General features: G+C 42.7%; 4 protein-coding genes and 3 long non-coding RNA genes across 18 annotated transcripts; 4 read left to right on the top strand and 3 right to left on the bottom strand.

Moving 5' to 3' along the window:
* Window positions 1-1,320: 1,320 nt before the first annotated feature.
* Window positions 1,321-4,619, top strand: C3H6orf120 (chromosome 3 C6orf120 homolog). 4 transcript variants are annotated; one of them, XM_075146353.1, is made up of 2 exons: window positions 1,321-1,364; window positions 3,527-4,619. In XM_075146353.1, exon 2 carries the CDS (start codon window positions 3,571-3,573, stop codon window positions 4,126-4,128), a length of 558 nt encoding a protein of 185 aa, XP_075002454.1. In that variant the 5' UTR covers window positions 1,321-1,364; window positions 3,527-3,570; the 3' UTR covers window positions 4,129-4,619. The 4 variants fall into 4 exon arrangements, with proteins under 4 accessions (XP_075002454.1, XP_075002455.1, XP_075002452.1 ...); XM_075146354.1 differs by lacking the exon at window positions 1,321-1,364 and adding an exon at window positions 1,521-1,729; XM_075146351.1 differs by lacking the exon at window positions 1,321-1,364 and adding an exon at window positions 1,742-2,020.
* Window positions 4,620-5,319: 700 nt separating this feature from the next.
* On the bottom strand, window positions 5,320-24,692 carry PHF10 (PHD finger protein 10). 5 transcript variants are annotated; one of them, XR_012673061.1, is made up of 12 exons: window positions 24,204-24,354; window positions 21,327-21,433; window positions 20,631-20,761; window positions 19,757-19,840; window positions 18,224-18,357; window positions 17,960-18,109; window positions 16,670-16,779; window positions 14,958-15,111; window positions 12,356-12,511; window positions 7,503-7,611; window positions 7,030-7,250; window positions 5,320-5,547 (listed from the first exon to the last, which is right to left on the bottom strand). XR_012673061.1 is itself a non-coding variant. In XM_075146347.1 (12 exons), the coding sequence occupies exons 1-12, from the start codon at window positions 24,270-24,272 to the stop codon at window positions 5,462-5,464; spliced, it is 1,479 nt and encodes a 492-aa protein (XP_075002448.1). In that variant the 5' UTR covers window positions 24,273-24,354; the 3' UTR covers window positions 5,320-5,461. The 5 variants fall into 5 exon arrangements, 4 of the variants coding, with proteins under 4 accessions (XP_075002448.1, XP_075002449.1, XP_075002451.1 ...); XM_075146347.1 differs by having other exon boundaries at window positions 7,030-7,218; XM_075146348.1 differs by having other exon boundaries at window positions 7,030-7,218; window positions 19,757-19,834; window positions 24,204-24,350.
* A 523-nt stretch (window positions 24,693-25,215) lies between these two features.
* Window positions 25,216-31,572, bottom strand: DYNLT2 (dynein light chain Tctex-type 2). Of its 4 annotated transcripts, none has more exons than XM_075146357.1 (4): window positions 31,340-31,572; window positions 28,454-28,660; window positions 27,509-27,618; window positions 25,216-26,249 (listed from the first exon to the last, which is right to left on the bottom strand). In XM_075146357.1, the coding sequence occupies exons 1-4, from the start codon at window positions 31,421-31,423 to the stop codon at window positions 26,159-26,161; spliced, it is 492 nt and encodes a 163-aa protein (XP_075002458.1). In that variant the 5' UTR covers window positions 31,424-31,572; the 3' UTR covers window positions 25,216-26,158. The 4 variants fall into 4 exon arrangements, 2 of the variants coding, with proteins under 2 accessions (XP_075002458.1, XP_075002457.1); XM_075146356.1 differs by having other exon boundaries at window positions 27,460-27,618; window positions 31,340-31,544; XR_012673063.1 differs by lacking the exons at window positions 25,216-26,249; window positions 31,340-31,572 and adding exons at window positions 29,376-29,417; window positions 30,090-30,243 and having other exon boundaries at window positions 27,602-27,618; window positions 28,621-28,660.
* Window positions 31,573-31,578: 6 nt separating this feature from the next.
* ERMARD (ER membrane associated RNA degradation) lies at window positions 31,579-50,495 on the top strand. The gene is made up of 18 exons (XM_075146355.1): window positions 31,579-31,636; window positions 32,913-33,081; window positions 34,190-34,329; window positions 34,850-34,951; window positions 36,752-36,841; window positions 37,948-38,045; window positions 38,636-38,772; window positions 40,080-40,194; window positions 40,781-40,883; window positions 41,312-41,341; window positions 41,848-41,916; window positions 42,720-42,890; window positions 43,777-43,860; window positions 44,688-44,767; window positions 45,576-45,704; window positions 47,199-47,408; window positions 48,336-48,449; window positions 49,118-50,495. Exons 2-18 carry the CDS (start codon window positions 32,913-32,915, stop codon window positions 49,275-49,277), a joined length of 2,001 nt encoding a protein of 666 aa, XP_075002456.1. The 5' UTR covers window positions 31,579-31,636; the 3' UTR covers window positions 49,278-50,495.
* A 547-nt stretch (window positions 50,496-51,042) lies between these two features.
* On the top strand, window positions 51,043-59,303 carry LOC142080614 (uncharacterized). Of its 2 annotated transcripts, none has more exons than XR_012673064.1 (3): window positions 51,043-52,220; window positions 52,474-52,542; window positions 52,982-59,303. It is a non-coding gene; the product is annotated as an uncharacterized LOC142080614 (long non-coding RNA). The 2 variants fall into 2 exon arrangements; XR_012673065.1 differs by having other exon boundaries at window positions 51,043-51,848.
* Window positions 59,304-68,544: 9,241 nt separating this feature from the next.
* On the top strand, window positions 68,545-71,592 carry LOC142081410 (uncharacterized). Its single transcript, XR_012673318.1, has 4 exons — window positions 68,545-69,819; window positions 70,352-70,455; window positions 70,953-71,053; window positions 71,294-71,592. It is a non-coding gene; the product is annotated as an uncharacterized LOC142081410 (long non-coding RNA).
* Window positions 71,593-126,597: 55,005 nt separating this feature from the next.
* On the bottom strand, window positions 126,598-131,639 carry LOC142081411 (uncharacterized). The gene is made up of 3 exons (XR_012673319.1): window positions 129,974-131,639; window positions 127,401-127,536; window positions 126,598-126,778 (listed from the first exon to the last, which is right to left on the bottom strand). It is a non-coding gene; the product is annotated as an uncharacterized LOC142081411 (long non-coding RNA).
* Window positions 131,640-142,700: the final 11,061 nt, after the last annotated feature.

Below are 142,700 nucleotides of genomic sequence, written 5' to 3' on the forward strand. Positions count from 1 at the left end.
ATAACATTGAAATTGACTTTAATAAAGCTCAAATTTAACAGAATCCACATTTGGCGGGTTTATGCAGCCTGTTTGTTTGAGGTAGGAATGAACAGAACAAGTTACATGGGTTTTATGAAATTAGAGAGCCATGGTTTGAAGACCATGTCATTCTGTTAATACAGGACGCTTGAGGTACATACAGAGATTCTCTTGAATCTCTCCGTACACAATAATATTCCATGCAGATTTTTTTTCAATTTCAAACCTTCAGTTTTGCTTACAATTTTAAAGAGCTCAGTCAAGTTAACTGTGTTGAAAATCAACAGGTACTCAAAAGTGATATTTTTTTTTCTCTTCACATTGTGTTTTTCTGTTCTGTGATCTTAGCTCAAGTTTATGCCGATAGCCACATAAACTGTCACTAACCGTTGAAGGGCAACCTATCCTCCAGTAGAGTGTCTTGCATCCAATTTCAGTGCAGACAAAATGAGATTTCTCTAATTTTAGGATTTCATTGTGAAAAATGCTTAGCGTGTTGTAAAAAAATCTACATATTCAGTCATTCAATGTCTCACCATCCTCCTCGAATGTGTCATCCTTAACTCAGAATTTACAACTGAGCAAATCTTACTTCACGGGACTTAAAATTGCCTGGTGTTCTGAAGCCGTGCTCCCCCCGCACCCTCCCAGCACGTTCCCCTTCCCGGCCATGGTCCAGGCAGCTGCTGAAGGCCAGGGTGACCGCCGCCCTGACAGGACTCGGGAACCAGCGCAGGCCTGGCCTGCTCCCAAGCAAAGCTCTCCCCCTCCCAGCCACCCCAGCCCGCCACACTCTGACCCTCACAGGCAGCCAGCGGGATCCGCCTCGGGCCGATGCCCTTCCCGTGGGGACCGCCGCCCCAGGCGCGCCCTGAAGCAAGAGCAGGAACGCCGCCACTCGCCGCCCTCCCAGCACACCCAGACCTAGCGGCGGCGCCTGCTCACGCAGTGCAAGGTCCCCCCTCTTTTGGGCCACTCATAATGCACCCCAGGCCGGGGGGGGCACAGCCACAGCCTCCGCCGGGCCGGGGGAAGGCCTGTCCTCCGGAGCGGGTCCCCTCCGACAGCACAGCAAACGCGGCGGGCGGCCCGGCATCCCCGGAGCCCAGGGTCCCCCAGCAACGCCCGCAGGCGGGGGCGGCGCAGGCCCAAGGCCGTGCCGGCAGCTGCGTGCGGAGCGTTCCGCACTGCCGACGGACCCGCCCCCGCCGACCGCTCTCGCGATAGCGGGGGGGGGGGGGGGGGGGGGGGGAGGGGGCGGCCGGCGGCGCGCGCACCGCCCCGCCCCGGGGAGGGAGACGGGCAGGGGCGGGGCGGCGCGGGACGGCTCGGCGGTAGCGGCGGTGAGTGGCGCGCGCAGCGCTCGGCTCCGAGGGGGGCGGTGCGGAGCCCCCCCCCCAACCGCCCCCCGCCGCTGCTGGCAGCCGCCCGGCGCCAGCCGCTGGGCCGGGCTCGGCGGGACGCCGCCGGAGCGGCAGCCGGGGCGTGCAGGGAGAGCGGCGCGGCGCTCTGCGCTGCCTGCCGGCTCCTCAGGGTCGGCCTCCCCTCGGCCGCCGCGCTGCCCCGGGACCCGCCTCAGCCCGCCCTGGGGAGGGGCTTGTCCGGGGCGCCCCGTCCGCGCTGCGCTGCCGCACGTCCGCGAAGCCTGCTGCTCTGCCTCGCCTCGGCCGCGGCCTCGCCGTTGCCCGAGCCCCGTGGCAGGTCGGAGGTGAGCCGTGTCCCGGCCCTCAGACGGCCGGGTGGCGCCGGAACCGCGGCCGCGCCCGTCGGGGGCGCCCGCCGCGCCGCCTGCTGTGCCGCCGGCGGGTCCCGGAGCGGCAGAGTCGCTCCGCGTTCCTCGGAGCCGGCCGGCCGTTGCCTCAGCGGCTGTCCCGCCCGCAGCGAAGGCCGGAGATAGCGGGGGCGGGCAGAGGCGCCCCTGGCTCTGTCCAAGGTCTCCTGAAATCGCCTCTCCTTCCAAGTGCTGCTCCGGCGACAGAACGCTTTCGTTTGTCCCTAGGTAACTTAATTATTTTCCGCGCAGGTGTGGAGTTTTTCCTCTTCCTCCCTTCGGATATTTCATCACCGCTTCGATTTAAAAGTGGTGGAGTCAGCTCCCTGATACAGGGAGACAAAAGGCAGAAGACCATTTTTTTCTGTTGCTGTTGAGGGGGTTTTGTCAGTCTGGCAGGTTCTGTGAATGCTGTGCTTCCTTCTTTTATGCTGTCTTTGCAGAATTGTGGCCTTGCAGTATAGAGGCCTCTGGGGCAGAAAACTTGGAACTACAGAAATATTTGTTCATTTCTTCCCTAGATCTGTGTAACTGTAAAACCTCTAAGGTTGAAGTGATACCTCAGTGGAAGTAATGCTGTTTGTTTTGATGCTGACAGGGTACAAAACAACTTACTGGTAGCTTTCATGTTTAAGATAATGGTAATGTCTTTATGGAAGGAGTGAGAGGATGAAAATCTTCATCTGAAACATGAAAGTGTGTATACTTGTGGCTCCTATACTTACTGTGATTTGCATGTCAAATTCAGCCAAACACAGAAACATGAAAGTGTGTATACTTGTGGCTTCTATACTTGAGTGTGATTTGCATGTCAATTCAAATGTACGCTTTGGAAGCCTTCAGCAGGGTTCAGAGCTTGCTTCTATGTACACACACACTTAGTGCAACTGTTCAAAGGACTGGAGTGCTGCAGGCACGCTCAGGCTGCCTGACTGGGAGCATGCAACAAGGAGGGGAAGGGTGTAAGAGCCTTAATCTTGCAGCAGTCCTTTCTGTCTCCCCCTTGCCCCCATCACTTCGGCCTTCGTTTTGCAAGAAGTGCTGTAAAGACCTGAGCATCTGTATGGTAAGAAAATCTTTAGGAAAGTAAATGCATTTTTTTTCAGGGAAAATATGCCAAGTTTGTCCTAGAAACAATCCACACAGCAGAATCATAAATTAATGTATTATCTCACTAGATAGTTTGCTTTTATTTCTAACTCCATTCCCAGTGCAAGTCAGAATGCATACTGCTTCATGCATACATCCAGACTTACACCTTTACTGTCTTCTGAAGTTAAGATGAGAGGATGGGAGAACAAATAGGATGCCCTAAATATCTCATACAAAGTTAAGCTTCTTCAAGCATGCAAAAGCCTTCTTTTTTAACTGTTTTTTTAAACTGAGGCTAAAATCATTATTGGATTTCATCTCTCTGTGTATCTGTCAAATTTGGCATGTATGCAGGTAGAATGAAACTAAAGTCTCTGTGTCAGTTCTGGATGAAAGAACACCCACTTGATTAATTTCGTTTAACTTTTTTAAGAAATTCAAGCCATTTTAATCCTACAGAGCTCTGAATCTTAGGAACGGTTTTTGTTACTATTAAAAAAAAAGAAAAGTTAATGAACATACTTAATTGAAGTTGCTTAACTTTGTATGGACTGGAGTGGATTTCTAAAAATTATCAAATAAAAAAAAAAATCAATTCCTTTGGAATATGCTAAAATCTGAATTATGTTTTCTATTCACAAGGTAGTGCACAGGACGCAGGAAGAGTCTGAATATAACTTAAGACGATGGCAGCACGCTGGAGAAGAATCCTGATATTATTTGTGGCAGCTCAAGTACTCTTTGTGGTAAATACCTTTGAGGAAGAGGACACACCTGAAGAATGGATTCTTCTTCATGTTGTTCAAGGTCAGATTGGAGCAGGAAACTACAGCTATTTGAGACTAAATCACGAGGGAAAGATCGTACTTCAGATGCGGAGTTTAAAAGGTGATGCAGACTTGTATGTATCTGATATGACGCTTCACCCCAGCTTTGACGAATATGAGTTGCAGTCTGTAACTTGCGGCCAAGATGTTGTCCATGTACCCGCACACTTCCGCCGCCCAGTGGGAATAGGGATCTACGGTCATCCCTCTCACCTGGAAAGCGAGTTTGAAATGAAGGTGTACTACGATCGAACAGTTGTACAGTATCCGTTTGGCGAGGCTTCTTACAACCCCGAGGAGATGGAGGCAAACCAGAAATACTCACAGTCTACAGAAGATGAATCTCAGGATGAGGAATCTGTTTTCTGGACTATACTTATTGGAATCTTGAAATTAATACTTGAAATTCTTTTTTAAATTGATACACACTGGACTAAATCACACTTCAGCCTGTGAAATTGAACATGAATGACTTGCTGTAATATTTAATACTCTCTGTTATGTTTCCTGGAGAGGTATTCAGGTTACTTTTCCTAAACCAGAAAGGAAGTGGGGGAAGAAGCCATATTTCATTTTATATTGTAAATCCTTCCCATTTGTAATATGAGCAGCAAGCACAGTATTTGCAGCGTTCTTCAGAGATCAGGGCTTGAAAAGGAATGTACAGTTGGGGTCTTGTTAAATTCACTTTAAATAGGTGCTTAGGAAAGTCAGCTCCAATTCAGTATTTTCTATTGTTTTTTTAAGAAGAAAAGTAAAATAACAAACAGCTGCACTTCGGTGCACCCTCTCAATTTAGAGCATATTTAAAAAGAAAATCTACTCCATTTCGGAGCAAGTATCTCCAGTAAAACTAATTAGCAATGGCTTTTGAGTGTATTCAAGTGGAGGAGCCTAGGGTGAAGGAAGGAAGGAAAAACCAGTCAGTCACCTAAGGGGATAGATGATATATATTTTGACTGCTTGTGCTCTACATGAGGTCAGTCATGTGTCAAGCAGAGGTCTGTCCAGTCGCTCATCACCTCTGCAAATCCATGACCTGAATCAAGTGCATGTTACTTCTTCACTATTACTGCAGGGAGAGTAAGCCTTTAGCTGTTGTTACTTGTCAATACATTTTCATTCCTCGTTAAAAGCAACACAGCATATAGTATCTTGAACTTGAGAGGTGTTTTCTTACATCTCCCTTTATAGCTTTTTGTGATTGATTTTTTTAGTACATCTTTATGAATAAGTCATTAGCTTGCAAAGAAAATTTCTGCTGAAAGGAATTTACAGTGCATTGTAAGAAGGTCAGGTCATGCCCACTCTTCCTTGAAAGTTAAGTTTTTCCAGGAGTATTTTTTGCTTTGGTTGAGTCTTTCAAAATAACCAGTTGCTATGCAAATAGTGTATATTTAAGTTGCTCTGTAATTTTCTTTTCACAGAGCTTACTGATGAGTGCACTGAAATAAACAAGTATGTTACTATAATTTTATACAAATGGTGCATGTACAATTTAAATTTCATTACTGAAAGCCTTCTCTTTTTAAGTGGGAATTTGGCTTGTCTGTCTCTATCTAGACATCTGACAGAACGTGATCAGTCACTTGTATCACAAAAAAATAATTTATAGCCAAAATTAGAAGTTTATTTGGTAAAAAGAAAAAAAAAAGTGGTATTGTTCCTCTGAGAGTGGTTGGTTAAATAGCACCAAAGTATCACTTTAATTTGTGCAGCTAAGTTTTGGACAGCAAGTTTTTGGGGTTTTTTAGCCCTCCTTGCTGTTTTTCCCCCTTCTTCCTCCTCTTCTGGGTACGGGAGGGTCTTTCTGACAACAATCACAAATCCAGCGACCTAAGAAAAGAAAGTTATCAATTATTGGGAAACTACCTTTGTTACTCATTCATCTATAGTTACGCACCTTTCACCATTCTAATCGGTGCTCATCTATTTGCACTACTTCCTTTAATGTAAACAACCAGTGCTTTTCTTTAAAATGTAAACATCTTTTCTAAAAGGTATAGAAAGCAGCATATAAAACTCGCCCTCCATCATGGACTCGTTACATGTAGCAGCTGGCTACACTAATCTTTATGGACCTCAAGAAGTGCCAGCACTGCTGAGGAGGTGGTTATTAGGAAAGAACTTGACAAACTGTGTTTGAGTTGGCAAGTTACATTTTCACATGAATGACTACAGTTCGAGGCGATGGGCAGTTGCAGAAATGAATGGCAGTTGGGGAATGTTGCTCTTCTGCCACAGGTATGGGGTTCCGCTCCCCAGATCAGTGTCAGTCATTTCAGTGCAGTCAGGCAGCACCGATTAAACTGCTGGCAGGGGTTCATCACCAGACCTTGTACTAAAACTCATTTACTGAGGGAACAATAAAGGGTTGAGCAAAGAGCAGAAGCATTTAACTGTTTATATGACAACAGCTAGAATCATAAAGGCTGCTTTAGTAATTTTATAGTTTTGTAATCATATAAGCTATTTTGTTTAGATTCTGTCCTTAGGTCAGCCTGAAACCTAAATCGGCCACAGAACCTGTACTCAAGTGACAGCTAGCACCAGTGCTTTCCAAAATGGGAATGTACAGTATATCGTAAGTACTGTAGTTAAGGGAATACTGTCACTGCAGAACTTGCAGCCACTGAATACTTATGCATGAACTAACTTACCATGGATTTAGTATTACATGAAAAGCGACAGTACTACCAGTTATTTATATGTCTGAAGCCTTCTTTACACTGCCTTGAGTTGGCCAGGTGATATGAGTGACCAGGTAATTTAAAGGTACAGGCTGCCTGACATCTAGGTACTTCACTTCCAGCTTTGATGTTTAAGAAAAAAATGGGAAGGAAAGGGTTTAAAAGGGTGTTTACAAATATTAAATTGAGCATACTTTTTAATTTAGGAACTGAAATATTAGCACAAACACTTTATTAATGTGAAAGCTATACTCCAGCAATATGCAGCAATACAGCCTCTTTACAGGTTTCTTTTACGAAAAGAGGTAATTATTCTCAGTATTTTGTGGATATGGAAAAAAAAACCCACCCGGTTCTGAGCGAGTCTGTTCGGATTCTGTTCTAAAAGCCAATTATATTTCCTATACAGGAATTGCCAGGTTAAACTGTGCACAACCAAATACACAGAAATAAAGCTTATTAAAAAAATTGGGTCCTACAGTGTGACTGCTTTCCTACAGTATTGCTTACTCCTACCCTTCACACTTGTTTTAAACTATTTCAAAAGCAATGCATGTATTAATTCTGACAGAGAAAGCCCAGGACTCAGAGGAGGTGGGAAAGGAACAATTAACTCTTACTTTATTACCTGAAGGGATAGCGTCAAGCCCCACACAAAAAGTGTGATAACCACGGTCACATACATCACAGAACATCATTTCTTCTTCATGGTGAGGCTGCCCGCATATAATGCATGTTTTACACTCCATACATTGCCAAGGATATGTCTTAATCATAGCAACAAGCTCCGGGGTCATATCAAGGCAAGAGGGGTGGCCTGGATTAAAACCAATATCATTACTTTCGTGTCTGAAATGAAATTTAAAATTAGTTAGACTGTTTGCTTTTACGGAAGCTGAAGCTTAGCTCACCTCCTGGCGAGATCCCACAGTGCACTGAATGTGCTCGTACATGTAACACTAGATAGAGATGGAGTCTTAACGAAGGACGGAAAAGGCAACTGAACTGTTGGTACCCAAGTGTAGCACACTAAGTATTTCCACAAAAAGATCTGTCAAACAAACTCTCTTAGGAATCCGCTTAGTGTATGCAGATACTTACCACTGTTGTCACACTGGGAGCAATGTATAAGAGCTTCAGCTTTTCCTTTCTTGTTGGACTCCTTACCCTTCAGACAAATTCCACATATAGCATTTGGAATGACCTTTGGCTGGAAGGGTAGAAGAGGGCTATAAATTCATTCCAGAAGAATTTACAGGTTTAAAAGGAAATGTCATATATCTCCTTAACTCTTAAAATTAATGAAGTATCTGTTATGATGTGTGAACCTTAAAACATGACAGTAACTGACAAGCAGCAGCATTGAAAAAATCTGTAGATTAACTACATAGAGTTTTGTATTTGGCACACACAGTGAGTTATATGTAAATCAAAAGGAGCAAAAACATGTATTCGCTTCTTCCTAAGAATTCATCAGCTAATGTTCCCCTCAATGTAAATTCAGTGTGACATAGCTTTAAAAATTTCAATATTTTTTTCCTTTATGAATCTCCATGCAGATGTCCTGTTTATGGAAGAAATTAAATACAATTTTCCATTTGCATGACATTTGTCCCTAAATATAGAAAATTAATTACAAAAGCAATAAACTTGATTTTTGTATCTTTACTTTCAAAAGATCTGGTTAGCTGTGCTGTACGTGGCTATCTGTTTCACCATTCTTTCTTGTATCCAGTCATAATCGCTGTAAGAAATACACACCCTTGCATTTAACTACAGTTTTACATTCATCGTCTTTCTGAGTGATCATCTAGAATGCATATTTGGGTCTGTGAGATCCATTTAAAAGGTAAGAGAGAAATAGCGGGCTATGTTACAATGAGCAACATTTGTGTATGTATTCTGTGTCCTGACCCAAAAGATACACCAACGGAGTTTTATCTCAATGAGAACCAAGGAAGAAGTACAGCATTACGAATTTCAGAAACGTTTCAGTAGTTATATTGTTGAGCTTTGACCTCTGCATAATGAAATTAGTGAGAAATGCGGTTTGAAATTAATATAGTGCTCACTGATGTTAAATCGACTAGTGCCAGAGCTTAAAAAAAACATGTTGCTGCAACGACGCAGCTAGCAGAGGGAGGTCAAGGCATATCCTGTTTTCTAAGGAACCAAATGGCTCATCAGTAAGCAAGAGTCCCAGTCAACTACCAACCACATGTGGGGAGGAGAATTAATTTTAATTTTAAAATAAAAGTGAAAATGGAAAAATATATCTATATATATTAAAAAAAAATTTACCAAGACCTTTTGCAATACAACTTATCTTCAAGTGTGTCTATTTCCCCAGCCAGTTTTTTCTAGCACCTAGCAAGATAATTAGTACCTTGACTCATTTTTAAGTAGTCAGGACGCATTAAGTTTTCTGAAGTTTTCAATCTGCTTTTTAAGGTAAAACATGGCTACAGTCTTCTTCAAATTGTCTGGTCTAAGAGTTTTATTTAAGAAAATAAAACACCATACCAGATGTTTATAGGTAACTTCCTTCAAAAGATGACAGAGGCATTCATACAGGCTTTTTTTGCTTATTTATTTTAAAAAAGCAGAGTCAACCTGTTTTATACATAAATATAATAAAACAATAAAGAAGTCTAACATTCACAAACGTCTCTACAAAATAATAAATATAATGGAAGCAAAAACACACATAAACTCTTTCACTGTTAGCTATTCTATGTGTCCTACATGTCTACTTTTATACCCTGCTCCTCCCAACAAAAGTGGCACATGCTTAAACCTCATCAGTTTTGCAGCATTTACCCTTCCGTTGTTTAAGCTACATTCTAATTTTTTTTAATTGTGTTTTTATCTATTTCTACATAAACCAAGCCTTCCTAGAATAGCAAGTGCACTTTTCTAATCAGACTTCTAGTTCGTTATAGATTTGTGTTTTACTGCCTTTGATGTACACCAGCATACTCCCTTGTACTCCAGCAAAGCTAAAGTGAGCTGCTTTTCGGTCACTGTACCTGCATTAGGGTATGTGCAGTTAACACTCTGATACACATAATTCTAAAGTTAGACACTGATAGAGATGCATTTATTAACAATGCTTCCATCTATTCTTACTTCACTAAATTGTGTTCATTAGAAACCGTGCATGTTGGAGGGGGTGAGAATCACAGCCTATTAATAATAAAGTTCCAACAGTATGGAAGTATTTTTACAAAAATGAAAAAAAAAAAAAAATGCAAGACTATTCACATTTCAAATCAGTTCAGGTTCTATCACCATAAATGGCTTTTAGAAACGCTATGAAAAAAGTCGATCAAATCCAAATGGGAAGTCACAATATCCCATCTGATTAGAGTAAATTTTGCTTTCTACGTCCTCGTGTTATTAGGATGAGGAAGGGAGAGAACATGAATGCAGGGCCAAAATGACGACTGCCTGCTCTGTAAGTTTTCACTTCCACGCTGCTATGCTGCAGCTCTCAAAGTAGGCATTCCAACTACACCATTTTTATAAGGTCCTATTCTGAATGCAAAGCGTTCCATTTTCATATACAGTGACACGAAACAGAAGTGTTGTAAAATATAGTTTCTCAATACATTTCAGTTTTATGTGCAAAAAATCTCCCGTACTTTTAACAGTACCCTGTGTGTGCAATTGTAGTAGCCAGTCCTGCAGCAACAAAGACTTGCTACTTGTAACATGACAAAATATAAAACTCACGCCAACCATTCTTTGTTAAAGAACAGACAATAAAAATGGCTCCATATAAAATACATCATTTCTTTTACTCAAAAATAACTCAGTGGAAATGTGTGAATCCTGTAATACTCGTAATGTGGCTATAACTATACATTTGCATGTTGATGCCATAGCAATTATCCTTCAATTTTTACTACATGTAACCAAATGATTACTGTCCTACAAAAATAGTCAAATATTAGAGAACAATACAGAACAAAAGTATTACAAAGATTTAGAATTCACAGGGACAACATGTTAAATCAGTTAAGCCTTCAGCTCAAAGTGCCTTAACATTTAGGCACATATGGTATATCATTATCTGGTGTTTTTATAGACTAACAAACACGAATCTTTCCGTCTTACCAGTTAAAACAGCTCATGTAATTGGGTTTACTGAAAGCGTTTAAACGTTCCCACAAACAAGAAAGCCAATCCTCTCACCCTCCCAACACAACTTCACCATCTCTGACTTATCAACAGCCTGACGGTAATGCAGGCAGGGTACGCTGACACTGCAAAGATGTGGCACTGTAAGTTTACAGCAATACCTTGTCGCTAACACAATCGGTGACTTTGAACCAGTAAGCAATTGCTACGGGAATCCATTTTCAAAATGCAATGCTGTAGACTACCATTATTCTTCTACAATTAGAAGTTCAGAACTTTGCTCCATCAGTCCTCTCTCTCTGCATTCATAAGGCCGTTAAACAGATTGGACTAATCAAACACTCTGGCATCTCACAACTAAGTGAAACTTCTGTAAACCAGTGGCACACAACCTCTCATGTCAAGTTAAACAAGGCAAAAAAAATATTCGAGCTCCACCTTTGGATTTCATGTTCATGGGAATATTGGTATGCAATCTGTGTCTACAAGTTACATATAAAAAAATATACATATGGTACCACAGCCTAAATCTCCATAGTTTGCATATTTCTTAGTAAGTTCCTGAAAAGAGAAAACGCAGCTGGAGCTTGCTATCTGTTACAAACTTGTACAGATACTCTATGTAGAGCAAATTTACCAAAGCTGTCAAATTCTTGCTAGAAATTAGCTTCTTAAGGTAAGTTACAGTTTATTTACTGTTAACTTGGTAAATACAGATTGTAAATATTTATGAATATAAAATGCAAGCCATCAACAGCTCACTTTTGCTGAGAAAGTTTCTCAGTATGTATGATCTTGTCACTGACAAAAATGTTCCTCTTTCCATAACCTCTCTTAACAAGCATTCCTGATTAAATATTAAACCCTGTCTTAATGTAGTGTTTTCCCTCTTTATGGGTCTACTCCTGCTCCTACATAAGTCAATGGAAAATTCTCATTCCTTTCAGTGGAACAACACTAGGCAATAATGTGCTTTAGAAGTGTTACATTATATTCAGATCCTCTCTTAATATGCAGAATAATAACACATAAATAATGCATGTCAATTCCCATTTCTTCTGAAAAGTATTTTTATCTTAATCTTATTTTTATCTTAATTTTTGAAATTATTATAGAGTAATACTGATGATTCGGGTCTTAGGTTTGGCAATCACTGCTTGCCAGCTGAAATGTCTTAACATCCTCACCAAGTTTTTAGCTTGGATAAAAGCATATTGCCCACAAACGTTTCTACACAGTATAAACTACATAAAAAGCTATTTTCCATATACTGTTAAAGTGGTTTCATAGTGTTGCCTATACAACTGTAGTAAGCTTCTTGCCTTCCATCCTATACATCGTAACGTCTCAGGATGAAAGACTGTATTTAAAATGAACGTCATAACAACATGTTCAGCCACATAGCTGCACTTTACAGCACTGATCTCTTGGTATGCTGCCATACTAAATAGCAGGGAAAAAAAAAAAGGATACTGAATGCTAGTTTTGAACTGGCAAGTAATTCCGACTGCTGTTAAGGCAGACAGAAAGATGTAGAGTTCCAATGGTAAATCCACAACGGATTTTTCTGATGTTACTGCCTGGGAATCTGAGAAGTTAACAGAAACAGAGGCCACTGTATAGCTATGGTAAAGGAAAGCCCCACATGAAATAAAAGCAAAAAGGAAGTAAGGAAGCAAACAGATGGAGCACACAACAGGAGAGCAGCTAATGAAGTACAGCAAGCAGAAGTTCCATATTATTGAAAAAACAAATATTTCAGGGAGAGGCTGGTCAGTAAAGAAGTTCAGTCAGGGGCTTTTTTCTTCTACCTTGTACCCAGGAACTGATTTGGGTAACACAGAACGTTTGGAACCATCTTTTCTTGGAGTAGCACTTTTGTCTCTTGTTTTTTGTCTTCCCTGAAAAGAATCCTCCTGGTTGTCTGTGGCGCAATCACCTTCAGATACATTGCCAGACGAATTGTCCTATAATAAAAATACCATAGCTATATTTTTTATTTTTTGGATAGACAGACAAGTCTTTCCTATGCCCCTTAGAGCCAACTAAGGTAAGCGAAGGATACATCTTTCCTTCTGCAAAAGCACGGGGTACATCACAATCTAGAACACCTTTGCTCATAACCTTCATTATCTATTATTTCGCATGCTAAGAGACTGGCATCAGCAATAGCAGTCATGTTTTCCAGTTGGTTTTGATACCAGAGTGGGGAGCACAACAGTGTAATTCTTTGAACCATTTTCCTTTAAAAGTCAGCAAGAAATCCACTATATGCAAGATGTTGTTTACAAAGTAAAGGGCCAGCAAAAAATTAAAAGTGCCCTTGCCATGCATTTAAAGTGTACTACCAAATAGCACTGCCTTGAATTAAACATGTGAAGGTTTTTTCTGCCACCCTCATCTACTATTTTCACCAGGAGCAATCTAAATATTTCATTTGGATTGCAGCAGAAGAATGCCATCAAAGGCAAAACACATTTCAATATTTAATACAGAACCAAACAACAGAATTTATGCTGCAGTTAAAGCTTTTTTTTTTTGAGGAATGAGGAGGCAAGAAAGAGAGGAAGAGGTTCAAAGAGGGCGAGAGATCGATATAAGCATAATTAAGAGCAGCAGCACAAGATTTTTCCCAGAAAAGTGTTAATAAAGGCCTCCAAAAAGCTCCAGAAGAAAGCAATATGATTAATCATATTTATTACAAATAAAAAACAAAAGACCAAATAACAGTGGTGCCCTACAGTAAAAGGCACTCTGTACAAACATAATAGTAATCAGCCGATACCCCAGAGCCTAAAATCAAAACGGACAAAACAGACACAGTGCACAGGGAGGAGTATAACACAAAAGCAAAGCAAACTATGTGGCAACAAGAAATGGTATGTTTCACCGTTATTTTAGGGGAAGGGTTATTTAGGACAGGCCCATTAAAACACTACAGAACAGGAAAATTGCTACCTGACTCCAACAATGGAGAGAGTGAAAAAAGAAAAAGCCATAGAGCATACTGTAGGACTCACCAGGGAGATCTGATGAATGGTAGGTAGCTCAAAACTCAGGAAAAGCGGCCTGACAACTGCCCAGCTTTGTGTTCAACAGATATTTTTCCCAAACAATGTGCCCCAATGACTAGCAAAGAACCCCTGCCAAACCCACTTCACAGGAATCTCATGTTAAATTTTCCCTACACTTTTCCAACACAAGGATGTTTTCCCTTCTGCATTCTGTCACCAAAAAGACTTCTGAACTTCTGTAAAAAATTAAAGGATAGTCTGCTCGGTCCAGTTACTTTTCTGTACCATTAAGGGGAATGGAAGTCAGTGGAAAAGGGAACTGGGAAGAAATGGTTAAAGACCAACTGTAAAAAAGCTGGAGTGTGATTAAACGAAAATTTTGAGTTGACATTTAGCATGCTAAGTTTATATGATTTCTTTTTCTCCAAAAAAATGCAAGCAGAAAGGGTTTATTAACAGCTATCTCTCCCTTGTTAGCCTACAAGCTGACCCCTTTCTTTTTCCTTCAGTTCTGAGTAGCTTACGAATATGCAAACAAAATAAATGTTTATATGGCAAAATTTAGCATTATATATACCCACCATCTAACATGTTCATCAATTGAACTAGAAATTGTTAAATGCACCTGTGATTTTACGTTCTATTTCTCTTAAAATTAGGGTTAAACTTCTGGAAAGTGGTTGTCACCAACATGCTAACTATACCAATATACCAATGGTTCAGTTATACTCAGACAGCTCATCTGAAGCTCAGCTGATCTTGAACACTTAAAACACTACCAAGGTAGGTATGTGAAAGTTTCCCTTAACTTCTAGTAACAGTTAATTTTGTGTTTGCATAAATAGAGAGAACATAAACATCTTTTTAAAGATGTATTGCAAAGCAAAAAACCAGTGCTTTTTATCTTCTCTTTAAATTGGAATAAAGTAACTGTTTCTGTATTGAGTACTTCCTGCTTCTACGTCACAAGAAGAAAAAGTCATCAGGCTATCAATACCTTTGCTTTAGTGACAGATTCTGTGAGACTTAAACAGCAAAATATGCTGTGACCTGAACTACAGTGTTCATTCCCCTCAGAAATGCTAGCAACTTCCCCTTGGGGAAAAGGGCATAACGAAGGGCTACAGTTGGGAAGATTCTTCAAGATTTCTTTAAAAACAAGGAAGAAAGGGCCTGAAATTTCAAATATTTGTTTGATTTACTTTAAAAATGGATCAAAACAGAAAGTTGGAGAGCAATGTTTTAAAATAAAGCAAACTACTAAAAAAGGGAGTAGACTTTTCATTTATGATTCTCCTTCATTTTGCAAATGTTAAAGATTCTACTAAGAAACTACTGAAACTAACAAAAGTGAAGGGAAAGGATTTTTTTGTTGAAGAATGCTTTCTATTTGTCTCACCGAATTGCCTTTGGGTTTCCGTTTTTCATCACCTCGCCCTTCCTCTGCATCATCTGAATCTCCATCACTGTCTAATGCAGGCAGCTCTGGATCCAAAGGAGGTTCATAAAGAGCTGTGTTTAATGGCAAGTAACGAAGTTCATCTGGAGAGTATCTAAAGTTAAAAAATAAAGAAATAAAAAAAAATCAATTCATGTGTACTTTATGCATAAATATTAAGTCACACAGCATACAAGGACTTCAATGAGAAAGAGTTCCCTTTTCAGGAAGGGACATAAAAACAGTTCTGAAACTGTTTTTCTGCAGTTCTGAAAACATAGGAAACATACTAATTTCTCCTCCCAAATGTGATACCATCTAGTACTTGTCTTCTTTGTATAGCAGATATTCGTGGAACACAGGAAGGGTATTATTTGCAATGTTCCAAACCTACATAATCATAAGAGGCCATGGAACCCCTAAAAATTTTTGACCAATCCACGTTACAATGCCCAACAGACTATACACTTTTATAAATGTACAGTGCCCACACAGCATGTGCACAACAATTCTAACCCAGGGCACACAAACAGCTAGGGTCCAAAGCAAAGTAAAGAATATAGCTACATGTCCGAGTTCCTTGATTATTGAGAGATAATAAAAAATGCATTTAAAAATATAATTTCAGAAGAATGTGAAGGTCTAAATCACATTGCTTATAGCCAGATACAGCTTAACATGTGTAATCCACCTTTTTTTTTTTAATCTTAAATACTAAGAAAAAAGTGAAAGTCCTCTTACTATTGAGGACAAGCATTGTAAGGAGTAGGATATTATTTTGATGCATATTTTGAAAGGTTGTATCCTTCATTAAGAAGGATAAGCAGTTTCACTTGCAGCTTATAAGTGCAAAATAAACAAGATATCTAGTATTTTTAATTCAATTAATTTAATAAAATTGAAGTCCTTCAGGAATGTCCTGTAAAATGCAGATTTGGAGTGGGCTGTATGCACACACACTAGTACGAGCAAGGCATATGCACATAAAGAGCTTCTCTATAGAAAACTGTGCATGTATAGGATGAGTACCACCTCTGTTGTACAGATGGTAAGACCTGGGCAACAATTTTCAAATCAGTATGTATTTGTCAAATGGGAGCATGCCACTGGTAAAGTTTTAAATTTGTGTAGACAGTCAAGTACATATTTTTCATTACATATAAAGATCCAACTAGCAATACCTTTCTCTCTCACTTACAAATCCAACATTAAACTTAGCCCACAAGACCAATCAAAACTTTTTTTAAATTAAAAACTTTCTAAAAATTTAAAAAAGGACAGTAAGACTGTCACACGGAAAATATGTGATCACAAGCCAGCATTACAACATTTTGATACAGCAACATTAATCTTAGCACACATGCAGAGGCAGATGATAAGTAAACACCTGAGGGTGGCAGGAGTGAAATCAATGTCTCCTTTTACCACAGTAAGTACCTGAGCAGGCCAAATCTCAGGCACAGCAATACATCAGTGGAGACAGTACTCTTGCAGCCAATACTATTTTGTTGACAAAAGTTGTCACACTATGCATCTATTAGACTAGCAAGTGTCTCAAGCATAAAATGAATTCAAAATCTTACAGTAAATACACCAAAATGTTTTCCATCTGCTAGATGTAGAGCAAATACACCAGTGCAACAGAATTGGCAGTTCGGATGCTTTTAAAATACCTTTTGTAGTACTCCTGGAACTGGCCGGGTATGAGAGCCACTGGATAAGGACTAACCTTTGTTCTCTCTGTAGGTAAGATTTTGTATTTTCCTTGAGGCACCTGGATAATCTGTATTATTTAATACAAAACAATGATGTTTTTGTTTCACATACAAATTTTGAGCCTTCCTCACCACCTACCCCCCCAAATGTTTTTTAACTAGCCAGTTTTATTGAGTTGGAACAGCCACCTGAGTTCTCCCATGGGAAATCCAATTCATTAAAACAGTAAGAGATCACACACACAAAACAGTATTACAGATTAAGTCCAATCACTAAGTATCTAGTGAACTGAACAAATATTAGATAAGACTACTTCTAACAGTATATTATGTAAAATAATTTAAAAATTAAAATCTAACAATTGAAACAGTAAACATTAATTTTTGTGACTGGCATCTTTAGCATGAATTATCATTGTTGGCCCATATTGGTAGAAGGTAGCAAGAACATGTCCATCTAATTCTGAAACCAGACTGTACTATAAAAAATCCCATTAATAATATGAATATATGGAAAGGAGAAGCTTACACAGAAGCCTTCTTTCCCTTAGAAAGAAATAAAACTAATTATCCACTACCTTGTCTCTAACATGGGTCAATACCAGAAAAATGTAAACTTTCCGTAATAGACTGCCACGTAATAATTTGCATAGAGAAAATTTTTGCTTTACTGTCTTTACACAAGCAGAACAGTCCTGCTTCAAAATGCCAGCTAATTTTTTTATTTTTTTAAATCAGGCACAGAAGCATAAAATATATCTAATATGAAAATAATATAACACCTAACAAAAACAAGGGCATAATACTGACAGGCAGCACTCTTTCAGAGGATAAATAGTTTACTTTTTCTCTCTAAGTACTGTTGAGGCGAAATCTTGGAGGTGTTCCAAAAAAGAATTAGCCATTTATATGAATAGATACAATAGCAACAGAAGCCTCTTAGTAACCTAAACATCCTTCTTAGTTTTCTTACCAGCAGATTAAAGACATGACAACGTAACACTGAAAATTTTAAAGCTTCCCCAGACAAGTATTTTCAAGTTAAAAAAAAAGTTTTCACATGAAATATATGAGATTTTTTTTTTAGCAGTATTACCATTTAATAGCAAAACCGTTTAAGTCCCTACATGACTGAAACAAGACTAATCAAAACGCTTGATAATAAAATAGTTAAAATGGTACTAAAACTTTACTAAAACAAGCAAGGAGCTACCTATCAACATTGATAAGAAATTTAAATCTGCCTACATGTGTCTGTAAATCAAAATAGGCTCTTCTTTCTTCCATCCGCTCTCGGTTTAAATTGCTGTTGAATTCTGCAGCTTTCTTGGCAGCTTTTTTAATATATTCTGGTACTTTACTGGCTTCTACTTTCTGTGTGTTCTGCTGCTGCATTTGCTGGAATAAAAACAATTTTATTCATTCACATACATTTCACTATCAGTTTGAGAACAGCCTTTTCTTATACTCCACATGTTACAGATCTGGTTCACTTATATGCTAGTTACTTACAGAGTACTCTTTATAATGATCTGTTATTCGCTGACGTTCTTTCTCTTGCAGTATAACAGAATACTCAGCATGTTTGGCAGGGTATTCTTTAATCATAAGATCAATTACTTCATCACTACGCAAAGCTGTTAGACCTAAAATAGATAAAAGCAATAATGATGCTATCTGGCAAAACTAACTGCAGGTTATTCATATCACACAATGATCAACTTAAGTTTTTGAGCAGCTAAACACAACAACCTGCTGTGCACAATGCTTCTCTCTCTCTCAAGTAGGAGTGAACTTGTGCTGTTTAGCTTTCAAGGTTGATTAGGAGTTTGCTTCTACCCAAGGAGGCAAGGCTGATTTCTTTTCTTGCTTACAGCTACAGACCCCTTCACGCTGACTCAGCCACCTACTAAACTCCCCCCGTGAGGCAGAACCTTTGTTCTAAGCGGGACCTGGTGAACTGTTAGTTTCAGTTTCCAACATTGATGAAGTGTTAAGTTTCATTAACTTGCAGAACCTTAACTGAAATTATGAGGTTTACATGCCCTCCCCATACAAATCAAGGAAGAATTACTGTGAGGGCAATTCAGAGCAGCAAAGCTGCACACAGACTCCTGACTCCCAGTTAAAGCATTTGAAGTTCAAAAGTCAGAATGCCTCAGTTTGCAGCTACAATGCAGAACTCCTCCTTTAAAGGTTCCAACACCACTAATCTCCAAACATTGACAGTAGAATGGAGGTTGACTTACGTTACTACCACTGGTTATAAATATAACCTTAAAAAAATAGGGATAGTTAACTCAGCGCACATCTTTACTGGATATATGAGGCAGAATATAGCATTTTAATTCTATTGATAAAAATTAGATACTGTTCTCTCCCGCGTATTTAAGTTAAAAGAAAAAAAAATCAAGAGAGCTGGCAGGTGAGAAATAAAGGTGGTACACCAAAGACTGTTACTATATAAAACGACGTTCCATTTGCACAAACCCACGATATACAGAAAAAATGCGACAGGCATCATTTAATCTCTAATATGCTTTAAGTCACATGTATTAGCAGAGGAAGACAGAGATACTTGAAGCCCTTTCAATATAAGCTGCATCTGTGACATCATTCCATTTCAAGCACATTAAAGTGCTTTAATTCATAACCTTCTAACCTCTAACATATAGGCTGAACCATATTAAGATACACTAATGTTTGCTGAGTTCCAACTAACTCAGCAAAACTGACGTACTTTTTAATTTGAAAAATTATGGTGTTCTCTTTACTAGAAGGAGAAAAAGGTTCTAAAAGTTAATTTACAACATAGAAGGGATTTTGATTAGTAATTAGAATAGATCCAAAATAAAATTTAAAAAATTGTTTTTTCTGGAATACTGATACCTCATGGCCAATTTACACAAATTAATAATACATCAGTTTTCATTTCAGAATTTACGTTTTCAGTTGAGAGTGATGCAATACATTTCTACCTGAATCACATTTTCAGTGTCGTATTTTTAATACTGTAACAAGGAATCTAACAATTTGTTTTCTTACCTAGTGTGCACTGAGTCTCTGTGATAACGTTTAGTTCTCTGAGGTAGAGTTTCTCCTTGTGAGATAGATCTCGTCTTTCTAAATCTCCAAAGAAAACAAAAAACAGCAATAAAAATGTGCGCAGTTACTCAAACTCCCCCATAAACAGTGTCAAAGTATTTTGACAATTTTACTTCCAGGCAGTGAGAGTCTGTATTATACTACTATTCCTACAAACATGATAATTTTATAAATTTATTTTAAATTTAATATACACTGTAGGGACATGGTCAATTTTTCTGAGTACCCTGCCTGTAGTTATGATTTACAGAAATACTAAAGAAATCTGACATATGCGCTCAGATGCAGAAAACACTATTAAGCACTGGAGGTATATGCTATTTTTCTTTCAATATGCCTTTTAAAAATTAATTCCATGACAGAAGAACCAGATTTGACAATTCTGAATAATGAAGGCTCAAGTCCTACAACCTCCCCAATTCATTTTTAAAAATTCTTCCAGTGTAGAAATGTTGCCACAATTCAGGAAACAGAATATAGAGATACAGCTATATAGTAAGCTATCACCAACAAAATACTTAAAAATAAAGTTGAGGTCAGTTTTCAAAAGGTACTTGCTGATCTAACCCCCAAATCACACTTGTTTACAGATTTTCAGTGGCAATACCAAAAAGTCTTAAATTACTTCAAAAACTATAGGATACATTTTCAATATGCCAGTAACAAAAATAAAAAGTACAAGATACACAATTCAGATCCACTTTTGCCAGGGTCTTTTTTTAATCAGTTGGCTCATGCTATAGTCAGACACAGTTTACATCCAAACTGTATAAACACCAAGATTTTTTAGAAGAAAAACTTTAAAAATAAATACCTGGATATTTTCTTTTAAAGGAAGTCACACCCAAATATTCACTGACTTGCTCCTGAAGCATATAGTATTCTCCTGTTTCATCTGGTGGCCACTTGTATTCTATCAAGTTTTCAGCAGGAAAATAGCTGTATCTAAGTATAAGAACAATGTTCGAACAAATCAAAGAATCCTTAAGAGGGACACTTACATTTCTAGATATTCAGTAATTTCTATTTATATGTCAATGAACAACATCTATGAAGCTGGACAAGCACTTTAGAACACTGCATCCTGTTAACCCATTTCAAAGTCACTTTGTTACCCCCCACTTCACACATATTTCTCCAAACCAGCATTCATCAATATGCTGAAGGATAGAACATGAAGAAAGGGATACACATGATAGCGGATAGGACACCAGGAAAAGCAGGTACTACAGTGTCAAAATTCACTCAAAAAATATGTAATATTTTAAAAACATGTAAGCTGTGCTTCTGGATTGTAAAAAGATGCAGCACATTTTGTGTTGTTTTAAAATAAAATGTCTTAAAATATGCTGGGAGAAAAAGACAGCTAGCTACTCATAGGACATTGCCTCCATTCAGAAAGATATATAAAGAATAAACAAGCAAAGAAAGAAGAGCTAATACTTAAGCATACCGAACAATAAAATAAGACTAGCAACAAAAAAGTAGGAATTGTAAAAAACAGTATTACCCAAGGTCCTGACTAGAAGTTTCACAGCTCCGAGAACTGTCCCCTGAGCCCATACGTCGTCTTTTGGATGGCTGGCTGCCGTCATTGGAATTTTCTTCTGTGTCATCCTGAAATGAAAATTAAGATAAATATTTAAAAAATTAAGAGTATTCGGCAGATAATGTAAAACATCAAACAATATTGCAAAGCAATCCACAGTTTAAATATACCTGAACTACTTAGCTATTTAATAACACTCTTTACAAACAACTCATAGGACAGTTTACGTAGCAAATTATTCTTTGCTATAAACTAGATGCATGACACATAGTGGCACAGAAGGAGAATTGGGTAGTTTCTCACCTGTTCCGTAGGTGGAGCACTGAATAGACAGAGCTGTGGCTCTGACCACCAAGTTCACCGTTCTTGATGTAAACTACCTATGGCATCAGCACGGCCAGACAGCTGTGGACCCAGCAAACTTCCCTCACTGGTGACAGTCAGCGACAAGACTAATTCACTTAATCAGGCTAGCTCTCAAAAGCAACAGCAAGGGCAGAGCAAAAACACCAAGCCTTTGCTGAGAGCTGATGCTTATAAAATCAAGGGAAAGATTACCAAAAGCAACACAGGAGTTTATGGACATACAGTTAAAATAAAAGGAATGGTATACAGTTTACAAAAAGATATGATTACAGCAAGTAGCAAAGACTTGTCTTTTGTGGTGGGGAAAAAAAAAAAAGAGAAAAACTGAAGTTGTATCGCAACAGATACAGAAGACAAATTTAATCTTCACAACAAAGCTATTACAAGGGAACATTTAGAATTTAACTTACAGGTGTCACTATTCAGATTTCATGAGATCTATATAAAGAAAGGGAACACAGGGTGAAGGAAAAAAAATTTTAAAATAGAGTTCTGTAAAATCTAGCAGACCAATGATTCCATTGGCCTTCTTGTGCTTTTCGCTGCTTTGTTGTCTAATAATGCTATACAACTCCTACCTAGTGCTCATCATCAACAACTCTCAAAGCATTTAGTGATCCCCCTTGCATGGTTGTAATTGAGAAACAGAAGGTAGAAGTGTCCAAGTGAATCACCTACTGTCACCAGTAGTAGAGGCAAGAACAAGATTGCTCTTGAAGTAACCAAAACTCTAAAGTGGAGTAGTATGAAAGAATCACATTTCACAACTTTTGTGAAAAGTTTAAGACAGCAGAATTAACTTGTCAGAAATAAATGGATCAAGCCCACAATTATACTCACATATTAAATAATGACAAGAACAATTATTAGGTCTACCTTAGCTAATGTCTTTCATTCTAGTATGTTTTACATATCATATCACTTGAAATATCATTAAAAAAGATTCCAGCAAATGAGAATACATTACTTTTGTCACGTAACGTTTCACAGTACTATAATCAAGACAGGCCACCGGGAAAAACCATTTGTCTCCTGTATTTTTGGTTTATTTCATGTTTTTCACAATTCTTTACAATTTTTTTTCTTTCTTGTGGAGTAGTAAGAGTATCTTTCATACAATAAGAACAAAAATTTAAAAGCAAAATTTAATGAAACCGTGCTTTCTTAATGCAGCTATACTTAAGGAATCAGGTAAGTAGCATCTCCACTAGTAGCACTACTAATATTACTATTTCCTAGTATTGCTGAAATACCCTGAATAAATTTAATTAGACAAACCAAGTAGCAGTCCTCAATCAAAACAATATCACACTAAAGTATTTTGTGACACAGCTGTCTCACCAGCAGTTCACCCCTACCTCCCACACGGAACATTAATGCACTTCAAACCTTTTCATCTACTAGACAAAAACATGAACAGGGCCAAAGCCATGCTTTGCTATACCAAAGCTACCAGGAGACTTCGGAACATTTTTAAAAGATAGATCTCAACCTGACAGTTAAGAGGAAGTGCCTTGCATCAGTTTCTCCTTTTGCTTTGAAATTTTCTTTTATTAAATCCAGTACCATTAAAAAATATGAGCACCCATACCACAGGAGAGATGAATGTCCTCTATTTCTATCTTTGCTTTCTTATTTGCTGAAAACTTCAGTAAATTCAATCACATAGGCTCACAAATTAAAACACTCCAGGAAACGAGACAGCTTGTTGCAGAGGACTTTGCAGAAAAAGTGAAAACATTTGTATTGCAATCTAAGACACACCGTAGTTCAACCACTGTTACTGTACCAGAAATAATAATTCGGGACAGTCTTGTGGCTTTCTCTACATGGAAGTCAAACATTGCCAAAAAAAACCCCTTCTTCCCTTGAAAATGCATGTTTCTGTAAAACACCTATTAGTCCTTACAAAATAAAGTTACATCATGAATCCCTGGTACATCTATCAATTATAAGATGTACGCAACGATCCTTTATTATGTAATCGGAAAGCCTGAATTACCAAGATGTCTTTCAAAAAGTAACTGCCAACCCGCATCCGAGCGTGGGTGCAGAAACAGCAGCAAGCACTTGCTGCCGCAAGCCCAAGCCGTGCCCGGGAAGAGCGGGTACAGTTTAGCAGGCCTACGCAGAAGAGCCTGCGACTAGACCCAAACTTTGCCGGGTGCGACGCTGGGGCGCTGCCGCGGCAGGGAACGAGCTACCGCGCCGCACCCGGGAAGGCGCGTAAGGACTTTTAGAAAGGAGACGGCCCCCGGGCGCCCGGCGGGGCCTCGCCCCCCCAGCCCCGGACCCGCACCCGAAGTTCGGCCCCGGCCACCGCCGCCCGGTTCCCCTGGGAGGGGTTAGGCGAGCCCGGGGGGGGGGTCACGGCGCGCAGGCGGGGAGGCCTCCCGCCGAGGCGGCTGTTGCGCCGCAGCCCCAAGGCCGCCGCGCTGGGCCCGCAGCCCCGCGGCAGCCGCCCGCTCTCACCTTCAAGGACTGGGCGCCGGGCGTGGCCGGGTCGCTGTCGCAGAGGCGCGGGGACAGGACGGCCGCCATGACCGCCGCGGGGGCCGCCGCCGGCTGGGCGAGGAGAAGCGCCGCCGCCGCGCGACCCGGCCTCGCGCCGCGCCCGGCTCCGCCCCCCCTCCCCCTGCGGGGGGTGGCAACGGCCCCTACCGGCCAGCTCGCGCACGAGCGCGGCGGCTCGCGCAGCTCCTGCTCCGCCCCCCTCCGGGCAGCCCGCGGCGACCCCGGCCCGCGCCGCCGGACCGGCACCCGGCCCGCCCCGCCAACGCCGCCGCGCGGGCCCAGCGCCGGGGCCCCGCCGCCGCCGCCGCTGCTGCTGCCGCCGCCGCCGCGCCCTCCTCCTCCGCCTCCTGCCGCCGCCGCTCGGGCGGCCGCGCGGCCCGGCCGCGAGCGCGGAGCCGAGCCGCCGCGGTAGCGCTTGGGCAGCAGCGCGGGGCGGAGGGGCAGCATCCCCCCGCGGTGGGTAGCGCCGAGCGCCGCCGCCGCTGACCGGCGCGAGAGCTAGCACCCGGCAGGGCTGGGCTGCTCCGCCGCAGGCTCCCGTCTCCGGGAACGTCAGCCGGGGACGAGCCGCGTTTGTGAACCACCAGCCCCCGCAGGAGGGTGCACGGGGGGCGCACTCGGAGGAGCCGGCACGAGCGCGCTCGCCCCTGCGAGGAGGGCGCTCGAAGCCGGCCCCGCCGCTGCGCGGACGCGCCGAGCCAGCTGCGCGCCGGGCGGCGCCGCCGCGGGGCCGCGTCCCGCTCCCGCCGTTACGGCCGGGCGAAGGCGGAGCGTGGCCCCCCCCCGCCAGGAAAGACCCTCGTCCCGCCGGCTCCGGGGCGGCGCGCACGCCCGCTCGCACGCGCGCAGCCGGGCCCCGTGGCCGCGCGCGGGCCCCGCTCGGGCGAACAAAGCGCAAAGCCGCTCCCCGGCGGGGGCCCCGGCCGCCGCCCCGGGGCTCGCCTGGCTGCGGGGATGCGCCCGCCCGCTCCCCCATACGCGGCTCAGGGGCCCCCGAGCAGGCCGAGGGGCATTCGGAAGCACCACCGCCCCCGTCCGTGTTCACACCCCCTTATTGTCAGCTCTTAACAATACAACCGGCATGGAAAAGGCATCGGCGCTCGATTTCCACACACTGCAGTTCCAAAAGCAGGTGTCTACGGGCTTCACAGATCTGCCAGAGTCTCATTTCTCAAAATGTAATGATTGCTGTCCTCGCCAATTATGGACCAGTTGCCAACAGCCTCATGACCGACCCCATCGTCCTCCTGCCATTGCCATCGGAAGCCACGCGACTGAGATAATCAAACTCGCCCAATTCAGTACGTAGCCACCAGCCTGAACGCAGTTGATCTTTAATGCGAGCTGAAGGCCCAGGGAAGCTAATGACTGAACTCACACGTCACGCAAGGCAAACGACTGGAAATTTGCACAAATTTCTAAGTGTGCCAAACACGGCTTCTCTCCCAGCCAGGTTTCTACACAGACAGGCATTTTATCAAAGATACAACTAGAAAAAACCAAACACTGCCTTTCCTTACAAAGAGCGTGCTTTTAAGAATACCAATACCTGCAATTTATTGTAAACATTCGTTAACAACTCTAGGCACGCAACAGACAAGCAACGTTCAAAATTTTGCAAAGTTTGGCCTTACACCAGCTGCTTCAATTTCCACAGCAGAGCATTATGACAGATGAAGCCCATATGTACTCAACCATACACATTTCAAAAGCATTTTTTTGGGTTTGGGTTTTTTTAACAGCGAAAAATGAGCAAAATTATCTCAACTGTATGTCAATTTCAATGTGCTAACAGCATTAGGACAAAAACTAGTACTAAAATAATGACATTCTGAAAATTTTCAAATATACCAGATACTGTGATGCACAAAACCAGGTGTGGCTTTTAGAGTATTAATCGTAATAACAAGCCATTACCAAAGCCAGTGCAATAAATGTTTCAGTTTCACATTTAGCTGAAACCCAAGTGTCTCTTTGAACATCCCAGACCCATCTGCTGGCAACCTAAAGGAAAGAAAAGAAAAAGCTATTTGTGAATCTATAAACAGCACAATTTTTATATATTTTTAAAAGAACACACAGCAATATATAAATACTGATAGATTTGCATTATGAGAGTTACAAGTAGTAAAAACAATTGCAAAATTACAGTGAAAATGAACAAGTGCTATTCAATGTTAAAATACATGCTCTTGCTTCACAGTAAAGCTTCCACCCCAGTAGATCCAAAAATCTCTACACCAAAATCTCAGTTGTCTCTCACATTGACTTGTTAGCGCTTTAGCGTAGTGTAACACCACCCCTTCAAAAGCAACATGAAGAGACATTAGTTTTGGGAACACGTACAACTAAGAAGTCACGTCCCCCTCTCCTCCATCTCCAGCTTACTCCAGTCTACTTGTGACCATTTACTGGGCTCTCAGCTTTTTGATAAAACTGTTTTCAAAGCTAAAATGTGTGAATTGACTGCTGGAATAAACATCTCCCTCAGGAGAAAAAAGTTAGCTTGGACCGTTCAGTAACCTGTTTTAACCTACAGCTCCTCAGTCAAAGTATGCCTTCAGAGGCCGCGTACGGTGAGACAGCACCAGAAAAGCAGGTAGACGCAGGCCCCTCGCAGACTGGCTTCATGACTGAAGCTGAGAACCCTTCAAACAGGTATGGTTTCATCAGGTTTTAAGAGCTGCTGATGAACACTCCTAAATACAAGTGCTCTCTGACACTCGGCAAGTTACCTAAAAGTGTTCTGAATGCCAATGGCAGCTTGCAATACCTGTAGATTTATACACAACACAGGGAAGTCTAGAATACTTTTCTTTTGGGTGCGCCAAGTTCAGATCACTAATGTTAATTGTGACGACGCAACTGGAGATCAAAGTACATTGGAAAAAGAAAAAGAAACTTCACTGCAGCCATGCAATTGTACTGGCACAGCACACAGCAGAAATAACTGGTTGACAAGGAAGAGCAGCATGGGCTGCTCACCACTGTCACTGAACTCAAAAAGAAGATAACCTTCACAGGGTTAAGTAGAATCACAGCAGTACCTTAAATTGTCACCTGGCATACTACTCCCCATAAAGAACCCAAAGGCTTCAAGACCACCTCAAACTAGTTAAGCTGCTGAATGCAGATGAACACCTAGGAGATAACACACAGTTCTAAAAATTATTTTCAATTTGCAAAAGATATTATGAATAATATGTTTGCTCACATTTATTGCCTGACCTGCCTTTTCCACAATTAGTACTGATACCACGTACTTATAACGGTCGAAGTCCAATTCCTTCACAGCCTTTAATATTTCTTCTGAGATTGAAGCACACAAGGCGGGACTAGAAACTCCATCGTATTTGGCTTGTTGAAGTTTATTCTATCAAAAACAATTTTGAAAGATCTTAGGTTTTGGTAGTCTTTTGCTAAAAAGCTTTTACAATCATGACCATTACAAGAACATTAGAAGTAGTAATGAGTAGAATAGTGAATATAGATTATGCCCTCCAACAGCAAAGGCTGTGCTATTTTTACTCTAAAATGTTTCATCTACTTTTTGAAAGTAACAAACACGTCCAGCCAATCTCCATTTAACAAACAGGAGTGTATTCTTCTCCATCATTTAGGCTCAGTTCACTGGAAAACAGTGCTACAAATACCTGTTCCAAATATCCAAGGCATGTCTTCCAGACAGAATTACAAGAGTTGGTTATAACTATTCAAGGTATCACTAACAGCTACATATTATCTCAACAGATTGTTCTCCTTAATTTTTGCTTAATTTTTGTACTTGGCCATCAGATTGTCAAGGACACCAAGCATATTTTATGCAGGTCACGTGATATTAGGAGACCTAATTGAAGGAGTAGAATAACACAAATTCAAAGTCAGGATCTTTGGATAACTGGATATTTTGCTGATTAGGGTACTTTGAAGTGCGCTATAGCTCAACTTGGTTTAGAAATAGGTAAGAGTTTAAGAAGCTTCAGCTCCATCTTAACAGCACATGCTCAGTATCAACCTTGCAGAGGGCCTCTGCACTTTGCAAAACGGAGCACATTCACATTACATTTGTGTGCCAAAACTCGAAGTCTGCAAAGATTAATGCATATGTTTAAGTTCATGCAACTTATGCTGTTCCATTAATACAATCTTTGCAAGACAAGCTACTTTTGCCATAAAATTAGACAATTAATTAAAAAAAAATACTATACCGTTAGTATCGCTTGAGCTTTGTCTCTTACTAAATAATCCCGAAATTTATTATGTGACTCCAGCCTGTATGTATTAGCATATCTTATCTTTGCCCTATTAGCTTTGAATGCCAATAGTTTAGCTTTCATTGGATCACTAAAATACTCTTCTTCCATTGGAGCCGTACCTAAAGCTTCGTAATTTGATTGTGTCCTTTTTCCTTTTGTCTGTGCAAAATAATAAAAAAAGTTCACATCACATGTCAATATTTTAGCATTTAACAGTCTCTAATACAGTTAAGAGCAAAAGAAAACAATTAGTCTCAGAATATGTTACAAAAAATGCATAAAAGCTAGAAAATGGGTATCATCTTTTGGCTGTTTTGACACTACTGCTTTGACTGAAAAAAGAGAACATGGTTAACTTCCACTCAATTTTAACTTCTTCTCCACCGAAATCCAAATGAAGTTTGCATTTAAACTCAGTCAATCAGACAGACTATACTAGCTCTCTGAATCCACTCCATTTCCAAGTAAAAACACACAGTTATTAACATACGTGTCCAAACCTGTTAACCACTTCAAGCTTTTCATTCAAACAGGCTGTACAAACCCCAAAATATATGCTCGGTTCATTTATGACATAATTTTACTTGTCCTCATTCCTTGTGAAGCTACTAAACAAATGCCTTATGCATTAATGACTTAATTTGCTCATTAATTAAAAAGAAGGGAAAAAATAAGCTCCAATTTGCAAGCTTTGTAATTTTGCTTGGAACTTAAAAACAGAGTAGTACTCCTTTTTGTTTGTCATCAGAACTCTGAAGTCCAGGTTTTCTCCCCATTCAACCTGTGTACTATCATTCTCTTCAACACACGTAACAAAATTTGGCCCTCTATGCACGCAAACAGCAAGTCTGATCATGCACACAAAAGATGTCACCTGCTGTCACCTGCTGTCCTCCATGGCTGGCTTAAAACAGAACTGTAAAATGATAACAAAACAAGACAGAGACAGGATAGGACATGGAACCAATGAGATCATAACAAATGCTACAGTGGTATTCCATACCAGCTACCTCCTAACTGACCACTTTCAAGTTTTGCTGACTCTTCAGATCCTCCACTTCCTGACTACAGCTAGAACTTAGGTGAGAAAAAATCATCGGTTCCTTCTCAGAAGAGCAGAAAATAGCACAAAGGTGATATAACACCACAGTGCAAGGCTTACACTAACAAGTATAGAAAAAAAATCACACACTTATGAATAATATAAAAGTCTAGTGAGAATTATTTAAAAAGATGCACTACTCAGGGGCTCATCGATCTTGCAGCCAGAGGAGTTTGAGAATAAGGGAAGCAATGCAGTTTCTTCTCTATAAAATCACTTGCACATTAGCCCTGTCAACACTGTGGACATTACCTACATCTCTCCTCTGGTTCCTTACGGTTAGATAATTCTGTTAAAAAACACTGATGTTGGCAGCCCTAGTGTAAATTGGCTGCAGGTGTTTGTTGATGCCATGCCAACAACGCAAACTCTGAATAGTACTTACACTACACTAAAAATGCAAGGAGCAAACACATTTGCACCTAGGCTGTGGACTCTCATTATCTTCTAGATGAAACTCAGATCTATAAAGACTATAGCCCCTACCTGCTCATCACAGGTCCCCTAACAGATTAAAAACCTCAAGTCTGCCATCTGAGCTGCTCAAATGAGCATCCCAATCCATGTCAGTGGAAATGAACCCGTGAAGAAGGTCACAATCCAACCGGTAATTCTTTGCTAACATGGTTCAGCATGAGTCACATCTTCAGCCTGTACCATTACAGATGGAAGAAAATTCATGTCTATAGCACATGACTTCTAAGAGTGCTGTTACTTACAAGTTTAACTGCTATTATTAGCGACAGAAGTTTTCATAAGCATTTCCTCATGTGCAAGAAGCCATTTACTAATGAGGCAACCAAAAACCTATTGATATCTCCACACAAACGGCTAATAAATAAACCTACTTTTGTTTTTCACAACACAAATACTGAGATTGCAAGTTTTAGCACAACGTTGCAATTACATTTCTGTATAGTATTTACATCCTTTGTGAAAGGATCTCTCAAAAATTCAAGAACCGACTTTGCATTTGACTATACAAAAGCCTGTTCTTATGTTACTGGACCCTACTACATTGGCTTAACCTTGGACATATGGAAGTAAGTATGCTGAGAAAAGAAAGCTTTTGCTATTTGAAAGAAATGCTATTTGAAAGTAAGTCTGTTTTAACTACCAATAGTTGCTTTAAAGTTAAAGAAACAGTTCTTGTTTATTTCTTCAAAAGAGGGCACACCTTGTCCTGACTTAGAGAACTTACAGTAGCACCCCAACTGTAGCACTTACAGTTGGAAAGACTGCACCACCAAAGGGAGGACCACCCTTGCCTTCTTTTCACCTCCACAAGGCTTTAACAACTTTGCCTCCCAATGCCGAAGGCGGCACACCAGCTGCAAGGTGGATGTGAACGTGACATCCGACCGAGTAGAAGGGGGACGAGCTACCCCAAACCGGATGAAAAACAGATGGGAACCGCATTTCTGACACAAGTTTTCACAAGATCACACTCACCTTTTAATCACGCACCCAGCCTCGCGTTCTTCCACGTCCTGTGCCGCCCCTCCTAAGGACCCAAGCCCCATCCCTCCCTCCTTCCCTCGCCAGCGAGGGCCACGGCGGAGCGGGAGGCCGGCGCCGCCGCCGCCCCACCAGGCCACCGCGCCCCCCCCCGGCCGTTGTGGCCGTCACCGCCGCCCTCACACCCGCTCCCTTCCCACGCAGCTGGCCGGCAACCGGCCTCCGGCAGCTAACCCCCCCGGGGCTGCCGTCCCGCCCCCGCCCGGGCGGCCGCTCACGCTGTCTTTATCCAACAGGCCCTGCCGCCGCTTTCCTCCCTCCGGGGCGGCGGCGAGCTTCGGCATTTTGGAGCGCTTCTCCATGGCTTTCCCCGAGGGGAGGCAGGCGGGCGCAGCCCCCCCCTCCTCCCGCTCCCGGCGACGGGCCGCGGGGAGACACCGCCTTCGCGCCCCGCGGCGTGGCGCCGGCCCGTGCCAGGGCGGGGCTCTTCCCGCGCGAGCCAGGCGTGACGCCGCGCGCTAGCACAGCGTCGTGACGTAGGAGCGAGCGAGCGGGAGGGCCCAGCAGTAACGGAGGTAACGGCGGCAGGTCGCCATGGCGGGGTGGGGCGGCGGCTCCCGTGAGCGAGAGGGGGGCAGGGGGGGCTTTCGGCCGGACGTTACCGCTGCCCTCGCCCCCGCGGGCCTGCGCGGCTCCCTGCGGCCCCTGTCGGCCCCGGGGAAGTGCTGGGGCGGGGGCGGCCTTGCCTCTGCGGCGCCGCGCCGTCACCGGTGGGAGCGGGACTTGGTCACTGCTCTCCCTGAAAAAATCAGCTGCCTGCGCCTTGTCTGGTCTGTTCTAGACGATAAAGGGTGGCTGCGGTGGTTCAGGTTTTGCTCTGGCCTCCTGTCTCTGACAGTGAAACGTGGGGTGCCTCAAAATAAGGTGAAGGGCTGAATTATATGTTTTATGAACATTTTAGATCATTTTTTTTAATAGCGGGTAGGGTACTCCTGGTGGCACCTCATACCAGTTTATTATAGAAACTGTTGTACTTGCTCTGCGCTGTTACCCATGTAAATATGTAGTCTCTCCTTGAAGCCGTGAATTCAGAAATTATGTACTGTGAGGGTCAATTCCACCACCTAATTAAAGAGGATTTTTTTTTTAATTTAACTTTAATGGAATCTTTTTATATTTGTTGTGAGCCTTCATTTTCAAACAATTTCTTGTCTGTCTTTTCTGTGATTAATGAGGAAGTGTGACTTTTTACTAAATCAGAAGCATATTCCTCCTTGTTAGCATGAGCAGTTTTATCTTTGCAAATTCTTTAATTTCAATGTGTGCTGCTGAATCAGTCCATCTTACCGTTTAGACTAATATGCAAATAAAATTTATGCTTAGATTGGTGTACCATTACTACCAGTTCATGCAGAATTCACATGTTCCCCCCGCCCCCGCCAATGATGTTGCTGGTCATAAGGACTTGGTTTTACTTGAAGTAGCATCAGTTTCCCTGCAGGGTCAGAGATTAGGCAGAACATATATATAAACTGAGATCTTTTGCTTCAGTCTGTCTTGGCATCAGTTTAGTAGATATAACCATTCAGAAAATATACCATCCTGGTGTTATGCAAATAGCGAATTCTTCCCCTCCTCCTTCCCCTCAGTTTTCTACAAGGTAGTTCTGCTCAGAGAGTTCCTTTCATCATATTCATAATGAAAGTTGCATTGCAAAACTTGACAACTTGTTTACAGATGATGTATTACTATCTGTATATCCGTGCGTATGAGTATGCTTTAATAATAATTTTCTTTGTTCTCATGTACTTTCTTTATGGAGGGAATCTTTTTTTTTTGTTGTTGTTCTAGATGGCGTTGTCAGACTCAGTCACTACTTGTCTTTCTCCACCTGTGCATTATGTGATTTGCAGACTTGGATTTGAGAAAAAAGACACCTATGATATTAGTAATATTTTGTCTGAAAATGGTGAAGTATGTTGGCAAGCTGTTACAGAGCATGTGTGTTACCTTGAATCAGGTTGGTGTTTACCTGCTGTAGTAGTGATACATTTAAGACTGATGCAGAATCTCAGTACAGTTCATAGCAATCCTAGCTTAGTTGCAACATTTTATTACAGTACAGCATTAGCTTTGCTGCAGATTAGAGTACGTATAGTTCATATCTACAAGGAGCTTTAAATTTTTCATTCACATTTAGTATTTGGTTATTGCTCACTCCTAACATTCATGTAATGTGTGCTACATAAGTAGCTGCTCCTTTGCTTCCTCATTCATCTTGGTTCCCAACTTCATGTGCCTGTTCTGCTTCCCTCCTACCTCATAATTGCTTTCTTCTGTGTTCTTTATATTCCTTTTGCAGTAAATTTAAAACACTCTGAGGCCATCAGTATTCCTACTGTTGCTTCTGGTTTTGTTTCCCCAACTTTAGCTTGTACAGAAGTACTGTTTGGTTTCCCTTCTGTGTGTAGAACAGTTTATAATTGTTTTTTAACCAAAACAAAGTATTTATGCCCTGATGAACTCCTTGAATTTTAATTTGCCAAATTGCGTCATGCAAGCTCTGTTAATAATTTCCAGAGATGGCAAAAATGATACATGTTTCTGCCTCAAGCAATATCTTTCAGTAAACCAGAATAATTTATTTTCCTATAAAAGTGTCCCACCAAAGAGGAGCAGTGATACCACTCTGTAAGGTATCACATCTATCTGCGTTCTTTAAAGGGTGTAAGTGGTGCAACTTGACTGAGCCCTCTGAGCCTGCACTAGCTTCCAGCTTGGTTATGTGGAGTATATGTTCTCTAGAAGGTTCTTCCCATTTCAACAAAACCAGAACATAATAATCCTCTTTACTTCCATATTTTCTTGCATTACGGTTTTGTGGGTTTTTTTGTTTGGAGAAGGTACTTGTTCTTACCTAGTTTCACACTGTACTTTTACTTTTCTATATCTTATCTGTGTGGTCTTTTGGACAGTAAATTGTAGTGTATTAGTCTAAATAGTCTGGATAAAATTCTCTGTTCTAAAAATGTACACAAGCTGTAACAGGTTTTACTCCTTGTGAGTTTTAAAATATTCAACCTTCGGGAAGTTTGGTACTCTAATCACCTTCTGTTTTTCAATTTAAGATCAAAGTGTGGATTATATCAAAAGCATACGATCATTAGGACCTGTATGTGAATCTGTTAATTTGCACTTCAAATCTCTGACCAAGGAGCAATTTGTAATTCAGTATGCATTATGGTTCCGCTGGACAAACTACACAGAGGTATGGAAATGTCTGTGGACAATTTGTATTTTGGCACATGAACCCTTTGTGGAAGTTTAATGTAAGAACACACAAGAGATATCAAAGGACCAAAATGCTTAGAATTTGTAACTAATTGCCCTTCTCTGTTAAGTAGTTGCTTCTAATTTTCCTGACTTTGTAATTAGATTTAAGTTATCACAAAGAGGACATGAGGTGCTTTGGACCTGTTCTAACCTAAAATGGTAGGATTTTGTTTTTCCAATAATCTGTGCCTAATATCAAGTTTTACTGTGTAAAGTTACTGTTGATAATTTTTATAGATGTAAGGAACTAGGTACATTGCAACTGAAAGTACAAGAGGTGCTCTAGGGCAGTTTCTTTCCAGGCATCTACAGTTTTATCTCCTTGGCATGGTTTTCTTTCTACATTTGCATAACAACTATCACAGAGGAATATTTAGGTTTCTGTGTGCTTTTGACAATTTGTTTTTTCCTTCTGAATATTTCACACAACGTTCTTCCTCTCCCCGACCATACAGTTATTTCTTGAAGTATTTGATGTTCTACAATATACACGATCTACAGAAGTTGCTCTTGGCTTAATGAAACTAACATCATGCTTGGAGCGAGCCTTGGGTGATGTAAGTGCCAGCATGAGAAGTCTATTGCAGATTTGGTTTTACAAGATGGGAATGAGCCCTTGGGTTTAATTGCACGCTGAAAAAGTGAGATTACTCTGTACTGTAGTAGTACACAAATAGCCTGACTGCATTTTGAGTTGGAGAGACGTTCTTTTCTGGATCTAGTTGTGCTAATGGAAACATCTCCTGGGACTCCTTCACCTGTGCTGGTGGAGTTGCTTGTGTGAGTGCTGTTACTAACCAATTTCATGAAAAAAGAGCAAAGTTTGCTTAATCAGTGTACATATAGTAGGTCTTTGTTACTCTGATTTATTTAACTGAAACAGGGAGCAGCATACCTTCCACAGAAGATCTGATGATGCAGTAACTTCTGTGAGGAGAGGCAGGAGCATGCAGCTGGAAATGGGCTGCCAGATAACTTCTTTCCACAGAGCACTGTTCGCAGAGTGTACATGCTTAAATGCTTCGACATGAGTCTTGTGCTTTAAAACATACATGTTTTGCAGAAGTCAACTAACAACTTAGTTCTAGACCTAACCGATCAGCTGGATAGATCTGGGATCCATCTTGTAGTCCTGAACATTCATCTTGTTAACACATTCCGTCTTTCCTTTACCCTATAGTAGTTAGTAAAGATATGCACTCTTTTTAAGTTTAAAGAGTACTAATACTGCAGGAGTTCCATGACCAGCATGAGGCAAGGAGTGCATATGTGATAGGACTTAGACTTAGGAATTCTGACTGGTATTAAGAAACTTGTATTGTGAATCCTTTTTGATGGAACGTGAATTAGGCTATGGTTCAACATTTGGTAGTAGCACTGCTTAAGTTTGTTTAATCAGTCTTCACAGCCAACTGCCTTGTTTGCTGTATTCTGTTCGTTATGTGAATGCAAATATTTGAAGGCCTAGTAGCAAGCTAGATTGACGAACTGGTCCAGGTACCTTTCCACCTTTTTCCCCTACCCCCAGTTTTGTTTTTCAGCTGGATCAGTTCCTTGACCTGCTTCACTGCATGACCACACAAACAGATGCCACCACTACTTATGAGCATGCAGGTTAGGGAGGAGGGAGCAGCAGCTGTTTTAGGAGGCTTTGCTGCTGGGCTATATTGCCCACAGATAACATAAAATAGCTGGTTGAAAATCTCTGTGAGGAGCTCCGGAGAAGGAAATGCCAGAGAAAGATCAATGAGCTAATTCATACCTAGACAAACCAATTTGCCCAAGCAGGGTGGCTGGTAAATTTTGAAGTAATGAAAAATTACCAAAGATTGGGAAAAAACGTCAGGGAGAATACGTAGAATGGAAGGCTTCATAGCAGTTGAGACTAGAGATGCTAAGATTGCCCAAGTAGGATAAAATCTAGTTTAAGGAACAGCCAGAATCAGAAGACAAACCACAAGTCTCCTTCCTTTAAGAGTGACAGACCCTTTAGATTTCTATAGTAAGAATGAAGTATGGTGTCCTGGATAGAGTTTATTCCCTTAATTACGTGTTCGTGTTGTAGTTTACTTTTTTTTTTTGGAAGAAAAGAGCAGTACATGTACAGACACTATGAAACGCCTAACTATAGGAACATTAAGTAGCATATGCACTCTTTCCTGGTATGTTCAGTAAATTTTAATTTGTCATGAAATTACAGAATTTAAAGCCTTTCTAAGGATTTGGTGGATTTTGTTTGATTAGTATTTTTACAATAATTAAAATGGTTACTGGGTGAAATAGTCAAGTTGTATGTTTGAAATGCAAAGTACACTGAATTACTGGTGTTATCTGTTGTTTTTTTTTTTTTTTAATAGGTATATTTACTGATTGGTAAAGATTGCCCTTTCCTTCTAAGAGACTTGCTTGCTTCTGAGCAGCTTGCAATTGTCTTTGGACAAGCTGTAGTAAGTGTATAGTTTTGAAATAAGTAATAAATACTGAGCTGGTTTTCTTCTTGCCAAATGGCAGGTTTCCAAGCATAGCCTTTGCTTGCACTGAAGAAGAGTTTGTAAATTCTGTAATATATTGGAAAAATTTTCATTTTATACATGTTATAGTCTGGGATATGTATGGCAAAAATAGTGAATACTGTAAATGGAAATATTTTTTAAGGCAAGCTCATAAGTTCTTATGTGCTTATCTACATGAAAAACCTACATATGTGAAATTTCACATATCTGTCAAAGGGGTGAGCAAGCTGTGGAGTTGTCTGCCTCTTTCTGAGTTGCGCTACTTGAAAATACACGTCCTGCACTGGCTGTTTCTGATAGGCTGTGTTCTCCTTCATCACCACTGTAGTAAGATGCTTTATAACATTTACCACACTAGAATTTTTCAAAATAGAGGAAACTAATTTGTTCATCCCCATGTGCAAAAAAATAATAAAACCAAAATTCTGGTGACATTTACAGAGTAGGTGGTCTTTCTTATACAGTTTTACAAATGTAAATTCTTTGTTAGGACAAAATATTGGATGTGAACTGCAGAAGCTTGTATTGTTAGCCAGACTAGTAGTGTTATAAGGATTGTTTCTTGAATTTTGATGGCATGTGGAATACTTCAATTCTTACAGTTAAAAAATAAAAACAAAGTTTCCTTTTTTGTTTGATAGTGATCTGAGAATACATCTTTGAATGCAAATTCTGTATTTTATGTTAATTTGTATTAAGTTATTGTGGATTTATACTACGTGAAGTAAGCGCTAAACTTGATCCCCTTTGTTTGCCTGTCATAACTGTTTGGAATGTCTAATAACTAATTTTGTTCTTCTGGTATTATATTCTATAGCATGTAAAACTAAGCTGAAATATTTCCTTTAAGATAATACTGGGAATTGCAAATAGTGAGTTGCTGTTACTGTGACAAGCTTTGGCCAGTTGTCTTGTGACCAGTGATCTTGACAGTAGACATTGTAGTTTCTCAATAACATCTAAAATTTTCTGTCAGAGAAAGATACAAGGTAATAAATAATAGATTTCTTCATGCAGTAATCACTTTGTTTATTAATTAGATGAATGTACTGAGGGTATTCATTGGATCTCCGTATGGTCTGAATCTTCGTAATGTTTTGTGGCATGGGTTTGCATCCCCACAAGAAATTCCTGCAAAGTAAGTTACCAAAAAGAATCTTGTTTTCTTACCAGTCAGACTTGAGAGTGCTTGAAAAGCCATTAGTAAAACTTACTGCTCTTATTGAAAAAAATGTTAAAAAAACCTAAAAATATCCAGAGGCCTCTGGAAGTATCCTGACAGTTTTCCCTTGCTGCTGCCACTTCTTTTGGAAAGGGATTCCCATAGAATACTTCAGCCATTATAAAGCTGGTCAGCTTTAGGACCAGTGTTTTTTTACTAGCAGGAAAAGCAAGAAAGCTTAAGGTCTTTTTTTGAAATCCGGTTCCTTGTCTGTCAGGGCAGTCAGGAATAACTCGGAACAAAAGGCAGAGGAATGGGGTAGGAGGAGGCGCAGCAGCAGCTAATGTAGAATACAGCAATGTTTTTTTCCTAATTCTACATTGTTTTTTCATGCTTGTGAATGCAATTAATTATTAAGTGCCTGTACTCAAAAGAGATGGGGAGCGTAGGTTTTGGATGTTCTTTGAAAGAGCAAAAAAAACCTTTGTCCCCAACCCACAAATGTTGATTCTTTGCAAAAATTTAGTTGTATAATCTTTTCTAATATATTATGGTATTCTCCCTAGATATTGTGCTATGCTGCTTTTTTTAACTGCAGGATTGGGTCAGTTGTTACAGACGTATCTTCTGCAAACTAAATGCATTTTAGTACATCGACCTTATGTGATCTTCGTTAGCTTAGAGGAGCTTGATGTATTTCCAGGCAAGTATTTAACCATTAGCAAGTTTTTATTACGCTATATTTGTTACTGTTTCATTGTCCGAAAGTGCAGTTGAAAATAATGCATTTTTCACAGTTCTAAGATTGAATCTTAACTAAGGTACCTGTATACACTGTCATTAGATGAATCAATCATGTTTGTAGGACAACATTTTAATATGTAGGCAGTTCCACAGACTATTGAATCAAAAAATACTGCATTCTAAAATAATTATAACACATTGAAACATGTAACGTTACTGCTTCTAAAAGACTTCAACCGTATGTTCCAGTTTTTTGAGTTTGTTTCATGTAACAGTCATCTAGTTTGGCTTTACAAAACCTAATTCTTTCCAGAATCAGTGAGTTCCAGCTGCGAGGGTCCCAGCAGGAGTGCCCTGCATCTTGCAGGAAAGGTAGTGCTAAAACAGTGTGAAGCATGGTGACACATCTTCAGTACACTGATGCTTTTCTTGGGAAGCATCAGATTAAAATCTTCTCATCTCCCTGGCTACAGACCTTATTCGGTTTATTCCTACTATTTTTAAAGCAACAACAGCATATGGGGAATCTTGGTGTCAATGGTGGTCATGGTCAGATTGTGCTACGTAATCAATTTGCCAGTGGAACATCTGTTCACGGAACTGAGACAGGGCTTTTGGGAACCAAATCAAGCTGATAACATTCCAATCATCATGTAGTATAAATCCTATAGCTATTGATTTGCTTCGAAAAAACACCTACTGCAGTCAAGTTGCGTTTGCCATTTTAAGCTTTCTCTTGGATAAGATATTTATAATGTGAATTTGTCAGTGTGAGTTTCATTATATGGTATCATTGAAGTATGAAGTGTTAATTTATTATGCTAAATTTCATCACAGAAAATTGATAAAGTAGGAGCAATGTGCTTATGTTCAAATGTTCATACTACTGTACCCATTCTTACCAAATTAAAATGATTAATATATATTACACTTTTTAAAAATATTTGTAGTAGGTGGAGAACAACTCAACAGAAGCTAGGTCCAACTGCTGTGTAGTCTTTCAGTCTCAGTAAAAAGCAGCCATGACTTTTTAACTGGTTTTACTCTGTAATTTTATATTATCACTAAAAATGCAATCTTACAAACTCAATTTCTGATCTTGAATATGACTTCCATTGTACTTGCATAGTTAAAATGAATTGGATAACTTTTAAGTCTCCCTTTACAAATGCTGAAATAATCTTGTATTTTCAGTGAAATATTAAGAATGAATTAGTAAACCGTAGATTGTGTGTAGTTTATCAATGTCGTTTTGCTAACTTGCAGATCTTAATCATGAAACACTTTCCATAGCTGAAGAGCTAGTAAAACTGTCCAGTTTTGTATTAAAAACAATGTTACCATTTTGGATGGCTGCTTTAACAGCTTTCAAGCAAAGCAGGTAACAGTAGATTTATTTTTTTAATTCCTATTTTTTAATAGAATATAAAAAGAATATATTCTGTATTTCTAGAATAATAGCAGCATTTGTAGATACCAAAGCTTTTTGCTAAATCTGTGGCTTAACAACATATAGTTATGCATTGTTATGCTGGTCTCTCAGAAAGTTTGTGGACTTACTACTTTATTTTGTGCCAACTAGGATTATAAACTATATTTTGAAAACTAAAAAGAATTATTGCAGATGTAGCCAAAAAGGAGAGCTTTACCAAGCAAGTGGAAACAAATCTTCAGATATTAACGTGCTGAGTTAAAAAAAAAAAAAACAAACTGAATTGTTTTGTTTTCCTCTCCCATGCTCCACCTTTTTGTAAGTTATTCTCATCTCTGAGCTGGTTTGAATTTGGTGGTTAGCTTCTGTTGGGCATAGGTAGTCATTTATTTTTTGTTCACGAAGTGCATTGCGAAGGAATTTTCAGCTGGGTTGTTTGGCCTGAGAGTATAACTCTGAGATGGCTCTAATTTCCACTTGGATTGTATTTATAAGGGGGGAAAACCCCTTTGGGTATCTGTGTTATTTTTTTCAGGTATGCTGACTGTGTGATTCTCTTACTTCCTCAGCTGGAAGCTGGACTTAGATTGCTCTTCACTACAACTAATAAATGTCCAAATCGATTGCTAACAGCTGAGGTAAAATTTCTATTTAAAGTCAATTATGATTTGGTGCTAACAATATTTGCAAAATAATTATTCTAGAAGCACAGTGTCTAAACATTTACAGATTTTCCCCAAAAATTTTTCAATCGATTGTGGAACATTATTTACAAATTTCCAGCAGAGTTTCATGAATGCCTCCTATTTTTTTGTAAAGATGTCTGTCAGTAAAAGAGATCTGAAAACGTACTTGAAGGTTAGTGTTCAGAAACAGTAGTTTAGGGTGAAAAGTAGGTCATGTTATATTTATTTTTAAAAACTTGGCACAAAATCCAACTGTTCCTTTTTTCATTTGTAAGGGGTTTTTTTTGCTATTCATGCAAATGAATAAATATGTTTGGTATGCATGTCTAGTTAACTGTTTTCGTTGAAAATCAAATAATATTAATTGTCTTTTGTTCTAGCCTTCTGCTCTCTACACCACTTTCGATGAGGTACTTGTGATTTTTTTTTTTTTTTAATATATATCAATGTCAGAATTTAAGCATATGCATGTTTCCCATTACTAGACACCAGAAAGCTTGTGTTGGATAAGACATTATTTCTAAATCTTTTCCAAATAAAAGATGACGGATAGTAAACACTTTAAATTTGGAATCCCCAGAAAATATAAAAATTAATACAAATTTTAATGAACAGACTTTAATTTCTTCCAAATGTTTTTATCTTGAAATTCTTTATCTTACAGAAACAAACATTCTCATTTTTCCTACTTTCAGTTATTCAAAATAAATACAAATAAACATTGCAAGCAGAGATCCTCAACTTTACAACTCTCTTGAACTATCTCAAATTGTTCGTCAGGAATAATTAGGCACCTTGATTCTTGAACGGTGGAAGTAATTGCCTAAATTAGGGAAACTAATTATTTTAGTTGGTGGTTTTTCTTTGATTGTTTGGCTTTCAATAATAAGTTTCTATGCAAATTACTTTTTTCTAGATGCTAGCAAAGCATTTGGATAATGAAGAAGTCAACAAGCTTCCTGCAGTTCTTGAGGAACCTGCCATGGCAAGTGCTTTGAAAGTTTGTTGGGGTTTTTTTTCTTTTTTTTTTTCTCGTTGTTGTTTTGGACTGTTTAAAATTTAGTAATATATTTATGATCATGCCTAATACTTATTATTTCACATGGCTTATCTCCAGCAGCTTAGAACCAGAAGCTTGTTACCCTTTTTCATTGTGAAGGATACAAAGTAGTACCTGATAAGCTATATCTTATATAAGACTATCTGTCTTTCTGAAATATAGAAGTCTCAGAGATATTTCTCTTCAGACTTCTGAAGATCAGCTGAACAGAGCAGAAGAAAAACTGATGCCTCATACAGGGAAAATTAAAACTTATTTCTGATTGCTTCTGGGACACATCTTACACTCCCTGGACAGATGGCACGAAAACATAGCTGCAAGCCTACCAGAGCACATCCTGCATCTTGCCACCCAAACAGATAGTGAACGTGGGGTGTTGAATTTAGAGGCCTTTTGAGACTGTAGGGGAGACCTGAGCTTATTGTCCTGTTGTCAGAGGCAGTGGGGCTGTGGAGCACTTGGGACACAAAGCTGAAGGAAATCTGTTGTTACCTCTCATGAAATAGCATGTATGTTAGTTTTGAATTTCCTCAGAAGCTACCAAGATGGACAAGTTGCCCTTTTTTTTTTTTTTTTTGCTACGAGCATAGTTTGCATTGTTTTTTCTGACCATCTAAATGCCCTTTTCCTGTAGACATGATCACATATTTATCTTTCAGAGGTATTCTATACACTGAATATATTCTGCATAGAATAGAATTCTATACACTTGGTGTACGTTTTTACAGGAATTTCTTTGGGATTTCTTGAACCACCAGGAGGGTCCACGTATAAGAGATCGTTTAAGCCATGGAGAGATCAATCTAGAAGCATTTCCCAGAGAAGTAGCTAATCAGATAGTTGCATTTGCAATTACTCTTCTCTGCAGATTCTCGGATGAGGACATGTTTGCTTTTAAGGTAGGGATCCATATTACGCTGTCATAAGATTTTTTCAGTTGTTTTGGATGCCAAATCTGATTTTAGAGAGTCTTGTGACTGAATCTTTCTTGACAGCAACTTTATGTGGAAATGAAGTATTCCTCCAAGTAAAAAATTGTGAAAGTATGTTTTGTAGTGAAATAAGTACAGAAAGTTTTCCAAAAGATTACCCTTTCTTACTGTACCTTAATTTGTTTGCTTAACCACTTCTTATTCACATGGTTAATCCGTAAATTATAGTGATTCCAGTTGATTTTATTTGTCAAATTGTATCGATACCTTGCCTATTTATCCTTGCCTGAATTATCCAAAATGTATGTAGAACAGTTGTAGCTCAGCCACCGAGGTATGTAATATTTGAGATTTTCTTTCTGTGAGACACTATAAATAACCGTGGCTTACTAATGGATGTGTGTTTTGTATCCACACTCTATACTGTGAATTTGTGAACACTTTTTCTAGCAATACATGTTTCTCAACATTAGCAATTATTATATTTGCTCTCCCCAATTTGCTGTTAATATTTGGGATTACTTCTTTCAATATCATACAGCAACCTGTGAGATAAATCTTCCATTTATTAGTTGCAGCTCTTCTTAGTTTCTTAAGATATATTGCATGCTGCTGCATTAAGAGAGTACTTGGTTGCTTTTCTGTCAGCTGCTGTCAGGTTTCATAGTTAAAATGTGTCAAAGAAATTAAGCTTTAAACACTCACTGGGCTGATTACTGCTTTCAGACCTCAGACATTTATTGACTTCAGTACTATAGGTGGCTTGCATAAAATTAAGTATAAGTCTAGGTCTGCATACGATTAGGACAGTTTAAAGAAACTGTTGTGTATTGTCTATGATTTTGTAAATCAGGAACACATGGTCATAAAACCACTGATGAACTGTGCAACTTGCTACCGTTCTCGATTTCATCCAGTTTCCCGACTCAAGAAACAGGTAGGTACTTCCAACTGTGAAAGCATTTCAGTCTTTAAAATCGTGAATCATTAAAATTGGTCTAATTGTCTTCATGCTTTGATTGTCCTAAAAAGTTAAAATCGTACGTATATTTTTTTTAATGAGCTTTTTAGTTTTATCTTTAGGAATTTACAGTTGCTAAAATGAGATGTAATTAAGCACACTCCTGTAGATGCAATTGGTGTTGTGTTTGTGCTCTAGATCACTGAATAGCTTTGTTCTTACCTGAATGTTTGCTCTTCTGTAGTTTTCTTAATCTCCTTGTGCTTTCTTATGTCAGGAACACTCTGTTTGGTCAAGTATCTAGGAATCTTGAATTAGGCTATAACTAAGGTTTTTATTATATGAGAGCCAGCTTATTAAGATTCTGTCATTGTAGCAAAATCTGCTTTCACGTGTCATGGTAGTTCTCTGCTGATCAGTTTATGAATTACTGAACTGCATGAAGATGTTCCTCTATTGATTTGAGATTGCAGTAGACATATTTAGTACTTTTCATTTTTGACAGCATTCAAACCGTATGTTACAAAAGTTGTTAGTTGTTTTTTTATATTAAAAAAAATGGAAGAAAGAATAGTAAATTAGTTTATTCAGATGATGTTTTAGAATGAAAGTGTACATCAAGACTTTTTGCCCTAACATGAACCTTAACAATTGATGTTGGCTTACACAATTACGACTACTGAACAAGTAACTTACTAGCTGTTGCAGTTTTTTCTAAAATAGCCACTAGGAAAAGTAAAATATGTTGTCCTGTCTGTCAAAGGCTACACTTTGCATAACATTTTTCATGATACATTTTTGAGGTGCTGGAATGTATGAAGAGCATTCACTTATGGCCTGAATTGCCAACAGTGCCTGAGGAACACGTTCAAATGATTAAAGGGTATGTACATGCTATTAAAAAAAGATAGTTCTCAAAATAGTTATGACGAATGGGATCTGAGATGGTGAAATGTCTTTTCAAATACTTTACTTGGAAGACGATAGGCACCAGAGGGGTTATGAGAAGATCCGTTTGTTCTTTTTAGCTTAATCTGTGCTATACACATCAGTACAGATACTATAAAAACTATAAACAGTGTGCTAACTTGAAGGGAATGAGAAGACATCTGAAGCATACAAAGGTGTTAGTCACTCCATATTCTATTTCTGAAGAGATGCTGAAGGGGCTGTTAGGAAGTTAAACTAGAGCTTGAGTCCATCACAATAAAAGCAAAAAGATGGCACACCAGATGTAAAACAGAAAATAATTGCTTATTCTGAAAAGGACTTGGTCACCAAATCAGTGGAAGACTTTACATGAGATATTACTTAGAAAAAGAATGTAACGTTCTCTTGTTTGTTATTTGAAAAGGAGGAAGTCATTAATATTATCACTAGAGGAAATTGTACTTGTTTAGAGCTGAGAGGTGAAAATTCAATGCTCAATATGCTGCAGGATTTTGATGAATGAATAGAGGATTAAGAGGGATTCAGAAGACTGATGAGACTGAGAAAAGGTTGGGTTTAGTTGGAGAAAGAAAATCATGCTTATAAGATGGAGGGGAAAAAACCCTGATATCAGGGAGTGAGAGTGGACATTGAATACACTGCTATCCAAAAAATCTGCATCTTGATCTATGCCATTTGAGAAATAATGTACTACACAGTTTTATGATCTCAAATCTTAATTTTTTTCTTTTGTTTTTAAGGTTGGAAGGAAATGGTGAAGCTAGTACTTTAATTTTGATGATATCTGAAATTATATCTCAGTTGCAGCAATATATGCCCCAAAGTTGCTGTAGTTCAGATGATACAATCAATAGTGTCCTAACAGAGAGGTGAGTTTGATGTCCTCCCAGTTCCCGCTGTCAGCTTCTACATGCAGCCCAACACAAGAACTCTCAAACCAAAGTTACTCATTTCCCTGGTTTTAGAGCAGTGCTTGAAATGTTGCATGCACTTTTCTAGTGTTGCTGCTGATTTAATCTATAAAGCTTAAGAATGCAGCTGAACATCATCTTTGAATGAAGATGAGCCATTGTAGATTTGGGACATTAGTACAGTAGAGATTTTAATTGGAAATTAGCATGAAAAAAATAACCATTTTTCTTTCAGACTGGGGAAGCAAAATGTTTTAAATATTTATGTACTGACTAGATTAAGTTGGTTTAATCTGTTTTGTGTGCTAAAACTGCATCAGAAATTCTGTGCAGCAAACTGTGCTTGGTGTCACAACTGTGTGTGGCATTTAAAATAATAATATGCCGCTACATAATTCTATCCCTACATGCTTTAATATCAAGATTCCGAAATAGAAGACATCTTGTTATACTTGTTGTCAGACTTGGAGGTATGTTAGTTCCCAATGTATCTGACTTGGAATAATGATTAAAACAATTTGACTTTTAATTGACACTCCCATAGCAGTCTTAAGAGTCCCATAACTGAATGAATATGTTGGAACAAAACTCTCCTAATCAAACCCATTAGGCATGGGCAGGATAGTGCAAAGAGGATTTTACCTGTTGCTTTACTTATGTAGCCTGTGTGCCTTCTGTTTCCTACCTATCAATCTGCACTTTTCTCATTTATGAAAAAGAAGCCTAATTACTAAAGTGTTAGACCATTTTTAGAGTTTTCTGCCTTTATCACTTTTAGTCATTAATGTTTTGCTGTCTCAGAGATAATTTGAGCATGAGGCAGATTAAGAAACATTTCTATAAGAACAGAGTGTTTAAAGTGACGTGTGACACATTAGGTTAGCAGATTAGAATATGACATCAGAAAGATATTTGGGTGCTTTAACAAAGCATAATCTGGTGTGGTGTTGATTAAAACAATGGCCTCACCACCTGCATTTTACGAAATGTTAAGTCTGCTTCTCATTCTGCCCAGAAGAAAGACCACACACTAATGGGAGTACTAATTAATACAATTTGTTTGAGTGAGTTTTATTATAGTGGATGTCAATTCATTGTGAATTGAACTATGGTGGGAGGCTTCAGCCACAACCCTGCTGTGATTTGATGTGTTCAGTGTATCATTTCAGCCAGGCAGTTTTGTTTATTGTGGTTCTATTTCTTTGGTCTGAAATGGGAAACATATTCATCACCAGCAGTTTTGCATTTATATTCAGTAAAGTGATAGAGAACACAATCACTACCCCTACTACATAGATCCTTGCTTTTTTTCAGTCATGAGGTAAGAGTAATCCGTTTCCAGGTTTTCTGAGTTAAAATATTATGAATCAAACCACACCGAATATGAAATGTATCTCATGTTAAATCCAGCTAACAAACGATTGAAATTAACAATTCCTTTCTGTTTTGGAGGCTGTTGATTGAACTTTGTGACACGCATATTTGCACACTTTATTCTCCACGACCTGTTCTGGAAACATTGGTGGTACTCCGTAAAATAAGCACACAGTGCCATCACGTGTCTGAACAAGTTATTGCCAGCACTGAGTCGAGATACAAACAGTGGATGAACAAGACTCTACGTTCTCGCCAGAGGCATAACTATCTACGAATGTTAAACAGGTTGGCTGATGGTTTTTCTTTACTTTGTGGTTAGGTTTATAAGAGAGTGGCTGCATGCTGCTGTTGCTAGCTTTCAGTGGTTTGTCTTAGAAGTTTAAAGTCAACAGTGTTCATGTGTTCCTGTTAACCATTTCAGAGTTAAGTGTCAACCTAGATTTCTATTATGTAGTAATATTGAAGTAACAAGAAAATCTCAAATTGGAGAATAATTTAATGGGTATTTTTAGCATTGCTAGATTGCTTCAGTGTAAATTATAAGCTTTCAAATAAAAGAATCGTTTAAATGTTAGATTGTATTTTTTAGTTGCTAGTTTTTCCCATTTAAGCATATAAATGCCATTCAAGTTTTATCTGAATGCAATAGGTTAAACTGTTTTCAAGACTCTACCTAATTTAGTTCTGCTGCTTTTTATCCTTATACCTGAGTCAGCATCTTTATAGATAGAAGAGAGATTGTTTAGTGTTCCATTAATTTTGTTCCTATTCAGAAGTGTTTTCCAGGGATTTATGAATCTGGGAAAACTGTAAATACTGTATTCTTGGCCAGGTTACATTCCTAAAAATGTTAACCGTATTATTTAAGAAACGTAGCTTAAACTGACAACTGACAATACATATTTGCAATTCAGTTGAGCTCCACTTTATTATCTATGGAGTAATGGGTGCTGGTGAGGTTTCCTTTGGAATATTAACTATATATGTTTCTCTGTTTTTCCTCTTTTTGAGGTTTCATAATTTATAGTCTTCGTTTATAGTTTTGATATTTGCTCTGCTCCTTGCTGAAGGACATTTCATAGTCTTCCCCCCACTATGCAATATCCAGCTGTTTAGGATGGATGCAGAAGTCTGAAGAATGTTTTATATTAATGATTTCTATTTAATTTGCGTTTAGTTTGTTTATTTTAAAATATTTTTGCGTATTTCTAGCATTAAATTTTTGTCTCCGGTGTTGCGGTTTATCTTAGTATTGATTACTCTGGAACTAGTCAACATTCATTTGGTTTTTAAGAAGAATCCTTTTGATTATCAGCAGTATCTAAAGTGAGTATATAAGATTTACTTTATGAAAATAGGAAGTTGTATACATTCCTTTTTGATCTGTAATATAAATCCTGTAGAGAAAAAAATAAAAAGGAACAGCATGACTTTTAGTAGATTGTCATCCTTCTTTCTATCATTATAGTCATCATTATATCTCAGACAATGTTCATGCAAGAACTAAAATAACTTAGTTGAAAATATATGGTCCAGTTATTCACACTTTTAATTTTTATTAGACTCTTCCTTAGTATAGATAGAGAATGATCACACACTCAAAAAATATTAATACATAAAAGCTGTATTTAATATGTTGGTAATTTTACTCCTTGTGTGTCAATTATCAGCTGGTTGGATATCAGAGGCATTGTGAAACATTTAACTGAGAAAGGAAAGGAAAGGGGGAAAATTCTATCATACATTTTGTCACCGCATTCTTTCTATGGCAGTGTTTAATTGCAGTTCTGAAAATCACTGCTTCTTACTGTGAGAATGAGGGAGTGGTTCTCTTCCAGAAGTAGAAGAAACCTTAGTATATTGATCACCCTGAGGGAAATTTGGAAATTTGGAGACATTAGCAGCTTTAAATCAGGCATTGAGATATTTTTCTTTTTTTTTTTTCTTTTTAAATCTCTTAATGAGTTTTTCTTCTTTGATTTTACTTCTCGTAGGTTTTTGAAGTCAATCTTGCAGTATACTGAGAACTTGGTGACATACACAAGCCCTGAGAAAAACAAATGGGATGAAACTATGGAGCTTACAAACAAGGCTTTGACAAAAATAAGGAAAATCAGTGACAGAAAGCTAATGTTAATGCAGCTAGCTACATAAATTAAATGGGTTTAAGATTATTTGGACATTGTTATATCTTCAGGGTTCTGGAGTCCTCAAATTTTACAAATCTAATTCAAACTTCATCAGCCATTGTCAAATTTTGGATGCAAAATTCAGTCTTTTTATTAGAAGGTGGCTGTTGAGACTGGAGTTGAATGATCAAGCTTCCGAAGAATGGACTGTTTGCCAAATCCAGTGAAAAAGATTTACTGTGAGCTAAATCAGGATGATGCAAGTTCTACTTTAAGTATATTATGTGTTTTGTAGCTTGATTTTTTTTTTTTTTTGGTAGTTTTGTATTATACTGAAAATATCTAAGAAAAGAGTGTGAATAAAAGCTCTGGAAAATCTTAAATCCAAAAAGTAGTTTTTTACTTTGAGATATACTGGGAATGATGTCAGACACTATGATCAACAGGTTAAGGAATTATGAACATTTAGTGTAAAGTAGTGCTCATTGGCGGCTGTGGTGGTTGTTACTAGTTCAGAACAGTCACATCTTGCACTGCGGTAGAGCTGATAACACAGTAACCAGTTTTTTATATACCAGGATTTAAAGGAGGCAGGGTGGAGTAACTTTTGTACAATATGTCTTTGTTTTGTTTAATTTCATCTGCTCATTCCCAATATATATCCAGTTAGTTGGTGAGTTAATTTCATGCAGATTAAATATGAACGCTCACATGCACATGCTCACAGACACATATTTATTGTATTTCAAAAAGTTATCCTCTTGTTGCACACAACAGTCATTTGAATAATTTATTTTTTCAGAATAAATTCTCCCCCTTTCTCATCCCAAAAAAGTGGAATTTCAAAGGAATGCATCAGTTGAAGAACGGATTCACAGAAGACCACCAATCTCTATCGATTTGCTTTCTCCTATTGAGAGTGAAACCGGAGGGTAACATCTGGAGAATGTTTGGCTCTATAAAGGATTAGAGATTCAAGTTACATTTTACTAAGATTCTTTGCAATGTTTCTTGACTGGACATCAAATTAGAGAATTACTAGTTTGGTTTATTCGGTGTGGGGGATGGATATAAACTAAAATCATATTGCTTCCTTCATGCTACTCTTGCAATATATTGTGTGTGTTTGAAATTTAACTATGTTATTTTCCAAGGTTTTTTGTTGCTATGGAACTAAATGATGTGAAGAAGAGTGAACTAGATTAAAAAAATTAAAACTAGGAATAAAGAATAATGAATCGAATGCAGTGTATGAGCCACAGTCTGAAATTTCAGCTTTTTTTAACACCTGAGTTGGCAAATCCTAATTACATTTTTGAAGACTTATTTTGTACCCATTGGCTTTGTTCAGACTTGTTAAATTCTGAGTAGCTAAGTGTAGCTTGGTAGTGACATTTATGATGACACTTGCTTTGATGGTGATAAGTATTGTAAGGGGGAGGGTGATAAGGCAAAAAATTTATTTAGGCTTTACATATTTATTGTAGGAAAGAGATCAAGAAATTAAAACACAGAATCATGGTTTTGAAGTACATAAACAGCTGACACGCTTTCTCTTTTTGAAAATATGTTCATGTACTGAAGAGCACCTTATAGACCATAGATGTATATTTTCAACAACATAAGTTCTCCTTCTGTTCCTATATTTAAACTTTGCTAAAATGATCTTGCATGCTATTCTCTTCATATGCTTTTACCTAAGATGGAGCACATTGACAGTTTCTCCTTTACTAGTTAGTGCCATAGATGTGATTTGCTTCTCTAAGTCTGCAGTAAGAAACATGATGGACTTCTGGCAATTTTGTCAAAGATGCTTTTCCAGTTTGTTTTTCCTACCTCTGAAGCTCTCTGATGGGAACGCTGCTACCATCTATTGTTAGACAAATTTGGAGCAGACTGGGACAATCCAATTTATACTGACTTAATGCTGTCATTTGCCAGTAGGGCTGCACGTGGGGCTTATGGTTTCTGCCTGCTGTTAAAAGACTTGCAGAATAGAGCTGCAGAATAAGTGTGTATTCTACAACGCACATTGAAGAACAAATGGCAAGAGACATGTTAAAGATCATGGGGTTTGTCCTCTATCAGTTATTTGAAATGACTCCTCTGCTTCAGTTATTCATCTTTGCGATCTGTTTGGAGTCACTTTGGGTTTTAAGATATTAGAAGGAACCTTGACTCTGAACACTCAGTATTCCTGTGAGCAAAAGAAGCTTGGAATAACTGAAGACATCCAGAGGATACACACATGAGTAATGCTGACAAAACACATCACATTTAAATGCAAGCGTTCTGATTTTTGTTGTCCTAAAGGGAATTAATTCTGGAACTGAGCTGTCCAAAACTGCAGAGTCATCCATTAGGCATTCAAGTAGTTGTTCAGTCTTTTTTCAAAATTCTTTCATTCTTGAAATTTCAAATATCTACAATTGTACCAAAGAATGTTTTCTTGCAAGTGTGGTATTTCATCCAAGTATTACTTGCATCTGTTTCAATTATTGGCCTTGCTCCCTGAGGTCTGCATTTTCCTGGAGATAGTATCCACTCAATGAATCTATACAGACAGATGTGAAATCTGCAGCATCCTCTAAGGAAGGTGGTTGAAATACTTTGTTTACTGGATAATGCTGATGAGGGAGTGATGATTCTTCAGTCAGTTCTTCTGAGTTCAATTATCAATTTATATGTGTGTGTGTGTATTAATTAAAAATAGCTGGAAATTTGTTTCTAGTACTTCCTGTTCTTACAAGCTAATGTTAGGCATCCCAACTCAAAGAATTTATGACAGAAGTTTTGAAAACATGGAAGAAAATCAAGTATCCATCTTTTTGGCTAAGTCATTGGAATTCCTTTGCATCTTCTTGAATATCCCATGTAAATGAGAAGAGGAGCATCTCTAATCATTTTAGCTTTTCAGTAGTAAGATGCAGTTCCTCTGCCTGCTTTCCAGCTCAAGGGGAGTTTTCAGGTGGGAGACTGTATTGAATAATAAGAAATTGAATGTTCTTAATTCAAATTGGAATGGATATAGTTTTCAAGTAAGAGTAGAGATTCTTTGCTGCTTACATTAGAAGTAGTGAAAATTAACGTTGTAGGAAGTCCTCTGAATCCGTTGTCTCCATCATTATATGAATGTTTTTGTTCATACGCATAAATGTTTGAAGAAAAGCCTATCTCTGAAATAAGTTGTGTGAACATTTGTGGTTTTTGGTATCTTCCAGGGACCATCAAGATGAACTAGAAGTTTATTGAGATGGGCACTGCACAAACACAATGAAACATCAGTTATGGTAGGCATTTATGTGTGGAAACAAAGCTTGTCCATTATTTTCTTTCTGTCATTCTCTATTTAGTACTCTCCACAATGATGATAGAAGGGGTTAGAAATAGAACTATGTAACACAAGTGTTACAAATGTAACACAAGTGGCTAAAAATACTTAAAACCTTTTTGAGGTTGTCATTGCTATTGCATTGTACAGAAGCATTTTACATTAAGAGATAGAGCAACAAATTTGATTTACTTTATCTTTTAATACTTATCTAGCTATTTTCAAGGAGCCTGATAGTCTTTGAAGTGGACACGTGGTGGCAGTGTTTGGTAATTCAAAATAGCATTGCATCCTTACATTTACTTTCTTATCTCCTGATTTCATCAGCTTTGTTATATGTGTCTTTAATTGTGGCCGTTGCTTCTGGTGAAACTTTTTCCTCTCCTTATTTGTTTCAGATCACTTTTGGAGAAATTGAACACCTCTGAAAAAATGTTTTGCAAAGAGCATTTTATTAATTAGATAGAGGTTCATCACATTCACCACATTATTTGCTGAGGACTTTTCAAATTTGCCAGAAGTTCATCAACTCCCCCTCTCCTCAGGTAGTTTAAGAGAATGAGTTCTTTGGATTTAATAAATAGTTTATTTTAATAAATTATTGTTTATTACCAAACATAAGAAGGCATTGACGTTCCTAAAAGAAAAAATTCCAGATTGTTCTTTGTTAATTGCTGTGGTATCATGAGAAATCTTATCTCAAAAGCAAAATATATCTTTTGAACAAAAATAATAATTGTCAAGGAATGTGTTTATTGAGAAAATTGTTCTGAGGTCTCAGCCTTATTGCTGTGGTAATGATTTTTCAGTGTGTTAAAACTGAAATGTGCTATTCATATGCCACCCTGTGAAGAAGATATAGTTGAGCATTGCTTGTTGGGTGGCCTTTGAAAACCTTGTCCACAGTAGCACTTTCAAACCATGCGGAGAGGTTGCAGTTAAAAAAGATTTTCATTCACATGAAGTAGTTTTTGTACGCTGTGAAAGCTTGTGTAGAAATGTTGGAACATCCCCAGCAGAGCTTGTTTTTGCCTTATACTACATTAGTGCATCTGGTCCATGTATGGTGTATCACCTTTTTTTCATAAATTGGTCTGCAGATGCGGAGCAGATTCCTGGCTGGCGTAAACTATTCCTGTCCCATCTACTTCAGTGCAGATCCTTTACTCCACTAAGGATCTGCCCCATGCTGTTTGGGTTTCCCTTGAAGTGGATTGGTTCCTAGCTGTGCTTCTTTTTCAGGCTTGCGTACTTTTAGGGGACTGGAAGAAACACCTATGTATTTCAGATAGAATTGCTGTATAGCAAAGCCTAATTAAATTAGTGGCTTACTTCACAGGGAAGTGGGGATCATGTATGGGACTTCACAGCTATAAACCAGATTCTTAATTCTTTAATCTTTTTGTGTTTCAGAAAGAACTTCACCTAGAGTAGAAATAAGTTTTCTTTTTGAGGCTTTTTCAGGGGCAATGCTATAGGTTAGATCACCTGATTTTTGCTTTTTAAAAATTTTCAAGGATAAATGCAGATCTGTTATTTAAGAAGTCTTTTAAGTCATATAGATTTTCAGATAGAAATTGACTGAAAGGGAAATGCCTGCTGTTTGCCTTCCCTGGGCCCCAGGCAATAGGATGTAAATATGGGTAGTGAATACTGTGTGAGATCAAACTGGCATTTTTTCTGAAGGTGAGAATCCAAGACAATATATACAATTAAAGCCAACAGCCTTGCCTACCAAAAGGAGTCCATGCCTTCTGGCATTCTCCACTGAATACCTCCTCTGTTCCTCTCCCATGTATATGCATCTCACAGTTTCTCTACAAAAAAAAAAAAAAAGCGTAGTAGAACCAGCCAGCGCCAGTTTGTTTTCCATGTTTTCTTTTCTCTGTAAGGGATTAGTTGTAGTAACAGATTTCATGTGCCAGAAAGTGGGTGAACATTAACTATTTTGTCATGCACTGATCCTTCCCACAGCCCTGCAAAATTTGAAATGCAGGAATGGTTATTCATTAACATTTCTTTGTGTCTACAGGAAGTACATTTACTATGTAAACATGTTTTATATAGAACATACAGCTGTTTTGAACGAGCACTCAATGAAACATAAGAGTACAGTGCCTACACTGCCACTTCAGAAACTCAGAGATACCACAGCATTGTGTTTTGGAAGAGCAAACACACAAAGACTTTGCCTGGAAAAACGAATGCTGGAAGTGTCTTAAAAAAAAAATCTTTCCTTTAATTTGTTTGATTGTTTTTATCTGAAATGCTTGTACTGAACTATTGATGTGTAGTCAATATTTAGAAGTGGGGTGGGTGGGGGTGTGTTTCTAAACATGCTGTTAAACATCTGTTATGCTGATTTTAGTAGAGATCCCATTAGAGAAGGAAAGTTCAAGCACCATCAGATAGTCCATTTTTAATAGACTGTGGAGTATATTACCACCGGAAAAAAACTTACGGCATGGAGAAAATGTGCCTAGAATAGCTAGAAGAATCACGCGTCTCTTGTCCTGAGAATGTCAGTCTCAAATTTGGGAGGAGCTTTACTAGTAATGCTACTCCTGTGTGTAGTAGGTGGAACTGTGTCTGATACACCTCTCTGCAAGCAACTCCACTAGTTAACTCCACCTTAAGTGCATTTTGTGGAGTGGGACGTTTTCTGAAAAGGTGAAGAACGTTTCTGCTTCCTAGAAAGAGCAGTCAGTGTTTTTGGCTGAGCTGTCGCCTCTAGGTGGCTGAAGCTGGTTTGCCCCTTCAGAGCTGTAGGATGGTGCGTTTACCAAGGTACTTCTCAAACAGGCTGCACTCTGTAGGCCCTCCCATGTAAAGTTTACTATTTCTGAGGACCACAGGACCGAGTAGCATAGGTGTGCTGTGGAGAGGGGTTATGACAGCATACCAAGCCCTTGGATAGCTCTCCACTGCACAAGGGGGGAGGTATTGAGGTACTGAGTTACCTGGCATTTGGACCATGGGCTGGTATACTGTGGTTTTGTGTTTGACCTTTATCTGAGATAATCCTTGCTCAGAAAAGCCCAAGATGGGAGAAGGGCGTCTTGGTCATCTAACGTGATGTCTACATGCATCTTCTATATGTTAACTTTTATTAAATATTAAGGAAGGGGAGGGTTTTAATGGGAAAATAATAATTCTCTTAAGCCAGCAGGATAGTACAATGATAGGAGATGTCAATTAGATGAGCTCATAAATTTTGGACCAATGGCATCTGTGCAAAAGTGGAAGGTTAATTCTATGCAGTTGGTAAGAAAAAGTAACAAAAAAAAAAAAAAAAAAAGCTGCTGTTGACCCTTCAGGATATAATGCATTTGTGTCAACATGGACTCTGCCCAAACATTGTTCTGCTGTGGAAGCAGCTGGATGCCCTGCCCTCTGGTTTATATAGCACCAAAGGGAGGGGGTAAGGAGAGATGAGGTGAGGGAAGAGGGAGGGGGAAAAAGAGGCAGGAGGGAAGATAAAGCAAACCCAGCTCACCTCTTCGACACCGTGCTCTGAACTGAAAATGTCCTGCGACTGACCTCTTGGCACTTATTTCTTGATATTTAGGGACCTGCATCAGCAGAGAAAGTGTGTCTACCTCAAAGTCACAGGCATTGTTACGAGGAAACGAATTTTCTGCTTCCTTTACAAACATTTTTCTTTGGGAGGGTAGGCAGAGATGGGAAAAGTGGGGCAGGGGAGAAAGTAATAGCTATTTCTCTCTGGCCTGTTACATTCGAGGTCTAATTTATAGTATTCCATGTAGCATGATGGTGTCATTTTAATGGTGTATTAACACTGAAGTCTGGAATATTTATTTGGTTGAAAAATGCATCTGATACTAAATACATCTCTGGGGAGATGGCTGTGGGATGATTACAGAACTGATGGCCATCAAATTGATAGCATTTCTCTGTCCTCCTGAGTCTTCTGCTGTAAAAGCGGGACAGGGCATTTTCTGGTTAAGAATAATGGTCTCTGTGCTATCCTCAGGGACAGACGTGGCCCAGCACCTGCGCTCTGAATCCAGGACAGACAGAGCTGCTACACAATTATCTTCCAGTTTGCTGTTAATTTCTATTCAGATTAATCAGTAGTTGCTCGACGTGAGGAATCACATTGTGAGCTTTAAAGCTTTACCACACACCATTGCTGTTTATTTATTTACAGTCTATTATTCATGCTAGAAATACTGGCCAATTTAACCTGATTTGTAATCTTCCTTCCCTTTTTTTTTTTTTTTTTTTTTTTGGCTGACGTCTCCCATGTGATTTGCATATGTATAAAGCCAGGAGGGTTTATTGCTGGGTTGGTTTTTTTTTGGTTGACTGTCTGTACCAGGTAATATGAGATAGTGCCCAATAGAGATTCTTACTTTAAACCAGATTAATGTACTGAAGCAAGAGAGACATTACTGATCTCAGGAGAGGGACCTGAGCATTATAACTGCATTTTGTTTATTACTTGCACTGTGGCTGTGACTGGATGTCCTAAGTGACATTATAAATTGTCTAAACTGAACTGGATTTCTCAGCTTCATTGTGTCATGCTATGTACAGATCAGGAGTGAGCAACCACCTCTGCAAATACATGTTCTTGATTCATGGAGATTAATTTAACATGGACTGTGTCAAAGCTATGCTATGGATATTTTGAGTTTATTTTCATTGACATTCAAGCAAGGTGCAGTCCTGTCTGTGGAAAAGACAGGACGCATGATGTAAGGCGCCCTGCATCCCTGCATCTGCAGCACGATGATCTATAGCTGTGACTTCTGCAGTCTCATAGGAAACAGGGTGTGAGCGCGAGTGCGCTGGTCGTGTACGTTGGTAGGTCTGTGACGGTGGGGATTAACTTGCCAACACCCTTGCTGGATGGCAGGGATTGCAGCTGTTAGCAATCAAGAGGAAGCTATCGTTTCCTTTTGACTTTTACAGACTGGCCTAATATAAGTTCTATTTATTCAGGTGCTTTTATCCAAATTTTCCAAAGATCCTGAGTTTGACCTTTGTATATGTAGTTTCCCCTCCAATTAATAAAAAGCATTTAGAAATGTCAAAGATGAGACTAGAAGGGGCCTCCTAGGTGCTATATGCTGCTGTTACAGCCAACCAGATTGCACACTATCTTTTTCAGCTGTATCAAATACCAGAAATAATTTGTCTCTCCTACTCTTCTGTTTGCTGTACTGCTGTATCAGAACCTTGCTCAGGTTGCTTAGAAACCCTCTTCTAGTATCCAGTTTTTATCATGGCACATTCATATTCATTTTTTCTTGTGCCAGTACTGTCCCCTTGTTGGTTATCTCTCTATCTAATGTTTACACATCACTTCGATGTATTTATAAGGAACCATATCCTTTCTCAGTCTTCATATTGCTAGGCTAAACAAGCTCAATCTCATAAAATAGGTTCGTTATTTCCTGGATATACCCAGTAGCTTTCCCTGCACCTGTTCTGGTTTCAGTTCCTCACCTACGGGACCAGTCTTGCACAACCCTCCCAGTCTTTCAGATGAGGCTGCACCACCATCTAGCATAACAGCAGAAATATCTGCCTGCCTTGCCTGCACTGGCTTTACTTCACATGCTACACACTAGGACCACACCCGCCTTTGCAACATCTCCTGCTGATGGGTCCTGGTCATTCTATAATCATCTAATAAATAAAGGTCTTTTTCCTCTTGATCTTCCTTAAGTCAGCATGCAGGGTTTGGTTTTTCACTCTGGAACAATGCCATGCATTTATTCAGATCTCCCTTGCCCCTTCCTCGCTTGAAATACTTGTTAAAAATATCGCCACTGATCTTACAGCTTCACATGGTGCATTTTTTTCAGGCTCCTGAGATGGAGCCTACTCAGTCCCTTTTTTAGATCACAGCTTCTTAGGATGCAGTGGCTTCCATCTCCACAGCCTCCTTCCCATTAGCCATCCTACCTTTGCTTCCACCTTTTACATCACCATCCCTCACAACGCCTGGTGGTGAAGCCTTCATCTAGATTTCAGGTCTGTGAAATGCTAGAACATTTGTGATGTCTTTAACTTCAGAAGAGCCTCATTTTCCATGGTTTTCATTATATTTAATGCCTAATTATTTTTTACTTTGGTTTTTTGGGTAAGGTTGAGGCCAGATCAACTGGAATAATTTTGACTTTGGTGGTACACTTTCTCATCCCTAATGTAACTTCTTCAGAGGCCAATCCCAACTTCCAGCATTTATGTGATCTTTACTTAATCCAGTACACTTTTTGAGGTGATCATTCATCCATGTGACTTTGATGCCGCCCTTACAGAGTTCTTCCTTTGGCCAGAGGTTTGATATTTCACGTAAGTTTTGTCTTGAAGACATTCCAGGTTTCTTTCAAAATCCAGGTCAATGAGATTTTCAACCCGGTTCACTACACTAACACATCCCATTAAATTCTCAAATGTAATTAAATTCCCAAATTTAATTTCCATCACTTTATCCCATAGGGCAGAAGCACAAACGAGAAGTTTGTGTTGGTTCTGTAAAAGCCTGTAAAGTGTCTTTGATTTTAGCCCAGCACCCTTCTCACGGGTAAGGTGAATGGGTAGTGGAGCTTGTCTGCTGCTGCCATGCACCGGTGCCCCGAGCCAGGGCAGGTGTTCCCGCGCGAGTGGGGATATGCAGGTGCAGGGCTGGGTGCTCACTTCAAGAGGGTCGGACACCCACCCTCAGCTCCGTCCCGTTCCTGCAGCGGCATGTTTGAACAAGAAACAATAACACACTCGGTAATGGCGCGAGTAAAGTTTTACAAAGAGAGCAGGTGTGCCTGCTTGAATGATAAACTCTTCCCCCATGTGACGATAAGATAAGTGATGCGAATCTTGTGATTTAGTTAATGTTTCTGTCTTTAGCCTGCTGTGTACACAGCACCCTGCTGGATAAGCTGCCCAGAACTGTGTGCCTCTGTATGCACAGAGCTATAATAGTCAGCAATATCATTGTCTCACCTGGTGTCCTTAACTAAACAGCCTTTAATCATTATATATCGTTAATATGTGTTCCTTATTGTACAGTGCAGCAGCTACCTTGCATTAAGAAAGGCCAGTGCCAACATTAAATAATAACATTGGCTGTGACTGGAGGGTCTTGTTTCACTGCTATTTCAGGCTGTCACGTTTCTCTGGAACAGTATTTAAATTATGTCTGAATTTAGGCAAATGTTTTTGTTCAGTTGCCTTGAGAATTAGAGTTAATCCATCTTTCTCACCAAGGGAAAATTCCTCCAGAGGCATCTTGCTCTTGTTTCACTGCTTATTGATTATCACTCCCAGTTTGCACGTTACTGGCTGCGACGTTCCAGCTGCATTTGAATGAGCAAAAGAAAAGCCAGCTGGTGCTCTGTTGTTCTGATTTTTATATCAGCATTTTGGTTTCAAAGACATTTATCTAATCTTATTAACTGGCTTTACCAAGAGGATTTCCTCACAGACTTAACTGGAAGAAAACAAATAGGCAGCAAGGAGGGGGTAGTGGAGGATCTCTTCTGTTAGTCTGCACAGAAGCACTGGGAGAAAAAATAAATCAGGTTTGCCATTGACTCAAATGCTGGCACGTCCCGACTAAGGCAAAGCTCCTGAATTTCCCTTATGTGAATGCCTGTAAGAAGGCAAGGCAATGGGCATTTTCCTTCCACGCATGTGCAGAGAGAAGGCCAGAAGGCACAACCAGCTGCGGAGGGAAAGGCAGGCAGCGGGCCCATGCCCGCGCTCAGGGGTCTGGGGCTGTGGCCGTGTCCCTGGCATGTCTCTGTGCTCCCTTTCTAGTGGGAGCTTGCTTGTTATGTGTGGGGCTTTTTGCATGTGACTGAGAGCCACATGTACACTCAGAGTGAAGAAATGGAACAGATTTGGGGAAATCAGTTCAAATGGTGCCTACACATTTGGGATCTCTAAGGTTGAGGGTAGCAAGCATGCAGCCTAAGGTCCAAATTCCCAATGAGGCACATGCACAGGTCATGGTATTCATAAATTCAGAGTCTTATTTGACATAAAATACAGTAACATGAATGTACAAGCATACGTATTTTATTGTAGGGTTCCTTAAAAGTAGTAGCTGCCTAAAACAGGATTTCTACTATGAACAAAGAATCGTATCTTTAGTCAGTATCTTTGTTAATATAGCAACTCTCAACTTCACCAAACAGGGGCTGTATGTCCAGGAATTCCTCTGACAAAGGGCACCCCAGAATCTGGAAGATTATCCAGTTACAATTTAAAGAAACTTACAGCAAGGATGACTGACTAAAGAGAGAAGTGTCTGAGAGCATTAAGAAAAGAGAAAGAAAGAGCATGTGAGTGAGAGAGCGCTTCACTTTCTCGTAGGGGTAAAGTGAGGAGAATTATACCTGTCCTTATGTTTTGTGATGGGTGGAGTCAAAGTCCCTGGTGTTGGGTATGGACTTGCTTGCTTTGCGTCCTTTCTTCTTCTCTTCTCCTTCTCTCTCCCTCTTTTGCTTTGTGCAGACCCCATACTTACATGAAAAACTTGCATTGATTCTTAAGGAATCTTTTTAGATTTACATGTGTTAGCAATGAGGGGCTCTTAACTTAAAAGCTCTGTTTGGGGTAGCACTGACAGAAAATAAAGGATTGCTGTTAGTCCTGGGCTGAGTCAGGGGAGTGGCAGATGGCTTCATCTCCTGGGAACAAAAGGGAGGTTCCAGGGAGCTATTGCCTTGGAAATCCCACCCGGAGCAGGATCATCAAGAGCTACTGGCTCTTCCTAACTCTCTCTAGGTGCTGGGAATTGTCCATAGAGGAGACTGTATTATCATGGCTGGAGGGAGAGTTGCATGATGATGCATTCCCATCCTATGCCCATCACAGGTATTGCCATCCCTGAGCAGGCACAAGAGTGTGTCCAGTTGATTCTGAAGCGTTTGAGATTGACTGCGGATCAAGCCCATTCACTCTTCCTCATTGCTAACAGCGCCTGCTTGACTCGCCCTTCGGCATGACTGGGCAAACCTTACTGCAGCTTCTGATCTGCTCCAGCCACCTTCTGCTTCAGCCAGCGTGGCCATGAGGCAATGGATTGCCTGGGAGCTCTGAGTTATGCACTGTAGCCTCTCTGGGGGCTGAAGGATGGTACGCTGGAGTGCGCCCGCCTCCTTCCAGTTTGCAGACCCATCCTGCCCTGGCAGTCACGGGGTCATCACACCACCTTGTGCTCGGGTGTTTTTATAGAATGACATAAAGGGAAGAGAAGTCCTGAGGACTAATGGAAACAAAACACCTATTACTGAGAGTGCATCTGTTAGAATGACATCAGTGCATCTATCATGATGAAAATTCTATGTTTCTCCCCAGCGAATGGACCTACGTTTCTGTAGGCTTAGTGCCTGTACTCATGGGGAGACTATTACAAAATAAGTGAGAAATTAGTGTGTGGGTGAATTTAAAACAATGCTCTGAATCAGCTCCTTGAATGGATGCTTTTATTCCTCATAAAGAACGCCTTTTGGTCACTCTACTTAACCCACCTCCAGAACTGGCTAAATATAAGCAGCACTCAGTAGAAAATGAGGGTGCCCAGGCTGGAAGTTAATACAGAGCAGCCACTCTGGGCTATTTCCCTATTGCAGCCATGTTCTGAGATGAGAAAAGCTTCTTCGTTCTCCAAGTCTTGCATTGTGCACCCGAAGTGGAAGATTTATTTATTGTGTGAACAGATTTGTTTCCTTCTCTACTCTAATTTAAAACACATTCAATCAAGCAGGGGCCTTTTGAAAATCTGGATGCGCAGCAGAGTGATGGCTTTTGATTTTAAGATCTGAGTCACTGTTTCCCAAGTCCCCATGCCTGAACCCAGGCTATCAAAAAGATCTTAACTCTATAGGATGAATAAAGCAGTCAGTGGTCTTCTTTCTCCTGGTAAAATTGAGTTGCTTGTGCTAAGAATAAAGCTTGCATGTCCAGTAAGTGAAGCTTTGTTGGGGCATCCTCCAAGGATATGATAAAGACCATGCCCAATTTTTACTTCACCACTGATTAAGAAGCAAAGTTTCCCACCTGTGAGAAATTTTTGTGTGTTTGAGATTTAGTGTCAGTCCAAAGTGAGCCAAAATTGCCTCTAACCAGAATTTTCTCACAATGGGATCTCACAGCCCTGTGGCTCCGGGATCTCAGGAAGGGGTCTTCTCTTTGCACTGCACAGAGCTGCAGACTGCCCGCTGCTGCACACCCAGCCCTTTCCAAAGCTGTGTCCTTAGCGGTACTCTGCGGCCGCAGACAGACCCCGTACAAGCATGCAGACGCACAGACAGGCTTTGCACCTGACTCTAACATGGTCAGAACACAGGAGATAAAGATCTGAAGAACCAATAAGCACATTTATATACCTTTGTCTATTTCTATTTCTCATCCTTCTGAAGAGTTGGAAAAGGGTGAAGCTATCTAAATTATTCAACTTCTTTTTCCAATTGGTAGTTTTCCTTCAGAATCGTGTCTAGGTAGACTTGTTCCCTCTGTCCTTAGAGGGTTCCCTGATTCAACTGAAATTCCTGCAAGAAAGTGTGCCTGTGTTTCCCCTTTTTCATCTGAAGCTTATTATTTAGTCACTGTTAAAGGACTTTTGCATCCTTCTCCTTACCGACAGCAGGCTTCTTTGCTTTACTGCTGTTAATTTGCCTCTGTGTTGCTGTACCCTGTTGAACTATCTCCTTGCCTAAGCAACCTCTAAATATTCCCACTGTTGGATCAGTGCACGGTTCGTGAGTGACTGACTCTCCAGCAGAGAAATGCTTCGGTTTCCACAGTAGAAGAGGGATTCCAGTCCATCACAATATTTTATGACTTAACAGGGCCATCTAAACTGCCTAACTTCTACCATAATTCTTAAATTGCACATAGATAAATAGAAGAGTGTTATCTTGTGCCACCTGCAATGTTAAAACTCATTTTTCCCCACTGATAAAAATAGATATAAATGTACATTATATGTATAAAAGTCACACCCACTTACTGGAGATTGATGCCCATGATAAAGATTTCCCATTTCAAATTGCACTTTGAGAACTATCAGTTAATTTTTAATAAATTTAATCTAAGAGCTTTTATCTTGTAGTGTCCTGGTTTCTTAATTAAAATGCCATATGGTACCAGGTGAAATGCTTTGTGGAAGAAATCTAAATCTCCTGTGTCATTCTTTTGCCCTTATTAATCAAATGTGTGGTCCAACAGCTGTTGAGCATCCTCTGTACAATACTTTTTCTACATTTCATCATGGCAAAGTACCCTCCTTCAGGCTCGGAATAACTACAGAGTCAGAGCTTAGAAGGAGTCTTCTAGGTTTGTACACAAGACCTATTTCTGTTCCAACCAAGGTGGGTGTAATCCGTTTGTAAAGAATTCATTCAAAGTTTGCCAGTCACTTGGGAAACAGCTGCAAGATGACTCCACTATCAACATTTGGCAGGAATCTGTCTGCGTAGTAGTTTGGAAGAAGCACAAATTCATGACACTCTCTTTTTTTTCCCATGAAATATTGTACAAAATGATGACTTGGTGTAGATGAATGCTGATGCACACCTCCACATCTGGGATGTGAGCGACTGGTTTAATGAATTGTTTTAATTAGTTCAGGTTCTGTGGACTTAACTGTATATCTAGACCACATGTTTCATCTCACCTAGCAAAGAAGTAATGCCAGAATTCAGGTCCAACTTCACTTTCATAGAAATCTACCTTCGGTTCCAACTTAAATACCAAGTGTTGACTCCCTGCTGAAGTTGGCTACTTCTATGAATTTCTCTCTAGGCTGTGGATATTTACAGTGCCTTTCCTTTGCTTGAATACCTGTGTCTTAGAGACACTCAAAGCCACCCTAGTTTTCCAGGTGGGTATTCCATCCCTTTTTCTTCCCCTTGGTCCCCGTTCCCAACCCTTCTGCCAAGCAGATACCCTGGGAGCATGGGCTGTGGTCTCCACCGGAGGGAGCTAAAGTATGAGCTGGCTTCCACCCCGCAGCAGCAGCATTGTCCCTCCCCAGGGGCTGGGCTGGTGGAACAAGCCCTTCACCCAACCGCCCATGCTTCCTTTGAAAATTTGGTTATTGCACTTCTGGGGAAGACAAAACCTGAAAACCAGCTGGCCAAAGACCATACATTGTTGGGTCAAATATTAATGAATAAGGACAGTAAGTCTTCCCAGAATTTTTCTTGGCTGTGTCTCCATTGCTTCTCTTCTCTGTACCTCCATAGAGATTTGCTTCATCATTTAACCTGTTTTTTGATGCCATGTAAATCATTGTCCAGTCTCCTTCAGTTACTCCTTTGAAGTGCCATCCTGTTGTGAGAGTCTGAGGACAACCATTTGCCACAGGGTGAGACAAGAGGCATCACATACGGATGGGTTAAAAGGAACTCAGTCAGTACATGCCCTTGAGATAGCAGCATTCTTATTTCTCAGGTTATAAAATCTTTCAGCTGTAAAGCAGAAGCTGCAACTTTAAGGTGTTTGTTGCAGCCAGTTTATCAAGTGCCCACGGGTGATGCTTTTATACTCAAAGAGAAGTGGCTGTTGACTGTTATTTCTCTATGCAACTCTTGTCCATCATCACTGTGATATCTACAGTATGGCTACCACCCTGCATGAGCACTGAGAAATTTAAGCCTATTTTAGTGAAGTATTTGCCTCCTGCTCTGTATTCACCAGCAGGTGGAAAACTACAGATCCAGCTTTCCTGGAGAAGACATGCAACAATAAGCAGCAGAGTTTTGCGTACGAAGGGTCCATGATTTCTGCAAATGGCTGATCACCTGAACTTGGCTTTACAGGTCACTAAATAATGATAAAAGGTTTATGTGTGAGGACTCACCTGAAACACAAGTGCCTTGTGGATGCATCTGTTTTCTGACTTTGAGTATGGTGGTGGATTTGTGGCCTTCTTTTCTGTGAAGAAAAGGAAACTTCATCTGTTTACATATGTGCGCTCATAATTTGTAAGAAACAAAGGTGTTAAAACACTTGCATATCCCTGCATAAATAAACAGCAAATAAGGACAAGGTTTCTGAATTTAGGATGCCTTTTTAGTGCGTGTTCTCAAAGGATTTTTCTTTTCTGAGTATAAAGCACTGTTTCCTTTGAAAAAAGAAAATGAACATGCACCATAAATGACAACTTGTTATGGATGTAAATATTAATTATACATTGAAATTCTGGAACTGTTTTTACTAGAAGCTTGTTAGCTTGTTAATTATCATAATTATCATACAAGGGGAAAGGGAAGGGAGAGAGGGAGACTGATTAGTGTTGGTAATTTGCCTCATCCTTTCTGTGCTGTTGCCTTTTTTTTTTTTTATTTTGGGAAAATTAATTCTGTGAAATTATCACTAGGGTGCTGTGTGCTCCAGGACACGTCTGTAAGACGCGGCATTGTTCTGGCAGAATGCAGACTTAATTCATGCTTGGCACCTTTCCTGTCCCTCTCCTCTTTGCCATCTTTGAGTCTGCCACTCTTGGGCAATGCCATATCGTGCACTGTTCTTTCCTCAATATAAAACAGAAGGGACAGACACACAGTGCTCCTGAAACCTCAGGCAAATACGGGTTGACAGAGGAATAAAAGAAAATGGTGGTGTTTTAATTACAATAGAATAGAGAGAAATTACCTCTAGGAAGCATAGGGCTGTTAGTGGGTACCACTGGGAACCACCGCTATCCTTAGTGTTTTGGAGTGGTCTTGGGGAAAGATTCCTACTCCTGCTGACCTTAATGGACTCTTGTTTTCTCTGCTTGCACCTATATGGGAGGGACAGCCCTGGGTCCTGAGAGGGGAGGGGAAAAAAAAAAGGGAAACAAAAAGTCCCATATATGGGACTACGTTTGCTCGTAGAAGAGTTTTAATTAACTCTGAGGTAGGAAACAAAAAGTGGGTTTAAATACCTATGTTTCATCATGGCAAAAATTTGCCTTTCAGGTTATTTAAGGTTCCATACTGCCTCCTGGATTGCTCTGGATATTCAGGAAAGATCTGGAAAAAGGTGGTTGTGAATCCGTCAAATCTGCAAAGGATACAGAATTAGTCAAATTCTGAAAAGGCTGTGAGAAACTTCAGAGGCACCTAATCCAACGAGATGAATGGGTGACACGGTGTCAGACAAAGTTCAGCTCTGTTCAGACAAAGTGTTGCACACTGAAGGGGAGGAAAAAATGGATGTGCTCATATGCCTTACAGGGCTCTCAATTACCTGCAGTGGCTTGGGAAAGGCAGCTGAGTGTCACTGTGGACGGCTCAGTGATCATTTGGATGCAGAGCACAGCTCTAATTTATTGGTCAGGCAAGATGTTAGACTGCAAAAGGAACAGGATAGAGAATAATGTGTAAAATACAAGCAATTAATAATGTAAGTCGATGATGCATTCACATTTGGAATAACACATGCAGGACTGGTCACCCAATACTCCCAAGTTCCACAAGAAGCCTGCACCAAAGCAAGACAGAGTTCGGAGAAAGGTGACAGCAATGGAAAAGGACATGTGAAATTTCCCATGTGAGAAGAGACTGAAAAGTCTGGACAGTTTACCTTTAAAAAAAGGTGAAAAAGAGGGGATTGGTATAAATATCGTAAAGGTAGGTCATGATATACAGCTAGCAAATAGAAAGCCTATTTGGCCTGTGTTACAATTCAGGAGCAAGAGAGGAGTGAGCGAATTGAAAAAGCAGCAATTTCAGAGCTGATTGAGAACAGAAAATGTTTTGCACATGTATCATTGGCCTCGATGGCACCAGACATCTGTTGCTAAGCCTGTAGCAGCAAGTGGTTTGTCATGACAGGAGTGGGCTTGTGGAGTGAACGGCTGCTGCGGGGGACCCACCACCCATGCTATGTGCCTTTGGGGCTTTTACACTGGACTAGACCTACTCTGATCCCACAGACCAAACGTTCATTAGCAGCAACTCGTCAGTCACGCTCCGCGGGTGCGTACTGTGGTTTATTTTCATCCAATGGAAATGTACTAGATAGATAGAAAAGAACACTCCACACTGTGAACCAAAGCGCGGTACGTGGGGACCATGGGGAGAAACGATTCAAAACCACACCTCAGATCCAAACTCAAATGTTAATGTCGGTGTATCTTTTGAGCCCAAGAACATACTAAGACTCAAAGTAAGGCTTGACATTTGTACTGTAAAAAAATGTCAGAATTATACTGAAGAAACTTGGAAGCTGATAGCTATTTTATTTTACTTTATTTTACTTTATTTTATTTTTATGTTTTTTTTTTTTTCCTTTTCATTAAGTGACAGTGAGGATGTAATATTTTGGGCTAAGGACCGAGGAAGACACTTATGACAGGAGTCTCTGATGTCTCTTCATAGCCAGTCAATTATGGCACGAAATGAAATATTCAAGTGTGTTTAATGCAAACTATTTGATAAACTTGTGCATCCTTAACATGCATTTATTTAGACAAATTTCTATAGTGTTTCTTGTCCTGCTGTTTCTTTATTGCTCTTGTCCACAGTGCAGACTCTGGAGTAGCCTTTGAAGTGAAAGCAGTCATATGTTACACCAAATCCAATAGATGAATTTTTTTAAAAATTATTTTGCTGTTTTCAGGTTGTCAGAGATATTCACATCTTTCACAGAACTAGAGCCAGGCTGAGGAGACCTTACAGAACGAACTGCAGAGTGAGGAGTAGGACAGTGGCGTGGGCTATGTGAACACATGGGGTTTGAGATAATTGCTGCCACCTGATCTAGTCCATCAAGACACACACATTAGGATTGCTCTTGCAAATGTCACTAGAGTGGGAGCAATGCCGTGTACCGAATACCCACAGCCCCACGGACACCTCGGTATCTGCACCATAGGTGGCTCTCTAACACATTCAAAGACAGGTTTGTGTTTTGAGAACTGGTTGCATTTCAGTAAACCTCACGAGCTCGTGCAGTGACAGCTCTCCCAACCTTAGACTTATTTAACTGGAGGTAGGCATTGCTATTATTAATATAAATGGTATCTATTTGTTCCTTATTTAGGTTTTGCCTAAGTAACACTCTAAAACTGTCTACCAACTACCAGCTATCAACCAGTAAATGGGACCAGGAGAGACAAGAAGTGTCTCAGCTCTGATAGCCAAGCCAGCACAGTAATTCAGGTGACAAGAAGTCTTCTGGAGGAGGTTTAGACCCATGCTAGGACTCTGCCAGGAAAAGAAAGGTTTCTGCTTGCTGAAGAGGGCCCGGGACCTCCTGTGCTGGGCTCAGCTGGGCAGTGCCGTGGGGACAGGGGACAGAGGTGGGACGTGGCAGTGCCCAAGCCGCTGGGCGGTAGCGAGCCCGATAGCGTGCCAGCGTTTGTGTGGCAGCAGGGGAGGCGTTTTCCTTCATGCATCTGCCCCCACACAGGCACTGAATGCGGCCATAGGGATACGTGACTCTATTACCAGTATAAACAACAGAAAGCGACGCAGCCCAGTTAGCTGTAAGGTCAGGGAGAGCAAGTGAAGACCACTGGACTGTTTGGTCCCCGATGGGTCTCAGCGGTTCCCCCGCAGCCCCTTCCTGCAGCCAGCGCATCCCAACAAAAGGTCTCGGGAAATTGCCCTATGGAGACCGTGGTGTGACATCTGGAAGATGCACCTATCTCTGAGGAGAGTAGCTCTGCTATAATTATTCATGTCTGATAATTAACCAGGATGTAATTAGATATAATCACCCTGACAACAGTGTGCACCTTTTTCAACAGACAAGGAGGAGGCCTTGTTGTCCACCTGTGTCTGATCAAAAGGGATAATAGAGGAGCAAGCCATTAGTGTGCACATGGTAAGAGAGCTGGGCCAGTGCTCCCATTGAAGGCCTGATAAGTGATACAGCCGGGCATGGGAGAAAGTAATTAATTCATGATATTTTTTTTAAACTGTCTTTGCCATCATGATCTCAGTTGTCAGCAGCCAACCTGTTTGAATAATGCTGCATTAAAAAAAAAAAAAAAAAGAAAAAAGGCTAGGGCAGCTAAAAGAGAAGAGAAACATTTTCTACACTATCAGCAGGGTTCAGTGAAATTATTGCGTCCTTTTGTTGCAGCAAACAACAAGGGAACAGCTGAAATGTTTTGTATCCATCTGTGCATGGCACCTACCCAAAACCTGCTTAACACAAATGCGCCAAGACCCGCGACAAGGGCCCTGTCCTCTGCTCATCCAGAAAGACCATGGTCGCGCATGGAAATCCCCAATCCACGGAAGGAAGGCTTAAAAAGGTGAGCTGGGAGTGCCTGGTGCCTGCCCGAGCCTTGCTCTGAGGGCCGGCAGAGGTCCTTTTTCTTTAGCCCCTAAAGGGGGGAAGCTGCACGTAGAAAAGAGCAGCAGTGGGGCTGCGGAGCCGTCTCAGGGATGCCTCAACACCTCGCGCAGCTTTAGTTGAATCGCCGAGAGCAGCCGCTTTCCTGCACATCACCCCCGACAGCCCTCTGCCCTCGCCCACGGCCACGGCCGTGCTGCCTCCCCGGGGCAGAAACGTGCGGCTTGCCCCCTTCCCAATGAATGGTGTCCATCAGGCTCCAGTGGAGGGCAAAATGGGACACCGGCGGTCACGTGCAAGGGGATGACCCAAGACCAAAAAGAGACATTTTACAGGGTTTCTCTCCAGAGGTGCTCCTGCCAGCCTGCTCGCTGAGGCTCGTGCCATCCATCTACAGGGACCTGAAGAGAAAGCATTTCCCAAAGGGAGATGTGCACGCACTTTTGCTGTACTGGAAAAAATCGTATCCGAACCGAACCTTTCTTTTGCAGGAGGAGGTGGACTAAATCCAACCCCCAAATGTCTCTGAAGTAAGATGAAGTTCACGCTTGGTTCCCAGATCTAAAGGCTGAAGCGGACTCTGCTCTTACACAGGGTAAAACCAACATTTCTGGCCTTCCGCTTTAGATCTTAGGTTTTCCTCCTGAGCACTGCGCTTAGCACAGGGTTTTCCCTCAGCAGCTTTGAATGGTCTTTCAGGATGCCAAAACGTCACTAGTTTGTACCTGAATTGCAGCTCAAGGCTTTCTGAAGAACAAGGTCTCCTAAAGCAGAAACTTTTTCATATGCTTTACATTAGAAATAATTAGAAATTAATACATTGCAGTAGAAAATGCTGTTAACTGGCTTTGTGATAGATTCTGTGCTACGTGCTCATAGACTGCCACAAAAAAGCCATGCTGAGGTCAGAGTCAGAGAACTGATATAGTCAACGTTTGGAGCCAAAGAAGTCTAGCCAGAAGTTAGTCTCTGTCTAAACGACCTAGCCACTGCACTATAATTTTTTTTCTGCTCCCTGGGTTGAACACGCGGGTCTTAGTCAGGCTCAGTGATGATACCTGCACCTGCCCATGCTTGATTCACCCTGTACAGGACAAGTTCTGGATAACCACCAGCTTCCCCCGTCTGTGCAGGATGGCACCAAGACAAGCTGTTTACAGTCGGACATCTGCCTTTCAACCAACTAGCTCAAGGTACTCATTCTTCCCCCATTCCCCCTTTGACACAAATTTTTATTTATTTTTCTCATTTATTTATTTTTTCTGTTTCCTCTGGATTTGCTGCTTTTTCCTGCAAGGCAGATGTGGGCAAATCACATTTTTATAAGCCCGAAGACAGATTTTTGTTGTTGAAATCTTGAAAACATTTGATGAGACTATAAACTAGGTTTTGTTACCTATAACCAAAGATCCCTTACTCCTGTGGTTTTCCAGATTCACCTGCCTCTTTCCATGTCTCCGCCTTGCCTTTGCTGTCTGACTGTGGGACCCTGACATGTACCATTGTGAAAACGCTGCAGACAAAGTACCCATTGGAGAGACTCTTCACCACATTAAGCAGAAATGTCGCTACTGGCACAATCAAAGCCTAAAATTTTGATTTTTCTAGATATTTCCCAGCATTTACTGTGTCTTGGCAATCAGTGCTGCATTCGCAGAAAGCAGGTACCGGAGCGGCATGGATACAGTTGAAATCCAGGTGCTTTAAAATACCATAAACAAGTCTTCTGGCAGTTTTCTGAGGTTTTTTATGTCGATACTTAGGCGTTTGGTTTAAGTCTTTCTAACACTGCCAGGGAGGCAGCCTCGCGCGGTGGGAGCAAGGCGGCCGAGCCGGAGGGGAAAGCTGGGCTGTGCGTGCCGGGCACGCTGCAGCAGCCACCCTGCCCTGCTGGGACCCCCCTGCTCTCTGCTCCCCTTCCTGCCCGCCTGCTGCCGCCTGTGCCCTTCCCGGCTCTTTGAGGCAGGGATCGTCTCTCTCCATGCGAGACCCTCACTGCCAGCATCTCCAAGCGTAACCGCACCGAGGGGGCCTGCAGGAGCTGTTTTAACGCGAACGTCAGTCTCTTTCCTTTCAGAAGCACCGAGTGGACCAGCCAAGCCCCGTTCGGTAGATCTTGTGCTCACCAGAGAGTCTCCAGCTATGGAGCTTCACCCAGGATCAGATGCCCATAACATTTCACAGTTGTAAGGCATCCTTGCCCCCTGCAAAAACAAAACCCAGCTATTGCTGCTTTGTAGCACTTTGGCCAAAGTGCTGGAGGGGAGAGTCATTTCCACCCCTACCTCAGACATTACACAGATGCCTGATGAAGCACGGAAGAAAGCAAGGCTAACGGGGGCCAGCCCAATTAGCGCAGCACCCTGGGCAGGGCGTTTCAGCTGGGCCCTCCGTACCGCCTGCCGGGCCGGGTGCAGATGTGCGAGCAATGAGTGACAGGCAGAGGAGCTGGGACCTGACTACATTCAAAATCCTTCCCTGAGATTTTCCTGCTTCCTTTTTCTCTTTTTCCCCTTTCACCACGTGAAACGCGCGGTGGGCTGTATGTGCAAACACTGACAGATGGTGACACTCGGCTCCAGCTCAGGCAGATTAGAAAGGGAACTCAGTGTTCAAGGGACCAATTACCACTCTGTCCCCTCGGGGAAGAGCATATCAGATGTTTACTGGGGGTTAATAATAAATGAATTGAAAAAAAAATTGGTCTTCGAACACCATATTCTGTGTATTCATGTCAGCAGGTTGTAATTAGCTAATTAAATGCTTGGACTGACAGAACGGCCCCAGTGGGGGTTGCAACATTGCAGACCGCTCCTGAAATATGAGCAGGAAACATCTTGGAATATGTAGGCAGGAGAGCAGTTAACACCTCACATTTAATGGGACACTTCTTCCTGCAGAGGTTACTGGGAGAGCTGGGAGGAGGACTTGCACAAGTCCTGCGTCGGCAGAGCTCGCTGCCGAAAAAGCTGGGGAGAGCGTGCGAGTGAGGGGGGCACACAAGATGAGGAAACAAACGGTCACAGGCTCTCGGCAGCAAGCAGCCATGGAGAAAAAAGGATGAAGCTTTTGAAATGAGTATACTATTCAAAACGAGTATCAACTAGCTGATAACTCCCAGCTCCTCCTTAAAAGAGTAGAGAGCTCGGCGGTGGCAAGAGAGCTACCAGGAGACGCAATCTACTACAAATGCGGGTGTCTGACCCTGTATGATTAGTTTGAGTCATCAAAACCAAAGCTACACGTAAGGAACATGAAAGGCCCACCATTAACCTCCTGAAGCAGAGGAAATGAGAAGGCGCGTTCAACCTCTTGGCTGCCGTTCGGGTATTAGCTCATGCCGTACACCCCTGCCCTCGCTGCTGGCCTTCGGAGATGAGAGCGTTTTGTACCACTGGCATGTCACCACTGCTTGTTTGCTTTCCTGGCTCCTTAGTAGCAGCGGGGTTGGGTTCATGAACAGCAAGGCACCTGGCACACTATACAAATAGGGGAGCAAAATCCATGCCAAATTACAGCACAAATAATGCATCCGTCTGGAACGTATCAAAGGAGGCGTTTGCAGCACTGGCAGTGAAAATGATAGTGTGTCAGGCTTTTTCAAGCCCTAGGTTTCTTTGGTCTCACTTTCTAGACACACTGCTTTGGAGGTAAAAAAAAATGCTTAGAAGGAAGCAGCCTGGAAGTGTGCAAGCCGTTCCAGTAGGAATCTGAGCTCACCCTCATCAGCCACTTTTTGATTGTGCGAAATGACCCGTAGCATCCTGCGCTTGGACCTGCAGCCTCCCAGCATGTGGTAGACACACATGACAGCGCTCATCCTCCCCGTGGTCCGGGGTGGGGTAGAGTGACTTGACGCAACGGGAGTCTGCCCTCTTCCCTTCCCTCCCCAGCCCTGTCCTGCTCCCAGCACAGCTCAGCTGGATGAGGAGAGCTACCCAAACTCTTGAAGTTTTGAACAATGATTTCTCAGAGATAAAAGGCTGTGTAGATGAAAGGGGTGAGAAACATGTAAAAGATGCCTCCAGAATGTAAACCATGAGATATCTACAGAACATGAGATCTCAAAGGGAAACATGCCACTTTGCACCTTTCATTCATTACTGCATCAGAAGTCAGGGTACACAAGGCAGCTCATTTGAAAAGCGTTTGAGATGTGCATTAGACCATATACCAAGGCAGATGAAGGCTGCGTGCTCGGTGATGCTGGTGTGCGCAGGACTCGGGGAGGACCACACTCTGCCAAACCCCGTGTGTACAAGGGCTCGCCTGCTGTAGATAGGAGGTGTCATCTGACTCCCAAAATCAGGAATGCTCTGATGAACTCAGGAGGTCTAACCAAACTTTTCTTTGCTGCAGCTGTGATGTTTTCCTCATGCCCCTGCTAGTGCTCTGTGCTCTCTGCTGTAAACATGCCCACCCAAAGAGCCTGAGAGAGGATGGCTGTGATGCATTGCTGCCAGACTGGGATGTGTGTCTGCCCTATGAAAGCTTGTTGATCTTCCCTTTCCACCCTCCCCGAATACTTATTATGATTGCAGAGCAAAATCACTGCTGTCCCACGCGTGCCGATCTGAACTGTCCCTGTCCCGTGCCCTCCCACCCTTCCAGGGGTGGCCGTCCAGCCTCAGGGGTCAGTTTGGGAGGGCAGCTGTGAGGATAACCTGTTTTCTTTTTCTCCTGCCCCTGCATGTGAGGGAATAAGGGCAGGTTACTTTGCCTGTGATTCATTTTTTAAAGCCTCTGCCTTTGATGAGCTAGCTTCACAAAACTGCAGTTGTTCAGGCTCCTTTAAGGGCTTTCTAGCACTGACTTGTTAGGCAGATTATGGAAATAGCCTTTTTCATAGTATTTTGTCCAGTTGGGACAAAGTCAGCCCTCTTTTCCAGGCCAGTAAGCTCGTGGGTGGCACAATGGTGTAATTTAATCAGGCAGTGGCAAAACCTTGGTAAATTGAAGGCTGCGTACAGGGTGTCTCTTCCACGCTAAGAAGAGCCTCATCCACGGGCAGCGTTCACAGCACACGGATGCTCGGAGGCAGTGGGGTCTGAGCAAGATGCTCCTTCATGGAGGTGCCCGTAGGAAGCCTGTCCTGATGGGTCCGGGCATGGGTTTGTAATAGCCCTCCCAGGTTCCCTCTGCCGTTACCCAAAACCTGGGGAAAAGCATCTGTCCAGAGCTGCCTCTGAGCCTGCCCTGCCCTGGGTGTGCTCAGCACCTCTACAGCTGCGCAGGCCTGGCAGGATGCTCTGGTCCCAGTAAAGCTAACGGACCTGAAACCTGCCACATCAGGGCAGCCACCCCGCTGGTGACTGCTTTACAAACGGCTCATGAGGGTGCCTCTACCAGAGAAACAGACTTCGCTTTTGGGCTTCAGTTCCCTGTGTAGTCACTGTCAGAACAACCCTCTGTGCTTTCCACTGTAGTTCGGGTTGAATTTTTAAAATCCTTCAGAGATACACCGTAAGGACAAGCCACAGGCAGGGAGCAGTCAACCTCAGCTGGCTGGCTGCCACGCACAGGGAGCCGCCATGCTGCTGCCCACCCCCTGCCCCTCACCCATCGCCGCACTCAGCCCTGCTGAGATACCCTGCGGTGACGTCTTCTGAGTTTTGACTTCCTCAGGCCTGGGTTTCTTTTTCTAAACAATGAGTAGCACTGTTCCTACATACCTATGGGCTCAGGACCTTAATTTGCACTTTGGGAAGCGTTTCTGGACCCTCAGCCCCCATCCTGCAAACACTTAGTCTGTGCCTCGTTCTACGCCTGTTGCAATGATGCAACCGATGCTTGAAGTTCAGTGTGCTGCCAAGAGCTTTCCCAGATCCTAGCCATATAGCTTGACTCTTTGCAGGAATGATTTGTAGGTACAGATACATGTTGGCACAGTTGGGATTACAGGCAGTAAGATATTTTCCGTGCAAATGTGCAGCAGAGAACGTGCTGTTTATCACACCCACTGAGCCCAGCTCATGTCGCCTGTGAGGATGGAAGGAAAGCACACAGCACCCTCCGAGGGCGAGGAAGGCCTGGCGAAACCGCCAGCTCCTCGTTACCGAGCTGTGATTAGCTAGTACAATCCTGCTCAACTGTAATATTCCAGAACTGAATCATCCAAAAACATGAGCTATGCTTGTAATTGCCGTATTGGATAACCACATATATTTATTATTTACCAGCACATGCTTTATTGGCATTCATTACAAGCTGTTAATGAGGTGTCTGTTTTAATGGCAGCCGTGGAGTTAATAAGCAGGAGGTGGAAGGATCCTGCCCTTTCCCAACGGATTTGATTTCTTTGCTGGCTTTTGGGCAACCACATATCCCGTCCACAAATGACAAGCAGCAGGATCGTGAGGTCTGCCTCAAGCACGTCTGCTGTCGCCTCATTTTGGCAGGGTACGGGGAAACGGGAGGCTGCGTGGAGGCCAGTGGCCAAGGAGGAGGTGAAGGGGTGAAAGGTGCCACCCGTGGACGTAGCCAAGAGTGACCTGCCCCGCATGGAGTGATACTCACCTGGCAGCCCCCCAGCCTGCGCGGGGGCACTGTGCCCCCCCGGGGACATGTGCGGCATGCTGCCCGTCACTGGCAGCCATGGGGCTGCGTGGAGTATGGCCGGCTGCAGGCAGCACGGCTACTCCGTGCAGGCAGCACCCAGCTGCTTTGCATTTTGCAGAGTGTTTTAGGAGAAACATGTGTCTCCCCTATCACCGCCATCCCACACAGGCACAACTGTGCGGGGCGCGGGTCCCAGCTGCCGGAGGAGGGGTGATGCTGGGAAGCCCCTCTCCCCGTGCTCACCCCAGCTGGGCTGCCCGTGCATCAAAGGGGCACCTTTGGGGCCCCCCGCTCACTGGCAGGACGCTTTTCCAGTACAAACTGTAGGCTTGAAGCAAACCAAGAGAAGCTCTCAGCAAAATTTCAGGTCAACCCAGATGCACAGGTTGCAGTGGCTGAGCCCGTGCTGCGGGTGCAGTCCTGCACTGCCCCGTGCCCCCTGTGCCAGCAGTGCAGCTCCTCTCCCTGCTTGCACACCCTGTCCATGGGGCAGGGGGTGCGGGGTGTTCCCCAGGCCCCCCAGCTCCTGTTCCTCATCCCCAAAGGGGGAAGGGGGGCATCCCAGTGATGCCCTCCTGCCCAGGCTCGTCTCCCCGGGGCAGGAGGAAATGGCGGCGCTGGTAAGGGACAGGATGCAGGATGAGGCCATGTGTGGTGCAGGCTCGGGGAGGCTGACAGGAGCTCACCCCAGCTCTCTCTCGGGGAGACGGGGTGACAGATGCAAGGCAGGCACCAAGAGTGGAGGGTCCCATTATTTTGGCCTTGGGCTCTTTAGGAGCGGTGGCCGTCTTGAGAGTCACACGGCGTTTGGCCAGATCCCCGATGGCTTTGCACATTCCTTTTCTTTCCCTGAATGAATGGTCTAATCTGGCTGGAGGGCATTGCAAGGCCCAATAGTCAGTTTGCTGCACCTGCTCATCAGGGATTGAAACACCTGCCGTGGTCGGGGCTTAGCATTTAAGTGCTGCTATTTGAAGACAAATCTTGTCTTTTGTCTCCGCCTGAGCCTCCTCCCAGCTCCCCCCTCCCCTTAAAAGAAAACAAAAAAAAAAAAAAAAAAAGAAGAAGAAGAGAAAAAGGCTGTGCTGGGTGTTTTTTGGACAGGGCTTATTTTTCCTCTGATTTCCCAGAGAAGAAACCCTTGCGTTCCATGTTAGGTGTATTGCTGGCAAAGGTTATTCACACAGGCAGAGAGAAGCACAAGCACTTTTATTTTGCTCACAGCTGTTTCAAAGGCCTGTGCTGATGCTAAAACGTTGGGTGGTTACACTCTGAAGTGCTGCTGTATCGTCCTGGTACCGGCAATCAATGCCATGCAATAAACTGATGCTTTTAATGAGAACAAATGTTCTTCTTCCATACAGCCTCCTACCTACATTTGACCTTTAAATTTTTTCAGGTTCTTTTCTTGTGACAACAAACAAATAATATTGAGTCAATAGCTAATGTGAGATTTACTTAATGGGGAATTAGAGGGGAGTTGTATAGTTTGTACCAGTAAATTAGGAAGTAAGGAAAACAGATTTTATCCAAGCAGTGTGATTTCTCTTTTTTTTTAGTGAATTTGTGTATTTGGGTGACTAAGGCACTTGAGCTGTGTAAGGAAGCCTTGGTTTTGCAAGATTTATAAATGAAAAGGCTAGAAAGATATAAAATGCACTAAATGCACTGGACACGAACCAGATGATATATCTCCAAAGTTAATAGAAAGCGAAAAATATGTTTCTAGTGGCTCTCTCAGGATGTGTTCTTGAATCAAGTTCTTTAACACTTTTATCAGTGATCTGGAAGAAAAATAAAAGCCACGTTATGTACAAAGATTGGCAGAGAACAAAGTTTGCAAGGGAGGTAAATAAGGGAGAGCAGGCTTCAGGGAAGGGAGCTGGGCAGAGCTACAAACTTGAGTAAAAAAATGGGGAAACATGTCTTTCTCCAGTGTAACAGAAAGCGCTCCCTGCCCTGCCCAAACACCTACCCTGGGAAAAGAAATCTGGCAATAAATCAGTTTGCCAAAGTATAACAAAATTTAGAGCAAGAAGTTGAAATTAGGCAGATGCAAGCTAAAGGGTGGATTCGTACCAGAGGATAATGAACCACTGAAATTACTAACTGAGGGCTGTGATGGATTCTCTATCACTGGAGACTTCTAAATCACACCAGAGTTTCCTCATCTCTTCCCCCACCCCCCAAAAAAGAGATGCTTTACTTGATTCAGAGGACTTTTACATGCTTTGTAACAGGGAAGATCAGGCAGGATGATCACAGTGGTGCTGGCTTTATGAATACATTTGATCAGAAAACAATTTTAACAGAAGACAAACCCAGGAAAATCTTGAGCTTATTTCAGTTTCATTTATCAAAAAAATATTTCTGGGATTAAGAAATATGGATGGAGGGCTAGTTCGTTCCTTTTGGAGATATTTTTTGGGCAATTATAACATCTTGTTAAATAAAAGGGGAGAAAATTTAGGCTCAAAATAAGAGGCTCATTCATCAGTGATAGTCAGCCTGCAAAATTCCCTACATTGGGAGCAAAATAATCAAACAGACAGTTAATTTTTGGGGAACAGATCCTAATAAAAGAAGAGCAGGAGATCTTGTGCTCATCTGCACAATAAGCTGAACTTGCTTTAGGGCACAGATCAATTGCTAGAAGGTTTAAGAAGAAATTTCTCCCACAGGTAGCTTAAAGAGAGTGATACGTGCTCCATGAATGCCTTGAGAGGCAGGAGAAGCCCACTTCAGTTTGCTGGGAGCTTAGCCTAAGCCTGGTTCATGAAAGACACCAGGAGTTTTATTAAGAATTTCAATCAGCTGAGTCCTCATACAGTTTTATGTAGTGATGCCCTTGATTTCTTTGTGATCCTGGTATTTTTGCGGCTAAAGGATGAGGGACTGCCCACCGGGAGCAAGGTTTGGGTTGGAGCTTTCTGTTGTTGTCTTTGCCTGGAGCATCTAGCGGGAGGCCGCTGCTGGAGGTACGATGTCAGCTGTGATGTGATCTGGCACAGGTTTTACTGTTACGAATTCCCTTGGCTGTTGCCTCTCAGAGGCTATATCAGCAAAAACATAAAGCAAAATAAAGATCAGAGACAACTCTACTTACATGTCCTTAGCAGTACAGAGAGAATACCTTCATTATTTTTTGCCTGTGAGATTAATCATACAGGACTGTTGTCCTTTCCAATCGCCTGTGAATTTAAAATAGTGCTGTCTGGTAGAAAATAATTCAAAGGAAAAGAAGTTTCATGTTGTTTTACCTGGAGGTGCCTGTGTCTCTGTCCTCCCCATGGTGTAACTCCCCCCTTTCCAGCAACATGGCACTAGGACGGGCTGTGTCCTAGGTATACACAACTCACAAAGCAGCCCATGGTGCCAGACTGACGCCTCACTCACACCAGCATGAATTTCCAGTGTTACTCAGGTGTGAATTCGAGTTACAATGTATTTATTACAGTGGGAGTCTCAGACCAGGTTAATTCTCAATTAACAGCTAAAAATACTAAGAAAAAGTCTCGGTGGCTTTGAAGCGGAGGATGCTATTCATGTAACGTACCATAGAGAGTTAATGGTTACAGTGCAGTGGGTGGAAGTAAAGCCACTGCAGGTGTGTTTCTTAATGAGGTGCTAATTGGACAGGTGCAGATAAATAGGGGACAGGAGGGCTTCCTAGTCCTGGGGAGTAAAGAGGATTCTGTGCTGGGAAGGGTAATGCTGCAGCTGAAAGAAAGATTTATTTGTTTTAATCTGTGACATTATCTTTGCGTAATCAGCAGAACACAAGGTTGTTGGCTCTAGTAATAAGGAAAGAGGCCTGCACGCTAGAAGAGCATATTGCGTGGTGAAGGTTTTGGGAGATAAGATGGGAGGGCAGGCGATGTGGGGCCAGAGCGTGCAAGCTTGCCAAGGAATAGAAGTGAGTTATTTGCAGGGCTCTTGAAAAAAATGGGAGGCTTAAAGGTAGAGCTGCTTGGGTGTCAGAAGATGCTTTGGGGATGTGCAGCAGCAGCTTTCTTGACAGGGTTAGCTCTGAACCCACCAAATTAACCAGTGTTTCTTCCCTGGAATGGAAAAGTGCGTAAGATAAAAGAAACACAGTGGAAAAGAGTGTGTGCTTGGAAATCAGGAGAAGAGAGAACAGAAAGGGATGTATTCCCTGAAGCTTTCAAATAAAGATGTGTTCTCTCTTCTTCACAGCCAGAGAAGGTGAGCCCTTATAATCTCCTCTGTTTAGCTATATACTCCTTGAAGTTTCCTCACTGCTTAGAGGAAAAGGTTATTGGCAAGAAAAGATGAATGAGTGTACTGTAACACAGTCTGTTATGATGGGTGCTCCAGGAGAGAGACAAGTATAAACACTATCCAGTATAAAGCTTTTCTGTGCTTTGCATTAAAGCAATCCCCTTCCCATCCATTCTTCCTCACTAGAAGGCTCACTGGTGGACTGTGGTGGCTTTTTTTTTTGGCTTAAGAAGCACTTTGTAATTAGCTTTCCTCCACCATGCTCCCTCCCTGCCAAAACAAACTTGTCAATAAAAGTCTGATGTTTAGATGCAAAAAAGATGTACATTTAATTAAATGCGAAGCTGGTTTGTGAGAATGGAACGTGTGGAGAAGCCACTAAAGAGCGTCACACAGAGTGTAAAGAGCTGGAAGCAAATGTTTGAAGAAAAGGAACAGTGTGGATATTATGATTTCAAGCCACAAACATTGTAGCAGTAAAGCAAATGGTAAAGCAAGCAATTTCTGCGTAGTTAAAAAAAAAATCTGCTAGTTGCATCAAATTAAGGCCTGAGAAAAAACTTCATAAAACTTGAGAGTGCTGTGCTTGGGACATATGTATAGAGAAGCAAATCTGGTAGATGAGGTCCTGTGGGACTCCGTGCGTGCTGTGTATTATGAGAGGGCTCAATTTTCAAGCCTTCGTTAGTTTTACTAAACAAACACGCATTCTTGTTAAACATTTCTCCTGAGATGACAACTATTGACAATACATCTTCCTGAAGCATATGACAGTTATCAAATAGCTGACAGTTTGCAAAGTTTCCATTTTTCTCTAGTTGCTGGAGAAGCTCGAGGGTGCAACGGGAAGCTTGGCATTGGGAGCGCTTTAGCAGTTAACATTTTTGCACAAAATTTGTTAAGTGTAGAAACTGTGCTCAAATGTCAGAAGTGTTGATTCAATGGAAGCATCAGTTTGGGGCCTGCTGTTAAACAGCAATCTGGGGGGATATACGCTCTCTGGGAAAACTGTCTGCAGCAGCAGCAGCTCAGTGTCATAAAAGCTAACGTTAGGAGTCACGTTCATTTGAGCTTGTTGGGTGTTTTATGCACTTTTCATCTCATGGTACTAATGCTGACGGGGAAAGAAAAAGATTGCTCATTTCTCTACGATCTTCAAATGTGCAAACAGCAAGAGGGTCTATTTTGATCTTTGTGTGGCGGATGCTGTTTTGAAACACTTGCATGCACTCCAAGCGTTGCTCTGACATGGTGTTTCATCAAGCTGAAAGCAGCACAACATGTACACAACGATAAGGACAATAAAGGTGATTTTCTTACTTTGGGACGATCATATAAAACATCTGAAAAGTGATGAAGCTTAAAATCCTCCTCAGAAATGAGAGAAATCATAAAGCGGTCGACAGCAAAAAAATCGTTTGTTCATAGAGATATTATTTATAAAAAAAAATCATAGCAGCCACTACGTTCATCTGCAGGTGGAGCACCTTAGCAAAACCACAGTCAACAGTGTTGCTGTGTGAAAATAAGTTTCCGTAATGTTTCCGTAATGAGACAAACTTGTTTTCTGAGGAAAGTAGAATGCAAAGAGAAGCATTGGAACAATTTCTCTTTGGTCACATTAGCTAAAAATGCTCTTTTTGGAGCAGAGAAACATACTGAATCACTTAGTTAACTTACTATCTTTTATACTCGATTGTCTAAGCTGATATAAAGCCATGGGAAGGCTTCCTTTTTGTTTCTTTTCAGACTGCAAATCGGAGCTGGAGATAAACAGCCTTCAAATTGCCTCTTGCTAAACACAAACAATTACAGTAAGATAGACAAATAACAGTGTATGCATGAAAGTAGTTTAATTTAATACATGATGGTATATATAATCTATCAAAGATGGCTGTCTCAACACCATTTTCCATGACAACAAAAAATTGTAAATTTTGTTGTTTACTAAAATACAGTACTGATGAAAAATAACAATAACCCAATTATGTGAACTTTGACTGTTAGTTTTCATTAAATTTTTTAATAACTGCCACCATTCCTGACTGCTGCTTTCTTAATCAGCAGGAAAATAAGAATCTTATGCTAAAAACCCAAGCAGAATACCTATTTCTTTCCAGGTCTCTCTCAGAGAGACCCACAGGAATGGGTGGCTGGAAGGACCCCCGGGATCCCCAGTAGCGCGGCTCCTGGCAGGGGACCGCTTCTGCTCCCCTGAGACCGTGGGTTTGCCTGACCCTGTGCTTAAACCCTAGTGAGGAGGACTGCGGTCTCACGAGCTACCCTCGTAATGATGTAACCAATGACTGTACCAAACCAAAGAGTCTATTATACCTTTTTAACTGTTATGTTTTCCTTCTGCATTACTTATATTTCCTTTGTTACTTCATAACGCAGTTAATCTTGTCACACCACCAAGGGAGATGAGGAATAGCTGATCATACTCGTTAAAACAACATCCCTTTATATACTGGGATATTCTCCTTGTAGCCCGTTTTACTCTCCCTCCTCCCTGGCAAGGCAGACCCATTGCTGCCAGCCTCTCCCTGCAGCCTTTCGTGGTTTCTCAACCTCGTATTTTTGGCCTGCCTTCTAGTGTCTGCCTTCAGAGCCCAAAGCCAAGCTCACTACCCCAGGTGAGACCTCAGAAGCATTTGAAGTAAGTATTTTCAATGGCTGTCATAGGACGAGTGTGTTGACCAGTCCAGGATGTGGTTTTTCATTTTCTGAGAAAAAATTCTGAAAAGCGACATTGCGCTGCTTGCTCCGTTTGAGGTGCACTGTAACTACCACGTATTTTCAGCAATGCTGCTGTTTACCCACTCTGTGCACTTGATTCTTCTTTTCTGTTTCCAACACACAACACGACGAGAGAATTATGGGAGGGACCCCCTTTTTGATCGTATGAGCCAAAGCAGGCTGCCTCTCACCTCCTCTTACTCCCCGTATTTTGCATCCTGATTTACAGTGACACCAGTAGCAATGACCCACCGGGGCTCTGGTGTTACTGGGAAATCAGGGCTGCCACACGGGAAGGGCTGCGTGGGCTGCGTGGCCGTGGTTTCTAGCTCTTGCTGACGTTCAGTACCGCAGAAGCCGTAAGATGCGGGAAGCCTCGGCTGCCCCGTAGCACTGGAGCGGGGTGCCAGCCCCTCTGCTCCTCCCTGACCCCAGCCCATCTCCTGGAGCCTGAAGGCTGTGTGCACAGCAGGCACTCGGCTGGGCTGGCCCTGTAACGCTCGGCTTTTCCTCCTCGTGTTGCTGTGTGCCGCTTGCCTCCGTTCAAAGCCAGTGCTGAGGTAAGGCTGGCATCATGGGCCTGTTTCCACGCTGGTAGCTGCATCTCCGAGTGCAGAGAAGCTGCTTTTCTCTCTCATACTGCGCCACAGACATGGTGCAATGTGGTAAAAGGCGGATATAACCACAACAGATTTCTTTTTTTCCTGTGGTCCGGAGACTAAACCACAGCTGCCAGTGGTTTTGCTGCAAGTACTGCAGTTGCCAGGCAGGAGATTATGTGGTGATGCTGGGCTTGCACTCCCGCCTTCTCACTCAAGCTTTCTAGGTACAATCCAAGCTCCCATAAGTGTGGCTCGCTCCCCATTCCTGGGCGTCCTTGTGGTACGTCTGTGATTACTGCGGGAGTTTCGGCAGCAGCCCTGTCCCACCCAGGCAGTCCTGCTGCAGCGATGGCACGGTGTTTCACAGCTGGGAGGAAGCACTGGCTGAAGTTTCAGCCTGCTCAGGAATACTGGAGGCACCTCCTCAAGTGCTAGACAAGGCTAGCTGATGCTGAGGACCCGACCTCTACCGTATATGTGTTTTGGAGTTTCTCTTGACTCTCATCCAATAGCCCTCATCCAATCCCATGGATTGAATGTCCACTAATGGCCAGAGCAAATTAGGTTGAGCTCTTGCAACATGTCTTCTGGCTTAGTTTTGCACAAAAGAAATCCGGTTTGGGATCTCTGGGACTGCTCTCTGGTGCAAACCGAAGCACAGTAAGCGGGGACTGCCACAAAATTCACATCAGAATTGCATTAGAGATCTGAACTGAAACAGGAATGTGAAAGCACCTTAGATGATTGGTACTGTTAGGTGTTTGCTTTGTCAAGGGGAAGCTGAAGCTCAGGGAGGCGGCTGGGAAACCTGACTCATTACAGCTACCTTGCAAGGGTTATTGGTGTCAGGAGCATGCTTCAACACCACCCGCTAGCAAATGCACTTTAAGAAACACTAACAGTGAGCAGCCACACAGCAGGTAGTGGGGAGTACAGGAGTTTTGGACAAGGTCAGTGGAAAACCAGGTGGTGGGAGAAGGGCGACATGGATGAGCCATAGATGAAATGCCAATGTCACTGCCAGTTTCAGTCAGAAAGTGATTACAGGTAAAATCATGTGTCTTGTGAAGTTTGTTATTTTTCAGAACTGTTAATGTTTTCCTGCAAAATGAATCCTAAAATACAAATGTTGCTTGGAGTGTCAACATGCACCACCAGTTTGGGATTCACCTGCTTCCTTCAGGAGACTGGTCAGAAGCTTGTGCTCTCGTAAGGAGTTATTTATTTCCAGAAATAATGCAAATATTTGATATGCTTGTCTTCAGGAGTCAGGATTAATGTGGGCCCTGAAAACCTATCAGTGATGAAGAGCTTCTAACAAACTCAGTTCCTCAGGGAATGTCAATGGCAAGTCTAAGATGTGGTGTTTATCCTCTCAACAGATTGACTTGCACCCAAACAACCAGGCAAACACTGCCTTAAAGTGGCAAAGCATTTGCAGTTATAAACACATTATTTCAAAAGAGAGTGCATTTCACTGGCTATCAACTAAAACAGAATAGATTTTTTTTATATCGTTCATTACCAAAGGTGCTACTGCTGATTTTGCTGCAAGAGAAACAGAGAAAACTTTCTTTGCTTTTTGCACAACCGTAGATAAAATTATATTTCTTATTTCAAAAAATGTTTTCCACCAGTTTCAGACTGGTGCCTTCTCCATTCCTTCTTCATTCCTGCCTAAACCAGCATAGGACATGTTGCTCGACTCAGCGGGAGCCACGGTGTCACCACCAGCCCAGAGCCTCCGCGAGAGGGACTGGCAGCAAAGGCCTGATGCCCTCCAGGGTAGGATGCGAAGAGCACAGCCAGGTTTTTTGTTTGCCTGTTGCTTAGGAGGTACCAACCCCTCCCTGGCATCAGCGGCCCCAGAGCAAATCCTGCAGCCCTGAGCACCTAGGAGATGCTGACGCATGTCACCTTAGGGTCTTCATCCTTTTAGCGAATCTTGAATACTCAAAGCTTTTTTGTCACCAATCTGCCATGTATTAGCATAAATGGAAAAAAACAGGATCTCTTCCCACTGTCCTCTCAGGAAAGCACGGTAGATGAATGTGCCAGGTAGCACGAAGGGATATCTCTATACTCTCATGTCAGGGTACTCACAAGCTTACCCTGGAAACCTCGTTCTCAGGTCTCCGCAGTGCCCACCCGCTAGTACACATCTGGTGTGCATCAGGTGTGCACCCACCCAAAAACCTGGCCTGCGGCAGGGACCGATGCCCCTCAATACCCTCTGGATGCCACTGGGTGAGAAACCACAAAGCAGGGCGGTGCTGTGCCATGGGCTGCACCAAGAGAGGACAAAAAGGCCATCCCTCCCCCAAAAAAACTGAAACTCTAACAAGCAGCAGCTTACAGGGCTGGACAGACAAGAGCCAAAGGTGGGCCAAGTCTCCCCCTCTGCCTCCACCTAAAAAGCTTGCCGGAAAAAAAAAAAGCTTGCTTACAGTGTGAGGTTAGGGACCGGGGAAGGAATAGCTCCTCAGGGTCTCCAGCAGCTCTCTGCATGGCAACTTTTATAAAGAAATGGTTTAATGCTAAAAAGCAAACCGAGAAGCCAAAAATATGTCTCGTTTTCAGTATTTCATGATTGAAAGCTTAAACATTATGAGCATGAGATTTGCCAAACACAGGTCTCAGCTTGGGTAGGTTTCTTCCTATTCTGCAAAGTAAAATATCTGGAATCTGGTAATCTTGCATTAAGAGCTAATTTTAAAAGCTATATTTAAAAATAAATTTCAAATCCTTTTGTTCTATTTAAACTTATAAATATAGATAGTACCATTTTAAACAGAAAATTGAGCAAAGCATCAGGAGGAGATTTAGCCTGATTGCTGTGCATGTTTAAAAGAAAACGCTGTGCATGTTTGAAAGAAAAACACACTTAAGCGCTGTGACATTCAGTTTTTAAGAAACCCAGTTTAATTATATTTTCCCTAATTAAGGATTTCATTATAGGGGATCACATGATTTAATTATATCAATACCCCAAAGACCTGATTGTGAACATAAAATGTGGATTAAAAAGATGCCTCATCACTTAATTACCTGCTAGATTGGAACAGATCCATGTTGTAGGTCAAAAGGGACATAAAATGCAGGCTTCTGCCTCTCTCTTTGTTGTGCATGAAGGGCTCTGAGCATGGGGGGGGGGGGGGGAGTGCTCTTGTGTGCGTAATGGGAGCGATAATTACCTGTAAGCAGTTTTCTAAGCGTATATTGAGATAGACAGATATATTTTAATTAATTTATTTTTTTTAAATTTTTGGTAAGCCTGCAGTGGAGGTGAGCTGCATATTCCAGTTTACAGTCTAGTGGATGCCTGCATATTTCTTCTTCTCAATATATAAGGTCTTGTCTTTCAGAGGGAAAATGTCAAGTAGTGGGAAATCTTAGGCTGGGGGTTTAGCTCCACCCAAAGAGAGCAGATGGGTACCCGGCGCTGTAGCAGGGACAAGGGCTGTCTCTCTCTGTGTCCCTCCAGCATGAGGCCCCTGGGGTGGCCGCGCTCCTGGAAGTTCCCTGCCTCTGAGTAGCTGGGGCCGGGGCAAGGAGGGGAGGAAATCTTTTGGGATATCAATATAAAGCTGAGGGACAAATTTTAAGCTGCCCAAACCTCATTTACCACAGACCTCTAACCAGCTCCCAGCCGCCCTTCCCAGGAGGGAGCTTTTGGAGGTCTCTTTGGCAGGGAGCACCGAGCACATGGAGGGGGAACCTCTGCATCGCTCACCACGGTCTAATTTTTTTCTGCCATTGGAAATGCCTTCCCACCTCCCATATCCCTTACAAGCTCCTATCTAGTAAAGCTGGAAATCTGGCCTTTGTACCTGATGATCCCACAATACAGAGCACGTTCTCTCAGCAAGAAAAGGTCCTGTGGAGGCTACGTGCAATTTTGTCAGCACCCATGGCAGCATTGCACGCCGTGGGCTGAGCCTCTTGGAAAACCCCTACAACATAGCTCCTCACAACTTTCTGAGGGGGCTAAAGGGTTGCAGGATATCCACATAAGATTAGGTTTTTCTCTTCCTACATGCCATAAAAAGGAAACCTTCCTGCCCCCCTGCTCCAGCAGGTATCCTGCTTCTTCCCAGTGCCCTCAGGGCCAGCAGGCTCTGGCAGGGACAAATGAGGCAGCAGGTCCCTGGTTACTTTGCTGCTTCTAACACTGCACTGTCCCAAGGGCCAGCTTTGCCTGTATCCAGACCCTGCTCTCATGTGGAGAATTACTCTTGAAAGAAATACTGCACAGCCACCAGGAAGGCAGGTCTGGAAAGAGAGGGCAGGGTGCTCCTTTTCCGAGGGAAGATACCCCCAGGCACATGGGAGTGGGTGCTCCCTTAAGCAAGAGGACAGCCTTCAAAGTGTCCCTTTGCTTTCTGGGGGCTGCCTGGTGGCTGAAGCATCCTGCATCCTCAGACATCATCCTGCAAATCCTGCTGCAGTGGTGGTGTCGCTGCCTGGCATAAGCTAAGAAACCAAATCCTGTGCCCAGTTTGGGTAGGAAGGCTAGGTAAGAACAAGGTCTGCGAGCTGCAAGTCAGCTCCCTTGAAACTACTGCTAAAAGCTGATGCTGATACGTCCCAGGTCTTTTCTATGGCTTTTCTACAGAACTGGATGGTCCAGTCGTTTAGGGCTATTCCCAGCCAAGCCACCCTGACGTCTCATCGCGGGAATGAGCAAGGTCTGCACCCCACAGTCGAGGCCAGCACCTACCCGTGGACACTGCCACCCCATCCCTCTGCGCCTGGGCACAGCCACCCTGCCCCACCTGCCCCGTGGGCACAGCTACCCCATCCCTCCTCCCCCTGGACACGGCCCCCCCACCCTGCCTGCCCCATGGGCAGACCCCGGAGGAGGCTTTGTGCACACACTGGGGCAATGCGCCTGAGTGATGTGAAGCAAGGGAGCACACTCGACTGTTAAATACACATCTGCAAGTGGCACAGTGCTATGGGATGAAGACCCGTTTCTTTTACTCTGATTTGATCTTATTTTCCTAAGCAGGGAAATGCCCCGGTGACAGCATCACTGCAGATGGCATCACAAAGCCCGGCTGGCACCAGCTGAGTTGGCACAGTCAGATTATCATGTTCGAGTTTGTGTCTGTCTTTCTTTTTTCCCTGCTTTGCTGTGCTAATAGCATTTCTATCACCGTATAAGCCTCAGTCAGCTCCCTCGAAAGGACAGAGACCAACATAAAAAGTAAAGTTCATTATCAGCGGCAAAAAAACGGATCACAGAAAAAGCTAAACGATGTTAGTCTATATTTTTAATTCTTTCTTTTTCTCTTCCGCCCCCCCCCCTCATCCGAGCTTAAAGGGAGGCTGGATTGAAGTCGTGGGGTCTCCAGGGCAGTACTGCGGAGCAGCGCTGCTTAACGGGGCAGCTGGTGGGGAGAGCAGAGCACATGTTTCCTTTGCAGTTTTCATCTTCATACTTCACAGGGCCCAGGGACTGATTGATGGAATTCTTTTTTTTTTTTAAACATAGCTTTCTCGAGGCCTAGAGCCTGCCTCTCTCAGCCACACTGAACATATGTCCACATATTCCCTTGGGCAGTATTTAAATGTGTGCATCCATGTGGCTGTATTTGTTTAGTGTGTGCTCCCACTGATCTAATGGGACCTTTCCCATGACCCACTGCTTCCCTAAGTTTGCCACTTGCTGCTGTCAGGCGAGAGAGGCTTTAACTTGGATGGCTGTAGCTGTAAATGAATGGGATTTTTTTCCCCCTTTCAGTCCTTTCGACTGAACCCTCTTGCTGATGGATCATCTAATGCAGTTTAGTTGAGAACCCTTCCTCGTGCTCTTAAAAAAAAACAAACCTAAACAGACCCCATCTGTTACAATCCTATGTCGATTTATGTGAATGCAAAATTTGTCGGGCTGCTCTCTGCTTGTTAATAAGCCATCCTCTGAGAACAACATTTGTTCCTGGAAAACGCCTGGTAAGATGTGCATTGCTTGCTACACTGGATAACTCTAACTCCAGGAACAGGAAAAGCAGTGGTTGCACATGGCACACTCTTCCCTTCGAGGAGGCACAGTGCAATTCTGCGTGGTATTTAACTTTCCCAGGGCAGACAGCTCAGTGAGACCTGAATCAGAATAAAACTATCTCTAAGACATTTCCAGCATACACAACCTGCTTGAGTAATACCGATACTGCTCAGAGGATGAGACTAGAAGCAGATTATTTACGTTTCCAAGTATTGCAGCTTTGTGCGGAGGCCTGATCATATCATACCTTCTCTCTGTCTTCCTTTTTCAGCTAAAAGCTTGAAGAATCCCACATGACACAGGTAAAGAAGGTCTTCAAATGATTGCAGAAACCGTGGCTGGCTTGATGTAGCTGGCAAAGTGAAAAACTCTGTAAATCTTCCACAACCAGCATTTGCACACCTTTAAAGCTGTGCCAGGAAATACCATAATGTATGCAAAAATTATATCCAGTGTAAATTAAAAAAGAGATTAATTATATTGTCTGCTAGAGTTCTTGTTCAAGAGTGGAGCTTTCCTGTGCAGCACCAATGCAGCGAGACCGCCCCTGCCCTAAACAGCTTAAGTGAAATATTGGAGGGCTGGGAGCTGAGATGAACTGCCCTCACATCTCTGCCAAGCTGCACATGGGACGCCTCTCCTCTGGCCTTTGGGCAAATGCCCACAGTGATACACCATGCCAAATCCTGCTCGAGGTGAGGCTGAGCCTGAACCTTCCATCTCTCTACCACGGGCATGGGCTGGGCTCCCGCTTCCAACACTCTCCACATGGGTCATGTCAGCAGCCAAGAACAGCATATGGGAATTCACCCTGGACATCCAAATGTAAGCTGTGGACCTAGACTCAGCTCTCTCTTCTAACTTGACATAGGTTGGGGATAAAATCAGCTGAAGAACAGGAATGAATATACAAAATGGAGTGTGTTTGTTAAACATTATATTTTCTATCAAGTAAGGAACAGTTTTACCAGCAATATCAGTAGGAAATGTGTCATGGACTGAGAAACAACGCAAGAGAACTAAGTCATCCTGAGACTAAACTGACTTTTTGTAGGAGAATTATTTACTAAACAAGAGGACTGCAGCTATATTCCCACACATGGGGCTGACTTCCCAGCACTGCCTTAAAACCTTCCCTCCTTCAGCCTCAGCTCATACCTCTCCACGGGACTTGCTACAATGGCAGCCTGGCCTGAAAACAATATGAAAAAGTAGCTGCAGCCTGTTAAAATGGATCTAGTAACATACTTCCAACTGGATCACGCTAAAAGTGAAAGTGAGTAGGACCTTTGCAGAAGGCCATTGAAATCAATGGAGCAGGTACTAACACCCTGAAGACTCCTGGCCCTTTGCTATGTATTTGTTACTTGTCCTTTTCGGCTTTGTTGTTCCACTTTCCTACCACTCTCCAGCATCACGGGATGATTTGTCTTGATGCCCTCTCTGCTCTCCCCTCTCATCCTCATACCCCCAGACTGCCCACTCTGCCCACCCCTTCCCCCTTCTCTTTCTAGTCTCCCGCGTTTTTCTTTCTCCCTTGCCAGCATTTCAGCTAACTTAGCATCTGCTCCCACGGCCCTTCCCACAGGGAAGGGCTGGCAGGGCGATGCCTCGCGCCAGCCCGTTCCTGAGGACCAGTGCTGCGTTCCCTCCCGGGCTGCCCATCCCCGCGTACGCCCAACGCTGCCGAGTCACAACAGTAACTAAATTAGGATTTGGGATTTGTTGGCTGCATCTATACGACTAAAGTAAACAACTCGGCGTGCAGGTCCACTGGAACACAACCACCTATACTGGTAAGTATTTAGTGGGTATCCTGGCAAGGTGTTGGCCCAGTCCAGCCGGGGGTGACAGACAGTTCCCGGGCACAGCCCAGGGCTTGGCCAGGGACACAGACCATTCCCAACAGGCAGCTCAGATGCAACCGGCAGCTTTTGGCAATTAGAGAGTTTAGCTGCATGGACTTTGCTACACTGCGTTAGCTGGCCTCGGGGCCAGGGAACGGGCCCTAGCACCGCTGAGATTGCTAATATAGCGCAGCTGTTGTGGCTCGTGGTGTATCAAGCTTGTGCGTTAACGTTGTGCGTTGTTCAAGTCCAGCGCAATCTGTGAAAAGGGATAACACACAGGTATACGTTTCATAGAGGTTTTCCCCAAAGCGGTCACTCACTTCTCACCAATGCAGTCATGTTGTCTCCCGCAGGAAGACTTTAAAAAGCTCTGCAGGGCAAGCCACCGTTGAGCAAATGCTGAATGCAGCTGCTGTATCCAAAGTGCTTTTAATAGCTGGGATGATGAGCACAATTAAAACATCATAATATCCATTTCTAAAATACCTCTATATTTTTAATGTCACATTCTGATTTTTTTCTCTATTTTTTAACGGCAAAAATTCAGAGGAAGCACAGTCACTGCCAAAAGCAAGAGTAACAAAAGCCATCATGTTACCTCAGGGGCTGACAAATGACAACGTGTTATTATACATAGGGTAAGTCCTACTGTAGAGATGCTGTCATGTGATCTTGTGCTGGGATATTAATCACTGGTGTTTTTGTCACTCTCAAATGGAAGCGTAAGGTGATGGATTAGCTTATTTACCCCTTCCAAGGAAATATTTCTTTTCAAGTTGAGTTTTAGCCTTACTTTCTTTAATCTACTGAACAGTGCACCCACTGGAAAATACTCTGGGAACGGGTGACTAGTGCAGCATCCTGATTTTGCTAGAGTTTTATGGGTTTTTTTGTTTTTCTAATTCTTTGTTTCTAGGATACTGGCCCCAGGAGTTTAGCAGGCACTATTGTACGCACAGGGCACCCGTCACCACCCCTCCACACTGCTGCCCTCAAGGATTCAAGACTGGTTGGAGACGCCAGTTGGTACGTGCACTTTGGAGACTGTCAGAAAACTTTAGAATTTTGAAAACATTCCAAATACAGCTATAATGTCCTCATGAGGTAGGAAGAAAAATTCGAGCATCTATATCCCAGCTGGGTTTTGCCGACTATAGCCAAAGAAACAAAGCAGGGTCTCCTGCTGGTTGTAAACCTCCCCCTCAGAATATGATGAGTTGGTAACTTGAAAAAGGAAACAGACTTAAACACCTCAGTATGTGCCGTAGTGATTTCTTCAGTCAAAATGACATCATAAAATAAGAGAAATTAATTACTAATTTCATCAACACTTTCACCCTTGTTGGTTAAATCTGAATGGTTGCTTAAAAGATACCTAGTTGGCTATCTAAAGTTTGATGTCTAAAAGTTGACTAGTTAGGTAAAACCTGTCTCCTATCAGCCCATGTTGATTGTGTTAATGACAGTAATGAAGTTTCAGCTCTTGCTTGCATCTTATAGGAACCATTCCATTGTCTTGCACCGGGTTATCGAATTCAGATTTTTAATGTGGAAGCAGCATGAAGATCTTTCCCAATACATCAGAGTGTCTCCTGTGCATCAAGATTTATTTTATAAAAATCAGAATGAATGAAGTAAAGTGATCCTGGTCCGCTCCTTTGACAACTCTTGAATCCATCTGGGCTTCTAACTGTAGTGGCCACTGCCGAATATCTTAATCACTCTTGCAACAGAAAATAGTTCTGGTTTATAACTTCACATAAGCATGACATCTGGCTTTTTACCAAAATAATTTGCTTTCTATTGAAAGGTATTTAAAGGTAGCTAAGAAACAGCTACCTTTTGCAGTTTAAATAATGTTCACTTCCTCATCTTTGCACCGAAGTACTTCGGGTGCCTTTTAGTTTTTTAAACAGCACTGCTAAAATGAAGCAACACCATATGCACTGGGGATGCAGCAGTGCTGGGGATGCTGCAGGAGCTGATTGCGAGATGAAGAACGGAGCTGGTAGTGGGCACCTGCACCCCAGACCCTGAGCCCCCAGCTTCTGTCCACCAGGGACACTCCTGGTCTTACAGCCCCCGTGTTAGCCTTGTCTTTCACACAGAGCATGCTCACGCTAATATTATTTTCAGTATCACATGCCAATCATCTATTTTCACTCATCTTTACTGATCCATTAAAAATGTGGTTCCGTCCCTCTTTTATCGGCTGTCCCTGCATGCATTTCATTCAGACCCTTAAATTCATCCAGACCCAGTAATTTTTTCCTCTGTTGATAACATGAAATCTGTTCTATGGACCTGGACACAACTGGGATATGGAAGTACAGGGATCCGTCAGTGCTGCTGGACTCTACGTCAGTCTCTGGTGGGGGGTTTCTCTAACTCCACCATGTTTATTTCCTGTGATCATTTCTGTGCAATGGTGGCCAAGATCAGAAATAACCCTTTTTTAGGCATTTGTTTTGATGCTGAGTGAAGTTTACCTTTCCTCGAGTCCATTTCTTTCTAGTCCGTTTCAGGAATAGGATGTCCTTTGCCGGTAGCTGCTATGACCCCACCATTCACTGCCCACAGCCATCTCCCTCCGTTCTGCTGAGCTTTAGCATTTTGGCAGTCTTGATTTTTCTTCTCAGCTTTACCGGTGGTGCCTCTATCTAAACTGAGGAAGGACTCAGAAATGTCTACAGGTCACTCTGTAGAGCAGGATAAGACCCAACTGTCCATCTCACATCCTGGTTTTATCAGAAAGTGGCTTGTTAGGAGTTGTGAAGTGCTCGGGACCCTAAAGCAAGCCAGAGAAGAGCACTATAATTTAGTTTGGATGCAACTGGTGTGATCTTCTTTTGGCTTTCTGTAAGGAAACGGTCATTTCTGGCACAGAGAAAGCCTGCTTTCCCCTTGATAATGGATAATTTTGCCGTGTTCTTGCAATGTGAAATATGAAGTACAATGGGAATGCTGAACATAATAAGGCAAGCAAAGTAACTCCTCTGTGCCTGAAGGTCTCAGCTGGAGTGCTGTGTCCAGGCTGGGGCACCACACTTCAAGAGGGATGTGGACCAACTGGAAACAGTCCAGGGAATAGCGATGAGAAAGCTCAAAAACATAACCTATGAGGGAAGGCTGAAAGAACTAAGGTTGTTTAGAATGAAGACAGGACTAAGAGGAGATGCAATAACATAAATGCAGTTATGTAAGTGGTTGCTGCAAAGAGGAAGGAAATAAACTCTTCTCTATATTGACTGTGGACATGACAAGAAAAATGGGCTGTAGCGGAGGACTGCAGATGGATGCAGCCTTGGCTTTCTGGTGGAGCGGTGGGCTGAATTTGCGGGAGAGGATCTGAGCAGCGGGGAAAGGGGGAAATCCACGGCTCGGATTGTCCCTCACCAGTGCAGTCCACACCTGTAAAAGTAACATGCTCAACCCAGAGCAGAGAAGGAGCCTGGGGCTGGAAGGAATGATGACAATCAGGCCAGCTGTGGGGAGAAACAAAATGTTTGTTTGGACAATTTGCATCTGTTGCTTTTCTTAACCGGATAAGAAAGTACACTATGTAATATACACACACCAGCCTCACTTACCGACAGAGACTTAAAATATTTATATCACGGACAAACAATGCCAAGGAACTCCCCTACAAATGCAGTGATTTAATAAACACAGTACTGCAATGTAGCATTTATCTTTATTATATATAATCAGCTGTTGCTTTTACTTGGGTAGAAATAATGTCAAACGGAGCCAAGGTAAGAAGATTGGAAGGTTCCCATTTCCCCAGTCCCAGACATAGACACCTTCTTGGCTTTTGCCAGTACATATGGGATTTAAGACTGTGTGAGGCACAGCTAAGCGCTTCCTGCTCCGGCCCCACGAAGGACTGTGCGTCTCACAGACCTAATGAGGTCTCCCCTAGCAGATAGCCCCTCTCCTCTGCCTCCAGCAATCAGTTGCTGGAATAAACATCTTCCATAACACCTTTGAACAAACGTGTATGCATGTATCTAGGCAAAAGCTGGGCATTGCTTCCCAAGCAAAGGTTAGCAGGATATCTTGCTGAAAACACAGGTTACCTCTACAGGAAGATCTTTATTCTGGACAACAGGTACCAGGCTGCAGACAAACCCATCCCAGTGCTCACAATTCGTTGCCACGCACAATACAACATTAAAAAAAAAAGCGAAGGTGTTACACTGTGACTTTAAAGGCAATTAGTTCCTAATCACATGCTAATATTACATAAATCATTTAGGGAATGATTGGCAGAATGAACTATCTATCTCAGATGCTTTTTCTCTCTGAGCAAAGTGCTATTAGTACATGTGTACACAAAAAACCCCCAAACATGAGAGTTGAAGTGATGGGCATTTGTCAAAGGTATTTATGTTCTCTATAAAGGTAGGCATTTTTTCATACGCTTGTGAATGTGATCCAGTCTGAAGCTTTATCTTTTTTCTGTGGTCTTCTACCTTCATGTAAAATAGGGAATTGCCCCGAAGAGCATTTCATCAAGAAACCACAGTTTTTAAATGAAGCTTTGCTTCTGAAGAAAGAAATTCACAAATTGCTCCAAGGTCAGAGTAGAAGCTGGCCCATTCTGTGCAGACTTGTGAAAACACGATGCCAGCAGGCTCCGAGAGTGGTATGAACAGTTTTTGTGCAGTCTGAAGATGCAAATGGATGTAAATACACAAACATTACACATCAGGAAAACTTACTCCCTGGGCAGCATGATGCCAGAGCTGTGGTCGTTAGCAGATTTTGTTCCATGTGACTTTATCCCAGCCCACAGTAACCTCCGTGGCCCCTCTCCACCAGGTCCCTGTCACCTCCATACCCACCCCAGCCAAACCCCCTATTGATATACCCAAATTACACTGGTCTGCACGCTCCTTAGTGCTTTTCAAGAGAGGGTTGGGTTTTTTCTTTTCCTTCTGATTGAATGTTCACCTAGACAGCAACTTGTTTCACGTCAAAGCAAGGATAAAGTTGCCTAAATGGACATCACCAGGAAAGGCATCTGCTAAATAATGCTGAATGCTTCACAAGTATAGGCGCCAGTGTAATCTCATCACAAATTAACTTAATTGAAAGCAGAGTCCTGAAGAGTCGTTTACTTGCTCTTACCTGATCTGTTGGGAAAGTACCTGGTTGTGGTGTCTCCCAGTGCCAGGACAATGAGATCTCTGGAGTGAAGGAAGGGATATTTTGAACAATACATGGATTTACCTGAAGTTACAAAATACTCAGGAGTAGGTGAGCTTTTTGAGGAGACCGCTAACAAGTGCTGTCATGGGTTCCCAGACAAAGGTCATAAGTGGTCTTTCCACCAGCTTCTGGTGATTTTCCATAACAGCACCTATATGTCACCTGAGTCTGGAAGTCTTATGACCATGGGGTATGAAATATGCCCTAAGTAACACCTTTGGACAAGTGTCTGGATGGCTTATCCAGGCCATGCTGACAGTGTGGGGCTAATGTGCTTTTTGGAGCACAGCACAGGAGTAGTCCCTCAGTCGTCAGGCGGGAGGGAACGTACACCTGGGTTTCCTTCAAGAGTAGACAAGGACGTGCAGGGGCAGGGATGAGACAATACTGCCTGTGGCACCCTGGAGGGAACTGCAGACACAGGTCTCCTGCAGTTCAGGATGCGTTCACAATGCTCTTCAGCGAGGGTGCTTGCATCGATGTGAAAGTGTTATCGGGAAGATTGAGGAAAATAGTCAGCAGTGTGTCAAAACTACAGCACTAAGCCTTCTGCAAAGCCCAGGTGCTGTTCAGCAATGGGGGAGGTACAGGATGGCCTGTTTAAGGACATTTCTGCTTCTTCCCCAACATCCCGGATACCTGCAAAATCCCTCCTGACTCCTGGCTCATTCTTGGAGTGGCCTTGGGACATCCGATGTGGCAACAGGGAAGACAACAAGGCGTCCCTTTCTCTACAGGGTTTAAGCCCAGAGCTGGACACCTTACCCAAGGCAAAGCAAGGGCTGCCGAACCAGAAGAGACTCGTCATGGCTCACGAGAGGGGCGGCTGAGGAGCACCTCCATAACCGTCGTCCTTTGACGCAGGCAGGACAGAGGGAGTTGGTAGGGCAGCCCTGAGGCACGTCCTTGCTGAAACAGGGCCTTTAACCCTCACTGGCAACCATCAGTAAATACCCAGTTCCTCAGTTGCCCTAGCAGGTAGGCATAATTGCCTGACAGGCACCGCGGTACTCATGCCATGGAGATGAACATGCGGTGAGAAGAGGCATGGCCACTGCTTAACGGAGCGGTGACTCCATAAAAGGGGTGACTTTGAGGCCAGGACACTGTGCAGGCACTCCTGGGTGCTGGGTAATTCCTGAAGATTAATGAATAAGTCATCTCCTCTTCTGCTTTGTGCCTACAGGCATTAAAGTGATAGTGCTGCAATGGAGCTGCAGCTCCTTAAACCCATGTTTTGATCATAAATGTTAAAGACGCCTAGAAAAAAGCATGGAGAAGGGAGCGCTGTCAAGGAATTGCAGGATGGAGGAAAAGGACATGGGGGCAGCTGGGGGTGCAGCACGAGCGGAGAGAACTGGCCAAAAGCTTGGTGCCCCCAAGGCACATTCACACAGCGGTGGAGCACAGGCTGGCAATTACCCCCCGAAAAGCCTTCATCTGCTGCTTGGTGTGTTTATTAGAAGTCCATTGTCGTGTCTTAGCAAAACGTGGGCTGTGCCTCATCAAGGCAGAAATGTGTTTCTTCCTCCTTTCCTATTTTGATGTATTTCACTTCCATATAATCTCCAGAGGGATCATTTAGCCTGTTCAAATGCCTTATTGAGGAAGGACCGCATTGTTCTTCCAGCCTTCGTGCAGCATTGGAATGTGCCTCTTCCTGAGCGCCCCCGCGCATGGCCAGCCCGTGATAAAGCAGAGGCAGCTTTTCTCTCATTGTTTCGCCTTGCCTTCGCCTTTCTCTTCCCAGCTTCATTTGCCCGAATACTAATTTGTGTTTATAACAAGAAGCGGTTCCCGCACCTCCCCTTTGTCGCTTAATTGAAGGGAAACTGAGCAACAGGTGGATCTCAGGAAATATCATTAGTCTTTTTCGATTGTTTTTGGCACTTCTTTGAAAGAAAAGTTCAGCTCAATGTTTCCAGGCTAATTACTGCAGGACCCAAATGAGGAGCGTATTCGAACATGTCTAATTTAAAGAAGGTAAGCTGTTCGTCCAACTTGGGATTATTTACAGGCTTAGAGTTACACAAGTAGTTAAGGACTTTGATGAAGCTGAGCCATATAACCAAACCCATAAAGGAAAATTAATCCCTTGAGTATTGCATAGCACAGAAATACCATTCGTGCACAGAAACACAGCCAGCCACGAACCAGCGTGTTCATGTTTATGTAAGGGCTTCCTTTTAACCTATTCTTCTGTTCATAGAGAATAGAAACAGTGTATGAGGACAAAAGTATTGTCATATGTTTGATTTTGAGAGGTGCTTGTTAAGCAAGCTGGCAACTGGAAAAGAAAAGCTAACCAGGGAGACTTCTACCCCGGCTCCTCAGCTCGCAAATCTGAAAAGTCACAGAGAAGGATGCTAAAGAAAACAAGCAGCATGATCCTTCAGCATGTGGTTTTATCCCAGTAATTCCCAGTAGGACAAAAGAGGCAAAAGCTCACAGTGTGCTCCTTCTATCACTTTGTAGACAAAGCTCCGATTTCTGCTATTTTTAAAACCAGAACCCCGGGGGAATATTTCACCATTGAAAATCAGCCAAATGCATTAACGAATCACTCCACCTGTTACAAGAATGCAGGCAAAGGGCTGGATGATGGCAGCTCCCACTTGATGACCAGCAATCAGGATATTCCTTACATGTGATATACAGCAATTATTGACCAGCTGAAAATCCAATCTTGGCATGTGCTTTGTAGTTCAAGGCTTGAACAACTAAGCAAGTCAGAGGAAAAGAAGAGGAGAACATCTCTTTAATTTCAAGGGTTGGATGGTAGGTACACAAAACCTAGGAATGCAGAAAGTCCTTTAAATTTTACTGGTTTAGTGATACCGACCTCTCACCGTCGTCATCTGAAATTTAGCTGCTTCTTGTTCCTCTCCACTGAGAAACAGGGAAGCTCAGCGTAGAAATCTGCTGACATGCAATGTGTCATGGGCTGTTTGGAGTAGGAGTAATCAGAGGGTGTTGACAACAGCAGGGCAAGAAGTGGTACAGCAAAAACACACGCACACTCAACTACAAAAGCTAGGAAAGCCAAGGACAGTGAAATCATGATTAAACAAGCATTTCTTCCCTTGACATGGGAACAGGGATGGAAGTAGAAAAGCCCTGGCTTTTCAGAGATGCCTTTATGGGTTTATAACTGTAAATACCCCCTTTTTTAAAGGGATGTATTTAGGAAGCAAAACTGTTCCCTTTTCATGAATGATCTATTTTACAGGGCTTAAAAATATGTCAAGGTTTGCTGCAGTAAATCCTCCTCATGCTGTAACTGAGTAATGTAAGCAACTTGGGTTGCCGTTTAAACAATTCCCAGTGTGTGGCATGGCCAGTGCAGTTTGAAATGCCTCTGTCTGTCTAAACAGAAACAGATGTTTGAACAGCAGAGCTGTGCAGAAGTCATTCTTCAAACAGTAGATTAAAACATCTGTCAGGACCATTGGATGGGACCAGACAAGCAGCAGCAGTATCAGCTGGGCCTGCCAGTCACGTCTACCTCGCCCCGGAGGTGGAAGGGAAAGGACAGGGGGACTTCGTCTGGTCTTTGCATGTGACAACCTCTTTTTTTGCCGTGTTTCTCCAACCATTCGAAAGATTGCAGACCCGGCTGTGCAGAACAACTCACAACCTCTCTCAGCATTGCCTCCTGTAACGGAGGTCTTCTAGGTTTTCGCTTTTCCTGTTAATGTCTTTTTCTGCTACTGCTGGCAGTCGGTATGAAAGCTGTGAAGTGTTGGTGACATGCCAGGTTACAGCATGTTACAGTTATTTCCATCTGTCCTTCATGTTTCAGCATTTGACCAGTTTAGTGGCATTGCAAGCAAATTCTTCAGGCCTCATTGGGTCAAATATATGACAGCCGACTAATCTCCTGCAACTTGCCTGCAGGAGCTGTGCCACAGGCAGGGTATTCATTTCCAGCTGAGCAAGAGTCCAAACCAAACCCTTGGATTAACACCTCTTTTGCACTCGCCCCCACCCCAAAATCGGAGCCAAGAAACTGATACAGAGTCAAGAAACAGTTCCAACTTTTTTGGTGAATCAAGTCAAAGCTCTGGATCCAAACAGCCCCTGAAGAATACCATTTTTACAGTCTGGATCTGAAATCTGAGTCTTGAATCCACCCTCTGTTTTCAGCCCAGATTTATTCTTACTTCTTGTTTTAGCATCCAGTAGAATACACAGGGACAGCCCTACCCTCCAGGCTGCTCGTTTTGGGGTGGAGCTGCTACGGCTGCATTCCCAGCCCCTTCCTCTTCCAAGCAAGCTCCTGCCCTGCATGCCCAAATTAAGGTCGGGGCCAGGTCTGCCGCCCTGGCTCCTCGGGCAGTCCTTGGGGAGACCCTCAGCACCGCGGGGGGACCGGTGCCGGGGCAGGCAGCACTGGGTCCCCTGCGAAGCCCGTGGAGCTCTCCCTTCCTCGCAGGCAAGTCGTTCTCTCGTCTCGTTTGTCCCCCAGCAGCCATTAATTGTGGGCTGTAGCGGCAGCAGATTACCTCACGACAGCCTGGCAGATGTGCTCTCGCTGAATAAATAAACTCATTTATACGGCTGTAATGACTGTTGCTTCTGTGCTCTCATCATGAAAACTCCAGCCTATCTACAGCAGTTTATAAACAAAGCTGCTTTGCCTTTATGGAAAAGCAATTTGTGGCTGAGGAGCCTCGGCAGCGACTCGTGCCAAATAGAGCTGAGGCCATTTCTCGGGGAACAGGTGTCCGCATCATTAAAGCCACCACCCCCCTTGGCATTAATTGCCGTCCCTGCTGGCACGCTGAGAAAAGAGACGAGCGTTTGTCTGGGCCAAGGAGACCAGCTTCCCTGCTCCCACCTCAAGGTAGCCCCTCTGCCCCCGGCGTTGCCGAGGCAGGGAGAAAGCCCCGACCCCATCGCTGGATGGTACGTGGTGGATGGTCCTCGCTCCCCGGCAGCCTGGGCAGGGAGCACCAGGAAAACGTCACTGGCGCGGGCTGGTGAAACAACAGCGTTCACAGGGGGGAGAGAAGGAAACTGTTTATTAGACGGAGCAAGTTCATTAACTTCCCTCTTTCCCCTCTGTATTTATTTTAACTGTCCCTCTCTTCTCCTTTGTTTCTTCCCTTGCTTCCTTCCATGTTACATTATTATTGCAAAAAGGAAAAAAAGGTTCACCCTGTATTTTCTTAGCCTACTTGCAGCTTTAGAGCATTAAACTGCGACTGAAAAACACATCGTGCCCCAAAAGGCAGCAAAGCACAGGCATGCAACCTGCAGAAACAGAGAGCTGCTGGGCAAAACTCCCGGTTAGGTGGGTTTCTCTCTCATCCATCTGAATCACTGGAGGTGAGACCGTCTCTCCCGCCTGTCCCCCAGCCTGGGGATTTTCCTCCACCTCTGTGGCCCGACTAGCTGTGTGAGCCAGCTGCACATCACCACGAGCACAGAGATAAGTGGGAAGCTTGAAATTAATGGCACATCTTCCCCACAGACGGTCGCGGTGGTTAGCACCACACACGTGGTGCGTGCCCCGGGGAGAAGAGTCACGCCGCAGAGCTGCCGTGTGGTTGCAGTGACTTCACCCTGCTAATTACGGCAAGGCAGGAACACACTGGTAGCATTTAGGGGGTTTAGGTTATATCCACACTACAAAGTAAACAGGCTGCGAGTGATGTTTTAGTTTATAACCAAAGACAGGATGACTGGCTTAGTTAAATGCACTGGTAGCCTTGAGTTAGGGGATTTTCGGTGCGGATGGGAGCTGAGTTAAAGTAAGCCAGGGTTCGTCCTGAAGCACAGATCTCCTCCGAGAGAAGGCATTGCTCTCTGGGCAGGGTTATTCTCACATCTACCTTAAGCCAGAGAAACGAATGTTTTCACAAGCAAGCAGGACGTTGCTGCTCCGAAAAACTCAGCCACGAGCGTGAGGCCTGGGGAACGTGACCATGAAGACGCAGGAGCAGCAAGGAGCCTTTCCAGGGCCGGAGCGAGGACAGCCATCCCCGGCAGCTGCCGGCCATCCATCCGCGTTCCACTACCCATGTCCGCGCAGCCCCTGCCAGGTCATTAACAGGGCTTTGCCGTCTACCAGCCCACCTCCGCGCGGCGGCTGCTCAGAGCAAGGATGCCCGGCCGGCTCTGCCCCCACGCACGGGTGAGGGGCAGGGGCTCGCCGCCTCCCCCCTGCCCTCGCCCCTGGGCCGTGGCCGCGCGCCTGCCGGGCCAATGGCGAGTATTTGTGCAGCTGCCTAAACCATCAGGGATAATTGCCTCCCTTCCCCACAGTTCCTCTTCAGCGCCGGGCAGCGGCCGGGGGGCCAGGGCTGCCGCGGGCTTGCAGCAAGCCCAGCAGCACCAGCGCTCACCCGCGCAGGGCGAGCTAACCCCAGACCTCCTTGCCAGGTCTTCAGGATTGCTAAGGGACACAGAAGAAAAGAGTTAGGGACCGAAGCAGTTTTTAGGGACAAACCTAGCAAGTGTTATTTTGCCTTCCATTAACTCTGCTGGTTTTAGTTTCTGTAGAGTTAATTACAAATCAGTTTAATTGTTCTCTCGCTTGATAACTTTCTAATCTCTCAGAGACTTGCTGCACAGCATGCTGTAAGGTTATATTTTATCACTTCTCTTTCCATTAACCCCACCATGTTAGTCTGTGGTCTGCTTCCTCCCTCTCTGCCCCAAATGTTAACAATTAAATTGATTAAAACTGACTTCGGCAATGGCTCCGTTGAGAACCTTCCCTCTGCTCTCCGCTAGTCGCAAAGGCTGCCACACTGTCGGGTGACGAGCGGCGACTCGTCTGCCCCCCGCACCTTCCCTCCCCATCACACCACCAAGCAAGGCAGAAAAATTGTGCAGTGACGCATGAGTGCGCGGGGAAGGGAGGGAGAGGAACAAAAAATCACTCTGAGGAATGTGTGCGCTTCCTAAAAAAAAAAAAAAAAAAAAGAAGAAAAAACAAAACCCCTGGCAACCTGCAAGAAAATTATAAAAACACCCCAAGCCTGCCAGGAATTCAATCTTGGATGCCTTCCTACAGCCACCGCTGACTGGCATTTCCCCATCACCTCTCCCTTTCTGATCGGACCATTCGGTGTAGTATTAACAGTAGCTGCCTCTTTTGCTGCTGTTACAGCCCTGCTGGATGTAACCCAGAGGTGGGAGGGAAAGTGCTTGGATCATTCTCTTCTCCTTCCTGGGCTGCACTTGGGTTAAACAGCACGCAGGTCACACTTGCAGGATATAGAGGACCTGGGACTCCTGCAAGCACTCCCAGGTAGAGTTCACTCTACTTCCAACAACAAATGCTATTGGCTGTAAGAAAGACTAATGTTTCTTTAAAAAACAAACAATGCAGAGTTCTCCCACAATGTCCTCAAACACAGCGCTAAATCACCACTCATTTTTCTGGACCATCCCAGTAGCTCACTGATTGTGCTCCATGCTTAAATTTGAACGTAGTTGTGTACTCTGAACTTAATTTTCAACTCTACCAAAAATCCTTCCCTTAAAACTTAATTCACAACAATATTTCTTCCTTGAAAGGTCTGGTTGGCTCATTGGTTCATTGGTTTGTTTCATGGGGAGAGAGAAATCAGGTACACTAAAAGTATGATGTTTCTGAAATTTTTTGGTTCAATTTTTTGAACAGAATAATTTTCTGGCTTATGCTTTTGTCTCTGATATGATGTGTCCTATGTTCACTAGATCTGTTTTGTTTTCTTTGTCTTACTGAGCATATCCATCTCTTTCTGAGGCTGGTTTTGTTTCTGCAGGCAGGGACATCCCAGAGTTAGCAGACTATCACAAAAAGACTCCAAACAGCTTGTGGTTTATATATGCAGTTTAACCCTTGACTGATGTAAAGCGCAGAAGAAACCTTGCCACTACACTGAGCTTTGGATTGTGCCCTAAAAAGAGGACAAGGAGAGTTTGTTTTGTCCCCATCAAGGCATTTCCAGGCAAGAGTAATGTCCAGAAACTCCCAGACTCAGTCACAGGGAGGAAATGGAGGGCTGACCAGCTGGCCTTGCTACGTGCAGGAGACCCAACCACCACCAACTTTCCTATGACCCACCAGCCTTGACCGGGTTAGCCGAATGGTTACAATATGGGGGAATGCTGTATGTGACCTGACTCAAGCTGTTCTATCAGATGAGATCAACGGCACGATCCCTTAGCATCTGATAACGTTACTTAATACCAGGCATGCATTTGTTTGTCTTTCACTCTAAATAAGCGTAGGATCACAGAACGAGACTGCCATGTGCTGCAGGCATGGGACGGGAAGGCGTACCCTGCTATATGGCACGTAGCAGGTAAGTGTAGGCAGGGCACAACAGAGCGCCATAAAACCCTTGTCCACAGGGTCCCCATTCTGGCCCCAGATCATTTGATGACACGTTGCCATCCGAAAACATTTGTGCAACAGAAGCTATGGGTCCAATGCAGAAATTAATGTGAAAACTTTTCACTCTGGCGAGCTCTGTAAAATTTTGTACTAAATCATAACGAACCCTTCAGTTTGCCTTGTCTGTGAGTCTGAAAACATTTTGAGGGTTGGCAATTGCATACGTATGTAGGCTGCAGTAGCTTGCCGATGCCTTTTTCTTTAAAAGCTAGTATGTTATTTTAATCCACGCTTTTCTGTCAAGTAAGTAATTTAAATGGGCACATAGCCTTAGGACATGCCAGATGAAAACTGTCACATGCTTTCGGGAAATCTGGAACCAGATCCCAACCTCATAAGTCATCACAATAATCGTAAAGGATAAAAACCAGACCACTGACTTAATCACTCCTGAAATTTGTAACTGTGTTTGGATCTGAATTCTGACTGATATTTTCAACAGCATTAGACAGCTTGTTTTTCAGAGAGGCATTTCTCAGCATTTCTGAAAATCGGGCGTGAGATCAGACACCAATTTGACACACAGACACAACTCACGCCCAACCACTCATACTTCTGAAAATCTTAATTTCTACTTTATTATCAAAAAATCAGGGAAGAAGCATTTGCCAACCTCCTTAGAAACAGAACACTTCATAATAGCAGCAATTGTTTTCTTTAACGTCAGTTGTATTTTTTAGAGTGATACTTTGCTTTTTCTAGGACTTCAAGACTCTGGAGAAAATGCCTATGTGATTAGTAAGTTACAAGGCCTTCAAAGTCTGTGGAAGGCACTGAATTGATTTGAAAATGTTTTCTTCCATCAGAAAATAATGCACTGGGATTGGTTACCCATCAGCTTGTACCTAACTTCTATATCACATCAGGTAGATGTATCCATTATACCCTAAACTACATCTGCGTTTTCACACCTGGGAGACAGGCCCCCAGTCTGGGTGCAGCACCAAGCCCATCTGATGACTCTCTTCTGGTTGAGATTTGGGCACTAGCTGTCCTCCTCTGTCAGGTTTCTTTTGCCACCGTGCCCCCTGCCCAGCTGGAGGTGGCCAAGACACCAGAGAACATTGTGCTGCATGTTGAACAGTGGGTCTAAATGGGACAATACAGATTAATTCAACGCTCATTGTAAACTACTGATATGTCTAACTCAATCTGATGGAGTTATATTTCATGGATTTGTTCAAAAAGTATTTTGGGGGATTTTTTGACGTATTGCATTTTTGGTTGGTCTCTAGTGACAGCTTCAGTGACTATGAAGATGAAAACATCCATTTACAGTTCTTGTTACTGTTCCAGACCTGGCCATGCCATATACCAGTATCAGCAGTTACTGGAAGAGTTACTCCTGGGAACAGTGTGAGCCATTTTCTACCTCACTGAACTCAGCATCACTTCACCAAGTAAACCAGAACCTCTTAGAAAAAATCCACCATGAAATGTCCGAAGTGACATTTAGCTTACCAGCTACCTTTCATGCAAGAAGAAAACATATTAACACATTTATCTGCTAAAAGCTGGCTCTCTTTATTTCACGTTTAAAATGTAATTTCCATCCCAGCTCGGGGCCCAGTTTTCATGCATCTGCTCTGACCGCAGAGGATTGCATTATTCTTTAGAATAATCTTGCTGCCATTAAAGGGTGGCAGTGGGTGAAAAATCAAAACTCAAGAGGAACTTCTGGCATTAAGGACACAAACCTGAGGTGAAGAATGCTTGGAAAGGAGAGGTGAGGAAGCAGACAGTTGCAGCTACCTGGGAAGCTGACCATCAGCCACGCTTTTCTCATTCAGTTTGGACTAAGTGATAATTATGGTTGTTCTGCATTCCAGAGGAGTATATTAATCTGCTGCATGCGGCAGCGCACAGCTGAAACTACTGTCTGACATTCTGAACTTCCAGCTGTTAAAATTTTCTGCACAGCCTTTATGCCATCCCATAATTAAATGACAGATTTCAGCACAGCGTTAGCAGCCATGGCAGCCACCTTGAGCTCTGACAGGGAATACTTAAGGGAAAAAGTCTGAAAAAAAGGTCTCCAAAAATGTACCTTCATGGAATTCTTTTCTGGGAAAACAGTCTATTTTGGGCTGACTGGCCAATATAAACATCAAGGAGTAAATATTCCTCATGGTGAATATCTAGCCAAGAGTATTTTTGTACTTTCAACTTCTTTTCATAGATTGTATTTATTTTTTCTGGCCACCTCTATTAAAAAGTAATGGTATAAGTCCAGAATAACTCCACGAGTGTCTACTGAGCTACACACATTTAAAACTTACATAGCAACACTGGCATGGTGCTGAGAGAGCTGAATAGCACAGCCTTAACACCATGAGATTGCATGGCCCCCTTCAGCCTCCAGAAACAAGAACTTCATTTACACCAAGAGTGACTTTTCATTTCCAGTCTACAGGGTGCAAAGTCAGTCCAGGCTCCTGGCTTCACTACCTGTCTCACGCCAAAGCCTGCGAAAAATAGTTGTGTTAACGTAAAGCTATTCTTCACATCCCTGCTTGGCCAGTTGCAGGGTGTTTAACTCCGCTCTCACCAGCCTTCAGGGGCTCCCACCCGGAGCTTTGCTGTGCCGTGTCCCTCCAGAGGCATCTCTGTTTTAACGGCTGCGGAAATGATCCTTGTCTACATTTTCTAGCCTATAGACAATTTTAAGGGTGGCAGCTTTACATTAGCAGGGGAGGAGAACAAGCCCGCTTGGTACCTATTTATTTTCCTCAGTTGTGACTGTGGAGGGAAAAGAGGAGGCAGAAAAGGGATACCTTCCCTTGTCGTTTGTCATATTAAGTTTTACTTGTCTTTGAGGATTATGAACTGAGGGTTGCCTCCTCTCTTTGTGCTTCACATGTAGCTGCTTTTACACGGGTCCGGTTGTGAGCTGATTCCTTTGTAAGTACTCTGTGACGCACAAAAGCCAAAAGGGGAAAGAAAAAATCCCCACCCACTCTGAGACAGTCTATTGAACTTTGTTTTCCAATTACCTAACAAATTGCTGACTAAGGACAGGATAGGGCGGTGGAAATATAAGACCTAAAGGCACTGTACATTCCTCATCTGTAATGACCAGAAAAAGTGGGTGTTTGTTGGTGGTTTTAGCCAATTTGCAATTTATCTTGGTTTTAGCCCAAGCAGGCTTGAAACCAAGACAAACATTCTTTGATGTAATCTAATTGTGACTAAGACCGTTTGCATAAAGGTTTCGCAGCTAGGATAGGAAGAGGAAAAAGACCTTGAAAGCATTCCAGTGGAAAAGTCATGTGCACCAGGCTTTCGGCTGAACCAATGGTGCCCAACAGCCCATTGTTTTAGTTGTGGCTTAAATTAATACCTGACAGCAAAGGAATTAAAGCCCTGCTGAAGTCATGTATTTGCTTATTCTTGGTTTTTTTCCAATCATGTTTGTACAATGGTAGCCTCAGGTGAAAAACTAATAGGAAAAATGCCTTTCCTCTGTTTCTATTCCCACTCCCTTCCAAAAAGGGATTTATTAATCTAACTTGAAAACTGTTCCCAAATACATTAGCCAGACCAGGCTAGCCTCACAAATTAATGAAACTTCACATTGTTGGCGAGGCTGGAGAGAGAGTCGAGAGAGGACTGCAAGAGGTCCTGAAGTTGCACAGTGCTGGTACAAGAAGTGCCTAATTTTTCTCTTTACACAGAGCTGTGGATCTCACTCTTCTGAGGCTAACCCAAAAGCAGAATCAATGACCCCGACTGCAGGGTCGCACAGCAGTGAGATGTGCATTTTAAAGATAATGGAGGTTCTTCTTCACCAGCTGTCCTTGACCCAGTGTGTGGAGAGGCTCTAAGATGGGTGGGGAAAAGCAAACCTAAGAGACATGCTGGTCTGGACAACACTGAAGATACAACAAAGCCGTACATCCATCGATGTGATTCATAACCTACTTCTATAGGTATCCATTCTGATTCTCCGTTCCCATCCAACCCATCATCTCTAAATTACACCAGCATAACCCTAATTAAAGTCAGACCAAAGGATTTTTTATGTGTCATAGGATCGAGAACGTGGTAGCAGATCACCATTCTGCTTGTCATCGTAACACATTTGCTGCTAATAATCCATTATGGTTTATTTCGCAGTCTTTCATACACAGAATCCTCCAAGTTCCCACTAGGGACTGTGGTTAGTATGGTACAATAAGCAATTTCTGTACTAGGTACTGTAATTCAGCTTTCAAATTGGTCTGAAAATTTACCAGCTCAGGCATAAAATCTGCTCATTTGACCTTTATACTTAATGATAATGAAAACATCCAGTGATATTTTACCCTCCTGCCAAAATACCCTCTCCTCCAGGCCTGTGTTTGAGTCATAATTTGCAAGACAGCAACTGTAATCTCCCTAGGAAACCATCCATATGTACCTATTACTGCATTATGCTTACAAAATTAAATTAAAGACTTCAAAGTCAAAATATTAATAGTTTAAAACTCATTCACGCTATTTGCAGGTGGGCCACTGTAATGAACAGGTGGTATTCTATCTACAGGAGAGAAATGTTTCTTAACTAGGCTGCTAAATTTTACGTTTCCATCTACAGCAAGAGATTTGAGTCTTGGATGGTGCCTTCTCTTTTCTGATTTCTTCCGTATCCTAAGTAATGATCTGATTTTGAATTTCATTCAGAAATTCATTCTCTTTGCCTTCTTCATGGTGACCTACAGACAGACGAATTACTTTCCCGGGTATGGCTTGTTAACCAGATGGCAGCGCGAGGAGGGTGTGTAACAGGATACCGAGATCTCCACATTCTCAGTTCTTAAGTCTTTGTGAAATAAGCCCATAACGGGTTCAGTGATTAGTTCAGGAGAATTTCTCTGGAGATCAGTAGATGGCTAATATATACACTGTGTCCTCTAGGTCAACCGAAGTGAAGACTGAGAGGGAGTTATCTTAACAGCTCTGAACATTACAACCCAAAAGAAATGCAACACTAATTAAATCCAAGGGATTTTCTAGGTGTTACTGTTCTTGTAACTTTCTCAGCAAATTCTGAAAAGCTGCTAGTTTTTGGAATAATGCCTTTATAGATTAATGCTGTTGATTAATAAGAGCTGTTATTTATGGTGAAAATCACACAACTGTTGGGTCTAAAGGCTTCTTTGGGGCTGAAAGCTTTCTGTACAGAAAGTTGTTGTTGGGAAACAAGGGACTGGTGTGTTACTGTAAAGGATAGGTTGTAAAAGGGATGCTTAAAAGGGGCCCAATATGGTTTGGATCGCAGCCAAGGTCTTGCATAACAGGATGCCTCATAAAAGAAAGGCTTAGAGGGGTATGGTTAAAAGACAGACGTTTCTTTTGAGCAGAGATGTGCCAACGGGAGGATCACTGACAAATCTTTGTTCACTATTATGTGTGCATATAATTAAAAAATGTTGGTGTTTGCAGCCGTTCCCAGATGATGTTGACTGGTTTAGAGAATCATAGTTTAAAAAAAAAAAAAATAGAATAAGACACACCAAATGCAGTTCAGCCAGGGATATTTTTCTGTGGGTAAACTGGTCAGATTTTAATGTCCTTCAAGGAGCAGAAGCAGGAATGCCCCCCGAACCTTGTGATCAGGAGTGCAGCATTCAAACCTGGACATGGTTGCTAATCTGGGGCCACTGTCTCTCAAAGGCACATGGCAGCATGATATCCAGGCCTGGGTAGTCAGACAGGAGTTCAAGGGCAGCCATTTGCATCTAATAGGCAAGTCAGGAAACTGCTGGGTTGGTAGCAGAGACTTCATTGAAAGCTGGAGAAAATTATCTTTGTAATGACAATGGACAAGAACTTTTAACTCCAGCCTAATTACCTGGCAACTATTTGCATTTTCCTGCTTTACATTTAGAATCCACTAGTAGTATTTTAGAGTAAGGTGTGTAAAAACACCATTTCTGGTTCCTTTCCATTTCTAGAGGCAATACTTGGTGTCAGTCTTCAGAAACCACCCAACACAAGCATGACAGGCTGACTACTAGCCCTAGCATCAGGGCTCAGGAGCTGAAGAAAGACTGCCTCCATGGAAATGGAACACAATCTCTTTACGATTCCTTCTCACCACCATTATAATACTTTGACTTGAATCTGCTGCTGGTTTTAGTGCAATATATTCAGGCTTCCCCAGTACCTTAGGGAAAAGGTCCTCTGCCAAAACCCTGTCCAGCTCCTTTCAGTAGCTCCAGAACCAGGATCAAACCATTAGTCCTACACCAGAGCTGGGAAGCAGGGCTGCTCTTTCTCAGCAGCTATGGTATGAGCTGCTTCCCAGGCACCCCAGACCTTTTAGTCAATATATGCTTTGCTACATCTAGTTGGAAAATGCCTACACTCGTCAACATTGTGTTTACTTCAGCTCTCTGAGGAGAAATCAGCTGTGAGCCTAAGAAAAAGAAATCATCATACACATTCAAGGTTCACACTCGTGTGAGTGTAACACTGAGACAGCACAAGATCTTCTCAGGGACGATTCCTTTCTCAGTTGTAGTGTGGCAAATATAAGCCCAAAGTAGATGTCATTTCAGCATCCTGCTCTACATTTACACTGTCAAGAATGAGACAATTAGGTTGTCATGGCCAAAGACACTCCCTCAGTTCCCAGTGTGTTGTCATGAAATAAAAATATAATTACCATTTTGCAATAGCTCATTTTTTGCATGTGTGTTACTGGGGTGCATTAAAGGAGATGAAAAGGTAGGGCCACAGCTTTAGGCTGAGAAGTTTGCTGAGGTGTTGCAAAGAAACAGGAAGAAATCAGGTGGGTTATTGCCCTCTGGTGCCCATTGATGCTCTGGTTCTGGTTCTGGAAGCAGAAAAGGTTCCTCTGAGTTCCACGAAGCAGTAGCAGCCCTTTGGTAGAGAAATTCAATGCTTAACAAGTAACGAAAAATCCTCTCCATACTCTGGGCATCCAAGAATAACATTAACCCAGTATTTTAAGTGCTCTCCTATTTAATATCAGCTTTTTGTTTAACTATGGAAATACTTATATCTAAGCAATGATTCCACAGAATGCAAAACATACTTTCTCTACACAGCGCTCTTCCAAAATGGTGTACTCCCATGCTATAGCTTGTGGGGTGGGGTTTTTTTTACTGAACAGCGAACCCCATGATAAACTGCTCGATGAAATAACAACACGTGATGGACAGTAAGGGTTTATTGGGTCACTGCAGTGGGAAGGAGAAAGCACACTAGCTGAGTAGTCAGATATGATAGAAAGATTGGGAGCCAGATAGCTTCCAATGAATATTTTCACACCTAGCTATGAGTCCTCTTCAGTTAGACATTTGAATACAGATCCAAACCAGGCCTAGATCCACATATTGTAATTACGCACCTTGTGTGAAGTAATTGCACACCGCAGTTACCCCACCTTTAATATATTGGAGTCTGAAGCTAATCTTAATGATGTCTCATTTCATTGAATGCAATAGGTTCAAATCCCAGATTAAAAGAGACCAACAAAACAAAAAGCAAAAGTGGAACTTGTAAAGAGTAACAAGAGGAGAAGGAGATCCATGCTGTAGTTTGTCAGTGGAATCAGAGTTTAAAATATTATCACTCAATATATCTGCCAATGTTTTGATGTAGGCATGCTATTGTATACCACCGGTTGCATTCCACCAGAGGCATTAAAAATAAAATAAAATCAAAACTTGCTCCAACACAAAATGTAACTAAAATTCTGGCATCACCATATGCTTCTTTTTTGCTTTTTATGTATATATTTGTGTATAGTTTGGAAAGTAACCATAGCATATTCTAGTAGGAGTCAGACAGGTCAATCTCTGTGAATTCAAGATAAAGCAGCATGCCTTGAAAAAAAAGCCAGGTCTGGAGACCAGGCTTGAGATAAACAACCATCTGAAAGATAATAGATTTGCCTGACATTGTTGTGTCCAGTAAATCATAACAAAACTTCAGAATACTGGAGAAAGGCCAGGAATTGGTGACTTACATTATTGTTTTATTATCACATTTTGGAAAGGTAAAACTAATGGCGCTGTTTACTTTAACTAATATTAACTAATTCTTAACTCATGGCTGCCCAAAATTATGCTGCTTCAGACCACAACGTCCTCACTTTCCAGCTGTACCAAGAAAACGGCCTGCCAGCTACGTTGGAGGAAAAATGAGCTGGGGAAGAAGGGAAAAGCATTCGGGAGGGCAACATGCACCTGCTTGGGCTGCATTTCAAGCTCCCTCTTCTTTGTCCTTTTCCTGTAATGGAGTGATTCCTGTAGAAGCTTTTTGCCTTGTTAAAGATGAATATAAATAACACTGAAAGGAAAACAAAAAAGGTAACTATTTTCATAGCCATATTTCAGAACCTGTTCTATTATAGAACTGTGTTTCCCAAAGGCTTTTTCCCAACGTGCGTGTGGTGAACACATGCACAATCTGCAGTGGTTAATGTGAAGTGGTAAGTGCATGTGCAGGAGTGAAGTACAAGCTGTGATATACGGTACTGGTTTCTGGGACAAAGGCAGACAGAGCCTGCCTGTGGCTTCTGGTTTGCTTGCTTGGTTTCTTTGCAGATATTGAGCAGCCTGGAGAGTGAGCAGCTGCGAGCGTTTGGTGCATGAGCAGGCGAATGGAAAGCAGAGCCTTGGACAGAGCTGGTGTCCATGTGGAAGGCCTCTGACTGGTTTCTTCTGCTGTCAAACCACTCTCAATTCAACCACCTTCAAGAAGTAACCCCATAAAAAGGGAACCAAGGCATCTTGCTGGGGTTTGCCGCAGCCAGACACTTTGAGGGATTTAGACTGTTCACATAACACTGCTTAGGATGCTAGTGAGGCGGGACCTCCTTGGTGGGACCTCTGCATCTCTGACCAAGTTACCCTCCATGGTTAAATATATCTTCCCCGCAGCAAACATCAGGGAAGAAAACTCTTGCCTTGAATCCATTGCATAACGGGAAAAGGAAGAGTGACTAATTCTCCAGTGCTGATATTAATGTGTATCTAAACTCCTAAAGAGCAGACTGTAAATAGGCCTACTAGGTTTGTATCTAAACTCCTAATGAGCAGACTGTAAATATTTGCTTGGAGTTTCTTGCTTTGCAGGGGTAGACAAAACTCTCTGCAAACCACTTAGTTTTTACCATATTTTTGTTCTGATATCGTGTTTTAAAACATTTTCATCAAAGAGATACTAGAAGGGTTTGAAAGATGCTGCTGTGTTAGTTTACAGGGTCAAATTCAGAGGTGAACTGTGAGTTAACTCTCTGAAGCTCAGATCTCAACAGAGCTGCTAAGAGCTGCTCTCTCCATGCAGGAGGAGGCTGCCTCTACAGCACCTCTGCAGACAGGCAGGACTGAACCCTATACGCCATCCTTGCTGACGGGATATGGACCAGACCCTGTTAGGACGGGGTTCTGTGAAGAACAAGCTAGTTTTGCCCTTTTCATCACCAAACTCATACCAAACTGAGCCTTTTAGAAAGTTCCCATTTGACTCTCATTTTGCTGGAATTCTTCCTCTCATTTTGAGCCCCCTGTGCTTCTGCTTTTGCCTTGAAGAAAGAGCACCAAAATGCCAGGAAAAAAGGTTATTCTCAAAAAGTTCAAACCTAAGAGCAATGTTTTGGAAATCTTACTGGGAAACATTCTTGTGAGATTCCTGGCTTGCGCAATTAGAGAAGATTGTAATTTATGCTAATTCAATGAAATAAATGTGTTTGTGTCAGCTTAATCCTTCAGAGGAAAAAAAGAAGGCAGCGTGTGTTGAACTCCATGATCTTAAGGGTCTTTTCCAGCCTAAATGATTCTATAATTCTATGTGTTTCTCCTGATAAAACTTTGGAGTGATGTTACCTGGCTTTGCAAAGAACAATGACTCAGTTCTCCATTTCTTACTTCTTTAGAAACTTGGCCCTTTTCGAGGCAATTCCTTTCCCTGGAGCACTTTACTAACGGTGGAACTGACCTCAGAAGAGCAGCAGAAATCTCAGACCACAACTATAGCAAACTTACCTGGCTATCTGCAACCTGTATGGCAGCCCCAGACTTCACACTAAAAGTAGTTGCCGTGCACACAACAATTACATCAACCAAGTGTGGACATGAACGCTGTCTGACTTCGGGGCTCACAGGACCCAGAGCCTGCACGCAGAACTTCAGAGTCACTTCTGTACTCCTGTTGAACATCCCACATGAGCCTTGTAATGTCATCATCCTATAGGGTCCCTAATGAGAATGGGAAATTACTATGAAATTTAATAAGGTGTATTGAAAAGGAGCAGATAATACAACTGGGTTCAAAGAGTATATCATTGCCTGAGTTGGAGAGGGGGTCACAGTTCGGTACAAGAACCAGAAAGTGGTATTGTTCTCGTAATCTCAACAAAAAGACAAAAGCAAACTCTCTGGTACTTTGGACCAGACTTCCCTTTGGAGTTAATTGGTACAGCCGATGACTCAAAGGGAGCTAAACTGATTTACACAGCTGAGTAGCTGGCCCATTATGCCAAATTAGCGTTATACTCTTGATGTAAGTGGGGAAAAGGGCATGCCTGAGAAAGGCAGTCTCCTCTGGACTGCGGCAGGCTGTGTAGGCTGAAATGTTCTGATCGTGGTCACTGTGATGAGCCCAACAGCCTCCAGTGGGGCTAAATGTCCTGGGGCAATAGGGGTGTACACTAACATCACATGGAGGTAAGCACTCAAGACAGGCTTAACTACAGTTTTCCTGTAACAGTGTTGGGTTAGTGGTGACTCAGCCACACACTGTTAGTTGCATTGCTAGTGGCAAACAAAACTGATGATTTAACCATCTGTCTGTACAAAAATAGAGCCCTGTGTAAGCAGCAATGTTCCTTGAACAGGTTCTTATTAAAATTAACTATTTGCTCTTAAATGAGAAATCAAACCCTTATCCAGGAGGATAAGGGGGTAGGTGGTCTATTGGAATCCTACGTTATGACTTTGGATATAAAAATAAATAAGTAAGCTGGGCTACACAGACACTTAGTCCAATAAGTTCATCTCTCAGGGATTTCACCTGAAGTGAGTTGGCAGATTTTCACTCTTCACCCCAAAAAGTCAGGGTGCTTTTGTCGGGAGTCAAGCCCACATCACTCTTAAAAGACCCAGTCATTTCAGTTTCCAAATGAGGTAGAATAGCTATTTGCAAGATGATTGCGTGCGCTTTCTATGGCTCTATTTCCATGAGCTGAAAGGAAATCTCACTGAGATCTCCTATAGGCTTTCCGCCTTCCTTGACTTGGCAGTGAAGGACAGAGGGCAAGTGGCCCCCAGGACGGTGTGCCTCAGGCTGGTCCCATTTGCAAGAGGTGTGTGGGTGTTGGGGGTGGCCTGTGATGGGAGGTCAGACATTGTCCTGGCCCTTCCTTTGCCCCCCAAAATCCTCAGGCTTCTCTGGTTACCATCAGGACTCCATACTGGGAAAAGCAATGTTAGGGGTACACAGGATAAACCTTCTCTTGGATATCCACGCTTAGGGATTTTTAAGGCAAAATGCAGAAGATTTTTTTAAAATTCCACAAGTACTCCCTGTTCCTGACAGCGTGCGTGTGCGTGCGTGCTTGTGCACATGTGTGTGCTTGTGTGTATATTCACCTGCACAAATGCCCTGCTTCTTTACGGGCTATGATTGAAGATATTTACATGCTGAAACTATTGATATTGTCTGATCTCTTGAGGCAAATCTGACCTTCTGCAGATTTCTGCCCCAATATGAATAAGAATGGCTATTTTTTTGACATATCACTTCTAGATGAAAGTAAAACTGGAAAAGAAGGACTTTCCAGGCAAAGATTCAATGTTCAGCATCCAGGCATTTCAGATGTAGTTTTATAGACCGAGACTGAAATTTGTAACCTCATGCAATTCAAAGTTTTAGGAATAAAAATTCCAGACTTATCACATGGAGTCCTTCACAACACACTGACTAGGTATCAGTGTTTATTACACACCAAAAGGTTCATAGCAATAATGATATGGCAAAAGGAGATTACATTGGGAGGCAGTGACACAGCATTGGTCCGAAAGGATCTTCCAAACATTTCACTGAAAATTTAACAGTTCAGCAAACACCAAACACAAAAAAATGGACACTACTGAGGCTCCCTATTGTGTCCTTCAAATTCTCTTCTGTGTGCTTGGCTGACCACAAGATAAACTCTTCCACCTTCATTCTCCAAATCTGTACTTCATGCAGATGATTTAAAATGAAGGTGTTCCTGTGAAGTGCTGAGAGTGATTCGGACTAATCTCCTTTACTGTGATGGAAAATTAGGAAATACAGACAGGCAGTTATTTCATTTAGAAAGTCAGCTACTTTAATCTGCTGATGCAGTATCCTTTTGTTGGCAAAAAATAACAGGCACAGAGGTATAGTAAGGAGATCAACTCTGTAGCTTCAGCTTTTCCATGTTTGATATGCTTAGTGATGTGGGAGAAGTGGTTGGGATTTAAAACATCAATGAAAGACAGGTTAAAGCATGGTTAGGTGGTTAGGTGTTTTGATCATTCAGAAGTGAGACGCGGGTATAGCCTAGAGTCTCCCATAGGTCAAGCACTCCTCGTTGGACCACATTTTGTATCACAGCCTATGGCAAGATCTCTGATTGCCCCAGGAGAAGACCTCTGCACATTGGAAAAGTGACACATCAGAGTCAAGATCTCTCTTGCAGAACTGGGAGGAGTTTTCATTCATTGTTTTGCCCTCAAACAAGGGACATGCTGAAAGAAACAGATTAGTCTCTAGTGAGGTTAAAAGATGCACCTGCTTAACAACAGGGCAGAACTTGGCCACTTTAATGAAAAATGAAAAGGCAATAGAAGACAGCTTGACCTGATTGACTACTTCCATGCGAATACTATCTATCATTAAATGCACTAGAAGACAAACATAAAGCAACAGCAGGAGCGAAAATGGCCCTTTTCAGATGAAGCTTAGAAAAACATGAGAAGTCAGCGTGATCTTGCAAAGGATATGAGGTATGCCCCAGTGCTAGGTTTCACTATCAGCTGTCTGTTTGTATGAAGAGACATGATGGGGCAGGCTGAGCAGGAAGGCAAGGATGTCTGCGCAGCCTCCAGCATCAGATCATAAGAATGTCCACACCAGATAAGGCCAGAGGTCTATTTTCCCTCTATTAATTTACACCTTAGGGATTTCCAGGTGCAGAGCCATTATTCTTGTGCTCAAGCTCCCAGGTGTGAATATATTCCTACAAGAGGGCATCTTTCAAAAATGTCAAAAAAATAAAAGAATTAGGAGGAATTTGTCCAGTCCTGTGCTTCTAAACTGACTGATCATGCTGAAACCCTAGCTGCCTCCTCAGCTCCAAACGGGAGCTAGAGGGTCTGCACCAACTCTGTACCTTTTCTCCTTTTCTTTTCCAGGGAGTATGAGGGTCCATTGAGTGGGGTAAGTTAACAATTGACTCAGCTGCAAACACACTGGTTGTTTTTGTAGATATAAGTCATTGTGACACAGTTTTTGGTGTGAAAGTGATTACTGGAGGCAGAGCGCTCCCAAGCTGGGCATTCCTATTGGTGCCTGGGCAATGCTGGACTTGAGAATCAATTAGTCACTGAATCTGTCCTGAATTACAATTATATTCAGTGACTAATTGTGTGTGCTTTGGTCATCCTTCCTCTCCATTAATGTGTTCCTGCTAATTAAGGACCCTGAGAAGATATCTTTCAGCCTATTATATGGATGCAGGTGGGAAGGAAGGCGCTTGTGCAGAAGTGAAGGGAGAGGGAGTTAAGGGAGTTTGTAGCACAGCTAATTTTTACCATTTGTTTAATCTGTTACTAAGGGTCATTTGTCAAACTGTGGCTGCTGTTCCTGCCCCTCCTCCTCTTGTTCACAGTAATGAACAGCCTGGGAAAAAATTATCCCCTTTCCAAAGGATCAGCAAAGAGGAAGAGTTGATGATAATGGTCCTGAGAAGTGAGGGAGTTGTGCATGGATCAATTCCCAGGACACAAAGGCTGTCTGCACATTCTGCACCCAGGAAATTAGGTTAATCAACACCTGCTCACAAGGACAGTGAAAAAATCCTCCTCATGATGATGGTGAGACTGAGGTCTTTGCTGCTTATTTCCTGAGGCAAGAGGCTAGGAACCAATACCCAAGAATGTGGTGGGTGACTGTCTCCACAAGACTTTGTCTGAAGTTGGTGGGAGAGTTTCTCCTCCAAGGAATGAGGGCTTGGGCCTTATATTGTTCAATGCAAAACTGGCTTGTCGGTCAGCCCAGGGACGAAACAAGGCAAACAAAGTGACAACATCACATAAAAGCTGCAGAGAACATTCTCATGGTAGAAACTTGAAGTGGTGGGGAATGTGGTTTGTGGGACCTCTTGGTGAGAAAATGAATGAACTCTTCAGTTAGAAGTTTGATGGTAAAGTAAATGGTGGTGTATGAGATATTTGAGGCTTAGTAGTCTGTCTGGCAGTTTTGGAAAAAGCTAGAAAATAGCTTTGATCATCACACTTTAGATCTAATTATTTTATTAGTACAAACAGGCAGGTCCATCGTTTTGGAAAGAATGGAGTGACATTGCTTGCAGCTGAATAAGGGATGTCAAACTCTACTTTTTAGAAGATTGTTCATTTTTACCTGGTGCGATTTCATTTGACACAGTAGAAGTTGTTGCTGTGTTCTTTATATATAATGAACCAGTATATGTGATTAAGGAGCTTTTACAGTGACAGGGTAAAAATCAAGTCGGGAAATAGAATAAACACTTTGGCAATGATGTGGCATCTGTAAAAGGAAGTACTCTTCAAAGAAGAAAAGTCATATCAGTGTGCCAGTCAAACATCAGAGCTCTCCTGTGGTCCTACATACCCTTGTAAAGATTGCAGTTAGGTGTTCAGTTTGATAATCACAGTAGTTTAATTAACTAAAGATTAGTTATTTAGCTGTTGGAATGATCATCTCTTTCTCAGTGTGTCTGGCTCCATGATAACAAAGTGTGCTTGCGAGGTCTTGCTTTTTTATGTATATGAATTGTGGGGTATTTTTCTTTAAATATCTTCTAAATATAGAAAATAGGGGATTATTAACTGGTAGAAACATAAAAGGTGACTTTCTGAGCACATTACTCCAGACCTCCGGCATCACAAGGGGGACCTAGGTGAGGGTTCACTCTGTAGCATTGACTAAATTCTTGGTTCCCTGAATTTCCAGGAAAGAGACCTGACTGAGGCATGCTGTGCCATCATCCTTCTTGCTTTGCCTTCTACTACTGGCCTCACATTCTTTGTTGATCTAAAACAGGATACAAGGAGGCAGGAGAAAGAGGTTATTCACCCAAATATCAACCTGACATGGAAGTGATCCCAGACCTCTCTGCTTAACCACAGCAACAGGCTGAATCCTCTTATTCCTTTTCAGGAACTAGTTAAACTCCTTCTTAAAAGTACTTCGGTATTGTACTTGCATTTCTTCTGTTGGAAAGGTCCTTCCTTCCCTCATTGTTTGGATCATAGGCAACCTGCTTCTCCTTTTCCTAATTTTATTCATGGCCAGTTAGCATTTGTTTGTTCATGTGCCAAGGTTACTTTTTAGCTTAAATAGCTCTTTTCACCTCCCTCAGGTTTACTACTCCTTGATGTATTTACACTCAGCAGTCACATCCCCTCTCAGCCATCGTTTCGCCAAGCAAAAATAGCTGATTTCTTCAGTTCTCTTGTAAAATTAATTTTTTGTAAGGACACCAAGTTACAAAGTAACAGTCATAGATAATTGCTTGCTCTTGCAGTCAGAGCTAACCACAGAATCTTTCTGTGCTGAAGAACGAGGTGTAACACACTTCGGCTTATAACCAAGGCCAGCATTTTGAAACACAGAGACTTAAGTCCTTATCTCTGGTGAGGCATGTAAGTAAATGGTCTCTTGTACTAATGTGACGAGCATTTCAATTGCCCATTGACTTCAATGTCTAAATAAATTTCTTATTAACGAATGTCTTGAAATGCTAAGCATCAGCACCAACATCAGACAACGCTGCCCTAATTATTGGTATTTTCTACTGTATTTCATTATATCCAGACTGTCTGTTCAGAAGCACTCACATCTCACTTACAGGTCCTGACACCTATCTGGAGTAAATAAATGTTATTTCTCTCTCCATATATACTAACTAGAATCAAAGAGGCCATATCAATTCCTCAAGGTCAGAGAAGGTTGGAGATAGGTATAGCCAATGACCAGTCAAGGATTCAGACCGCCAGATGCCTCCAGTGGTCTTGCTCTACTCTATCCCATTTGAAATCAGAAAAGGAAGAAGACCAGAAAAGTAGTCAAAATATTTTGGTAGGTGGTTACTGATTAAGAGGTGTGGTGATGAGGTTATGTTTAAGATTGCTTGTCCCCTTTTGTTTCTGTGCCTGTTTTATCCAGATAAAATCATTGAACACTCTGGATATGCTTTGGAGGGTACAGTTTAGCCTTTCTTTGATTTTGTAAGGCTGTACACCAAAGGAACAGGAAACGTCCATCTTTCTTGTCCCATTAATCATTTTGGTTTTCATCATTTTCAGTAGTCGGCATTGGACTGGCAGTTCTCTGGGAAAGAAATGACCTTTGTTTAATTTTGTCTGTAAATGACCTACTGCAGTCCTTCTTTGTGATTCGTAAGTCTTTCCCTCTATAAATAATATGAAGGTGCAATGTCCTAACTCTTTGCTCTTGGCTTCTTAACTTCCTTCCTGTCAGTATCTTTCCCTAATTCTTTCTTCCTTTTTACTAATTTTTAATGAATAAAATCAGAACGGACCTGCCCTTTGCTTGTTGAGATACTCTGGCTTCAGCTTCTTCAATCTGCTTTTATGTTTTGAATAATCTATCATGATGTGGGAACTCTTGGAAATGACCCATATTTATTTACTGATTTAGATTTACTGTGAATGCCCTGCATTGAGTTCTATGAGCACTGGTCTTAGTCTGTCAATCCTATCTTCTCCAGTTAGACGTGCAAAACTGTAAAAAATTCCTTAATTTATTGCAGAGTTTTTAGGTCGTCTTTCAAGTGGCTTCTTCTCGAATTTCAGAGAATGCAACAAAAATCAGAGGCATTTCAATAGATTTCAAGTGATGGCAAGTCCTTGAAACCAGATTAAGAATTAAGTAAGAGACTTTATTAGATGTAACTGTACAATTTTGAAAAGGTTTGGCTTTTCATTTACTTTGGCTGCTACATTTTGAGATTTAAAACGCCTCTTCATGGCACAGGCTTCTGTCTATCCAAAATTTTTTCTGCAAAAATCCTTTCTCTCTCCACTGGCCATCATTTCTCTACCCATAGTCCTACCTCCTATGGAAATATCTGCCTTCTTCATACCTGACCATTGTTTGCAGCCTTTTATTGCCTTGAGTTGAATGTTGGCTTGTAAGAGAAATTGATGATAGAGGAAGACAACATAGGGGAACTTCTGCTGAATTCATTGGTTATAGTTTATTAAGGACAGAATGCCAAACTTTCAACTGAGGTTACTTACTCCATTTCCGCGGTCTTCCAAGAGGCTCCAAATTCTAAGCTGAACTGGGCTGTGCTGCTCTTGTGCAGGAGAGTACCCATTAGAAACATTGCGGCAGCTGGTGGGACTCAGAAGGTGAAGTACTGCTTGGAGTCAGATGGCCATGAGCTCATCCTCAACACCCAAGAGAGTGAACAGAGGTAAGCGCCCTAGCTTCACGTGGCCTTCTTCACACCCCTGGCATGGTGGGATGATGATGATGCCTAAGCACCTTCTTACCTTCTGCATGTGCTGCTCTGCCCTGGGCCTACCCACACTTCCATCTTCCCCCACCCTTATCCCCTTGTCCTCACCAGAAGGCCAGCAGGCTCTGGGGCCACTGACACACTGACGGCCAGCTATGGCCATGCTTGAGCTGACAAAGCCAGGATGTGGACTCTGCCACTTCAGCTTCTTCCACTCCCTGTTTAGAGCAAACCCTTCCAATATCACACATTTTCACAGCAATGTGAAAGCTGGTCAAAGAAAGGTTTGGAAGAACTGGGAATTGAAGCCTGAACCTTGAAAGAAATTTGGGAACGTTGTGGTGCAACCTTGAGAAGTCATTTGCTTTGAAGAAACATCATGGCAAGGTAATGCAAGTTCACAGTGGCAACATACTGTTCTTTCGTAGGACTAGCAGTAAAATTAGTTCCCAATGGGTCATCAATCAACATCTTTTGGGTGATATATTGTCATTTGTGTTCGTTAGTTGGTCCTTTTGAAGCTAATAGGTAATTCTGTAAACTGCACCGGTTTGTAGATAGCATGCATCTACTCAAATTTTAGCCAAAGCCTAAGAAATTCTGTCGTCTTGTTCTAGGAGATAAAAATTTTCCCTCCAGTGCTCTGGCAAAAGTAGCAGGCATCAGACAAATGGGGTAAGAACCTCCAAGTCTTGTGAGGAAAAAAGAAGCTGAATCTGTATTTTCGCCTGGTTCAACTATGTCCGTGGAGCACAGCAGCAGGAAGCATTACTATAATGAAACAAAATAGAACATACCCTATTCCAAAACCATAGGTGGAGCTCCCTGGGATCTGTGCTCCCACCACTGAGGGGACACTTCAGACCACTTGGTGCCTGCCCAGTCTACCCCTCCCTTGGTCTGCTTGGGGTTCCTCTTCAGCAAATATTTATCTATGTCCTCCCTAGGCTCTTATGGCACAAAAACCCCTGATGAGAACAGTCCCAAAGGCAAAAAGGATCTCTTTATCCAAGTGTGGATTCTGCTTCCAGGTTAATGTAAAAATGCCACTGAAGAATATCCAGGCATTTTTAAGGCCTGTGTCCTGGAGGTAAAAACCAAGAGGTTATTATTTCCCAGCCTTTTTTGTAGTGGGGAGATTGGTCCCACTTTGTGTGTGCATGCACACACAGGAGTCGTAACGCGGAGGTCAGCAGGCTTCCCTGGAGCCTCAGAGCATCTTGCAGTACAAGGGGGAACAGCAGAGGGGATTAAGGAAAGTAAATAAAAATAGCAAATGAATAATAATATTTTACAGAGTAAGGTGCAAATCTGCAAATCTTACGGTTACGCTTTCAGGCAATATGCAGTGGCCAAGATACAACCCTGGGACGTAATCCTTCTAAAAATACGGCCATTAGTACATGACACAGTCACTGCTTCTCCCACAGGTCAACTTAAATAATACATATTTAATGTGATGACATGTTCAGGGGGATGGGGACCCAAAGAGAAAAGAGAGGCTCAGAGCATCACATGAGCTGGGGAGACACTCAGATTTTATTTCAGACATTAACAACACTTGGAGTGACTGGCATGTGATGAAAGAGAAAATTTAACCCTGCCTCGCATGGTGGATTATTGCAGCACTGATGGGAAAAATGTCCCATTTTCACAGCTTCAGACATTAGCACCAAAAGACCTTTCTGCTTGCTGCTTGACATGCCTGAATGATCTCGCACCTTAAAAGCCTCTATGGAGCTGAATAATTTTTATAGTTCTCCTTTAACTTTTGCCTAAACAGCATGTACATGTGTGTAAACAGCTCTGCCCTCCCCTCCTCTCACAGCTACAAACACTTACAGCCCGGCCAGTCACCCAGCATCACATCCTCATTTATACCCTGGCTCCAGTTGCTTGTGCTCAACTACAAAGAGCAAAGGGCTGGGGCAGATCAGTTCCCTGTTAACCACTTCTTAACACGACAGCTAAATGGTAAAGACTGGTTTTGTGCCTGGTTAGGTGAGATAACCAAGAGACCTTGTGAGAGGTCTGTTGTATCTCCAGCACTGGGGCAGTGTTTTTGGAGGGGAAATGATGAAAAATTTCTCTGTAGGCTTCTCTAGATGAAACACAAGCAGTGACTAGATTCATATTAAATGGAAATAAGCAAAAGTTCTAATTCTTTCATCTATATCGATATCTGTATCTGTACCTGAACATTTAAAATGCCAACAGCATAGACAGACAGGGGATGCTGAAGTGTTCATAGAGATCCTCTATGGTTGGATTTCATATACTGGCATGCTTAGTTGAACCTAGATCCAGCAATGGACTAAACTGCGTGTAATTTTAAACCTTTTGCGATCTCTGTGGTGCTGTTTGTATGCTCTTTAAGTACCAAAGAAGCAGAAGTGCTTTGGTGCTTTGGAGATGAATGGCCCAGCATGTTTTGAATCACGAGCATGGGGCTCAGTTTCTATGTAATACCATCAACTTTGCTGTCTCTTGCTGTCTTGTCAGCTTAAAAATTAAACCTTGGGCTACCTTTCACAATGAAGACAGGTTTAATTTTGCCAATATCAGGTAACAATATAAACTGTAAACTTAGGACAGGTTCATTACATGTTTCAGAAGTTTATGAACCCAGTTTGATCTGGGATGAAAGCCTACACCAAGCAAAACTGCATCCTTGTGGCAAAATTTTGCCCAATTTGCTGTGAGAAATTCATATTTAATTTTAGGAGGAGCAAGAAACTTCAAGAAAGAGCTTTTAGAAGCCTTTATGAAAGGCTTTTAAATACTTATGTATTTACAAACTTTTATAAAGTTTGTTCTGCTATAATTTTGTAAACATGTCTTTCACTTTAGAGGTAATCATATGCAGAGGAATTTAGACCTCACTTACTTGACAGAATGTGAGTGGAAAGACTGTATTCCAATTATGAAAGTTAAAGCCACAATAAGAGCCTTGGTTTGAGACAGGAGGATGTCCACAACCACTCCAAAAGACGCACAGTAGGTTTGGGAGTGCTCTGTAAGAAAGTTGTGTTTTCAGGCCAGAAACTTCACCAGCTTCAGTTGTGCTGATGTTTTATATACATCCTAGACTAGGGAACCTAAACCTGAATGCTCACCCAGAAATTTTAATCTAGTTCTTTCAGATAATATCTTTGCCATTCACAGGGCAATTGTAAGAATGAAAGGGAAGTTAATACTCAAGAAATTCATTATAAGAAAGAAAACAGGTGACCTAAAGTCGCCATGGCACCCCAACCTGGCAGGGATTCTTGGGCAATTTGTTTAGAAATACGTCTGCTGTTAATTTAACAGCCTGAACTCTTTCCCCAAATCCCTTACTTTTTGGAAACTCAGGGGTGTTCGCTTATGCAGAAGAGGAGGTGCATTCACAGCTGTACACAGTTTTCAACCGGATTTTTATGTTTCATGTGTCACTCTGAAGTCTACTTTTAAAAGTATTTTGTCCCCATTTGTTTGCCCTCTGACCCACGGAGAGGTCTGACTCATGAACCCTCGCTCCCGACGGCGCTTTTCCCAGCAGAAGAAATGGAGTAGCAGGTCTTATGGGCCCGGCGTTGCTCTGTTGAAATAAAACAAAAATCCAGCCGTGAGATACATAGGAAGCAGGTCAAGATTTTAATCTTACCAGAGAGCGGGGGGCTGAGCAGAGCATCTATAAGTCATTAAATCTTCAATTTTCTGCCTCTCCTTGAGGCTTCCCCTCATTCCCCTTGGGACTGCCAGGGAAATCAGACTCACTTCAAATGCTTCATACACTTGGAGTAGAAAAACTGCTACAGAAAAGGGAACAAAACCCTGAAATAAATCCCCCTCTCAGGTAGCCAGGCAAAACTCACTGAAAGCCATAAGTTTCACTGCAAGCTGGCTTCTCGGTGCCATGGAAAAGAGCAAAGCCACCACCCGTGCCGGTGTCACAGCTGCGGTGCCCCAGGGTGCAACACTCTCCTTCTCCCCGGGGTGTCTGCCCATCATCTACCTGGCGGCGGTAGCTCACAAAGATGCTTCCCAGCAAACTTTAAGCCACTGGAGCACTGCAGTACAGCCGCACCAGTAGGCAGCTCCACATGACTTAACTCCCCGCACATTTACTCTGCAGCCTACACAGAGTTCTCTTCCACCCACTGCATCAGCTAGTTTGGGCACAACGAGCAAGGCAGCAGCCACAGAGGGAGAGAACCCACCTGCAATGCAGGCTTTGAGACTGTTTGCCTCTCTGCCCTGACCTGCCGGACCAAGCCTCTTTTCACCCTCGGCCAGCCTCTGCTGCTGCTCGTCAGTGGTCCCTCGGGGGTCAGGTTCAGGCAGGAGGAGAAGGACCTGAGACACCAGAAAAGAAGAGAGAAGTGGGAAGATACAGTAGGCTGGAAACCCTCTTGCTGGAAGGCTGAGACTTTGAAACAAAGTATTGCCTCCTTCTCCTGCACCTGCCCTAATTAGGAACATGCCGTACCTGGTAGCTGTTAATCAGAGAGGGTCCAGGTTAAGCCTCCTGTCAAGACATTGTATGATACTTGGTCAGACACATGCAGATGATTTACCATGGGTAGACAGTTTTAAAAGCTAACAAGCTATATAAAGCTCTGCTATTTCTTAACAGTGCCGCACGATCTGAAGTGTTATTGTGCTTCTTCAGTGTCTGCTCAGGCCACCTCTGCTTTTTTTCCTGCATTGTTTTTCTACCTGCCATGCTGTGTTTTGATATCTGAGACTCCTTGCAAATATGACTGCCCTGCTGACAGAAGACCTGTTCTTCCAGGCAGGGGTCAGACACCCTCTTATCTCCCTTTTCATACCCCACACGAGAAGGGCTATGGTTTCCCCCCTTTGAGAACTTGTGCTATGCCAAGCAGTCCTTCTTCTCACCTGGGTGCCAGGCCAGGATACTTCCATCAATTTTGATTTTTTTTGTCTGCAGTTAATGTTGGAGCAGCACCCCCATGGTCTGCCATTAAAACCAAACCCCTTTGTTTTTGGAGCATGTATGTAGTGAGAGGAGAATGCTCTGCTATTGTGCAGCAGATTTGGCTGGGAGAAACCCCCTTTTTGGCCATTCATCTCAGTATTTCATTTCAGGACACAACAGTTTCACCTTCTGAGCTCTTTACATTCTCTGGGGTCTCCTCTTCCTCTTGCTGCTTCTTGGCAGGCACCATCTTTGCTTCTGCTTTTTGAGTTCATTGTCAGGTTGGTATTTGATCCTCTTTTTATTTCTCTGCCTTCTATAACCCAGGTGACTTCAGTAACACCTTGGACTGCAAAAGCAACCCTGTGTTGACGAACTTACCTCTCTACCTTGGTTTCTCTTACCTCTCTATCTTGTATTCTACTCAACATTTCTGCCTGTTCCCTCACCCTCCCATCTGGCTATGCAGAGCCAGAACGACAGCCACTGAATGCTCTTCTTTGCAATGTTCCCCTTGCCTCTGTCACTGACGTTAACTTCACTGTCACCTCCTTTCGCATCTCCACTGTCAGATTTTATTCCTCTCTCTCCTCCCTTTTCATCACCCTGGCTTGTTACTGGAAACTGTTGAGTATTTTCTTCCTTTCCAACACTTCATTTGTTTTTCTTCCTGTGTTTGCTGTGACATCCCTTGCCCAGGCATTGATTAACTCTTGCTTTGCTCTTTGCCACTTTCTCCTTTCTGCTCTGGAAGGACTTCACACAGACTGTCTCTACCAGCACCATCTTTCCTTCTCCTCAGACACATCACTCCCCACGTGAATCTCCTAGACTCCCACTGCCAACCTGGGGTAAGGTCTCTTTTGCCTTTTTCTTTGAAACTCCACACAGCTCCCCTCCAGCCAATTTTCTTGCTTTTGCTTTGCCCTATTCCTTGTCCTCTTTTAATACCTCAGGACTGGTCTCTCATGGCTGTCCTCATGTGCAGTACACTCTTCTACACCTAATATACTTAAAGAGCCTTGAAGATTCATGTATCCAAATTTCTTTTTGGTCTTGTGGCTTGGAAGCATACCTTCAAAAAGAAATCTGTCATCCCTACTTGTTAATATTGCTTCAGGAGAAGGATCTTTAGGGTAGATGAACCCTTAAGAAAGACACCGAATACGGTGCGACTTACACTCTAAATGCCAAACATTCAAACCACAGCTTTGTCGTATTTAAGGTCCACACCATTTTGGTTTTGCCTCAGACGTTGGGTAAGCACGTGGTTAAGCCTCCACTGCATACCCGCTTTGTGCTGCTAATAATTCATAAGAGAAAGATTGCTGTGCTTCCCATCCCCTCACTCCAGATGCTAGCACAGCCATCTCCATTGCCCTCCCAGGGAAAGGGGCCCCACTCTGCTACAGCTAACAATTGCTGTTTCTTAATGGCAAATACCATTCAGCTAAACCAGAAGCCTGAGGAAAAGCAATTTTAGGTTCACTTCCTAGATAAGAAAGAAAATTCCTTCCTGTTACTGATTCCATAAAGGAGAATGAGGTAACCTGCAGAGTCTGATAAAGTCAGCCCTCTATTTCAGCTCTGGCTGTGGGCTATGTTAGCACAGAAGACAGGCAGCTCACAAGGGATTAATGCAAGACACACAGAAGAAAGAAAATGATTTGGTTCTCCCACTCCCCTGAGGGGAACCGTCTTTGTTTGCCAGTACTGAGACTGCAGTGATACCCTTGATGATCCCCCTGCAGTGACTATAATTCATAACTTGCTGGGTAAGTCACTTAGGAGCAAAAGCTTCTAAGATTTCAGATTCCCCTGACCAGTCCTACGGTCTTTTTTGTCACTCACCAGCGTTCCCGCAGCCGTAGGTGCTTTCTCAGGGAAGGAGGTAGGAGGCCCTGGTTCATCCCTCCGCTGGCACGGCACAGTGCTCCCCCTCCGCTGGGCATGCAGGCCAGGGTGCCTTCTGGTCCTTTATCTGCCCGGCTATGCTGGTATGCTCCAATCGAAGGTTTGGGTGTATATGCCATTTGAGAAATGAAATACAGTATTAACTCATACCTATATGTGCAAGGACATGGACATAAACGACCTCTGAGCATCCTCCTGGCTCCCCATGGGTCTCACATCATAAATCCTTTCCAAAAAGGAAAGCACGTACTCTGCTCCCTTGCTGTCATTGATGCTTGTGTCAGTGTTTGTTTTGCTTTGCTTTGAGCTTAATAATTGGCAAATCCTGGAGTGGCAGCTGGACCAACTCGCCGTGCGCCCAGGCAGTGAGGGGAATGCTGCTGAACAGCGGTACATTGCTGTCAGGGTGACGGCTTGCTTGAAAGGTGGTGACAAGTGGTACAAGAGCAGGAAATGTGTTTTCCAGATACCCAGATTTAACCACTTCCCTTCCTTTCTTTTTCAGGTTTTCTTCTCATCTGGCTCATAGGTACGGCCCTGTACATCAATATGCACAGAGACAAATACAGCAAGTGTCTTTGTTTGCCAGCCTTTGCACAGACAAACCCTCGGGCCTTTTTTTTTTCACAAAGATGAAGGGAAAATGTTCCCACGTATGGATTTTGCAGGAAACGGGAAGTGGGTGACAGTGACCGGGGCTGTGACCTGGCAGACCTCGCCGTCTAATGTAACGCGATCTCACGGCGCTTGGGAGAAAAAAGGGAAGAGAAGTCTGGCCCTGGGACTGCAAATCACAGGCCGTGATGACAAGAGGGGGCCTAATAAAACTCAGCACCCTTCACTTTTAAATGAAATGAGTGGGGAGGGGGAGTGGGGAAAGGATAATTTATTGCCTAGAGATATCCCAGGGTATCTCTTTCCTAGAAATGCCTTTCACTGGCCTGTAGAGCTTCAGTGATGGAAAATGTTAATACAGCTTTCAGCAGTTAAGGTCTTTATTTGAATTAATTATAACAGCCTTAACAACAAGATTTAAGCAGTGGAGGATGGGGACAAGAAGGCCTTGCATTGCCCCCGATCCTGTCTTATCATATCACCCCCCGACTGCCACCTTCCTGAAGGACAGCAGTGCTCCCAGAAAGGAAAGGCTGGGATCTCCAGGTGGCTTGGTTGACATGGATGGCATAGGTACATGATGCTGAGAAAACATACCATCGCTCTAGATCTTCTCCGACCTCTGATTTCTGACTTTCTGTTGAGGAAGCCACGGGAGCAAATGAATTTTACTGAACAATGCTGCTATTTGTTGGCAGGTTGGTCTGGTTTTGCAGTGACTGTGATCAAAATAAATTGGCTTCAAGATATGCTCCCACAGGGATGGAGACTCGCTAAATGAACTCATTTGACCAGAACGGGTGGGTGCAGAGTCCAACAGCAGCCTGGCATGCCAGGACGTGCCAGGGCTCAGGGAGGGCTCCTGGCTCCCTCTTGGAGGAGTCGTTCGGTCACTGCTGTTTTCATTGTTTCATTTTGTTGGGCTTTGGGGGTTTGCACTATAATTTTTAAACAAAAACAAACCAACAGTAATAGACAAACTTTGGGAGCTTCAGAAACTCTGCTGATATAGGCACTTGCAGTACTGAGATACTGACATCTCTTTGTAACTGCGAAAACAAGCTGCAAGCCACAAAAACACAAGTACTCACACAAGATTCTATGCAAACTTTTTTCTGGTTGAGCTGGAAATGGATGTCTTTCCCAAAGGATTTTGATAGCTCTACTTCTGGACCCAGAATATTTTTAATTAAATTAAATAGAAGGGAAGATGGAAAGGCAAATTAATTAAGAGCTTTTTTGTTTGTTTGATCTCACTAGATGGTTAAGCTCAGTTTTTATTGAATCTTTAGACAGAGATTCTGATTTGTTTAATCTATCTGTCTGATTATTATTATATTTCTGGTAGGGTGAACACCAAAGAATAAATGAAAGATAATGAAATAAACAGAGCCAAGCGTGGCTGTGCCCTAGAGCTGTCCTGTCTCAAAATAGGAGCGCGTGTTTCATCTCTCCAAAGCAGAGATTTCAGGACTCAGCTGGCACCAATAAAGAGGTATCACACTGGGAGAGAGAGCTGTCGCTCTGCTGGGCTGCCGTCTGCCCCCAGCCCCCTGCGCAGGGGCGAGAGAAGAGATCTGCATCTCTGCGAAGCATTTACCTCCTGGACGTATTCCGTAGAAACCCGCTCACCGCATCCTGTTGAGCTGAAGCTATAGAGCTTTTTGCATGTCTCAGGAATAAAAACTGGCTGGTTTCAGGGCTGTGTTTGGTACTGCCAGCCGGGCCAGCTGTTAAAAGCACAACTGGTTCCTAAAGCAGCTGTTAAAATCTGCCCCCAGCAAGTTCCCCCCACCGCCGCCACCGCTGCTTCCTCTCCCACATGGTCGCACCCCTCCTTCTCCTCCTCGCTCCCCTTGGCAGTGCCCCCTGAGCCCCTCCCCAGCCCTCCCTTCCTGCCCCGGACCTGCCTCCCAGTCATCGTGTGAGCCAGGTAGTCCACATGGTAGGAAAAAAAAATATATATACATATACACATCTCACAGTCCTATGGAAGTGGGAAGAATGCTCCTCCTCCCCTCACCCATGCTCTTGTGACAATTTAGCACTTGGTTGGGTTGTTCCTGCTTTCTATGTCTCTGCTCCTGGGAAATCCCAGGGAAAGGGAAAGGCAAGGTGTCCACCCCGCCACACTGGTCCCTGCCAGAGCGTCCCTCTGCCCTCTGCATGGTTCACCAGAGCGTCCCTCTGCCCTCTGCATGGTTCACAAAAGAAGCTGCCTCTGCTTCACCCTGCGTGGCTGTTCACAGCATCTTTGCACCGTGCCCAAGCAGATCCCAATGTTCAATGTAGCTTTCTGTGTACACTTTAGCAGAGGCAAAGCGCTGCGAACTTTTCCTTCAAATCCAGATTGAGGGAAAAGCGTTGAGGCCTTTCACACTCTAAAAAAGTTCAGCTCAGACTGAGCCAAAGTTTTCAAAATGACATCTTTGTGGATTTTCTTCTCTACACCAAATTTGGATCTTGTGACTTTTTGTGCTGCTGCAGTCCGAAAAGAATAGATATCTTCGTTCAACTCTGTGCACACTAATTCTTTTTTTCCACAAAATTCCTGAGAATCAGCAGCAGAGTGTGTTACATGCATTTCACAAATGGAAAACTGGATGCCAACTGGTCCCAGATAGTCTTGATCCAGTACCGTAGTTATCATATTAACTTTCCCAGCCTACATTTAACTTAGCGATATGTAAAGAAAATCCTACTTCGCTTCTCCCCAGATGAAAAGCACATTAATTTTAGCCAAAACCCAATCTCACATCTGGTATCCCTCTGATACTAGCAAAAAAGAATAGAGAGATAACTCTATTTGCTGTCCTGTTTACTGACGGGGGTATTCAAGCTTAGGGGAATCATATAGATACCTAAATAGACAGAGGGAAGGAAGCAACAAGGCTAAAGAATAAATTTTCAACACACCAAAAAGTAAAAGGCAATGGGAACTGACTTGGCAAATGCTTACTTATGGAGTGAATGGGATCAGGATGGGATCCAGTCTGGAAGAGTTCCCATGAAAGATCAGAGTTTTCTCCAGTGGATACAGCCCTTGTCGCAACAGATATGTTAAGAGAGAGTATATCAGTGTAGCAAGCAGTGAGTGAATAGAGAGAGATTCATATTCTCAGAGGATGAGCTCCCAAGTGTGGTGTGCCTAACAGGACTTTATTGAATTATTCAAACATCTCCTAAATCTGTGACATTGCACCAGAAATCACAGGAGCTCACACATCTCTCTTAAAAGATCATGGGCACATCCTGTTTCGGGTCAGGATTTAAAAAATACCTGGAGAACAGCCTCTTGCACAAGCTCCTTGCTTTCCATTCCTGGCTGTAATCCAAAAGGGTAGCAGTCACTTTACATTTGAACACTAAAAGTAAACTGGACCAAAGCAGAAGTCCTCATCAGGTAGGGTTGGTGCTGATCAGCTGGGTCGGTGCTGTTGGTTGAACAAGGCAGTATTTCTGGAACAGAAGTTTCTATTGCATACTATGTTAATAGGAAACTTCTTTGAAAACTAGCAGGATTCATCCTGTCAGGTATACTATTAGCATTACTATTTGGTGTTGAACTGCTCTTTGGAAGTGTTGTTATTATCATATTTTTTTAAGCACTTAATCGTGTACATTGCATAGGGGAACATATGCCTCTTCTCCTCCTGGATGTACGTGCTCTGCAGTGGAAATAGCAGAGCTGTTCAGAAATGCAATGCACCTGCAGATCTGTTCAAGGAGTGATATCCAAGTACTGCCAGGGTGGAGTTAATGTCCGGTTAAATGTTAACATGGGGCTCAGTTCCATCATTTTACAATGTGTAACCTGCTGCGAGTAAATGATAAACTGTTCTGGGTGCAGCCCTGGTTGCCAAGTACTTACATTTCATGTTGTTGCTGTTCAGATGAAAAGCAAATAACTGTCATTTGAAAACAGGCAAGCAGAAAAGATGCTGCATATTGATTTCTTACTCTCCTAAAGGAGGCAAGAAGATAACCATTGCACTGGAAATTATGTTGCCCAGTTCAGTATTTTCTATGTATTTCTAAGAAAACAGCACAAGGTGCCGAACCAGAAATAGGAGAAAACTACATACTGCTGTAGGACAGAGCCCGTAAGGCATGCCAATGTTTCTTCTTCTCCTCCTCCCTGCTTGCCCCTCAGCTCCCAGTACGAAGTGTTAAAAACTTGAGCGCAGAGCCTAGAGCTGCCTGCAGCTCTGGCCGCCCAACATGAAGTGCCAGGCTCTGGTAACTCTGACATTCTACATCCTTGCTGAGTCCCTGACTTGGTGGAAGCAGGGGGCAAAGATAGCCTGGCTTCTGTTTGTCCTCTTGAGATAAAAAGTGTGATGGGATCCAGGAAAAAGTTAAATATTCTTACAGAGGCATTTTGCAGTTATGCTAACCAGGACAGATACTGCAATAGACATTAATCTCCATGTTCCAGGCTGGAAGCACATCATGGGCTGAAGCCTGGCTTCCCTGAGCCCTGCGGAGGATTGTGCAATCATTGCCCACATTCATCATCTGAGGTGAGAGGGGAGGGCGTCACCTTCCTCTGAAGCATCCGGCACCAACTCCGGTCAGCGGCAGGATGCCGGCCGCGGTGGACATGGCCGTGCTCCAATATGGCAAGAGTTACATGCCCTCCACTGAGTTAAAAGAGCAGATGCAGCCAGATGTCACCTCTAGCCACGCGTGCCCCTTTCACATGCACACGTGCCATGCTTACCAGCACTTTTCACCTTCCCCAACCCATGAGGAGAAGTCCAATCTTTAGATAATTTCTTTCCAACCTGGGGCCCTACCCAGCTTCCTGCAGACATCAGTGTGAATTTGTTGCTGTCACCTCCCATGAGTTTGTGATCCTCAGTATTCAGAGACTTTAAGATGCAAGGCCAGGCAAGAGGATACAGTGGCTGCAAAGCTGCAGGAAATAATACGCAATTCAGCACTGCTGACAGGTGCTTGCTTTCTGACCTAAATTTGAAATTACTTCATCACTCCTTAATATGAAGAGGTCTTACGCATTTTATTATTAGGGTTCTTCCTTTTTTTCCTTTTTTTTTGTGTGTGTGTGCGTGCACTTTTGAGTTGTCCTCTCCCACCCCTGTTTCTCCCTCCACCTCACATCAGTGTACACTGCAGATTTCCTCTGGCACTTTTATAAGCTGCCAAAAGGGAAGTGACCTGCTTACACGTCCAGCTCTGCAAGCTGCCTCAGCAATGCTTTTCCTCCCTCTCTGCAGCAGCCCTGGGCGAACACAATGTCCTCAGCCCTGCATTTGAAGCAGGGAGGTTATGGTCTGCACCACAGTTCACCACCACAGTTCACAGTCTGACATCTGCACTCACTGACTTGTGACAACGCTGTTACAAAGCCTGTAGTCACTGACTTCAGACAGAAGCCAAGGAATAAGATTGTGATGATGATGATGATGATGATGATGATGGTGATGATGATATTATTATTACTACTACTACTACTACTACTACTGTTATTACTATTACTATTACTATTATTACTATTATCAGTGTGAGCTGCTGACAGTAGATGTCTCTCTGGAAATAACTCATTAACCATGAGAGCTGCCCACGGGAGGAGCCGCCCAGAGCCCTGATCCGGCAACACTTACGCAGCAGGATGCCCAAGTTATCAGTGAGGAAATCCACGTGCTTGACTCTACGTATGCAAGTGTTCTCACTAGTTCCTGAAGGCAGCAAAAAGAGAAAGTCCTACCCATCCTCACTCAGTGCTCTTACTAATGTTTGCTACAGTAAGATGTTCCTGTTTGTTTCTGCCCTTCTAAATAGTGAGGGAGTCAATTTGCCCTCACTGAGACTCAAACTGACCCTCCAGCAGTCCCTGACAAAACTTTATTTTCTTTGTCTCTTTTTCAAAAGTCTTGGCTATATACCTGTAATAAACTCCTGGATCCTTATGGTTACATGTGAAACCAAAGACTTTAATATAACAATTGAGATTTTAGGAGATTTCTTGCCACCACCCTAATATCATGGATGTTAGAAAAATAAAACCTTATCATCCTGCCGGCATCTTATCATCATAAAAGCTTATCATCCCAGCCAGCAACTAAGCACCACGCAGCCGCTAGCTCACTCCCCCCTGATGGGATGGGGGAGAGAATCAGAAGTGTAAAAGTGAGAAAACTCGTGGGTTGAGATAAAGACAGTTTAAGAGGTAAAGCAAAAGCCGCACAAGCAAACAAAGCAAAACAAGGAATTCGTTCACCCCTTCCCACCGGCAGGCAGGTGTTCAGCCATCTCCAGGAAAGCAGGGCTCCATCACGCATAACCGTTACTTGGGGAGACAAACGCCATCACTCCGAACGTCCCCTGCTTCCTTCTTCCCCCAGCCTTACATGCTGAGCATGACGTCATACGGTATGGAATTTCCCTTTGGTCAGTTGGGGTCAGCTGTCCCGGCTGTGTCCCCTCCCAACTTCTTATGCACCCCCAGCCTGCTCGCTGGTGGGGTGGGGTGAGGGGCAGAAAAGGCCTTGGCTCGCTGTAAGCACTGCTCAGCAGTAATGAAAACATCCCTGTGTTATTAATACTGTATTCAACACAAATCCAAAACATAGCCTCATACTAGCTACTATGATGAAAATTAATTCTGTCCCAGCCGAAACCAGCACACATCCAGTCTGTTCCTTTGACTGATGTACAGTTATATTTCCATGGCCAGTCTAGGTCTAACCACCTTGAGGTTAATAGAGGTATCACTTGGGAAGAATGCCTGATACAGTAAAAATATCATGATCATTCTTTCTGGATTTGTATCTAAGTTTTCCACTGTTCAATTTTATTTCCATGCCGTCCAATATCTTCATCAGTTTTTTCCAGATTTATAGCATGGAGCTAGGCAAGGAGATCTCAGGGAAGTCCAATTTAAGAACTCAGAGATAAAATAGAGAAAGCTTTATGATTATCCTATTTTTATAAATTTCCTTGTTCTGTGTTAGAAGAAAGGCAGTTCTAAATATTGCTTGCTGGTTTATGAGATGCTTGCAGCAGCTGACTACTTTCAGCCACTACAAATGGTAAAACACCTCCAAAGAGCCACCAAATCCAGAAGGCTTCTGGGACTGGATCCTAACTGGGAGCCATCAGCGCTGTGCCACCAGTGAAAGTAGAGACACTTCATAGGCCTCAGGATTCTCTTGGCCTCTTCATTGGAGAAGCATATGAAGCTCAATACAGATGGAAAAGTATAAAGCAACCTCATTTCCTTAGACAAAGGGAAATGCCAATGAAAGTTATCTGCCTGTGATGAGGACCAAGCTAAGAAAGTGGACCATTTTCTAGAAGTGCATTAAATGTTTCACTCCCAAGTAAAGTGCAGGAATATGAACAGACATATGTTTATGAAATCAAGTATGGAAGTTTCTCCTCAAGACCTATAGATATAACCCAAACCTGAATGTAGTCAGGTGGGATCTTTCTGGGTTAACAGGCTCTGCAGGCAATTGCCAGGGAGAAGGTGCTGGAGCACCGCTGTCTCCGTGATCGCTGGCATGGCTGTCTGGGGTCCCTGCCGTCTGTCCATGCATGTACAGAAGTGCCCCCACATCTGAGCAGAATGTTGCATGCTGGTCCCTGGCTCTGCTGAGAGAAATTCCCACCTCCCCACTCCCAAGTGTGAGGTCTGAACTGAAAATTACAATAAAAATAAACCTGACTGGTGAAAGCATTTGGTGAACTATTTTATTTGCAGTTTATTTTCACCCTGGAACCCAAGATCTCTATATTCCATGCTTCAGTGTTGCTAAACATTTGAATTATGTTTTTTAAATTTATTTACCTTATTTTTGTCTCCCATCTATAATATAATTTTTTCATTTCTGCCCACAGTTTTCACCCTTCTGAATCCTTGTAATTTCCCTGTTCTCATCAGGTTTTTGTATCTCTTCTAGTTAGGCATCATCTCTACATTTGTTAACATGTCATTAGTTAATTCCATGTGTCATTAATAGATTATTTGAATAAAGATCCAAAGTTCACTCAAGCCAAGGTAAAGTCTCTCATTGATTTTTGTGTATTCCAGATCGAATCTCAAAACTTGCCCTCAAACAGATCTCTTCAGTTGCAGTCTCTTGACAGATACCTCCCTAAAGCTGGATATACTGGGATTGTACCATTCATGCATGTTTTCCTTAACGCAACTTGGCAATATGTAGTCCCTCATGTTTGTGCAAAGCCTATCTGAAATATTTTTTAAGTGCTGTGCTGCCTCATGAGACAGTGGTATCAATGGACTTAGTAAATTCAAATCTATTGCATATCCTGTATCACTGGCTTTGAAAAACAAAAGACTCTGTATGAAACACCGCTAATGTTTTCCTGGCCCTTGCTGCTCCAATCTCGTAAGTCAGAGCTGCTCTGGGGCCAGACCCCACTCAGGAAAGGGAATCAACACTCCCAGCCCTAACACCTGAGCCCACCAGCCCCATCCCTGTGTGGCCCGTCCTACCTGGCGTGCAGCCCAAGGCAGAGGTTCGTTGCCATACAGATAAACTCTTGGAACTAACTTCCCTCCCTCCCTTCTGCCTGCCCTCTTGGCTAACCTGCCTTTTCAAAAGAGCTGATCTCCCCCAGCATCCCATTTGGGAGCAAAGCCTTCGGCTGCTTCACAGTCCGGGGTGTGCTGAACGCGCTGCTGCAGGGCACGTGCCCGTCTGTGAGCCTGTGGGGAGGGAGGGGGAGAGAGAGAAGGTGTTAGCGAGGAGGAAAGGTCTTTCCCAGCTGTGATAGGGTATCGGGAAGCAGAGAAACATAACTGGGGGGGTGTTGGGGTTGTTGTTAATTCCTTTTTAAAGGAGGAGGCTGTCTGCACACATTTGCCTGGTGTGACTTGCTCTTTTGACCACAGGTTTACAGAGTGACTTTGAAAAGCGCAGGAGCTTTCTCTTTCCCTAGCAGGGGTGAAGCACGGCACTGCCCACCTGCTTCTCTGCCTCTACTAGCTTTTGAATTGGAAGCAGGAGAAGAAGCAGGGAGACCATCAGGCCGGGCACCAGGGGTGGAAGTGCCCATCTCGGGCAGCAGGACTGGTCATGATGGACAGCAGCCTGCCCCATGCCCCCTGGCCCCCGGCCCCCATGCCCGCCCAAGCCCCTTCCCCTGGCCCCCGAAACAGCTCTACCTCCAGCTTATTTATAGTCCTTGAGGACAGAGGCTTTGTCCCGTGGTCTGTAATAAAGCTGGGTTTATTGTTCTTTCTCAGTTCTGCCTTACAATTTTCTCTGACCCCTTGGCAGCCGTACTCGATTCCCTAGAGGTCTTCGCACATTATATTAGAAGTTTACAAGCCAGCATCTTTTTTTTTTGTCTTTTAACCAAGGTGGATGCTATCTACTAACTACAGACATTGCTATAGTCCTGTGCAAATATCATCAAGCCATTATTTCAAATAGTAATGTACATCTAGTTAATCCACATTGATACTGATTTTTCAGTGTGAAGGCTATTTTGCCTGATAAATGTTACAAATGTTGTTGTTACCTCTGATGATTAAATCCATATACCGTTCAGCTCAGCTTTTCCTTTCAGGGTCTGATCTTCCATGGCTAGTTTTCCCTTTTCTCAGCATTTACATCCTATCACTGACTGAGCTCAGTGGGAATGGGGAGTGCTGGCTGACCCACAGGACAAAGTCCTCACTTAGTCTGCAGATTGTTTCTCATTAGTGAAATGACTACAACTATCTTTTCTAAGTTTCTAAATTTGCTATGCCCTATGGTTTCCCCAGCTTGAACTTAAAGAGTATATGATCCCACATTCTAGATGATACTAAAAAAAGTGGACAAGATATATTTTTTTATACATATTAGACCCTTTAATTAGTATAGGATATTTCTGGATAAGTAATAATGAGACTGACAAGCAAGTAGAATTTTTGAGATTATAAAGAGCATTATTTAGGGACTTGAATTTCTCCCCACAGGATTATTCCAGCTTGGATTTAGGAACAGTGCCATGACACTATGGAGAAATTACCTTTGCTGTGGCACACTGTTTTTATTTGAAGAAAAAGGAGAAGGGCAGACACTGCAGAATGTGACTTACTTTTACTCTCCGGCAGGCTGGGGCCAAAGTCAGGAACAGAAAAGGATGTGGGCTCCTGGACCTGTCTGGCAGCAGCTATTTTGGGGGGTTATAAAGCATTAGGTCAACATTGAAGTGATAGTGACTCTAGTCCTGTGGGTGTGCTGGCCATCTGCATGACGGTATGTTGTATGCTTGTGCCAGGTGGGATGATATGGCTTCTTACTACTCGGCTTCTCTTTTTTGAATCTTCTTGTCATTAGCCAAGAAAAAAGATAGTTAATTTCTAGAAGGCTTTTTCTTGACAAGTCCATGTAGACTTTTATGAATCTTTTTATCTCCTAAGTTTTTAGAAGTTTGTTTAATTATTTGTTCCAATACTCTTTCAGAAGTTGAAGATAAGATGACTGTTCTGTAATTCCCAAATACTCTTTTTTGTCCTGCTTTTATTATCAGGAAAACCTTTCTCAGTTATTCGATATCTCACCTGCCTTGTTCAGGTGCTCACAGAAAACCAGAACTGGCCCTGAGTTTACTGCAGCCGATACTTCAAAGATCTTAGGATAAAGTGAAGCAGCCTCAGCCAACATGAAAGCATTAATTTACCAAAGTATTACTTCACCCATTCCTTCATCAGTTCAAGCTTATAGCTGTGTTCACTACCTGGAAATTGATTTTTCTTTATTAGTCCATATAAAAGAGACCTTAATGCAGCAGCTTTCTTGCCACTATTTGCCAGTAGATTTTCCTTCTATGGAATCTTTTACCTGGTCTCCCTTTTACAGTTAATGTGCTTCTTCTTAATCTTCATTAATCAAATCTAGAATAGGTCCCTATTCTGTTTATCTCCACTTTCTGAATAAGAAATGGCCACTGATGACATCCAAAATCTTGTAGGTTGCTCCACATCCTTTCCCAAAAAACTTCTAATTAATTAAAATGCCCCACTACAACTGGTTCTGGTGCTCTGGATGATCTTGCCAGTTGCTAACAAGTTCATCTATGCGATTTTCCTTGCTTGGCAGCAATATTAGCCTTCCACTGTGGCCGTGCCCGGTACTTTTCACCATCAGCCACTAGTTAGATACTTTCCTCACTGAGCTGAGTATGCGGCTCCATGGGCACAGTTACGAATGAAGCCTGGTTTCATAGGACCACAGGACAATTTAGGTGGGAAGAGACCTTTGGAGGTCTCTATTCCAACTCCCTGGGCCAAGCAGGGCTTACTTGAAGACTAGACCAAGTCCTCAGGGCCTCGTCTAGCTGAGTTTTGAAAACCTCTATGGATGGAGAGCGCGCAGCATCCATGCTTGCCCGCTCTCTCCATGAATTTTTTTTCCTATAGGTCTGTTTCTCATGGTTGTTTTAAACTGGTGTTTAGGAATATATCAGCTGCAAACAAAGCTTTCCCAGTGCTTGGGGCCAGGATAAGGCCTTCCTCCCGCTCTCGCTCCCTCTCATGGCTTCTCTGAAGTCTGCTGAGAGCTGAGCTCACATTACGGCTTTTTTCTCCATCAAATCACTTATGGGAGTCACATACTGGGTCTCCCCTGGGTTGTACCTGTTCTCGTGAAATTTAGATGAAATTTATTGTCGCAGTCATCTTTGTTATCTTCATCTCTCTGCTAAATTTTGCTCCAGTAGAGCAGCAGCTTCACAAAGGGCACGCACACATTTGTACGCACACACACACACATTCACACGTGTGCATAGAAATATCTGCAGAAAACAACTGTGATTTTTTTTTTATTTTCATAGGATTTCAGGTTAAAAATTATCAACAATATTATACAATTTTTAAGCACACTCTTACGTGCTTATTTATTAGCCATATGTGTTCATTGTATTTGCTTTAGTATGCCTCATTATTTTTCACTCGAAGACAGGACGATCCCTGGCAGGCAGAGGATTGGTGGCAAGACACGTCTGCAGACCCACTTGCAGCGGTGCAGTCCTGTGGCCAGGCGAGCTGATTTCACTCAGGGCAGCG

Source organism: Calonectris borealis, chromosome 3 (genome assembly GCF_964195595.1).
Source record: "Calonectris borealis chromosome 3, bCalBor7.hap1.2, whole genome shotgun sequence".
Classification (NCBI taxonomy): domain Eukaryota; kingdom Metazoa; phylum Chordata; class Aves; order Procellariiformes; family Procellariidae; genus Calonectris; species Calonectris borealis.

What these genes read in the sequence shown, in the direction of transcription:
- PHF10 (XM_075146346.1), bottom strand. Translation starts at nt 24,692, where the DNA reads ATGCTGCCCCTCCGCCCCGCGCTGCTGCCCAAGCGCTACCGCGGCGGC. An exon ending in TTCCAGGAGTACTACAAAAG is followed by an intron (nt 15,112 to 16,669) that starts GTATTTTAAAAG and finishes TTTTAACTTTAG; the next exon opens with ATACTCTCCAGATGAACTTC. An exon ending in GCTTGACGCTATCCCTTCAG is followed by an intron (nt 5,548 to 7,029) that starts GTAATAAAGTAA and finishes TTCTTTTCTTAG; the next exon opens with GTCGCTGGATTTGTGATTGT.
- C3H6orf120 (XM_075146353.1), top strand. Translation starts at nt 3,571, where the DNA reads ATGGCAGCACGCTGGAGAAGAATCCTGATATTATTTGTGGCAGCTCAA.
- ERMARD (XM_075146355.1), top strand. Translation starts at nt 32,913, where the DNA reads ATGGCGTTGTCAGACTCAGTCACTACTTGTCTTTCTCCACCTGTGCAT. An exon ending in GCTGGACAAACTACACAGAG is followed by an intron (nt 34,330 to 34,849) that starts GTATGGAAATGT and finishes CCGACCATACAG; the next exon opens with TTATTTCTTGAAGTATTTGA. An exon ending in TGGAGCGAGCCTTGGGTGAT is followed by an intron (nt 34,952 to 36,751) that starts GTAAGTGCCAGC and finishes TTTTTTTAATAG; the next exon opens with GTATATTTACTGATTGGTAA.
- DYNLT2 (XM_075146356.1), bottom strand. Translation starts at nt 31,423, where the DNA reads ATGGAGAAGCGCTCCAAAATGCCGAAGCTCGCCGCCGCCCCGGAGGGA. An exon ending in AAGCTCAAGCGATACTAACG is followed by an intron (nt 27,619 to 28,453) that starts GTATAGTATTTT and finishes TGTTTTTGATAG; the next exon opens with AATAAACTTCAACAAGCCAA. An exon ending in AGGCAGGTCAGGCAATAAAT is followed by an intron (nt 26,250 to 27,459) that starts GTGAGCAAACAT and finishes TCTTTCCTTTAG; the next exon opens with GTTGCCAGCAGATGGGTCTG.